This window comes from Gnatocerus cornutus, chromosome 9 (genome assembly GCF_029298725.1).
Source record: "Gnatocerus cornutus isolate USDA-ARS CGAHR chromosome 9, icGnaCorn1.1, whole genome shotgun sequence".
Lineage (NCBI taxonomy): Eukaryota > Metazoa > Arthropoda > Insecta > Coleoptera > Tenebrionidae > Gnatocerus > Gnatocerus cornutus.
Genome location: NC_142241.1, coordinates 9,953,634 through 10,074,327, shown reverse-complemented (window position 1 = coordinate 10,074,327; position 120,694 = coordinate 9,953,634). Strand labels below are relative to the sequence as shown.

At 35.4% G+C, this 120,694-nt stretch overlaps 5 protein-coding genes across 19 annotated transcripts; 1 reads left to right on the top strand and 4 right to left on the bottom strand.

The window, feature by feature from the left end:
- Positions 1 to 8,339: 8,339 nt before the first annotated feature.
- Positions 8,340 to 17,359, bottom strand: Tgi (Tondu-domain-containing Growth Inhibitor). Of its 3 annotated transcripts, none has more exons than XM_088045276.1 (4): positions 17,176 to 17,359; positions 16,344 to 16,564; positions 10,078 to 10,401; positions 8,340 to 9,238 (listed from the first exon to the last, which is right to left on the bottom strand). In XM_088045276.1, exons 2-4 carry the CDS (start codon positions 16,441 to 16,443, stop codon positions 8,958 to 8,960), a joined length of 705 nt encoding a protein of 234 aa, XP_087901402.1. In that variant the 5' UTR covers positions 16,444 to 16,564; positions 17,176 to 17,359; the 3' UTR covers positions 8,340 to 8,957. The 3 variants fall into 3 exon arrangements, with proteins under 3 accessions (XP_087901402.1, XP_087901403.1, XP_087901401.1); XM_088045277.1 differs by having other exon boundaries at positions 16,344 to 16,433; positions 17,176 to 17,358; XM_088045275.1 differs by lacking the exons at positions 16,344 to 16,564; positions 17,176 to 17,359 and adding an exon at positions 11,028 to 11,270.
- A 779-nt stretch (positions 17,360 to 18,138) lies between these two features.
- Positions 18,139 to 20,757, bottom strand: Atg7 (Autophagy-related 7). The gene is made up of 9 exons (XM_088045051.1): positions 20,492 to 20,757; positions 20,249 to 20,444; positions 19,870 to 20,198; positions 19,594 to 19,821; positions 19,396 to 19,540; positions 19,196 to 19,351; positions 18,801 to 19,148; positions 18,350 to 18,754; positions 18,139 to 18,305 (listed from the first exon to the last, which is right to left on the bottom strand). Exons 1-9 carry the CDS (start codon positions 20,689 to 20,691, stop codon positions 18,270 to 18,272), a joined length of 2,043 nt encoding a protein of 680 aa, XP_087901177.1. The 5' UTR covers positions 20,692 to 20,757; the 3' UTR covers positions 18,139 to 18,269.
- Positions 20,758 to 25,102: 4,345 nt separating this feature from the next.
- Stacl (SH3 and cysteine-rich domain-containing protein) lies at positions 25,103 to 77,251 on the bottom strand. 10 transcript variants are annotated; one of them, XM_088046860.1, is made up of 20 exons: positions 77,150 to 77,251; positions 63,435 to 64,249; positions 63,117 to 63,293; positions 43,038 to 43,146; positions 42,756 to 42,978; positions 40,885 to 41,049; positions 40,390 to 40,470; positions 39,618 to 39,815; positions 39,292 to 39,567; positions 36,431 to 36,570; positions 36,149 to 36,193; positions 35,504 to 35,622; positions 33,255 to 33,419; positions 33,066 to 33,182; positions 32,671 to 32,922; positions 26,810 to 26,968; positions 26,599 to 26,664; positions 26,381 to 26,520; positions 26,118 to 26,330; positions 25,103 to 25,273 (listed from the first exon to the last, which is right to left on the bottom strand). In XM_088046860.1, the coding sequence occupies exons 2-20, from the start codon at positions 64,018 to 64,020 to the stop codon at positions 25,112 to 25,114; spliced, it is 3,393 nt and encodes a 1,130-aa protein (XP_087902986.1). In that variant the 5' UTR covers positions 64,021 to 64,249; positions 77,150 to 77,251; the 3' UTR covers positions 25,103 to 25,111. The 10 variants fall into 10 exon arrangements, with proteins under 10 accessions (XP_087902986.1, XP_087902977.1, XP_087902978.1 ...); XM_088046851.1 differs by lacking the exon at positions 32,671 to 32,922 and adding an exon at positions 31,661 to 31,801 and having other exon boundaries at positions 33,087 to 33,182; XM_088046852.1 differs by lacking the exon at positions 32,671 to 32,922 and adding an exon at positions 31,661 to 31,801 and having other exon boundaries at positions 33,087 to 33,161.
- Positions 77,252 to 81,075: 3,824 nt separating this feature from the next.
- On the top strand, positions 81,076 to 86,802 carry Rab3 (RAS oncogene family member Rab3). 2 transcript variants are annotated; one of them, XM_088045937.1, is made up of 5 exons: positions 81,076 to 81,474; positions 82,471 to 82,692; positions 82,751 to 82,869; positions 85,084 to 85,255; positions 85,302 to 86,802. In XM_088045937.1, exons 2-5 carry the CDS (start codon positions 82,471 to 82,473, stop codon positions 85,446 to 85,448), a joined length of 660 nt encoding a protein of 219 aa, XP_087902063.1. In that variant the 5' UTR covers positions 81,076 to 81,474; the 3' UTR covers positions 85,449 to 86,802. The 2 variants fall into 2 exon arrangements, with proteins under 2 accessions (XP_087902063.1, XP_087902064.1); XM_088045938.1 differs by lacking the exon at positions 81,076 to 81,474 and adding an exon at positions 82,241 to 82,420.
- Positions 86,803 to 87,387: 585 nt separating this feature from the next.
- On the bottom strand, positions 87,388 to 120,342 carry LOC148168719 (uncharacterized). 3 transcript variants are annotated; one of them, XM_088045555.1, is made up of 11 exons: positions 119,536 to 120,342; positions 109,705 to 109,931; positions 105,761 to 106,357; positions 96,332 to 96,498; positions 95,521 to 95,730; positions 94,193 to 95,106; positions 92,234 to 92,515; positions 91,888 to 92,181; positions 91,702 to 91,821; positions 89,626 to 89,696; positions 87,388 to 89,573 (listed from the first exon to the last, which is right to left on the bottom strand). In XM_088045555.1, exons 1-11 carry the CDS (start codon positions 120,013 to 120,015, stop codon positions 88,382 to 88,384), a joined length of 4,554 nt encoding a protein of 1,517 aa, XP_087901681.1. In that variant the 5' UTR covers positions 120,016 to 120,342; the 3' UTR covers positions 87,388 to 88,381. The 3 variants fall into 3 exon arrangements, with proteins under 3 accessions (XP_087901681.1, XP_087901684.1, XP_087901683.1); XM_088045558.1 differs by having other exon boundaries at positions 87,388 to 89,561; XM_088045557.1 differs by having other exon boundaries at positions 89,626 to 89,693.
- Positions 120,343 to 120,694: the final 352 nt, after the last annotated feature.

Sequence of the window (120,694 nt, the reverse complement as noted above, 5' to 3'; positions counted from 1 at the left end):
GAAAATTGTTTAGCAGCGGTTTGAGAATATCAAGAAAAATTTCTCAATTTCTGCATCGCAAAGTTCTACCAGAAAGTTCAAGATTTTGGGATAGTTTGAGGACACATTGAGAACTCATGTTGTAAGAGTTTGGTTTATTACACTTTTTATGTTCTCGTTGTTTTCTTTCTTTAACACTTACCAGCGACATTGACCCACACCTTCAAATTTGACAAATACTATTAGTGTTTGACAACGTAACTTGATACATAAATTTTTAGTTTTTTTATGACGTATGTCTTTGGTCATCTTGAGAACGTTTTATTTACTTTACAAAATGTTTTATGACAAAAAAAGTGAATCTCTCTTTAGGTGGCCCAAAGACGTCGTGTGGTCGATGTGAGAAACAGCCTGTATTTACAATTGTCAAAAATATCGCTTTGTCAAAATTTGTAAAACGGATTTGAAAGTCTTCCGGGGTATCTTGGCGGAATTACAGATTCTAATAAACTCTGATATTACCTAACCAATTTGAAACAATTTTAACGAACTACGTAAGATAAATAGGAATCCAAGACGTCCTCTGTCAGGTGTCTATCAAAAGATGTCTTGCAACTTTTTCTATTGTGTGATGGTTCTTTAATCAATGATCAAGTTCTCCAATATCCTGCGTAAAATATTGACTATAACAAAAGTCCTAAAAGCCTGACTATGCGTCTAAAACCAATTAGACTGTTGGGGGCTAACTTTCGTTTTCATAATCAACTTAAAAATTGAAATAAAATGCCGAATATACAACCAACCTGTAAATTTACCATTTCTTACCTAATACTGAAACTTATTTATTAAGTTCTTACGGGACAGTAATAAAACTTCAAATTTACAATCATGATGATCTATTAGACACACCACGATTGGCGAATATACAAATAAACTGTATCATCTACATTAAAACGTAAAATTGTCATTTTTATTTCAAATTTTTGGAGATAACAAGCAGGGTTACAAAAATGACAAAAAGTTTTTAAATCGTTAAGTTTACTTTACGACTTCATGAAAGAAAAGAAATTTTGTATCTTATTTTATGACCAGCTTTTGAAGATTTTCTAAGTTAATCTGCGTTTTCAACCACGAATTTATTTATAGATATAAGTATCTAAGTTATAAGTGGTGCTTGAGACACCTGTATGAAAAACAACAAAACTAATAACGATTTTCGAAATTTTATATTCTATACCTAAAAAGTCTGTCTTAGTTATCCTAAATCTAATTTAACAATTGAGCAGTACGCCTTTTCATTTCCTTGTAATAAAAGAGAAAAAAAAATGGAAAACTTTTTTATAAACTATGTATGTATTAGCAACCACGTGCTAATTGACATACCTACAACTAAATTATTAACATAATAACACCATTATTTAACAATGAATAAGTACGAAAACCTCAAAAAGTTTTGACAAAAATGTTAAATTGGCTAGCCAACAGTGTAAAGAAAAATGTTTAAAATAAAAAGAGCATTCAACTGGCAGTAAACTGTAAAGTAAATATTTTTATATTTAACAATAAATCTAGTAAAATGAATAGTTGTTTCAACAGAGTATGTCATAAATTATACTCAATTTAAAATTTATTTTATAATTAAAGTGACGTCAGAGATCTTTATAACGCACCATGCACTCAAAAAACTTTTAACTTGTGACATCGCATGTTAACAAAATTTTACATTTTAAGTTAATTCTATTGGAAAAACAGAGTTTACTGAAAGAGTGTTGGTTAGTCAATCGATTGATTACAACAATCTTTTTTAACGAGCAGTGATGAATAGCTACCTACCACTTAAAGAGAAAATCGAATTAATTTGTTTGAGAATACCGTGAAAACTACCAAAGAAATTTCCTAAAACTAATAAATTAAGGACAGACTTTGCATTTGCTTCTGCCAATTTATTTAATTTTGTTTTAAATGCCTTTTCGAAATTTCCTATCAAACTTAATGAACTATTCTTCGAACTAGACACATTTAATTTTGATGAGCTGGCTACTATAAGATAAAGATCTGGTTTTAACAATTTTCACTCACATTACTAATAGATAATAACTAATAATCACACGAAATCAGGTACACACGAATAAAATTATAATCAATTCACGATTACAGTAAGGAGTCTTTTGTATCGTACAAATATTATTACATAGGTACTGTTGTAATGTGTTTGTTTTAAAGGTTTAAAGACCTGTAATTTGCTTTAATTTTTAAAGTGATTTGTGTTATAAAAATATTATATACACACAGACAAACAGTTTTATTACCTTTTTTTCATAGCAGTTTCAATGCCATTTACGGACTTCCCAAATCGCTCACACTCCCTTTTCATGAGGAAAATTTTAGCAAAATCTGAAAAGATTCTTCTATCGTACTAATGCGACCCCTTTGAAACATCTTAGTTGTATAGGCTCTTTTACTTTATGCCAAGATTAGCTGCTCTTTCAAGCTTCAAAAATTAAACTAATTTAGCTCAGTTTGAAGCAGTTATAAATTTATTTAAGCTCTTTCCTTTCAAACCATTTTTTAGAACTTAAATAAGTATCTAATTTTAAATTAATTGGTTGATTACAATTTAGTTTGTTTGTCTATTTAATTCTCAGACTAAACAAATATGTATTCATTTTCATATGAGCACAAAATTCTAGTCCCCGTGGGAAATAGACATGATTTTGTTTAAAATTTGCATTCGAAGCTCTAGCAAAAATATCATATAACGTTTTTGGGCTTTGAATGAGGTCATTATTCCTCACGTGAATGGGTATTGTCATAAAGACAAAATACTCGTTGTTGAAAAAAAACTATCCTGAAAAACTATCGCATTGCTACATTATATTGAATAAATAGATGTATAAAGAAATGAAAAATGTATTCAAACAAAAACACAATTTTTTACACTATGATAAGTAGTGCACAGAATAAAAAGTAAAGATTCTAATGTGTTTTAACATGTAATAAATAATACTCCTTGTTGTTTGTACAATATAAATTATCAATTCAGACACTTTCCAAATTTGTTCGTTGCTGTGAATAATGGTGTCATCAACTGCAAATTTTTCATCAAGTGAATATACTGTCGAAACCAAAAATTTTATTCCACAAGAGTTTCTTTTCAACTTCTCTTGCTGAGACCTTCTAATTCTCCATCGTAATTCATAACAGGTTTAAAGTTTCATATCATCTGAATCTTTAGTACTACCATACTTCATACATTTTTTTGATTTACCGGTACACAAATAAATAAATAAAATATCCTTGACTTGGTCAAGAAACGTGTCGCAACTTTAAAGTTATATCGTCGGCCAGTTCACTGCAATTCCTTGCACTTTAATTTAGAAAATTCGAATAAAATGTTTCATAACTAACAATGTTATGACTATCACATGTTTTAAAAATCAGCAAAATTATTAAGGCAATTAATTGTATAACTCATTCTCAATTTTATAACTATAAAATGTAGACGGTGAGAACTAAAAACTAAAAAAGTGGTTAAAATTTAACGAATCCAAGGTTTTCCAGCAAAAACCACAAAATAATTAAAACCTCGATCAATTAATTAACTGACTTTTTGGTGTGAAGAAACAACAAGAAATTAATTTCATCAATTTCTTCTTTGTTCAAACATGAGTTATTGCAAAAATTATTTATTAAAGTTGATCAACAGTTTGATTAATTCAGTGAGGAAATATTTAGCACAATAGATTCATTTATTCAGCCGTAATTCTCCCGGAAGAAACAAACCCGGAGCAGCAGTTGTTATAATACTTCAACTTCAACTTATCAGTCAGTAACTTATTATGAAACACGTTCCCGTACGTGATACCACAACACGGAATTTATTATTATTACCTTTTGGTATTGACGTCAAAGACGAGTAAAGATTGCTCCTGGAAATCCCTGTTTAAGTGAATTTACTCTGCGAAAGTTATTAACCCATTTTTGTGAAAATGTAGGTCGCCTCACCTACATGATGTACAAGTTTAATTGCAACATTATTTCATAACCAAGACGTTACTTGTATAGCAATGGCAACAACATGACGTATTGTGATATCGATTTGGAAGCGACATTGCAGAATCATCCTGCAAAACTACGTCGTGGACCCTCTTTTTCGAGTCCAGTGGAATACCTTGGAGTGCGTCCTTTACTTGTCCTTTCGTCCAACGCTGGACGCTGGTGTCAAGTTTAACAGGGCAGTTTTGTTGAAATTAAATATGTACCTTCATCAGTATTTGTTCTTATTATATAAACGGAGATTTTCTGTTTGAATGTTACATCATTACATTCTTCAAAGAAACAAGACAACAAACAACCACAACATGATTTTACATTTAACTCGACGCCTTTTGACGACAACTTGACACAGAGTGTGTCATAAACAGAATAATAGAAAAGGATCAATCTTTTGATTCATTTCCTATTCCAACATAAAAACTGCTAAAATCAACACAAACGGATTATTAATAGTACCACACTTACAAGACGCGATAACCATTTATCAAGTCATTAATCAGTTTCATACAATTAAATAAAATCCGCGTAAAATTTCTCTCATCAGTCTTCTATCAGCAGAATCAAAATTTACTGTCTGGTGAATCCCATCAATTATAATTTTTTAAGCACTTGGAAATGACGCAAAAAGGTCCCATGACTTTCAGAAAAACCCTCAACTGAAATCAGTAAATTGGCAGTCTGTGAATATAAAGACTGAAGGTTAATAACAATAAGCAGAAGAATACACTGTGCGTCATAAATTTTTTTGTAAGAATCCGAATAATTTGGTCGGATCGTTAATTTAGCCCAAAAAGGTGTTGGTAAAACCCATGCAAATCTTCCATTCCTTTTGATTCGTTTGTTCATATAACAATTATGATAATGACCGAAAAAGCTGCATTGTAATGACTACGAATTTCATATGAACGCAATGTTTATATTTACATGTCAATTAAATTATAAACGTGCAATTAAAAGTTCACAACAGGACTGTGTTAAATGTTGACTTGTGTTCCAAATGATGGATGCAGAAGAACTAGCCTTGTCCAATTTTTCATCTGTGTCATTGCATTTTGCCATATTAATGTAGGAATTTTAAAGTTGTAATTTATTTCACAATAATGTTTAGTTGGAACTTTGCCAAACTTTACGTTACTATCTATTATTGAATAGATTGTTATTTATCTCTAAAAATAGAAAGCCCACTCCGCTGTTGAAACAATTTATTTTATTCATGCTAAAATTAATTTCCCATAACGTTATGTCAATACTGGTCAAACAATCCGTGCAACGGAATTAATCTAGATAGTAATAATGCGTAGAAGGTTATAAATCGAAATAATAAATTTTGAAGAAAATTGTCAGTTTTTAAGAATGCGCAGTTCTAATAAATTTTCAATATTCTTATAAATGCTCAATGTAGAAATTAAAAAGTTTAGAGTTGAAAACTTCAAACAATACATAGCTAATTAAATAATTTAGTTCATTGTGGAGGAATCCCACAGTTTATAGCAGAACGAGCTTGCGAGTGTAATTATGTACGAATTACATACAAGGCTTTATGTACGATTGTTGTAAAGACAAATTTTCTTTTAAAGGAATAAGATTTGGCATCGAAACTTCTGTTAGCCATAAAGTTCACCGTTTTTACTGTTATGGTTACGAATTATGTTTAGATTTTGAAGTGCAAGTAAAAAAAAACTTAAATCGTACATAAAATCAGAAAAATAACCGAAATAGCGTCAAAACCTAGAAGTGTGTATGAAGAAATTTACAACGCATGCAGGAGGTTAAATTAAATCTCAACATTAATTTATTTATAATTGTTTGACACTGACAAACGGCCGTTTTACGTTGTCATTACGGATGCCGACCATAAAGCGCCACTTTATGGACGATATCGTAAAATATGGGTTTATACATACACTTGCACATAAAAATTAACGGCTAGAATTTCGAAATGAGTAAATTAAGGTAAAGTGGGCCAATTTCAATAAAACTTTGCTATCTTTGAGAAAAGGTTCTTTATAAATTGCCTTAAAATAATTTTGAAAAAAATACGATGTTAAATGGACCAACATTTCAATAAAATTAGATTTAAAATTTAGGGTGGTCCACTTCACTTGGAATTACTCAAATATGAAAATTCGGAAACTTAAAAATCGAAAATATAAGATTTTTAAATTTTATTCGCAGAGTCTAAACTTTTATCTAGCAATTTGCCATATTGCATCTAAAATGCCAAAATTTTTGTTTTTTGTCATGGAGTCGAAATCATATTTGCTTTTTAAATATTATTCAAGATGTTTATGAGGAAATTTTCACCTCCTAGTTTACATTTGATTTGTTAAAATGTAAGAATACATTGATGGCGCAATTTATAAGGAAAATAATCAATTTCAAAAACTCTCTTAAACTAGAATTAAAAATATTTAATTTCCACTACTTAGAGCCGGTTTACACAATAATTTAATTGAAATTAGGCTAATCTCGCAACTAATTTGACGATTGGTGACATTTGATTGGCAGAAAAATAATCACTTGTCACTTTAACATGGTAAGTATTTAAGTAAGTATTTAATCAAAATTAAAGATTTAACATAGCTTCTGTAAACCGGCCCTATTTTTTTATATTTATCGATTGTTTTTTTTATTTTAATTAGCTTTGAAGCAACTTATATAATAGAATACAAAACATAAAAAAGTGTCTACAAAGCTTTAGATTTTTTTATTTTGTTATCAATTCGCTAAGTGTGCCTAAAATTATCAAAATTTTGAAATAAATAAAACTCCAGGATATTTGGTTATTTTACAAATGGAATTTTACCATAAATTTATTCAAAAGTGATTTGCTTTTTATTGACTACACCAGTAATTATAATTTTTAAAAGCTAGAAAGGAATTTTTTAGCATTCTGTCGTTCACCTAGATATTACGAATTCTAATGTCAGTAAGTATTTCCTGTTTATTGATTGTTACCCTTTAATACCATTATGTGTAAATTGAAATGTAACAGTCAGACAAAGAGTACCCATTTTTAAAAAAATATCGCCAAATTTCCATGAATATTATAAATTCGCCCTGAATTTTTTGTACGACGAATATCTCTAACAATAAACTATTCCACCCCCAAGATTTATGCAACCAGTAATTTCCCATCTTTTACCTGAGCTGGCTGTTGGTGGGCAGTTGGAACCCTCACACTACCCATCCTGGGTTTGATTCTGCCAACGACCGCTGGTAATTTTGAAAATTATAGGGTATCCTCATCGTCTCACCTTGACCACCGCTCATTACTCTTTCTTTTACCATGGAATATTATTCCTGTTGTTTTTTAACAGACCGGATCCACCACAGTTTGAACAAAACATCCGAATTTGCTAATTCGTCCAACTCAAAACTTCTTTCCATCATCATACCCTTCAGTAAAAAATACACAATGAGACACCCTAAATATTGTAAACCGGTAAGTCAAACAAATAGTGGATCTGTTGAGTCGAGGCGAGGGTAGAGGGTGTCTTTGACATTTCACATGGGGTGATGTAATTCCCATTGATGCAACAACGGCCATCCACTGCCGATGAAATCAGTTGAAGTTGTGAGTCATAACTACTAAGACGCGCGGTCAAAAATTCGCGCGGTTGCAAAAGTGAGTGCAGAATTTTGAAAAAAAAAATAGTGAGTGGATGATGGAGTTTCCACGATTTTTGAGTGCCACGGGAAATTCTCTTTCTATTAGAAAACTTGATCCTTCACCAAATGATTGAGTTACACGCTGCAGGTACTATGTGAATCACTCAAATTACACCATTGTCGAATTAGTACACCACCGGTACCACCATCCAGAATAAGCGGTCTTTCCAACACGAAATAGTCTCAGTACCAGGGAAAAAATCCAGCCGCTCTGTATAGAAAAACCACCGCAAATATGATATCCCGTAGAAATTTAATCTGGAAATAAAGAGAAAAAACATGGAAGGAAATATAGAGTGGTCGTATTGGGGGGGTTGAGTAGTACCGGAGTCGATCAGTATCAAAACCTCATCGGGTTTTAAATTTTAGTTACCGGTTGTAAACGAATATCTATTTTGTATTTAAGAACGTGGTGTGACAACAGATTCATACTTAAGTACGTCGAGAAGGTGATTTCTGCAGTTTTATTGTGGGGTAACATGTAGATAGTTGAATTTGGCTTGGGGCACTGTTTTCGTGTGGTGGTAAGATTTTATTTGGATTCTAGCACCATATGAAATCAGTTCTTGTACCAAATACCGGCGAAATTACACCGAGTAAGTACCATCAAGTTTTTAGCTAAATAACACAAGTTCAAAGAAAGAAATTTATTAGGACGTATTGTATCTAAACCATTGCTAAACCTGTTTTTTCAAAAAGTCTACAAGTCGACAACGAGAAATGAAACATTTCTTGAGGCTCAATAAACTTCTCCTCAAAGTGCAAGGTGATTTTTCGTGAATTTTGGTATAAGCGATATACCACCGGTATATTGGTATGACCTTGAAAGAGTTACTTTGTGGTGAATTTTATTGGTTCATTAGTTAGATACACAGTGGCTTCAGGCTAATTCCACATAGAGAAAATAACATTAAAACTAAGCAACAAAGTAGTCTAAAATCATAAATACATCTACTTTGAACTAAGACAGTTTGTATTTACAGAACCTATTTACAAGACAGTCCAATATTTACAATGGAACTTAAGGAATCATAACTGGTTAATTGGAAGGCAGCCTTTGTCAGGTTGTGCTCTCAATAAAAAAATTACTTATAACTTAATACAAAACACGTCATTCGATCCCTGAATGAAAACCGAAACTAACCTCAATTTCTGCATTCTATTTCGCAACCTTCGGTCCTACAACTACGATACATTTGTACATTATTTCGATAAACACTCAACATACACTGAAACATTAAATACACCTTTTAAATAGTAACTATACTGTGGTTATCACTGGTACCGTTTTTTATTTCTTCCTTTTTATTCAGTTTTACCCATGTGTCTCCTAAAGCTTTAGCGAAATGGTCGTCCACAGATAACCCAGCTGTGTCCATCAATTCAATTACGTTTGTTGTTGCAACTTTAGGTGGGGTTTTTACGGGGACTGGCTCTTTGGAAACGTTGTTATTGGAAAAGAGAGTCAGATAATCATTTCCGAGAGAACGACGGAAATGCTCGTCGATTATTGGATCACACATCGATATTCCTGCAACAACATATTCTATAAAAAACAGTTTTTACTCATTCAGGAGTTCGAGGTTTTCGGATCTGTGGATAATATGGAAGATTATGTAAGGGCGTTATTAGATAAAGGTTTTATGTAATCACGTTTTTGTGGATTATAAAATAAATAGTTCAAGTAAAGTTGTCTGTGTTTCGATGCCTTAAACTGTCGCTATTTATTTATAGGTACATTGACATTGTTTGTTGGTACAACTAGCAGAAGACTTTTCGAATCTACATTGTAATTTAATTTTTCAGGTAATTTAGTTAATTTTGAGAATTGTTGGGATTATTATTAGCATATTTGCGTTTTAAGAGAACAGTGCCCGAAAAATCAAAGCGAATTTATAGATTCTACGCCACTGGTTCAAAAGCGTCATTTCTATAGAAACATACTTTTAAGTTGGTAACTCTGTCTGTTTTTTGACAATTGGAGGTTAATCAATAATGGGTAATAGTGTTACCAACTTGTAAAAATTCAAGGCCTCTGACTGGACAAACCGAAACGAAAGCTGCTTGTAGCATAAGGCCTTGAATCAGTAATGAGATTCATAATTTAGCAATTTATTATCGAAAATTTCCATTTTGGTCAAATCACAAAATGGACAACCAATTACTTAAAAGTCCATAGTGTGGGTTATATCATAGCATTAACCTCCATAAACACCATTTTTATAAATCAATTATTCTCGTCCCCGATAAAACCAGCTTTATCGAATTTTCCTGTATTTCCACGGATGTGGTAACCCCAATGATAAGTTCAGCCCAACTCGTTTAGCAATTTTTATAAATCGGCGTTATAAAGCAGGTGAGCATACTAACCAGGAGGTAAATCTTCTCTATTAGGAGCGTTGTTCTGTATAACAGAGGGCCTATAGCTGGATCGATAGCCCGGATTGTTAATGGTCTGAGAGTAAGACGGTGGCAGCCCTCTTTGTCTCACACTCATGTCAAGGGGTGCATTATCCTGGCCGTTTGTTGATTGTTGGTTGGGAGTTTCAGTCGTTGGACTCGAAGGTTCTATCCCGAAAGTCTCTGCGATCTTTGGATCGGATTTCCGGGAGTATTCCGGAAGCCGAGATCGACGGTCCCTCTTCCATTTTGCAGTGGGCAATTGCTTGTTGCTGGACTGCTTCGATGACTCCTCTGCAAATAATAGTCAGTGGTCAAAAACAGATTTGCAAACTACCAAAAAAATTGGTCAAGTCATCCCACCTTATTACTATAATTTGATAGAAAATATAATTTCGTCGCGCGAGCAGACCGCTCAAAGCAGCATTTTCCCTACCCAGGTAGCTGGCGCCTGTGACGACCATGCATCACAGCTTCTTAATTGTTTCAAAGTATGACCGGTAGTCACATGAAAAAGTAGATTCAACATTTATCTTTTATTTTCTAAGAACAATTTACGTGGCCAGTTTTTTGTTTTCTTAAGCAAATCTACTTTGCGTTCCTCGAACTGGTCTGACACTGATATATTTGATAACTGCAACTGGTTTAATTAAGAAATCCGTGAGCTCAAACTTAATCAATTTGAAACAACTCCGAGGATGCAAGCGACCTTCGTGTGGATTCGTTCATACTAATTTAGCTCTTCATTGATGTTTAAAAAAACGGTCAATGAGTTATAGCGGCGTCTCTTGCAAGATGACCCTTCTTCGGGTATAACCTACGTCAAGGCCGCGTCGCAGTAACGACAAATGATGAACTACATCCGGCAATCAGCGACGGATCCGCGGGGTCACGACTTTTCGGTATTTAGCGCAAGTTACCTTCGTCTAGCCACGGTTGCCAAAAGACGTGTTTGGTTGTTGCCTTCTCGCTTTGCATAGCTTGGGACGCTTTGACCAATTCCTTGATGAACTTTGAGAATTCCATGGTACGACCCTTTTCGAATGTGGTAAAAAAACACGTCAAAGGTCACTCAACACTCAATTCACACATCCCATTGTGTACACACACCGAAAGCCATTGTGCGACAGCCGGAGGAATAGTAAACTAGCCTTCATTCATAAGAATCTCGCAGGTAGAGACTTTCAGGTATACGTAATTAGTTTTTTTATTCATCCAGAACGGTACGACCGTAGTACCTCGCTCAATACGGACTCTTTTCCTTTGGCACTCTTTTTGACCGGTTCGGTGTTTTTTGTTTTATGTGGTACCACCAGAATCGACTTCGCGCTCGATTAATCTTCGACCACGTCGTCATCGACGAAGAACTACCGACGTGATGACTTTTCTATGGTACTTCGCTCGAGTTTTAATGAAGTAGTAAATACAGCAAGGTCGGTTATTAGACTGCGGTCATAGTGTTTTGATGTGCAACAAAGAAGTAGATTTTTATGACGCCATAGTCAAGAGACGCCTCTGATCGACTCCATTTCACGGAAAGTAATGATGCAAAAATGATCTCATTATCTCAAACGCAATCGTGCTGACTTCATCTCGGTTTTGCTCAAGTTTATTGCATAAAACGCGGAATTGTTCCAGTTATATTTCGAGAAAGAAACCAAACGAAAACAAAATCGACCATGCATGGGAATCCACTTTGAATTTGCAGAAATCTGCATTGGCTAAAATGTGACAAAAGAAAGGTAAATGCCCGCTTAGGTGTCAAATAAGATATCATCGGAATGGGGGGCCCGCCCGCTTGCTCTGGGGCCAGTGGGCAGATGAAAACGCAACTGGGCATGTTTACACTATTTTGCATATTAGTATTTGGCTGCAGGCACCAGTTCAAAAAACGACAGTGCTCATTGATAACACAGCCCAACAAAATTTAACTTTTCTTTTTTTTTCCGAAGAAGTCACAACGGTTCTTTATAATTTAGACCTTATTGTGTCAGAATCTGTAAATAGATTTATCATATCAGCTCTAGTTTTTTTGATTTTTTTGACACAACAGATCTTAGCTACAAGAAATGGAAAATTAAAAAACTGGATGAACAATTTAATCAATTTCGGTTTAAATTTACCTTTTTTAAGGATCTGGCTCCCGTTTTTAGTCGTAAATCATGCAATTTTACATGTTTCTTTAGACTAGTTCTTGCGTTTACAACGGATGCCACTGCGTCGTCTAAACGATGTTGCTGTAACTATGGTTGGTAAAGTAACATCGATTTTGAAAGAATTTTAGGACATTTAAAAAAAATCTGAAATACAGTCTTTTTTACAGCCTGTTTAGGCTGCAATTTGACATCAAAGTAGCTATTTTTTCAAAAACTAGAGCTGATCTTGAAAACTGATTACTGTTTTGTAATCAGAACACCCTGTTTATCCAGAAAGGCCTTTTACATTATTGGAAAAAAAAGTACTGTCGCCCAGTATAATATTTTATCAGCAATAAAGACTTTGAACACTTTAGCTAGTTCGACTGCGCCTGACTTCACATATTTTAGCATAAAACTGCTATTTCTATCGTACTATGCATCGAACGTCTGTAAATAGTGCCATTTGCACAACTTTCTACTCTAAATCTCGGAACGTGCACACGAAATCTTTTAAATCCTGAAGAAGAAGAAGAAACGTGTCAAAAGAGATTAATACGTTAGTAACATAAATTCTTAGAGCGGAATGTTAATAACATATTTTGTAAAAATTCCAGTTGTATCATGTTCAATATAAAAAGTAACCGCACGTTTTTGACGTCTCCCGTTCGCAATCCGCATTTCTCCTTTCCAATGATCGACGCGAATTTCGTGACAATCATCGCCCATAAAAATTCTTGCGTAAACCATCTCCCACTTTACAAAAATTCCAAGCATTTTCGAAAAGATCGGTCGACAACGAACGACATTCTTCCACCGGAATCGGATAATCCGGTCCTCGTTGGTCATTATCCTTTCCACTTTTTTTTAATTCCAATAAACCAGGACGCTTTGTTCCATCCACATCATGGTCGTGATCTCGTCGGATATTCCTAGTTTTCTTATCTTTGAAACGGCAACCGGACCGCATACCATGCTGTTGGTTGAAATTCTTGCTTCACACCAACAGCATCTCTCTCTGATTGACCATCGAAAATCGACCTTAAGTTGGAAGCACCCAAACGATTTATTTGTCGAATTCCAGCGTGTTAGTCGGCGATAAATAATAACGAGACGACTCGTGATTCATTTCAAATCGTGCTTTATGTACTCGGCGTAATTAAGAGATTGATAGGAATGCGCTAGAGTCGGGACGCTTCAAGAATTTGTGAAGAACGACCTCTGGCAAATTGAGGTTGAAACAGAAAAGAAAGAAAAATTGTACATTATTTTGGGCGGCGACTCATCGATCAAGAATTTTTTACCTCTCACGACTGTGTATTATGGGAAATTATACTTTCAACTTGCAGTCTATCCCGAAAACAATGAAGATGCAGAATATGAAGTAGCTACCGACGCGTGGACCCTAATTAAAAACGATCGTATCTACATAACTGTATCATTAAATCATTTCATTCGCATTCTCATTGTCTGCTTCCTTCCACATCCGCAATAAGAAAACGCTATTGGAAATTTAATTAGTCTTTTTATTTCTGGATCTTCTGACTGGAAAAACAAAGTTTTTAAGTGGTCACTCCCATATTAAACAATGCAATGCCAACGCTAATGGATTACTTTCGTGTCTGCGAACGGTGTGATGGGAAAAAATGTACGTCAAATGGAAATATTTCATTTAAATTAGACACGTCAGGTTTATTTAGTTGCCTTGTCGCACATTTTAATTATGTTTATGGTCAGGCGCCTTGGAGATGTTTTATTTCTTATTTTGATTGAGACGGACAGCTATTCCTACATCCGACGATTTTTTGTTGCTATGTATATACAGCGGTACTAAAAGAAAGACATTTTATTACGGATGAAAACCATTCCAATTTCTATCTTTAAAAACAGCCTGTATATCAGTCCGCCCACGGATATGCGCAAACCTCCAAAAAAAAAAAAGAATAAAATATGTGCATTTCTGAAGTCCTGACATTTTGAATTTGCATCAAACATTTAAGATGAAAATAATTACGCAAGTGTCATTCTAATTTTAACTATTTTGATGCAGTCAGTATTTTTACAATTTTAATTAAAATAAAGTCTTCAAGATATTACTTTTGGGTAAACATCAAATATAAACATTTTTATTTTTAGTAATAATTCAACAGATTTTTGCAACGAATTCGAAACGAACTAAATATGTAATCAAATTGTCTTTTTGCCAAGCTTCTAATCGGTTAATTGGCAACGTAATCAAAAAAATCATTTAATTGGTGATAAATCTATAAAATCTTTATCTTCTTCTTAAACAAAACACTTATATTTGATGGCCAACAATGAGAACTCAGTCAAAATATAGATTCAATGTCAAATATTTTAAATACCAAATAAGACAGTGGCGGCTCGTTTAAGTCAGCTGATAACGATAGGTAAGACACAGGTTGTAAAATAAATTATTTGCGCACTCGTGGAATTCAAAATGCGAGTTTCACTAGACAACGCAACGCGAATTTTTCGTTAAAACCAAACCGTTGTAGTGCCAGAGACATAATTTTTCCACCGCCAGCAAATTCCTAACATTCAATAGTGTTTCTCCTTGCCAAAATGCTTAATTAAAGAACTAGAGTTAACGTTTGACGTAAGCGTAAACTAGGTAAACGTATCATTCAAAAGAAGCGAAAACCCAATTTACCAAGAGCCAACTATTTGTCTGACATAAGAGGATTTTTGCGCGCTGCAATTTGTATTAAATCCTGGTTTGAGGCAACGGAGTCCTCCAAAGCGGCACGGTAACGGCTATGATTTGATAATTTCATACAACACACGAGTGACTACGCCAATTTTAATATCCACACACTGTGAACAATCAACAAACCGTGCCATTGACAGTGAAAAATTCTCACTAATTGGTGGAATCGACCACCTGCCGACACGCGGAAATGTATTTCTTGGGGAGCGAGCAAGGGGCAAGAAACGGCGGGTAGAAAGTGGAAGCGTCTTGCTGGAAAACAAACGGGTTATTGCTACGACGCTCCACCAGAATTTAACATCGATATGACAGTATGACAGACAGTATACAGATTTTCCCACAATTATGTAATTTTAAGAAATCTTTCCAAAAATTTTATATTCAGTTTCAAAAGGTGAAGATTAAAAGGAGATACAAAGAAACCAAAGAACATAAAAAATAACTACATACACTTAGGGAAATTCAACGAATTCGTAGTTACAAAAAATGTTAGATTTCCATGTCATACTTTTACAAATGAGTTTATAATAGGTTAATTTGTCATGGCGTAAAGAAAATTATCTCGAGCAAGTGTGAAAAGAGCCGTCAGGATGATTGAAAACTGTCTTAAGCGGTTTTTCGCGTTTACCAAAACGAACAGATGGCGAAATTCCGTGGTCAGTTCCGTAATTATGACTTGAGTTAGCATTGTTATACAAGGTGATCAATTGAATTCTAATTGGCAGGCAGGTTGTGAACATGTGTCTTAACTTGACATAAATACATCAAATGATGGACAGATATCAATTAATTTGCAAAAATGTATCAAAACACGTCCATTAGGTAAAGAATTCAATTGATCGCACTGTATAATTATACTAAAAATTTGGGCGAAGTAGACCATGTAAGTCACAGAATTGGACATCGGGAGAGTCATCGACATAATTTTAAACATTATTATTGGTAATGTGAATTTCAAGAGTAGACAAATTCAGTTGAAGAATCTAAACTATTTTGAATTTACCTTAGTCTTAAATTATGTCCCAACAAGTCTTATATTGAAATCCACTATAGTTCTATGGCGACTCTGTGTCCTTAACTTTTGACGCGCAGTGTGTTAACGACAATGTAAAAACTGGGCCAGCGTTTCAGAGATCTTAAAAGAAACGTTTAATACAACATTATCAAGAGAATTCAATCAGACAAATAGTTAGAGACATCAATTTAGCTGCGGTGCGATACCGTCTGAGAGTCGTCTAGTGTTTGTCTTAGTGATAAACCGATTGGTGTTATGCAATTATTTAATCATGTAATTCGGCAGAATAAAGTTTCGAAGCCAATAAACAGCTTGTCCTTGGTGCAATGTGGGTAAAATTTCTCAGTGTACGCACCTGCGGAGGCCAATGCGTTCTGGTTTTCTTGTACCATGGTGGCGGCCCTCGACAGCACCTCCAAGGGAGATTCTCCGCCCTCCATGTTGTCTGAAACCATGCAAAGCCTTTATTACACAAAGGGTGCGTTTTCGTCTGTTCTTCACAAGCACATGTTGGGCAGATGTTCGAAGGAATTCCGACAAAGGGAATAACGTGCGTCGTAACAGGCTGCAAACGCACTAAAATTTCTCAGGATTAGTCGATAAATTCCACATAGTTATTGAATAAAAATATTTGTTTAGCTAAATATGCGGTAGGGTGGGCCCGCTATCGTGGAATTTTGTTTATTAAAGGACGAACCGTGATGTAACGAATTTATCTCGCAATTTTTCCCAAATTCAATAAAATTATCTGTTTTTGTAGATATTTATAAACTCATGAAGTTAATCGCGTTGAAAATATTCAATGGAATGTGAGACGGTTAACAATCGTGGAAAAAAATTGGGGAAAACAGTGACCTCAATAATAAAAATATTTCGAATTCCATTCAACAACAATTATTGTTGTCGACAGAAGCACATTGAGGGCATTCAAATTCGTTAGACTTAAACTAAAACAATTCAATGCGTTGCTTAATTTTAATTACCGTTAAAAAACAATTAAATACGACAATAACAACAGTTGGGAAAAAATACAAGAAAAATTCTAAACCGCTGAAACGATCGATTTTAAGTCGAAACGACCTCAAATAACCCTCACAACCAGAATTGTACACAAAAACAATTTTCCACCCCAAAAATCAATAATTTTAATCACGTGTGATAATACGAAAAATCAAAACAGAACTTACCGTTCAGTTACCAAGCGACGGAGTCAAAATCAACTCCTTTTTGACCGAAAACTATTTGATTATCCTTTTTTGACACTGTAATACACACTAACAAGTAAAACCGTGCAAAGAATTTGACATTTCGGTCAAACCTGCGATTCTGGTATGATCGGAATCTCAAATATTTACACAGGTCCTCTGGTGGAAAACTTGCAAAGCACCAAGACGCAATCACACCTGCGAAACGGACAACAAACTTCAAAAAATCGCTAAAAAAAAGACTCCCCAATGGTCAAAAAATAGTGCAACCACATCATAAACAAATAATAAAGACCTGTGGGTAAGAAAATTGACAATGGGCGACAGTACAAAATAAAACCAATTAAAAAAATAATAGTCTGGTGTAACCCCGGCTTTGTTCCCATTGGTTCAAATTTTCGCACCGCATCACTGCTTCAATTGGGGAAAGTAGTTTTAAGTACCGATCGATTTATGTGTACGCTCGGTACGTGGGTTTGCACAATTGCGAAGAATTCGAAATCAAAATTTTTTTCGATGATGACTTTAGCGCGCGCATGCGCTGCTTGTTTGTTTCAGTTTGAAATTTGAAATTCAAATTGTGATTTAATTGCAGACTGTTAATGCTTTTTTGGTCACGAAACAGTGACATAAAAGCATCATTAAGCATAATTCATTTAAATTTGAATAAGAGAGTACGTATGGAAAGTAAGTAAAGTGCGCTTTTACTGCCCAGAGCCATTTTTGTTTTTGAAGCAATTGTATAATTACTTTTTTAAACTTAACATTCTAGGTAGGCCATGCAATTCGAACGTATGCCGGTTCTTGTTCGAAAATTGTCAAATGTCTCAATGTTTAGTTTTCATTCGGCAAAACTGCGGCGATGGTGTTAGTTACGACATGGAATTCTTTCTTCAAGCCAACTGTGATCACACGATAATGGGTAATGTTAAAACCGTTACAACATTTACATAATTCATAATATATTTCCTGAAATAGAGAATAATTTTGAATAATCACAATTACAGTGCACTTGTATTTCGTTTACAGACATCGAAAGCAGCTTTGGTGTTATTGTTTCTACTCCAAACTCCAATTTAGCTCTCCCACTCGTTATCACTGATCTCCAAAACCTGTAACATTTTTTTAAGCAAGTTTAACTAAAAAACAGACTTACATCAACATAATTACTCTCGTTGAACAGCGCAGTAAGTCCAGTTATGTTCTCTAAATGAGTAGAGCTATTGAACGCTTGTAAAAGAAACTCAAATCCTTTGTTCCTAAACTCATTTAAAATTATACTAGAGCAGCCGATACACTGATTGTATTTCGGCGTCGCGGGTAAAACATGCATAAAACTCGATAAAAATCCCCTTATTGAATGGGGGATGACACCTAGAATCCCTCCTTCATCTTCGTTCAGTTCAGACTGTGCCCCCGTTGTGTAAAAAGCAGGAGCGTTAATTCCGTTTTCGTGCTGAAGAATTGACACTGCTAACTCTACAGCTAGAGCGCCAGCAATGGAAGAGACTCCCGGTCTAGTGACCGTACATTGTTGATCCAAAGTCCTGTCTTTTAAAGACTACAAAGAACAGTTAATGCGAGGTAGAAGTAGCAACACGACATACATTTCCAGGGGCGGTTACGTCATTACAAAAATAGCACCCCAGTTCGGTCCCCGCAATCTGACGACTTTTTGATTCTTTCCTGTCTTCACATCCACCTTCTTTGCGCCCATACCGCATGATCAAATATGTATCAAACCCAAGAGCGACGTTGAGCACGATTTTATTGTAGAAAACTCCCAGCAACGTCGGCAACCAGCGACTCTCTCTAGAATCAGTTAGAAGAAAAACAATTTCGTGCTGTTGAACGAGCGTTTTTAGTTCTTCAACGCTGTTTTTAACGGACTCTAATGTGCTTTCGCCGACGTTGTGTCCAGGCATCGGTATTGTAAGTTGATACCATCGAGAGTTCTACAAGAGGGAATCAGAAAGGGTTGAAGTCCCATAAGTCGTCTTACCACAGCAGGGAAAATCTTGCGCAGGTTCTCAGCAGCGGCTTGAGCTTTCGGTTTGTTGGCAATGGCGTCGTCGTAGTTAAAAAGATGTTGACGCACCGGATTTGAATACGACACGGTGGAGTTGTCCACAAACGTGATGTTTCGAACTCCCCAGCCCTAAAATCGTTAAGTCAAAATTGCAAGAGGTGCGAATGTCGTACCAGCAAGTTTCTTGCAACTGAGCAGCCTAAGGTCCCCGCCCCCAGTAAAAGACACTTTACTTCTTTTATTCTGTCTAGATCTATCTCAGGAAGAAGCCGCCACTTCATTAGCTTCAGATTTAAGTCGACGCTTTCTTCAAACAGACTAAAAAAAACAGTTTTTTCGGGGTTTGGTAAGTGGTAAGGGAGAAAACGTACACTTGAGGGTCCATTGTGGCCTTCATGTTTGAGAAACGCGGCCCAAACTTGCTTTTCTCGTTTTTTTCCCAGCCAGCCCAAGCGTTTTCGCCGCCTCCATAAATGAGATCATCTACTGTGGAACTGCACTCTGGTAAATTTAATTTGTAGATTACGCTTTCAGAGCATGACAGTTTTCTGTTCATGAACAATGAAAGGAAGTTAACAGTTTTACCACTAAGGAATGAGCTGGAAATTCATTGTTATTTTTTGTATTGTAGTGTTGAAACAACAAACCAATGGTGTAAAAGAAAAATGGCAAAATTCTTTAGCTGAGATTTAGGGCATTTTCCGTCAGTCATAAAATCGACAAAGGTGAAGTAATATTCAGTGTAGTTATGAGGGGTGACATCACAGAGCTTTGATTGAAGAGTACTAATTTTTTTATCGTGTATTAAAAAATAAGCCTTTTGGTGAGGTTCTAATTTAAGATATTCTTCACTTAAAGTTGAGATCTCTGCTTCTGAGAAATGCTGTGAAATTGGAGTGGACCCTTTCACTGAAATTTGTAAATTAAAAGGAACTGGAAATGCAAACCAGTAATAAAAATGGAACTTCTTCAAATCCTAAAAAAATGCAATGTAATAAAAGTCAACAACCTTGTTCTGTTTTTTACACTAAATGATAAGATAAAAAAGAAATTAAGTCTTGACGGCTCTTCCAACACTTTCCCACTCTTCAAATCGTCTAAGAATCTTCTTCCTTGTTGGTTAATCAACTCAGTCTTGTCACAATCTTTGAACTGCTCAATTGTATTCTTGTTGAATATTTTCCCATGAAATGGAACATTATTACTCTGACTATTGAATGTTCTGTAACAATACGCTAAGTACTCATTTATTCAAGAAGCGAACATTACGAATTAAACGAAGTGCTGTCGACCTCCAGAATGTGTGTAGTCCAAGTTGTTGGTACAATTGAGAAAAAGCCCCAAATTTCGCGTTCATTATCCCGCAACTTATCGACATTTAACTTCAGTTCCGCTAATTTATTCCAAAAACTGGGCTGAACAAAAGACGAGAGTGGGATAAATTGTAACTGGGACTCCTTTGAAGTCATTTCAAATTTTACAGGTGATTTTGACAACTGGGTGACGTTTACTTAACCTCAAATCTTGTTTTTGTTTGGAATGAGTTGGGCGCAAGCGCACAATCCGCATAAAAAGGAGTGAATTGTTGGTTGCATGCGATAAAATTTAAATATTATGTGCTCAGGCAACCAACAAGACATTTATTTATTATACAAGTATTGTTGAAATTCGATTCCTCTATTATTTAACAAGCTATTTATTCGTGTCGATATTTCAACCGCAAAAATTCAAACGTTTGTCTCTTTTCCGTGCAAACAATTATTTGTGTAATTAGGAAATATTTAATAATTAGCTTAGTTGAGCTTCATGTTTTAGTCCCTTTAGTGAACAGATATACTTTATATCAAACCTTAGTGAGGTCCAAAGGTTGATCCTGGCCCGAAATTTGGGACTGTACCCAAAAACTGTGTCGAGGAATGTACTTGATAGGGATATTTTTAAACACCAAAAGTTGCCGACATGCATGGCAGCATTTTGACAGGAACGTCAAAATTTGTAAACATTGATGAGACATTTGCATTTCGCGTTGAAATAACATTAAAAACTGTTGAATTCTTTCGAAAATATGAAGTTATTGCATTAAAAATTGGGATGGTTTTTAAATAAGTGGTTTCTTTGTTTGTTATTAACAGTGAAGTAATAGAATCTCGCCGACTAGCAGTTTACTATTGTGTTTTTGAAACACGAATGTTTAATCACCTAATTAAAGGATTAAAGAGGACAAGAGAAGTGATGCAAGTGAAACTAGAATGAAATCTTAACCGAAATCTTGGCCTACTCGTCCACAAAGAAGTAGTAAATTCAAAATTTGATAAATTTGCTCTAACCTGAACCACTCTAGTTGGAAAGTGTCTGATTTTACTTCATGAATGTTTGCAACTGTACTGCGTTTGCGTAAATTCAGCACACATTATTAACTTTATGACCAAATGCCCTACTTATGTCAAACTGTAAAGGAATCTTCAAACTCTAGCATTGTTAAATTTTTCGCAATGAATTGTTGTCAAAGGCAAACACCACTTTTCTTGTAGTTTATAAATAATAAGCATAAAGCATAGATGTCAATTTTATCTCTAAACCGAGCTACAAATCAGTTTTTGCTTCAAAAGTTTCTTCACACACGCTACTCTTACTGCATTGATGTGCAAAATGATATAATGAAATCTTGAAATCATTAATCTGATATAATCTTGCCCCAAAAAGCCTATGGATGAGTTTAGGGCGTACCTCTTCGTATTAGATGTAACGGATGTAACCTATCATTGCGAAGTCTTCAATGGCAACTTACGCACCTCTTTTTTAGTGTTTTGCCAACTACTTTCAATTTACAGTGCAGTTTTTAAGAGCCAGCGAAGTTCATAAATTTAAGTTTGTAGGTTAGTGTAAACAAATTCATTTTGACATATTGACGTTTGACACAATATCCCTCTCTTCTTCAAAACACTCCAATTAGTACCAACTTTAATGAATTTTACTAACACAATACAATACACTGGTCATTCATGTATACTCGTTAACACTAAAATGGGGGCCACACTATCAATTGGTATGACATATATGTACAATAATTTATATGAAATTTATTCGGTTTATTGTCTTTAAATTATGTATGTGTATGTGGGGAATAGAAGATTTTAATAAAATGTCTTTTTGTTTGTAATGAAATTTTTTTTAGGCAACTAAAAAAAAGGTAATCATGTAATCGAAATTTATTCGACGGCCGAGATTTTAGTTATTTAACTGCTCTTGTCGAGTACAGACGTGTAGACATGCATTTGTGAGAAATAGTGCGACTTTGGAGTTGAATTATTTGTGATTGCTTCATTTCCAGTTCAGCTTTCATTTAAATTTAAAGGTTGTTTGATATTTATTTATTTATTCATTTTTTTATTTTAGATACTTCCGGGATCTGGATGAATAAAACAGAAATACAACGATGGATGGATGGGCTGATTAAATAGATTTCTATTTTCTCTTTATTTCAGGGCCTTTTTAAGAAGTTTTTAATGTTTTTCTTATTGCAGATTGCGGTAGAGTTCCAAGACGATGACACAGGACTTGGACTTCAACGATATCTAGCGCTCAACACCAGCGCCCACAACAAACATCCCAACGCTTTTAATAAACTTCTCTAGCTTTCAGGGATTATTAAGAAGTTTTTAATGTTTGTCATGTTTTAGATTGCAACAGAGTTTCAATGGGATGACACTGGACTTCAACACCACCGCTTACACTCAATGTCGCGACATCCACTAAAATTGGCATTTTTGGTAATTTTAGAGTTACAGCTACAAAATTTGAGGAAGTTACAATTTTTAATTCGCGGACTTAACTCTACAAATTTCAAAACCAGGAAGCGGAAAACTGGAATTTTAGAAATTGTGAATGAATGACCTTTTTTTGTGCATGATTTTTTAATTAGTTAAAAAATCGCTCCAATAAACAACAGTCGGCTGTTTGGGTGCGTTTTTTTATTATAAAAACTTGTGTGATAAAGAGAATGCCAGGTAATCGCACGAACTCCTTTTTTGGTTTAAATCCAATTTTATTCACATTCGTTACGATTATGAGGAAAGGGTGGATCTTTAAATATGAATTTCTAAAAAGTGTTTTATTTGCTCTAGATATTTGTAATTCCACACAATTAATAAGCATGTTAAAAGCAGTAACCATGGCAAATTTCGTTAATGTACTATTACAAGTAACAGAATTTACAATCTTTAAAATTTATAATAATAAAAGCAAAACATTCAAAAGATATAAAAAACACTAATAATGTAGATCGAAGTTGAGCACCAATAACAAATAAAAAATAGAAAGAATCCACAGCATCAAATTCAATTCAGTCTACCTATTCCCGCCTTTTTAAAATGTTACAATAAACAATTCTTTGTAATTTCGCAGGTTGTAATAAATAATCGGATAAGAAAAAACCCATTTGCTAATATTTTTTTATTAAATATGAGGTTAGTTACACATCCAGTAGTCAACAATGTGCCTTTTGTGTTTCTCTCGGTAACACAAAGAGTGAACTAATTTCGGTAAACATTGATAACGAGTGTAGTTTCATTTTTGTGTCATAATTACAATGGTCATATACAAATATTCAAAGAAAATGTCAATAAAACTAACTGACTAATTCATATAATATAATACTAAAGGTTTAATTGGTCATGTGCATAACAATATGAAATTGTGCTGCATATTGATCGTATTAAATAATGAAATTTAATATCATTTGCTTATTTACAGAATCGAGATGTTAGCTTTAGGCCGTTTAAACGGAAGGCCTTAATTAGGCTGACGAGAGACGCCTCGGGAATATACAGCACATTTTCAAAACAGTCTTGGAATGTGTTATATTGCACAAATACTTTATTATTACTCAACATTGAATTATTCTCAAATAATCTCTAAATATAACATTTATTAAATATATGATTTATATTTTAATGTTCAATTCCTTAACATAAGTATATTTCTTTGCAAATAATTGTAACGACTAAGTTTCCATTCCTTGGAATGTACCTAACGCAGAGTGTACGAAATGATAACGCGGAAGCCATTGTTGAGGATTTTTCATATGTTTTTTGTTCTTTTTTTTAACAAAATAAATCCTTTTCGTAAACTCTGATAACAACAAAGAATAAAGCTAAGGAACAAGGTGTAGACTCTTACTTTTTGTCCAGCCGACACCTCTTCACTGGGGAAAGAAACTTGGTAAAGTGCTCATAAGATATACGAGGACGTGCTGATATATTTGTTGATCACATGTATTGAAAGGTAACATTTACAAAAATAGGTGAAACTACTCCCTCACTTTCTCACAAAAAGAGGCCTACTGTTCGATGAGATATACAAATTTTTTCGGTACAAACTAAACTTGTCGACATTGTCGCTGATGGTGTATATCGACGAGATTTTAAGCCCGTTTTTATTAGGTACAATCTTGAAATTGGGGTTATTAGGATTAGTGGTGTTCTGCAGTAACAGTGGACGCTTCTGAGAATCAGAGCGAAAAGATTTGCTGAAGAAGTTGACCATATGTTTGGGTGTAGACAACCTTATAGACAAAGGACGCTTTGTGGAAGAAAAAGGTGCTTTGCCATGAAGGAATGCCAACTCATTTCTACGCCTCTGCAGAACATTATTATTATAAACATTAGTCTGCTTCGACGTGTTCTTATTAAAATTGTTGTAATAATACTGGAGAATACTACCAGCGTTGATGTTTTTCTTGTTGTTTTGCTTTGTGAGAAGAACATTATTATGAATCATTATCTTGGTGGGGTTGGGGTAGTAAATTTTCTTCAAAGTGTTGGAAACGGGCGGTTGTTTGGATAAACAATTACATGTATAGGTGGCTTGACACGCTACTTCACTACGATGTCACACTTCTTGGAGGAACTTGACGGGACAAACGCCTTGGCGGTTATCACCAGAGCGGATCATCACCATCCCGTCGAGTTCTTCGCCGATTTGGATTACTATTTGGTCCCTTAGCAGCATCAGGCCGTTGTCTCCGTCCGATACTTGAAGGTTGTGGGTCACCTACGAAAAAACGCGTTTTATAAACCTGAGAATCTAAGAATTTAACATATAAAATGAAGAATGTTGTTCAGAAAACATTTTCCTCTTTTAACTAATTTTCAAGCTCCTTTTCCCTGGAAAATCAATCTGCAGACTGAGACTGTAAGCGAAACCTTTTGTGGAATTGTCTTGGTTTTATATGGCTTTATAAAGTGTATTGCTGGAAAAATTGGTGGATGCGCCGGGGCAAAATGCTATATTTAGAATTCAATATTTCTTGAGCGGCTTATTGTGCTATTTTTTGAAATGTAATGAGGTTCTGGACAAAAAGGTCGCCGCGGCATTTCTAGTTTACAAATTGTTATGCTTTCAGGTTTCAATAGACAGAATTTTAATAACTTTGAACCTGAAACTTGAAGAATTTAATAGAAAAATACCGTTTTCTTTACGGTCTTTTATCGACAGCTGTTGTTTAAATTTAGCAATAAATACATTGTGATTTGTGCAGAATTTCCCAGAAGAGCTGTACCGAAGCAAATTCTTCAAAAATTGGTTTACTTAACTCGGAGAAAATTTCTCTTTGCCTAGACTCGTGAAATAGTTAATCTGCTTCAGCGTCATTGGGTCTGATTTTGTGTTAACTCTTGTCTGCCGTTTAAGTAGTTTGTGGATACGTACTAATTAAATTTGCGCCCGATGTTAGATTTTATGTAATAGGATTTGTCGGAGCACGAAATAAGTTTTCAATTCGATAACGGTCGTCGATTTCCCAAGAAAGGTAAAGGAGTCGTTTCCAGATAGAGCTAATCTAATCGGGAGCGTGACGAGGCGAATGCCAGGAGATGCCTTTTGATGTGTTCCTCACCTGCAGCGGTTTCTCTCCGGGTGATAATTTGGAGACGTACTTAGACGGGAAGAAGCCAACCCTTCCCAAGCATTTTCCTTTCCACCAGTCTGGATCTGAAGTGTCAATTACAGTCACTTTGTAACCAGCTTTCAGGTCAAGCTCGTCTTGATGACGAGACTTAAAGTTGTAAAGAACTACGTATAAGTTGGTTGGTAGTAAACGATGAGACTTCTGAAAAAGAGCAATTAGAACTTTGGGAGTTTGGTTTTTAGAAAGATTACTTTTACTCCAACGGGGCTAGGGCAGGGGGAGGTGCTCGCCGAAGAAGGACTCTTGTCGTTTTCATCTGGGAGTTCCACCGAGGACATTCTAATGTTTTTTGCCGAGAGCAAGCGCCGATTGTGGACTGGACTCGAAGGAGCTAAACAAAACAATTTTATTGACATTTTGAAGAGGGTGCGATCGCGTGCTAAAATAATAGGAATTGCAAAATGCATACTTGATTTTGCTTTGAGGTCACCTCGAGTTACGTGGTGGTTGTGAACAGACCTTGCAGGAATGGCAACTGGGAACAGCATGCATTAGTTAGAAAAAGAGAAACAGAATAATAAATTGCTGGTTATTTAGGGTGCATTGGAAAGAGCTGTGCATACTGCAAGAACTAAGTAAGCCTGTAAAAAACTCTACTACACAAATCAAGCTCTTCATACACTGAATTCTTGATGACGAGCTCTGATTAGAATGGGGGTCGCTAGCCACATTTGCGCCATGGTGTTTTCTTCTTTGAACGTGTTCGGTGCTCTCGGGGGAGTCCAAGGACAAACTCTTCATTCTCAAGTTCAATTTTTGACGGCGTGGCGAATGGGGAGCTAACAGAAATTTTCATTACATCACGTTCGAAACTCTCGGATTAAAGTGTACAGACACAGGGCAATAACATGCAATTCCATCAAGTGCAGTGTTCTCGACAAGTGCTGATTTCTACGAATTATTGGAGTCTACTATGCGAATACTTGACCTCACATTAGATTGTTCTTTGGAAGAGCACTCGCGAGATTCAATATTCGCATACAAGAGGTCTCTATAATGTATCACAGGTTGGCTCAAAGTTCGATGATGATACAGGAAATGTGAGACGACCTGTACTATTCTACCGAGCTATACCGCCGCCCAAAAGTATTTGAAACAGACGGGAAATAACAGAAATCATTGAATTTTAGGAAAAAGGAGAGAGAATGTATAGGAAAAGAATTTTATAGTGGCTGGCAAATACTTTCGAGCGGTCGGTCATGTCTGAAGGCGGCTTCAAGTTTGTGGTGGCTTGAAGACGCCTGCTACAACGCTAAATTTTCTTTACTTTTATACAGACCGCCGCTATCGTTGCTTCCCATGTTAAGACAAAACGTCACAGCACTGGGAGAAGACTTCATGCTTGTCCCTGACGAAACAACACCAAAAACTGTTCTATTACTACGTTTACACGACATTAATATACACTACAAGCAAACGTGTAAACCTAGTAATGCAACACTACTAACACACATTTAACTAAAAGTGGTTGGCGAGGACAAGGACTGCTCTGGGGGATTAATTTCACGAAAAAATTCACTTCAAACTGTTAACTTTCGAAGCAACTCTTACTTACTGATCCGAAGTGAAAAAACTAAGAAATGTTCAGCTTCGCAATTTATTTATCACAGTTGGAACAATTTAACAAAAAACGAAACGAGAAAACAATCAAAAATAATTTGAGCAAATTGCTACTATCGGTAGAATTACAATATGTGATAAGTAGTAAAAAGGTTTATTTTTTGGGCTTGCTGCCCTTTTTGAGGATGGGCTGTGTTTTCCCTTTCGAGGGTGAGGGCGACGGAGGAGTGGGGGGAAGGTCAAGGCCGTTCTTGTCGTTTATTGGACCGATGCACAACGGCTGTCCGAAAGGACGTGTACCAGAGGCATCTTGGGAATTCCTTTCTGAAAATTCAAGTACAAGTTGGACGTTAGTCTGGAATTACCTTCGTATTTCGAGAGATGATTGCGCGAAACTCTTCCTTTGTTTGACAAACCCAATTATAAATTAGAAATGGGAAGGCCTTTGTCAAACAGGGAAATTGCCAAGTTGCCGCTAAAAATGATCAAATAAGCCGGACTTTATTTTGTTTTACTCTTTCGCTCCATCTCCCTTGCGTCCACACCTGTTAGAGAATTTTGCAGCATACTAAAATTATTACATTCAGAACAAAACGTTGTATTTACACGAAGTGGTGTTTTAATTACAAACAAGAAGAAAAGAGAACTGAACAAAAACATCCTTTGTTGCTTGATCGTGTCTCTTCATCCAATTCTTCTATCAATGTAATTTATTTTCCTCGTTTTATGCCAACACGGTGGCTGACGCTCTGCTGATCTTGTGCAATTAAATGAACAAAACTGTCATGCATATAGAGGCAAGAAGACAGTGCTTTAAAATCATCCTTCAAACTTTCATGTGAATAATAAAGAAGAGCAAACATCTTAAATTTTGCATATAGCGTACTTCTAATTTTTTAAATACTCCCAGCCATAATAAAGTTTCCATTTAAATGTGAAACACTTTGATCTTTTTAGTATGTCGCCTGGCTTTAACACAGCTCTCATGAATGCGATACATTTGGTAATAAAATGAAAGAGTTCACCCTGTCCCAGCTTCTCTAACTGCACGTGCACGCACATCACTTTATGTAATTGGATCTTTAAATGTAAATTTAGCTATAAATTAGTTGCTATAAACTTTAATTAAAGCGGAAAATAAATCTAAGCCAAAGACGAAATTGCATGTCACTATGTTGATTGGAATTTCTACGACTAAACATTATCAGTTTTTTATCAACTTGGGAATAATCCTCTCTAATCACACAAAATGGATCGTACTCTTCGAACTGTAAAACAGTGTTGAGTGATGGCCCAGCTTTCATAAACTTTGGATGTGTTTATCTGGTCGTGGTAAAAGGGGCTTCCATTAATTGAAGAAAAGCTTAGGGCTTACCGATAGGGTCGCTACTAGCGCAAAGTTTTTAATGACAAAACGATTCGGAAACCGCCTGTGACTTGTTTATTTTAAATTTTCCGCATTTTTATCTCTGGGAAAGCGTTACTGCGAAAAGTTTTCAAATCATTTTCACGCGAGAAAAAATTTCGGAATTAGAATTTCCGGGGCGGAGTTCAAACTTGCACGTTAAGATAATGCATATTAATACCCATAAATGTGGAAATTTCCGAAATTTGCATGTATATGACCAAATATGCGAACATATTCCGTTGATATTTAAGGGATGTCGTAAAAATTGGGATCAATTCCTAATTCCTCTGTCAAAGTTATTGTGGAAAAATTAGTCGGAAAAATCGTAAATTGTACCACTTTCCCGGAAAAACTAAACTGATGATTTCCAACTCGTTTTTTCCGGGTCGAAGATAAATAACAAAGCGTCATTTTGGTGGATGCGCTTTACAACTCCCTTAAAATCATGCAAGTCAGAAATTAGCCATAAATATTTTAGTATATCGGCACTAAAGGTCGTACAATAGATTATTCAGAACATGATTGCGTGCCAAAGTAGACTCATAAATCACGACGGATTTCTTTTCAAATACAATGTATAAATGCATACAATGCCGAATGAATTTACTGGTTATAAATATCTTCGGACATTAAATGGTAAGATCCTAATCCATGGAGTTTACAAGTTACCAACTTTCCTCTTAAAACTTTATTTCAGACTTAGTAGGAGTTGTAACGATGGCTCCGTTAAGTGAAAGGCGGTTTTCGTAACGGAATTAGTGGAATTATAATCAGTGTGAGTCCACCACGTTGTGCAAATACAGCCTAATCAAACCAAAAATTAGGAAAAGGAAAGAAAAGAAACGGGCAAAGAAAAGAGCGATCGAGTAAAACAAAATATAATCTACTTGAAGCCAAACTGCATTTGTACAATTGTGTTAGATTTCTGTTCGGTAGAGTTAGGACGTTGCATGGCAGGTCGAGGGGCAAACATAAAAGTTAGGTTGTTTGTACTACTTTTTAGAACTCAAGCTTACATGCATTTTTAATTAAACTACTTGGAAGTGTTTTCAAGTTGATGTTTTTTTGGTTTTAATTATCGGTAATTTCGTCCATTCAGCTCTGAAATTGTTCCTTCATTTTCTTAGTTTTGCTTAGTCCGCACCCTCCATTTGTCTTACTAATTCGGAAAACTCAAACTAATATTAACTTCCGAGATTGCCAAGCTGTTTCTGTCTCATCTCAATTCAAACTTCCATGAAGTTTTGGTCATGACCTCCATGTCTAAATATTTAGACCATATTTCATAACAATTATGATCTATTATGATCCTTTGTGGTTTATTAGAAACGCAATTCTGCAATGTTGGACGAAGTAAAATACGTATTTCTTTATCTACTTGCAGGAGGGAAATTTAATTTCACAGTTCGGAAGCGGACGACATAATGACATGTTCTCAAGCTGATAGTTAAAAAATGTTTTTCTGAAGAAAACGAATGAATTCTGATTTTATGGCAAAAACCAGTTTCGGGTACGGAATCTACTTTAGGTTTTTTTTTGCGATGTACACTGATATTTTGAAAAAACGATGTTTTCATGGAAAGAATGAACAATTTTTTTGAACTTTAAAATCGATAAAATGAAAATGATTTGCCACAAAGTTGAATCGTTTGGAAAAAAATTTTTTATATTTTATTTTAATTATTTTTTCCATGAGCAAATAAAAGGAAAATTAACTTTAGATGGAATTATAAATTATAAATAGAACTTGGAGCGCAAAAGTATATAATTGAAAAAATAAGCTAAAAATACGTAAATTTGGATGCTAGAACCGCATTTCAGTCGTAATAAACTTGACATAGGTACTAAATTATTACAGTAGAATTGTTTCTAATTATTTATGTAAGGCGTTCCTAAAATAAACGAATATTAAGTATATTTAAACATGAAGTTATTTCAGAGTAATGGATCATTCCGATTAATCTGCATATTTGAATTTCGTCCATTATAAATGCTTCGAAGGCACGTAATGTATACATGTAATAAAGCTTGCAATTTTCGCTGAAATCAGTGAAAAACTAGTTGAGTAATCTAAAAAACGCGCCGATATTTCTGTTTCTAAGTCCCTATCTAAAATCGTTTCCGTGATATCTGCGTTATGCTGGTACTTAAAGTTTAAGGTTAGAAAATCCGCTGTTTATAAAAATCCCCGACTTGTATGTTTTGCATTGATCGACCTGTTCCTGAACGCCCCTAGAAATAAAAATCCGATTGGAATAGAGCCGCGTTGAAAATAGGGAAATTGTATGGTCAGTAACAATCGAAGCACATCTACTGCTGTAAGCTTGTGGAAGGAAGCACGAAGGGAAACATCCAACATTCGCGAGGGTGTCCAGCGAGCACACCAAACATAACACAGTGCAATAGTGGCCAAAAGCTTAGCCCCGACCATGACGGGACCGGTGTGGATTCCCTCTCCAGCCAATAAAACTAACAAGACATCAAAAATCATAAAGCCGCGTACTTTCCGGCAGAGAGATGGAGCGATGACCTGGAGAACCGTGTCGGGACCGCGAGCCAAAGCCGGTCAGGCTTTTCATTCCAGCGAAAAGACGACGCCTCATCGACGAACTTTCGGAAGTGCCTGGGGCTCCTTGTCTGCGGTCTGAATTATGTACAATATCGTTGCAGAAACGGCCAAATCTTATTATAATCTCAATGTTTTCAAAATCAACGTGTTAACACGCACTCCTTGAGTTAGTGAAATTTGTGTTAGTGGTGTCAATCAGGAGGGCTCAAAGATGGGGATGAGATGACATTGCACAAGCTGATGCATTTCTTTACTTACCTGTCGCTGCCTCTCAATATCGTCTACATACATACATTGAATAAATTCAAAGAGTCTGTTTAGCATTTGGGCTTTGAAGGTATTTGTGTAGCGGAAGTGTAGTGTGGAGGAAATAGACGTTAGACGAATTGTTAAACGTGAAACTTTAGTAATATGCCTGTTGAAATGTGACAAAAAGTGAAGAGTTTACACTTCTCGAGGGAAAACTTTTCGTTCATCTCTAGCTTGCAGGGTTTTACGAGCTTTCGTACGATTCCGCACATCAAAATAAATGAAAAAATTCTGATAAACTGAGGGGACATTTTTATTTAATTATCATTTTCCAAGCTGAAAATATTGAAGTTGAACGTTTTTTTTCCTTGTCAGCGTTAGCGAGACCACGAAAATTCCTCTGCAGAAGTGCAGCTGTTCATCTCTTTACAAGTTTAAGTAGCATGTCATTGAAGTTTCAAAACTCTAATTTTCTTTGTTTTTGTCCCTTTCGTAGCTTGTTAGTGCCAACATAAACGATTAAACTCTCAAACTCAGTGGTAGTTTTCCGCATAAAAAGAGTGCCAAAACAGTGAACCCCCAGATTAAGAGGATGTCGGGACCGCACCGTGAAGGACTGGAAAATGGAGAAAAGCATGCATAATTAGCCTAAATTGGCAAACGCGTCCGTTGTAAGCCCTTTAGATTGGACAAACCTGAGCTAGTGGAGCAGGGGGCAGGATTGATAACGGCTAAGTTGGAGCCCGGAGCCCTAGAAGGCTGTGTCGGAGGGCCCGTTCTACGATTTAGACTTTGTCCGGAGCTGCCGGAGCTACCCGGATTCGAGTTAACGGTTCTCTCCACCGTTATACCGGGTGGAGCGGGCTCTACATTAACGCGTGGCTTGCTATTTGAAATTTCTGTGGCTTGCTTCAACACTTGGTATATTTGATCCACTTCCGGACTCTCTGGGAAAGTTTGTCATATATAGTTTAAGGCACGAAGGCAAGAAGCGATTTATGAACATGTTTTAGTTGCAGGAAAATCGGGAGCGGCCTAGGACACTCCCGGTTTTCCTTAAGTTAATTGATGATCGAAGCGTTAAGTACACCCAACACGTCTGTTTCTGTACCTATGACGGCATTGGGGGGTGGATACAGTCTGTTGTTATCCCTCATCGACAACTGCCTGTTAATTGTTGTCATCCCTGAATACATGTCATTTTTTTCTATAAATATATCAAAGTACATGATCAAGGGGACCGAACAACTCAAAAACTCGTCATTTTTAAATTACTTACTTTCGTCTTCGGGGGCACCGTCTTGGATACGAGTCTCGATTTCGGACGTCGACTTTTGACGGCGCAACAATCGAGCTTTCGTCTGACATTTTGACGCTTTATCCTGACAGTCGAGGTGGACGTTCATCTTGCATATTCTGCATTTTAGACCCTGCCTCGTGTGACCTGAAAACATTTAAAGGATCAAGTGAAGTTTATTATAAACGGAACCCCATCAAACGTTTTATTTACTCCCTTAAAAGGGTTAAAAAATAATTGTGAGCTTTACGTGGCTGATCTCTTGTCCCAATAAAGCCTGAGCTAAAATACTATCAAATGCATGCTCTCTACATACCAACGTTTAGCTGCATAGAGGAATATTCGGAGCGCATTTTAACGGTAATGTAGTTTTTATTTAGGGTGGAGAAAATAGACCGTTAAAGTTGATAGAAACCGTAAAACTTGGTATGTAAAGTAAGCGTTACTCGGATTCTGTTCGCATAAAGGTCCTCCATGTCAACTAACTAAAACTTTGTTTTCTTAATCGTAGTGATGAAAAAAAGGCGCCCATGCTACTTAGCATGTAGCAACTAATTTTTTCCTGAGCCCAAAATTGAGAACCAAAACGAAATTTGTGCTTTTTTAACTGAGATAGCTTCCTTTTATAAACGATCAAACTCTATTTGGATAAACTTTTTATAACAATTTCATTGTTAGACATCACATAGGACAAAAATGCTTTAAACCAAGATTCTTTAATTTTTAAAAGTACCATTTCTTGGCTTTGTTGAAAATTTTTATTTAATATTAGTTGCTTAGTTACGGGGACTGCCAAATGTAAAATTTTATTTAACAGCATTGCCAAGTTTTTCTTTTGAAAAAAATCCATATTGCAAAAAGGAATAAGTTAAAATTAATTTTGTTTTGATTTCTGAGATGGTTTAACTAAAAAGGACATGTTACTTTCACCCACGGGCACCTTTTTTCCATTACTCTGTATTTCATCAATAGCTTCCGCAGTTGTAACAATTTTAAAATTAGAAAATGCAAGCCAGAGATCTAACAAGTGCCAAGTACAAGGTGTTTATAAATGTTTCTAGCATCAAGGGTGGCTATGAAATGTCAAAGAAATTTGCCGCTCATTACAAATGTAGGTTTGAAAATTTTTCAACTGACATTTTCAGTTAACATCAAATATGGAGCAAAGTAAGTTTTGAGAAATAAACTGTTCTAGTTGTGGTTTAAAACTGGAAAATCAAAAACTTGGACACAAAACTGTAACTGAAACGTCATTGACGTAAATAACATTATACATAATTTTCAAGATAATTATATTCACTATGAAAACAAAGCGGCAAAATAGAGTACGACAGGAATTCCAGAGCCACCCTTGATGCTAGAAACATTTATAAACACCTTGTACAATTATAATTATTTGGTCTCGAATACATATTGACGTGTCGAACTTTATAGCTATGATTTTACCAATTTTTCCGGAATATAAATGTTCCCTAAAATTCGTAGTAAAGAAAAAAATATATCTGTGGTATATTGTTACATGTATAGAAGAGTTGCAGTTTCATTTTACACCGTCCGCAATTTTATTCCCCATCCAGGAAAATACAGGATAATATAGGATAATTATTACACGTGTGCTGCAAACTTGCCTTTCTTCTTTACTTATTTTTAATTACTTTCCAACGTCCTTCGGTACACGTGGAATTAGCGCAAACTGTAATGAGAATGAGGCAACTTTTATTTCTTCGCGTGTAGAAACCGGAACTGAACAAAGTACGATTTTTAATTTATTTATCCGCTAGAGAAGTTCATGAAATAAAATACCAAGAAGTGGATTCAATTAAAGTAGCTTGGCTAAAGACAATATGAATTACTTGAATGAAGTTTTAAGTGCAAGAGGAGTGGAGTATCATCTTACAACTTTCAATTCTGACAGTTTGATTACCTCTTTGATTTCAAATTGTTTTCACTGACTGAAAGCACTAAATATTGAAAGTAGATACGATTTCTTGGATTTTTTGCAGTTTTTGAGTAAAACTCGCTTAATAGTTTTCGAGGACAACAAGAAATTAATGAGCTTTAGCGAGTGTTTGCGCGTCAGCGCCTGTTTAATAGAGACAGATTATCACATCAAGCCAAACATGGGTATGAATTGTGGCATTGTGTAGTGCAGCAAGCCGAAATTTCGGTCATAATTAATAAGAGATCAGTCGAGTCTCATCAATGGATTTTAGCAAGATTTGTTTGCTTACCCCTCAACACTTGCGAGCATACATCACAGGGAGTAATTTTCTTATATGTATATTCTTGGAAGTTATGAGCATCTGGATCCCCTTTTAGCAGTTCCCTGGTGGCGGCAGAACCATTTTTCCTAAATATAACAAACTCGTGAGAAATTAATTCGAAGGAAACTCGTTCAGTAACGTAATACGTTAAGAACGAATTGATTTGGAGTTGCGGGAAAGCCTTATTGATAACACACCAACTATCTAAACATATAAAAAGCTATACGTACTGTAGTGGTTGTACAGGGTGTTCAGCTAATACATGTGCAAATGTATGAAAAATGCAAGGTGAGATGAGAACGTGTGATTTGCGGGGGTACCGAATAAATCCAGTTGGAGAATAAACAAAGCTTGGCCTTAATAGCGCGTTTTACGTCAAATCCCCTCGTTGTGATCTCTTTAAATGCGCTGAAATTGTTTCGTAACAGAGATTGGGTCAGTTGATAGAGAAATTCTTTTGAGATAGTCGCTCGGAATTGATTTAGCGGGAAATTGGTTTTGAAATGGAGCTTTGAAGCGTTTTTAGCTAATGTGATGGTGTATGTACAGAGGAGATGAAGCATGGAAAAGAGTGACAACAAATAGTGAGCTAACATTGCGTGACACCTTTACCTCATGGCAATAATTGTAGAAACTGCATGGTACATTTGGTTTTTTCTGTATTCGAAAACAAACATCAATAACGGTTAAAACAAATCTACTTTGACACTTTGGAAGCAGACTCATCCTTCAACTTCCTAACGTAATTAGAAGATGAAGCTGCTTCCAGACAAAAGATTAGAAAAACTTGTCATTGAATCAACAAAGTTCTATCGGAAAAAAAATTGACACAAACTACTGTAATTGCTTGAATTAATAATGAAAATGGTAGCAATGAACACAAGCATTACTTACTTCTCTGTGGGTTCTGGCGGAGGAGTTTTTAAACTCTTAAAAGCTTTCAGCCATTTATTTTTCATGCTCGCCGTCGACGCCGAAGACATTTTTCGTTCCCGACCGGTGTCACCTTCGAGTTTATGGGTAAAAAGTTCTTTCTGCAAACAAATTCATTGTAAGGCAATGGTAATCTTTGTGAGTGTTTACGCGAAAAATTGAACCAAACTGACACCGAACAAATTTGTCTTCCTTTTTACGAAAAAGCAGCGAAGTTTTAACAGAGCCTTTTATCTTAGTCCTGTTATTCATGCCGTTACTCCTTTGTCCTGCTCCAGCGGCATCATTAAATAAATAAATCTGCTCTGCTTAGATGGATCTTCGGACGAAATGCTGGAGTCTAGTAACTGACTGATCTAAATGACGTGCATTATGGATTTTATGCACCGCAGGAATTTCATTAGGCAAACTTTGACTAAAGCACTATCTGACAAATTATGATGGCTTCTAACTGAACGCTATTAATTGATCGAATTAACAGAAACTTGGTTATCCCGCATATGTCTGCATAAATTGTTTCAAAATGTGATCAACACTTTTCATTTATTTCACACCCTGATTTTCACGTAAGCCTTTAAATCACATTCGCTGTCCCCGACCATTAAACTAATCCAGCCAGCAGCGAAATACCACGTCCGATTATGGGCAGCAAATGGTAAAAATCAGCTTTTTGTAGAAAATAGCGTTTCTTGGGCATTTTTCAATATGATTGGCAGAGAGTAATATGGAATAGCTCCCAATTAAACTGTTTCATTTTTGGGACACCTCTATATTTATTCTTTACAAACAAAACATTGCCACCTTTATAATAAAATTACAAAAAAATTAAAAAATGCGACTTTATTTATCTTGGAACAAAAATATTCCGGAAAAATTAAATCGGGCAATCAAACAGTGAAAACGAGCTTTTGGATTTGTTGACAACGTGTTAATGCAAATAATAATTAGTAGAAATTTATGACAGTTTATGTAAAAATGTAAGAAATGTCTTTTTTATAAATATTGTCCATCATTTTCATGTATTTTGCCATAAAAAGCCTAGAATCCCACAGCTACATTCGAACCGGCTTTACATCGTCCTGACCTCAATACTTAAATGTATACAAATGAATAATCAATCAATAGTTTCTTTATCTAAATGAACTTACCAAATGGGCTTTGATTGTCACCCAGCCCATGGTTAAAACCGAAAATTTCAACAATTTTCCAGAATCCCGCGCTTCTGCCCGCGCGTCCTCCGAGGATACACCGAACACGACACCAAAAACACCGAAACGATCGATTTAAATGGCAGACTTTTAGTATCACAGCCTTAGCAGTCGAAACGTCGCTATTCAGTTAAACAAATTTTGTTAAACGTATTGTCACAGTTAACCTTAGCTGTGCCCGAGGTGTATTGATAATCCTTCATGCGCAGTCCGGTTTCTGCGCATCCGTGAGCTTCATCAATTTACTCCGGGAGCGGACGAGCTTTCACGAAAAGTCCGGTGCAAATGTTTTGTGCTTTTTGGGATTATTTTGTTGATTTTTCGTTGCACGGTTTGATTAAAAATTTTTGAGGGGTTAGAGCGACATCAGAAACAATTGGCGATTGTGTGAGGATTCTTTAAAAACTTACATGGGTTTATAATCGTGTTAAAAACTTAACACGTTTCACTTGCAATTGGAATAACGGAGTGACTTCGGAAGCTCATTCTGCGAATTGTTCCGGTAGTCACGACTTTTAAAAGAATTTAACTATTAAGGGAGAATCTGTCTTTATTAGTTTCTTCTTTCAGTGGTGCTTGTATTTACCTTCCTTTCATTTCGTAATAAAAAAATTTACCAAAGCGTCTGTTATTCTCCGTTTCCTCTATTTTCGTTTGTTATCTCTTCTTAGGGTAGAAATTGCTTCGAGCGTCGTAGGGCCGTGTATGGAAATTGAGAAGTCCTAAGCTAAGACTGTATGCAGAGTAAATGGTTAATTTCAGCCGTGTTTACTCCAGAAAGTCAATGGTTATGTTAACAGTCTAAGCTGACGAAGTATTGTCATGCAACAAGAACCTCTCGCCCTAGTTTAACCCAGTTGGATTGAAAGTGTGATCAAATGACTCCTACTAAAAAGGAGATTTTCCCAGCCGCTCTCATCATTCAGAAATTTATTCTATATTTTCTGGCTTCATCTCAAGCGAATAAGCTCCGAGCTTTCGTAAGGATTGCAGTAAAACTTTTCCGATTAAAATGTGATGCTGTAAACGTGGAAACTCACTTGATCCCGAACACTTTTCCATGTTTCTAGATGTCATGTCGCGATCTGATTCACAAGAATTTTTCTTCTATTTGTAAGACTTCCTTCAATGGCGACAATTGTCTTAAAGTTAAAAAGTGGGAAAAGTAAGCCGGCAAAATCGCGATCTAATTTTAAATGAAACCTGGATGAAGTTTTTGATAAAAAAAATTGTCGATTTCTTTCAGATTTAAAGCCTTTGATAAACTTGGTATTCTAGAATTGACTCAAAGTTTGATAAAAATTTCCCTTTCTGGGATGTAAAAGAAGGTGCTCCAAAGAAATTTTACATTGAGATGTAAATCTGTTGAGAAAAGTTTATGTATTTTAATTAATAATAAAAAGAAGAATCTTTGTTTTTCGCGTTCTATCAACATTGTTCGTGGAAACTTCTCAAATATTGCCGACAGAACTTTTAAACTTGAGCCGAAAAAATTCCATAAAAAACTCGCTAATGTACGGAGCATCGAACTCGGGCACGATATTGCTTAGACGACCAACCAAATAACGATTTTCCAGTTTTGTTGTTCTAAGAAACATGTTAATTTAGCGTTACCTGAGAATTGATTGCCCTAAGGTGTATCTGCGCGACCCTCAATTCGAACCTCTTCATCGAAATATCCTCTTGGAGTTCGTTGGCTTTGTTGTAGAGAGCCGCTTCGACCGATCGCTGTTGAATCCTTACTAAAGTTTCAAGAGCGTCCTGGATTTGCCTGATTTGAGTCTCTAACTCCGTCGCTTCCTTCTTCAAAACGTCATGAGATGGCTTGAGTTGAACTGCCGAAAGTCGATCTATTACAAGTTCATCCTTGAGCGGTGGAGGTATGTTATCCTGAAGATTAATTCCCGTTATATCCGTCTCGTTTTCATTAGCTGACTTACGTTCGGCATGTCTTGTGGTTCACCGTCGACGGGATCCGGGGGTGGAGGCGGTTGAGGTGGAACGAATAGCCTCTTTAGGACGGGAGGGCGCCCTGTTGGGGTGGGCAAAGAGCGGGATAAGTGGGCCAAATCCGACGTCGCCGAGACGGATTTGCATTGTGAAACTAAGCCTTCGTATCTTCTGCATTGTTCCATTGCCTGTGTGAAATAATCCATTTATGACAGTCGGAAAATCAAAGTGTTAATTTTGGACTAAGTGGATTTCGTTTATAAATCGCTCGGCGTGACGTCTGTTCAATCCAATCAATTTTCAATTTTTCTTGCCAATTAGTTTGAGTCGGACGAGAAAGTTTACAAGTTGGACTTGGGGGCAGACGTCGATTGGATTTATTTGGGGCGCTGCGAGGACGTCAGTGAATACATTAGTTATACCATGGCATTGGGCTATTCAAACTTTTTAGTAATCAGCGAGATTGGATCGGAAAGAGCGTTACTTTTGATTGGATTATTATATGATTATTAGTCGTCGTCAATGTTAAAGACCCCTCTGAGAGGAAGTAAACAGGTTACCACCTGCGCCCATGGAAATTCAGTACAAGTTTGACTTCATCCGAGCAAAATAAAATTTTCATGGATCTCATTTAGGATCTTCACTAAACACGATCCCCTAAAGCGAAGTCGTGTTCTGAAATTTGTCCTAATTAACCTCGACAGCCAATTTTCAGTCCTCGAGAGCGATGCTATAAACTTCCACTTTCAGTCTTCGACTTACCCTAGAAGCGACTACTTCAGCGCCTTGAAGCACAGCTTCAGAAACCGCAGCACATAAATCCGTATAAACTTCCTCCAGTTCCTGAAAAAAACGTTTTTTAAGTATCACCTCTGCAAATTGTTGATCGCTCAATTTCCGTTACGTGCTGAACCTCTTCCGGTTTGTTTGTCCAATTTTGCTCGGATTCCGCGATTGAAAAATCGGCGCGATCTTCCTACACCGGTAAACGGCTCATTCCTTATGGGATCGAACGAAAATCGCAAGTAATTGCGTTATTTGCGAAACTGACAAATCAATCGTAAAACTAGGTTTTATGGAGTTGCGTTGCAATATCCGGCACGGAGCTTGTCGAATCAGAATAATCGGCGCTTTGTTGGCAGAGAGGCCTGCTAATGGCGGTTGATGAATTGGTAATGTCCTTCAATTGCTTTGGGTTGACATTTGATTGGCGTCCGGAACGAGATGCCGGACTCGTTTCCGGGGCTTTAATTTCACCTGCAAAAGCGATGGTAGAGTGTCCTTTCCGTACTCTTCTAACATCCCGTTGGTTGCATGGAGTTGCTGGACGTAAGCGTTGTGGGTGTTGAAATAGGAACTTAAGCTCTCGGTGGTCGGACCCGACAAGTATGCCAAGTACGCGTTCTTGTACTCTTGTCGACACTGCAATATTAAATTACATTCAGCTTTTTCAAAGTTGAGAACGCTGACAATTAACGTGACTACATCAAAGTTTTCTGTTGACAATCGCACAGGATAAAATGAGTAAATTCTTCAACGGAATTTTGGTTTTTAAACCCAACATTTATTTACAGAAAATTTGTAAATATTTACTTTCTCAAAAAGTTTTGTTGAAAGTTGAAATTGGGTGAAAAACATTCACTTGATTACTCAAATATAAAAAGAATATAAAGTATAAAAGTGCCTTTTTAAATGCAGAAAAAATGAAGACATGTGGAGGTGAAGATGCGTAATATCTGCATAATTCTTTAACCGAGGGGTTAACCTTCCTTCCTTCAAAGGAAATCGTTAGAAAATCAGGAAAATTAATAGGAAATTACTAGAAAATGAAAGGAAATCATTAGAATATAAGGAACAATCAACAAAAAATCAAAGGTAGTCATTAAGAAATCAGAGGAAGTTAGACGAAATCACTAAAAATCAGGAAAAATTATTAGAACATGAGGGGTAATCAATAGGAAATCAGAGGAAGTCAGACGAAATCACAAGGAAATCAGGGAAACTTAAACAAAATTACATAAAAATCAGGACACAAGAAAATCCAGGAAAGTTAGACGAAACCACAAGGAAATCAGGAAAAATTAGACGAAATCACAAGGAAATCAGAGGAAATTTGACAAAATCACTAGGAAATTGGCGAGGAAATAAGAGGAAGTTAAGTGTCTGTCATTTTTGTCTTATCCTCTGAGAAGTCATGTCATCAAAAGTAAATTATGTACTAGAAAACCAGAGAAAATCATTATAACATCAGAGGCAATCAAAAGAAATAAAAGAATATTACTTAAAAATCAGGGGAAATTAGACGAAATCTAAAGAAAATCAGGGAAAGTTAGACGAATTTACAAAAAAATCAGGGGAACTTAGACGAAAGCACAAGGAAATCACAAGAAATTAGACGAAATCTAAAGAAAATCAGGGAAAGTTAGACGAAATCACAAAAAAAAACAAGGAAAGTTAGACGAAATCACAAAAAAATCAGGAGAAATTAGATGAAATCACAAAAAAATCAGAGGAAATTTGACAAAATCACAAGGAAATTAGCGAGGAAATAAGAGGAAGTTAAGTGTATGTCATTTTTGTCTTATCCTCTGACACGTGATGTCATCAAAAAGAAATTACTAGAAAACCAGAAAAAATCATTATAACATGAGGAGCAATCAAAGGAATCAAAGAATATTACTTAAAAATCAGGAGAAGTTAGACGAAATTTTAAGAAAATCAGAGGAAGTTAGAGGAAATCAGGGGAAGTTAGACGAAATCACAAGAAAATCAGGAGAAATTAGACGAAATCACAAAGAAATCAAGAGACGAAGTCACAAGACAATCGACGAGATAAGCTCAGGTCTATGCCATTTTAAAGAAGTGTTACGCCTTGTCTTTAACCTTTAAAACAATAGTCCACAAATATAATATTGTTGTACGAGCATATTGTGTACATAAATCGAAGATGAAAGCACAAATGAGCTTTAATCCAATTATCGTTAAAATGTAATGCAGTGCAAACATGAGCGAGCTTGAAGCAATATTAAGTGCAAAAAATCAAATCAGTGCTCTTTCAAACTGTGAGAGGTTGCTTGAAAATATTAGGATCTAAAAGATAAGATTTTAAAACATTTAGTGTTAGCTACCTTAACTAATTTTTCTTCGGTTTTCGCGATAATGGTCTCGTAGCTCTCCCTGTGAGTGAAAATTTTCCTAGACTGAATCTTCCTATGAAAAGACCTCTCCAGGAGCGGTCGTGACACTTGTCTCCCCAAGATCGACGCGATTTCGCTCAGCGCTTGGGAATCAATTTCAACCTCTTGAAGCAGCGTCTCCCAAGTATGAAACAGCGAACTTGGACAAGCTGGCCTACAAGAAAAATCACGTAGATCTAATAACAAGATCCAACTGCCAATTAAAACTTTTACCTTTCTTTCCTAAGTTCGCCATTCTTTTTACGGAAGTTCGCGACCAACATTTGTAATTCTTCAGCATGCTGTTCGTACATCTGACCCAGCTGTTGTGTGAAATCCGATACTGCAAGGAAAGTTCAACGTTAATAGACATACGATGAAGGGAAAGAAAAACTAGCGCGTTTAATATTTATGAAAGTCTACCTCGACGTGAGCTCGAATTTCTTATTGATATCGAGAGATGTTCGGAGGGTTTACAATAACGTGTCAGAGGGAATGAAGTCTAAAACTAAAATAATTTAACGCGTGCGTTATTTCCTTGGGGACTCAACTTTGAAATTAGCAACAACGTCAAAAACTGTTCAAATTAACGGGGTCGTGTACTGTTTACATACGATGAAAAATCGATGAAGCTATTAAGTTCTGTTCATGCAGGAAATGAGTATTGATAAGTACAACGTGCGGTAGTTAATGCACTTCAATGGAGCTTTTTGACAAATTAAAACAAAATCTCCTTTAAGAACGACGGAAAATTTTCTTTAATTTCCTGTTATTGCCATTTAAATCCAATCGATTAGAAAATGTCTATTAAAAATTCACATTTTAATTAAAATTATCATCCACGTTTCAGACTCTGAATAATTGCTTCGTCTCACTCGGAAAGTTTCATTCTGGTAAAATTGATTCGCGTTTTGCTCCGGCTAAAATTATGATTAGTACGTTATAACTTGTACACAGTTCGCGGAAAATTACTTTTAATTTATAATTAATTAAGGTAATGAGTCGTTATACAAAAATGGTTTAGCTTTCATTTTAATTACAAAAGTTGACTTCACTGTCCATTGAAAATTACAAATTCATTTAAATTTTTTTCTAAAGTGGCTTTCTAATTTTCTCAGGTCTATCTCCAAAAATCCGCACTTTAATTTAGTCTCTTGAAGATATTTTAATTCCCCTTTGAACTACCCTTTTACAAAACCCACAAATCGATCGTTATTAACTAATTCCTTTTTTTCTGCCTTTGAGAGTGACCTTTAAAGTGTTACAGTACGCCGCGACCTTCTTTAGTTATTGCTTATTAATATGACAACAAAGCGCCTTTCTTCCCTTTGTCCTCCGTTGATGTGGGTGTTCTTTCAGGAAAAATTCCTTTAATTTAAAAAATTAAAAATTTCAGTTTAAAACAAGTAGATCGTTTCTCTCGAGAATTATAATTGCTAAAATTTATTATTCCGAATGAACGGAGTTTTATGCGGATTGAGTTTCCGGTCATTGTGTATTCATATTTCAGAAGATTTTCGCAATCTTACTGAGATTCAAGTATTTGTCCTTTCACCTATACGAATTTGCAATGGAGAGTGGGATAGAAGAGATATTTTTGGGCGATGTAAAAGAGAAGCGCGCTTTTGCATATGGAAGAGTTTCTTCAAGCTTACCGGCCTGGAGGAATCGAGATGAATAATCTAGCCTTGTAATTAAGTGCGTAATTTATTGCTTTTATAGAAAACTACACTGATGTTTACCTGGGCGCCATTTATTTTCATTAGTAAACAGAAAATCAAATTACGAACAATAAACAGAAGTGCGCAAAATTGAATTCAAGCGAATTATGAAAACAAACAGAAAGTATTTGTATCTTGTATTGTAACTACCTCAAAGAAAGAATTGAAATATCTCGTTTTTGTATGCACTGATTGAAATTCTGTACTTATATCAGACATTGATTGTATTCTGAGCAAAACCATTTCCAAAATATTTATAGTTTCTGCAAGTACTAATAAAATTGTACAAAATTATTACATAAATAGAACAATAAAGTCGAAGCTGTAATTGGGTACTAAGTAGTTTACGTAAAGAGCACAAACATTTATCGACTAGTTATTCCTCTAACTCAAAACGGAATGAAATAAACTTTGATTAAAACTAAGATGAATCGGTTTCGTTTTTCATCTAAACTTATTTATATTGTTGTAGATATAAGTGTCCAATATTAAGACCCTCTGGAGAGTTTGTTCAGCTCTCGAAAATTTTAATAAGCGAGCAATTGCACAAAAATAAATAACTTCTAAAATTAAACGTAAAACTTTATAACTTTCCGCAAAGTCGTATCCAAACATTTTTCCATATGTAAACTAATAAATTTGTTGTTATTGTTCCGTACCGAAGTTATGCACCCGTTTTGTTTAAACCAACAATGAATTTATTTGCTTATTGTAGCGAACCAAATGTTAATTAACAGCTTCATCATTAGTTTCGAAGAACGCCCAATAGCGTCCGGTTCATTATTGCTTAATTTACACACAAAGCTTTTTAATTGGAGTGCACCTATAGTGGAACGCAATGGTTTGATTCTCCAATTATGTGATTTTATCAGGGAAGACAGGCGCAATCGTCCGGAAAAAAGAGTCGTTTATTTGCTCAAAAAGACTTTGGTCACTTTGATAAAACGCTCTATTTACCACGAGGAGTGCAAGATTTAATTAACTGTTTATGCGAGCAATGTCACATTTTGTACATTTCAAGCTTTTGAAGTGACGTTCGGTTCGATTTTTGTCTTTTAGTGGAAAGAGTTATGTGACAGTTGATAAGGCGCGACTGGGGGAGATGTATTTTTAAACAGGGTTCCAACTCCTTGCAAGGTTACGGAATGAATTTTTTACACACGACAAGGATTTACTCCGGTTTTAATTATTCACTGGTTAATTTCGGCGGAGAAAGATAGATGCGTAATAAAATCATACAGTAAACAATCAGTATTAATATTTATACAACCTTCACTTTAATAGACGATAAAATGCAGAAATACATCTTTGTTGAAATTGGAATTGAAGTAATGTCTTTGTCTTTATTGACTGCACTATTAGTTATATTAACTTGGCAAAGACACGAATTAAAAATACCACCGTGGCGACCCTCACGCTCCTATTTATAATTCTTAAGTTTCGGGAAAATCAACGTATTGATTCAATAATGTAAAGTGAAATTACCACGCATGGACTAGTACCTCCTTTAATAATTTTTGTCTGAAAGTGTGCAGCCCTTCTCGACCCTGAAGCCATCCATTATTCAGTGAAAGTCGATTCGAGTTTCCATTATCACTATCCGTTTTCAGACGAGGCAAATTTCATGAAAAATAGAAAGTACAATTCCTGTTGTTGGTTGACGTATTTAAGCTATCGTTCGTGACGCTTGAGTGCTTCGAGAGCAGCTTTCAGACGTCTTGTTTCTCTTTTCAGCCGACATGGGCTTTTCATAATCATTCATTGGGATAATCATTTTTCGCTGCTGTGAAAGAATCGCTTCTGTTTTATTGCTGCAGAATGATGAATGATGATTCGGAATTGAGAATTATTTATGGCGGCCTGAACGCTTCCAATGAAAATATGGCGTAATTTTGATAAAGTTGTTTCTGTTTTAAAAATTAGATTGTTCTATCATCAGCGTGCTATTTTTGGCAGCAGAATGGGAGAGACTGCATGTATACCTAAATGCGTTCATTAAAAGAAAATCAGCTGTAAACTCTCTGAGAAAATACTTTAAGAACCCTTTAGGTAGTTATACAATTACAATTTTTTTTGCCTTTTATCTTCGAAACTAAGACAAATTAAAAATTACGGTTTGTGCCATTGATTTTTTCGCGCCTTTGTTGTTTCTTTCACATGTTCAAAATTCGTTAGTTGTTCTTTTTGGAAAAAAAATACGACTCAAACAATAAAAAAATTAATTTTTCGTTTTTTGACGGCAGATGTAAACTTTAACTAGTTGATAGAGTTCAAGCTGCTCTCCCGATTGTTGTATAACTCAAAGGGATGCAACGCCGTTTTCGCTCCAAAAACATCTCCCAAAAACCAATTTTGGTTAATTTTAATAAATATTCAATACTCAATATCTCCGAAACTATGACAGTTAAAAAGATGGGGTCTTTGTCATCGTTTTTCTCGCTCATTTATTTCTTAGAATTCGCTTTTAGATGTTCAAAAATTTGATGGTGAATGTTTTTAGGAACAAAAATTCGATTCAAACAATAAAAAAGTTAAGTTTTTATTTTTTTGTTTTTTTAACTGGCTCTCCTAAATTATTTGTCCAACCGATCTAAAATTTGGCTAGATGATAGACTTCGAGCTGCTCTATCAGTTGATATACAGGGTGTCCCAGAACTCATGCAGCCGAAAACCGGGCATATCGGAAAAAGCTGTGAATGTGTAAATTGCTGAAAAAAAAGTTCCAACTCCAACAGAAACTGACATGACAAAGTTGACCAACCACAAGGCCGGGTGGGAATGGTCTGGAGGATACACTCGTGTGTTGCTAAGAGACCAGTTTAAATGTTCTCCTTTGAATTTTTTATAAATAATCTGGTTCACTGTAAACTTAAATGACGGTTAAATGACAGACTTCAATAAATCAGTTAACTCTTTGAACTTGGTGTGCAGAAACGGCTCAGCGTACTTTAGGGATTGACTAGAGGGTTGAAGACCACTGGTTGACGAGCGATGAATGACAAGTGACATGGCGGCAGGAGAATTGACACAGTGGAAAGCCAAGTGGAGTGCGTCAACGGCGTTTCTTTCGGTTTCCCTCACTTGCTGGTTTCCTAGTTGGTGTTTGGTATTAACAAATATCTTAACAAGACTCAAGATGTACTCGGCGACAGAATGCCTTAAATGTGCCTCATTTTTGAAGAGTGCGATAGAAATTCGGCTTTAGTATCGTATCGAGCGTATCGAGAACGTTTTCTAGGTCCGGTCAACAAAACGATTCTTTGTGTTATTTTTTGGGCTAGACAGACTGGTCAGATATTACCAGATTGGCGCGCCGTTGGTGAAACACCAAGTCAAGCCAGAACTGCTGAAAATGAAGAAGCCGCTTTGGAAGCAGTTGATGAAGACCCCACGCAAAGAATCCGAACTGTGGAACGTTAGTTAGACATCGGAAGATCTTCTGTACAAAGAATCCTCGCGACTGATCACAGGCACCTGTACCAGAGTTCAACATTTACTCCCTTAGGATTATCCGGTCAGAAGAGATTTTTGCGAATGGCTTATCAACGAAAGCCGCTGATTTCTTCCTCTGGGGTCATTTTAAATATGTTATTTATGTAGTGCCGCTAAATACTGAAGCGGAGCTCAGACAACGCATTTAGGGAGCTGTGGATGGCATCACGCATGAAATGATTGAAAATTCATGTTAAAGTTTAGTTAGAAGGGGTCATCTGTGTGTCCAAAATAATGGTGGTTTGTTCGAGTATTTGATGTAACTGTTACACCATGTGCCTTGTTCTGTTTCTTGTTGTAATAAAAGTTTTTTTTTAGAACTGCCATTGTGTGGTTTTCATTTGTCAAATTGACATTAGACGTCAGTTAAAAAATGTAGTAGACCAAATCAATTTATCCTGTTTAAGATTAAATTATGAAACCTAGCAACATTAATATTATGTGTGCTTTCGCTTCTGGGATTGGTCATTTTCGTTAAGCAATTTCTCAATTTTGATGCACATCAGGACAAAACAAATTGCATTTTCGGCATCCTGATTGCTGTAGGCATCCGCCCTTTTTCGGCTAGGCTTGAGTTCTGGGACACCCTGTATAACTCAAAGGAATGCCACGTCGTTTTCGCCCTAAAGAAGCTTTTTGAAAATTACTCTCAAAGACTCCTAAAAACTCCTAAAAAAGTTAGACTGTATCATTTTGGACAGATTTTCTCTAAGATTCCAAATCCGTGCTCAAATAGCTGAATTAAAAATATATTACAATTTTGGAAAAAAAAATAAATTTCGAAATTTTCAATGCTCAAATGCGGTCTTTGCCATCGTTTTTCTCTCGCTTTTGCTGCTTAGAATCCGCTTTTAGATATTCAAAATTCAATAGTCAATTTAAAAAAAATCCGATTCAAACAAAAACCAAAATAGCATTTTTGGATGTTTGACCGCCTCTCCTAAATTATTTTTTCTACTCATACTAGCGTAAGTAGGCATTTTTGTACAGAACACTTGTTTTGTAAGTGTGTCATTAAGCGCAGCCATCACTGATGTATAATAACTTAAGTTTACACTAAAAAATAAGCGAGATATCGATATCAAAAATTTGGCATTGTTTTAGTCATGAATTTTTGCGAGAATTTGCAAATTTCGACTGTAGAAAAATCAAAGAACTGTTTCTTATGTAAAAAATCGCGAGAAAAACGATCGCGTAATCCGCATCTCAATATCTGAAATAGTTTCCGAGATATCGAGCACGAATTGTTTCGAACCTTCAAAAATTTGGCCCTCTGTCGACAACCCAAAAATTCAAACGACCATAACTCAGTTATTTGTTGACGAAAATTGAAAATTCTCACGTTTTTGGATCCAGCGTCATATTCTGCGTAAAATGAGCCCAGATTTGTTGAGTTTTCTTAATAAATAAACGAGGCATTGGTAAAAAACTGTTTTGAAAACGTCATTTTAGAGTAATTTTCAATCAATGTTTCCAAAATAAAAGCGACGTTTAATAGCTCTGAATTATACATCAGTCGAAAGAGGAGTTTAAAATCTATCTACTGGCTAAATTTGAGCTCGATCGGACAAATAGTTTACAAGCTATGGTCAAAAATAAAAAAAATAAAAAATTTTCATCGTTTGAGTCGGAATTTTTTTTCGCGAAAAATCGACTATCGAATTTTAAGCTTTTGAAAACATTTTCTAACGTAGAATGAGCCGAGAAAAAGAATGGCGCAAACCGCATCTCAATATCTCAAATAGTTTCCGAAATATTTAACTTTAAAAATTACGAAAAATGAGAGAAAATGAAAATCAACTTTACAAAACTTTGATCGACCATAACTCGGTTATTTGTTGTCGGATCTGAATTAAAATCTAAGATTTGGAATCTGCGGAAAATTTTGCGTACACTGATGTATAATAACTTAAGTTTCCTCTAAAAAAATTAACGAGATGTCGATATCAGAAGTTGGGTAGATATACAGGATGTTCCAGAACTCGCACCCCAGAGAGCAAAGGAGGGTGCCGACAGCAATACAGATAGTAAATTTCAAAACAAAAATTGACTAAGTTTAATAGTATTCGAGAACTGATAAAAAGTTAACAACCAATCCCGATAGCTTATTCGAGAAGTGGAGTAAATGACCATCCCAATTTCCTAGACAACGAGAGTCTAATGTTTAACTGACCAATGGATGATAGAATGTTTCCATAGTTACCAATTTTCAAATTCTGTTCAGCTTCGGGTTAGGCTACAGTTTTTTTGTCTTATCTCTGTTATTTTTTGAGTTAAAAAAATTATGGTTTCAAAATGTACTCTGTACATATGGACACTCTGTATATATACCATTCTTGTTGCGTAATATACTATATTCTACTGATCTGAAATTTGGCCACATAATAGAATTCGAACCGCGCCATCGATTAATGAAGATATGCAACGTGGTTTTCGCCCTAAAAAAAGTGATAAAAAAAAACTCGAAAATGCAGTTTTTGACAAATTTGAAAATGATGAAAATCTTGATTTTATAAAAATTGTTAGAAAAATTTCTTCACCGGCGCAGTGGAAAATTTAACAAATATTGGTTACCTGGGAGTTATATTCCAGGAGCGGAACTAATAATATTAATAATGTTGACTTTGGCATTTTGTCGATACAGTCGCTGGACGCGTAAAATTAAGGTTGTCACCTTTTCAATACCAAAATAAACGTTACCGACATACATACATCGAAGTGCACAGATTTGGAGTAACATTGTTTGGCATGTAATAAATAAAATAAAAGACACATATGGTCGAATTTCAGTGCTTTTGCTGGTTCGAGTCTGTTTTTGGATAAACGTATTTTATCCGACAATGCAGAACAGTACAAAATTGTTACTCCCATTAATTAGTTTTATAAAACAAATTTAGTCTTTGTCTCGTTAGTCATCGGACAATGGAAATTGCTATTGTTAGCTACAAGCCGGTTAGCTTTTCCTTTATATTTCATTGATCAAATAGTGGTTATGCAACTGTTCATTACCTGACAAATGCAGTCGCTTGTTATAAAATATCCATTGCGACAGCGATCTCGAAACTGTAGACGTCATTGCAGTGGTGCCATTCTTTCAATTTTAAAAATAACTAAGTTTTTTATTGTGACCTAACTGCTCTAAAATATGTATGTATAAATTCAATTTCCCCACTTTACACCGCGTTGCAGATATTAATTAAAACCTCCTGCGGCTCCGCCGCAATGTGTGGTCCATGTCATCCACTCTGGCGCTTTCATCATGTTAAATGGAACTTTGAGAAAATCTTTATCTGCTCCAACAAGTTAAAAGTCGTTATGAACGAATGCGGCTTTGTAACGTGCTAATCTGCAGAAATTAAATTTCCTCCTTATAATAGTTGCGGTAGTTTACTACATGCAGTTATATCCTTCTGGCCCATAAATCATTCTTTATACAAATATCAGCAATTGCACTGCAGGAAGAAGTAAATTTCGTATGAATATAAACGTTAACGCAGTGCACGTTTACATCATGACTTTAGAGCTTTTGAACGATTATACTTTTATCGCTCTAATCATTTCCTCAGACTCCATAAGGATAATTTTATCTAATAACGTACAGAAGCTCTTCGATATAGAATTTTGTTACAAATTTGATATAATGGTTTATTACAATTTTTAAGTACGCATTAAACGCACATAACTTTTCATTCTGAATAGATATCCTTCCAATATCCAAAGCGGCTCTAAATTGTTTTATAGCATTCTGCGTTGACACTGTTCGATTTGAAAAAGCGTAATCATTTGGAACTTAATGATGATTGATGAGATGAGGAGACTAGAATCAGCGTAGGCGTACAACAAAACTTCATAAATTGGAATTTAAAATAGTTCTTTAATAGTCCGTTTTAATCCATTAGGTCCGGTTTTAGAGATGTTTTTAAAAATGATTTTTATGGTCTATTGTACAAAAATTTAATTTCTTCAGACTTGCTTGTTATGGAATTGCTTGAGAGTGATTTGGAAAGCCAATTTATTAAGCTTTCCAACGACATACAAAACTTATCGCTGGGGTTAGTAATTCCCATGATACTTTTGGAAAAACTGAACTCATATTAAAAAAAACGCTGTTTTTAAAAATTTTTATATGCGATTTTGCATATAACTTCAGAATTTTTACAAATTTTTAATTGTTATGCATCATTGAAAAGACTGAGATTTTGCATTGCTATCTCTTATCGTTTAGAAGTTATAGGACAAAAAACATTAAAAATAAAAAAAATCTGTTATTTTTTTGCGATTTTATTAAAAAACCAATGCCATTGTCTACAAAATCGAAATTTCTAGGCTCAAATTAAGTTTAAGTTTAAGTTTTGCATCTTCATTTGAACTTTCTTTGCGGATAATCTTGGAGAACCGATGAAGATATCAATTATACGAAAATTTTATCAAGGGCCAGAAAATCATCTAAATTGATACGAAAACGTTTATTTAAAATATAGAAAAAAATCTTTTTAACAGTTGATGCCTAATTTTTATTTATGATTTTCCGTTCTGACCAGTGAAATCATTTAGAAACGCAAGATTTATAGAAGAACAACAGTTTTGTGGCCATTCAAGTTCAATTTTTTAGAAAATATTTGTAAGTTAAAAAATGTGATTTTTTTTTCTTTGGCATGTAACTTCTAAATGACAAGAGACATGTGTTTAACACTTGTTAGAAAGCAGATTTGTTAACATTTGTTATAACGTATTAAATTAAAAAAACAAAGTGCCAATTTAGGAATTTTATGTAAAAAAAGTATCAAACATTTTTTAAATTTTTTTTCCAAATTTTTATCAGATTTTTTCAAATATATTTGGAAAAGCTAATTCTCCCGGTGACTTGTATAGGTTGTTGGGAAGTTTATTTAATTACTTTTTTAACGATGTATTATCAAGTTTTATAATTTTTCCAGTTCTTAAACAAAACCAAAAAAACCAAAAGTACCTAAACGTAGTGAACTCAAAAAAACTTCTGTGTTCTGTGTTGTGGCAAAACAGCCTTCGGATTTCAAAATATCAAATAGCTAAAATTTTTAGTATTGAACAATAGTTGCAGGAAATAAAAATCTAAGAATCCAATGCAAAAAATCGAAGAAGTCTTATAGATTGTAATTTGGAAGCTAATTTGAAGTGAATATTATCTGTTTTAATTGCATAACCCGAACAACATGAAAATAAAAGAAAACAGTATCCTCTTCAAGGTTAACATCCGCTAAAAGTGTGTATAAATAAACCTGCTGAAAAAATATTGAGCGCGAGTTTCATGCTGGCACTGACTTCATAAAAACTAAATCCAGGTTTCTCGCTAAAGGTGAAGTCGACAGTTTAATTAACAAGAAAGTTAAGTTCGATATAAATTCCTCCGTTTCCGCAGCAGATCTTGAGCCTCAAAAGATGACGCCTCTACATTGTGAATAAATACGTTGAGGTCAGAAACAGAACGCGATAAGCTGAACCTATTCAAGCTCGTCTGAGTTAGTTTGTTAATTAAATTAATTAGTGTGTAACAAAAAAACGCAGTACTCAAAAGCTCTCCAATTAAAAAAAGTTGCAAGTTTTGTATCGAAACACAATTATGGTTGTTGACTATTAACGATGTTAACTCGATAATTCGCGTCAGGTTTGTTTAAACACTTTTAATGAAAGCTGCAATTCCAGAAATTACAAGACAATTTGGCGTTGGATAAATATTTGACGAAATAATTTGTGTAATTAATTCCAGAAGCTGGGGATTTAACAAGGGAATACGTTTCTTTAAATCGATGAAAAATGACTTGGTTTTCCCCGGAGGAAAGTCAGGATTGCACCTTATGGAAATTTCATCGAGATTGACGGACACGGTTGGAGGGCGACAGGAATATTTCACGGGGCACATCAATTATGAACTTTCCACTCTGCTGCAGTCCTTAAATCACTAGTTCAGACGAAACGGACTTTTGAAGAAGCTCGTAATGACATGATTGAAATTCCATCAGCACAGTGCGAAGAACTTAATAATAGACACCTAAACTTGCTCCAAAGTTATGGAAGCTTGTTTACAGTGTCGTAATAGTCACATTGTGTTGACTTTCAATTATAAGACATTACCTATCAATTTAGCGCGCGTTTATCAAGTTGGTTTATTATTTCTTAGTTTTCCGGGTGCGCTCCAGAAGCTGTTTAATCGTCGAGCTTTAATGCAAAGCCTTGACATACTTATACACTGTGGGTATGTAATTAAGCAAGTTCCCGGATAATTCAGCGCGAATCAGAAATTTTTCAAAAAGATAATTGAGTTTGATTTACTTCCTTGTTACCTTGAACCCCACGTAGAAGCTATTAATCATGGCGACGGGTTAACGCTCGACCTAAGACCCACATCTATGCAGGCATATAGAAAATACTCCGGCATCGTTTAGAGTTCGGGATTCTTCCCGAGAAAAGACAATTTATTATATTAATATAGATGGATGACTCTGGAACTTATTAACTTTTGCGTTTGAACCCATGAAACAAACACGTGATCGGAAAATCAACAAGTTAGGTCAAACGTGGAAATTTAGCATTTGGCTGCAACTCTAATTAAAAGCGTCGAGTTTTATTATTTCTTCTGAATGCAGTAATTATAAATCCGGCTACAGGCTATTTGTGTTTTTTGGCGGATTAAAAGGAGCGGATACCACCCTATAAAAGAAGTCGTGCTTCAAAGCAATTTTTTATGTTCTTCTCAATTATAGAATATATTAAAAATGAAATAACGGAAGTTGTAGAAAATGCTCACTTGAAGCCGTCTGCTGCACAAAGGCGCACCATTTTCCATATCCGTATCTAGAAATGCGTCCTTCGGTATTATGAGCGGGATGTCCGTTGTTGGAGCAAATGTGTCTATTAGCAATTCCAGTTGGAGTAATATTGAATGGGTAACATACTGCGAAAAGTTGCGAATTTCCACTACATATGATAAATTGCACCTGCTGGAGCTTTAGGGACCTATTATACACCTAGAGGGGAAACGCCGGAATACTAAACACGCAGAAACAAGATTTTGAGGGCGAGATTTTTTGCTTCTACACCTTTTTATCCCCTTCATTCTTTTCTGCTATTTTTAACGGTTGTGCTGAGTGACCCGCTTTTCGCCGCTGAATTTTTTAGTTTTTAGTCACACCAAACACAGAGAAGATGGATATGCTATAGAATAACAGTGCAATACAAATCAAGTCAAATTTGATATGTCCGCATTTACATAAAAATTGGATTACTTTTTCTGCATTTGACTATTACCTGCCCTGGAACGTCACCATGGCAACAAAAATGCTTTGCATTGTTTCATAAAATATTTATCTTTCCAGAGCATAACATGTGAATCTTCATCTGAATATTTCCGGCGCAATAAAAATACTTCATTATTCGAATCAAACTTGTACAGGCACTCGTGTTTGTATCAGACTAATTTTCCTAAAGCTTCAAAGCCAAGACAACAATGTAATTTCAGCTTAAGCCGAGAAGGCACGTGCGGTTTGAGTTCGCGCTTTCTCTTATGTTTACTCCAAAGATTAAGTCATAAGTTGAATTAACGCCTAAAAGGGGAATTAAAGTTTTGATTGGATAAGTTGCACAATAGGGTCCTTAACAAGATACCAAAAATTTGTAGACTCGATGATTCAATTTGTTTCGATAAGTTGGAATTCTCGAAAACTTAATTTTATCGTCGTTTAACTTCGTTGCACTTTAAAAGGCTTCAAAGGCGAAGTTAAAAACTGAATTAACACGCACTTTCTAAGTGTTGGTTGAGGCTTTTGCCTCCAAGTTCTTCTTGTCAAATATACACGCGACTATAACTGGGTCATACGCTGCTTTCTTTTAACTGCAAAATCAATAAATACAACAGGTTGACCCCACGACGGTCATTACGGCAAATATCAAAATGAATTATTTATTTTTTGTAGGATGAATGCGCGGGGTTTTATTTACGTACAAGCGCTTTTACACCGAAAAAACATCAAAAGTGGAGTTTCTGCAATTTGATGGCCACTTCAGAATTGCGGTTCACCCACTCATATCTACATCATTGAGCACGATTACTACACACGGGCATTTCTTGCCTGACTGTAGATGTGGAAAGTTGCACAAATTTCGGATCGTTCCAGTGGCAATTAAGTTTTGGCAATTAGCTATTATTTTATTTATTTCCATTTTGTAGAACTAAAACTGTCGCAGATGGTGTTAATTCCACTGAGCTAAATAATTTTATTTAATTTTATTGAAACTTTGCTTTGAAGACTACAACTGCGCTTTTAGTGTTCTTATTGGCGAATCTGCACGAAAGGCGGAAGAAAGGCCACCCCAAACAAATACAAGTAAAATTTGCCACAAATCCTCAAGACGAAGCAACTCAATTCTAGTTAATCTCCCATTGAAAGCCTTTCAGAGCTGATCTCATTGTCTTTTAAAATGTGTAGATCACGAATTAACCTCCTTTTCCATAGAAATGCTTCTGTAAAGCCAGATCGACATACAGACTTGAAAATATAATTTTACTCCGACTTGAATGTGGAAGTCTGTTTTCATGAAAAACTAATTACATTATCAGAAACGATCACGGAGAGGCGTGAAACTCTTCAAAACGTGATTCCGATTCGTATTTATTTGACACCGTTTTCTGAGCGGAAATGCGGCGATATTCGTAGAAATGTATTTTTACTAAGCAAATATTAGAACGAGTTTTACGAACTGAAGAGAAATTTCATCGGAAACGCAAGTAATGTAAAGTGAAAATACAAAAGCTTCGTATTGGGACATTTCAAGAAGATTGCAAACCAAAACAGTTTTACAACAGCGCAGAATTTCATATATCTAATTAAAAACTTACGTTTTCCTGCTCGTTTCAGTGGAGGAAATATAGTCTTTTGACTGGCATATAAGGACAAACAGCATGCAGGTAGTCAAGTAAAATTTAATTTTTGGCGTAAATGAACACTGAAAGGCAATAATTGTGAATGTTCCGCTCCTACATGCATAAACAAAATAATTGAATTGAACAGACGAGCATTACAATTTATAGCAAACTAATTTCCATTCTTTCTGGAGCTTAATTGAGATGCATTAGTCAAAGAAAAATTGACATTTCAAATAAGAAAGATATCTCATTAATTTTAAGGACAATTTTCGAAGAGTGGTTTCAATGTAATCATCAATAATTTTGTTTAAACTAACACAATAATTAGAGTAATGGATCACATCCCAAGATTTTTCCCACGAATTTGCCAACTTTCGATTATCGCAGTACGTGCCCGGATTAAGCGTGAAAATTGCCAAGTTTACAAAGCAAACCGCTGCCATTTTCTCGTCGAATAATTAATTTTTTGTATGGAGTGCTTCTATTCAACATGGAAGTGTTTTGTTTCGCCCGTACAATGCTTTTTAAAATTATCTGTTAATCCCCCTGCAGCTCCAGTTGATTCGCTCCTGCAGTTTTCATGAAAATTCTGAATGAAACATTTTTTTAAGATAGGGTCCCGGAAAATCCAAACACCGCTTAATAAATGCAGATGCTTAATTAACTTAGGGTCGGACTTCATTGTTCTGTTTTAATTGTGGACTAGGAGTGTGCAGAGTTCAACACAAACAATTATGGAGAGAGTATTGATTTTTCAGCAACAAGTGTATTTTCCTGGACGTTGTATGATAACAAACATTGTAATTGAGATTCGTGGATAATTCGCCAACTCACTTTGATAATATTCCGGGTGATAAGCGAACTTTATTTTGTAGTTTCGGAAACATGCACTTAATTACACCTGGAAATTGGTGCACATTTACAAAACTAGAGACAGGAGACGTCTATAAGTTACCTTGTTATATTTCCCCCTTGGCAATGCGTCTAATGAGCGGTAATTTTAACACTTGACATTTTCAGAGTTCGACTGTAATCTTCCGGGCGAGCATTAAAGTTTCAAGCCTCAATAATGTAGTAAAACTTGAACAAACTAGACTTAAAATTGCTAAAAGTCTCATGCGCGTACGTGAAGATTTATTGGAAATTATAATCTCCGACTCATTTAAATCTCTAAAAGAGCCGCTCCAAAGTAATAAACTTCGAACACATCATATTTTTCGACAGTAAAAGTGTTTGTATGTATTAAATTTAGCCTCAATCGTACCGCACACAATCTAATCGAATCATTTAATGACAATCATGTAGAGCTTTACTGCCGAGTCAATATTGGGGATTTTTTAGGTAAACACAGCTTTTGTTTGGAGGTTTCAGGTAATTGAAACTGAAACATTAAAGATTTTCAAGGTTTCTTCTCTTTTCAGTTTGATTCCGAAGCGATAACAAATTTATTGCTTTTTATGAATCTTGAAAGGTTTCGTCGGTCGGTTTGTATAAATGTAACTGTCGACTTTTGTAATTTTAATGGATTCAGGTCTTTCAGTTAACTTTTACAACTTGGCAGCGGTCTATTGTCAGTTTTTTCTATGTTTATTTAAATTGGGTAGATACGATTGCGTGGTTTGCAGTGCCGATTAAAACTGTTTCGATGTCTTGTACTAATAACTCGTAAAGTTTTATAGAGGTTACAAAAAGATAATAAATAAGAGAAAAGGAAATTGGCTGTTATTCAGGATTATCGTGATTATGGACTGATTAACGTCTTTCAGATTGCTGTTTAAACGAGGAAACTTACAACGTGTTAAATGATTTCGGAGTTTTACTATTGACGCGTTGAAAACATGTTTATCCAATGGGGTAAAAGAAAAAAACGATTTTTTTTCTTTAATGAGTGCGACGAAATCAATCGCGGTTATTTACATTTCCCATATTTTGTCAAAATATTTACGTTTTGCGCCATGTCCAGTCGTTCTTTAGACATGGCACCAATTTTAAATTTTTCCCTTCCACTCAAATAAACTCCAATTAAAATTGAAATCTCGCTTGATCGAGCCGCCTGAATAGAGCCTTTCAATTCCTTAACACTGAAGAAACACTTGCGAAGGATTAAAATACGAGCTCTGTCAGCAGTTTTGCACAAATCATTATCTCCGCGAAGTGAGTTCAGCGGTTTTGGATTCTTACATCCTCCATACATCACTTGTTCGCGTGATTTTATATTTATCTTTTTCAATTATCGCTTGGTGCGAATATTTGAAACGAAATGGCCGATTACCTGTCAGCTCAGGTTGTAAGCTTCGGAAATATGAAAACGAGTAGCTGAGTAAATGGACGTAGAATTGAAACAGACGTCGCCAGCTTTGTTGAGATTAGATACTTTATTCTTATTGCCAATATTCTTGCGAAGGTAATTCCATAGCGCGCTCTATATTTTTGTGTTGAGTTGTATTAGATCACGTGTTTTAAGGGAAGATCCACGTGTGCTATAAGACGCAATGTAACCGCAATGCACTGCAGTTAAATCCGGATTTTCTCCGGGAAACGCAAAGAGGATCAGAGGAAAAGTTGAACCAAAAACGGAATTTTGCAATGCACCTGGATATCAGGTAAATCGGTTTATTCTTTGTACGCAAAAATTGAATTAATTAATTCCGTTTATAATTACGAAACACCCATTTCACAGTTGTAATAAACCAATAAAAGCAATCTGTTTCAATTAATAGGAGTAATGAAATATAGATTTTATTTCAGGTGATACTCGTGTGCAATTTTAGAGTCTTAGGCAGTCTATAACACGTAGCAGCTGGCAAAAATAAAGGAATTTCATCTTGCAGCATCCACTAAAATTCAGCGTCTAGGCAAAAGAAAATGGGAGTGCGTAACGTGAATAAGAAAATATGAAATATCGAACGATTGGATGTAGGAAGGATCAAATTTGGACATTTTTTTTGTCATATTGCAAAAACTTTTGTGTCAAGAATGTAAAAGAGACAATTGATAAAAATCAAACAGAAAAGTACTAGAAAGAGCACAATAGAAAAATACAACAAAGTAAAAGACAAAAAACAGGCAAAGAAGAGTGGCATTAGCATTGCTAACTTTCAGCCTACCCGCTTTGATTCCACCATCAGATCGTTAACTGATGGATTTTTTAATCAAAATTCATGCGTGGCATACAAATGAAATGTAAAAAGCTCCTGTATGTAAAATTTAATTGATATTTCTAGTCACGTCACCCTGAAGTTAGTGACACTTTTTACTCATGAAATGTGCGCCATTCTGAAATACGTAAATTCACCAAACTGAAGGAGGGAATTCAGTGCGATTACTAATTAAAATCGTAGATTGAATTGGACTGAGATAAAATCCTCTCGTATTGTAATATTCCGACATCTTGAATCCTTATTGGGTCTGTCGAACAGTGAGATTATGTACATATGTTCAAGCATCCGAGTGAGTGTATACAATTTCCATAGAATACATCAAAATAGTTCTGTCTGTATATTTATGGCATCGTAACAAGAACTCCACAAGTACAAATGCAAATGAGCGTGGAGTTAGTGCACGAGACGCTTATTCGCTCATTAATTTATTCAATGACACGTAAATATTAAGTCATCTCACCCTAACAAATTGACCTGTGCCTTTCATTTACTTTACGAAGTAGTAAATCTTTGATGAGAATTTCGTGTGTCCTATTAGCCACCGACGTTTGCGTCATTAAAGTTTATCTGGAAAGTACCCTGCAGCGACTCTACCTTTGTCACATTTGCATAAACCGTCTCGTTAATCCGAAATCGATCGACGGGTTATTGAGACGGAGGCAATTTTTTCAGACCAATTCGGAACCGATATTTACTTGCAAGTGTCCATCAAACCAGCGACCTGCAAATATTGACAGCGACTGTTTATCTGGTCCTGTATCAATATTAGCAGCTAATAATGCCGCTATCTACAGCCCGTTTTGTGATCAATTACAGGTGAAAAGCTCCCACACCAACGCTTTGCAGTCACATTTGACTTCATTAGAGATTTTACGGTGGGCAGCAGGAGCGAATAAGAGCTTTTAAAATATGCAACACGGAAGAATTAATGGATTTGTCTCCGACTCAATGCATTTCTGTCTGATACGGATCTCAAATGAGCGTCGAAAAGTCAGGACTAAATATATTTCATTTAATTGAAAGATGCAGGAACTGGGTCTCATTGGATTCCAATTGTTTCCCAGGAAGTGTTGACACATTAACACCCACATGTTAATCTCGTATTTTGACTGGTCTGTGAACTTTGATATTTTTCGAGCACACATCAGAGCTCGTTAATATCTAATCTCATGCTTCAGTCGGAAAATTTCACATCACAGATCTCCAATTTAAAAAATGTTTTATTAAGGATTCATTGGTTTGCCCCAAATGGCTGTCGATTAAAATAAAATCAATTTCATGTTTTTGGTTTTCCGTGTCAAATTTGAAATGTGGCACAAAAACAAAATTACGAATATCGTTACGGACTATAAATTTTTTGACTTTTATTTAGATTGATAGTGTGAAAATTCATGCATTAATGTCAATCAAAATGACTTTAAATGGAACGCATCACTCTACATTAGATTTGAGAGGTGATGCTCCAAATTTGTTGTTCGACGCGCCGATTTTCTGCATTTAGAGACATTTTCCTTATCGTTTTTCCTTATATTGTTTGCTTCATTTTCTTTTCTATCTTCTAGAGTCGACTCCGCTAATTCAGCCTCTGGATAATTGAGGCAACCGCTTTATTGGGATATTTTATAAAAGACCATCAAATATAGGTAAAGTTTCTCTTCTTTATTGGGACAAAACATGGAATAATCGAGACAGAATATTCTGGAATTCCACATTTTCCAAGAAACAAAATATTTATAAATCGCAATTTTCGAGAAACAAATATAATCAACTAGACAATTTACAACTCCCACTAAGAATTGAACTTACAGATCGCTTTTCGTGTCGGTTTCAAATTTTTATTGTTTCTAATTGATTTAAATATTTTTTTCTACAACCGTCAAAAAAAGGTGACATTTGCACACCATTTACAGTGCGTGAAGTAACTGTTTTGCGCACTAGACTAAAAAAAAAACGAAAAAACACTGTGACAAAATAATGTCAAAGTTTATTTTCTTTTAAATTACAAAGGCCATAATTTAATTTATAACAATAATAAGCTCTGTACTTCCTGTAGATTTCAATGTACTCCGAATTTGAAACACTAAAAGTTCTTTCGCAATGATTTTTACTATCCGGAACATTAACAATTAAAACGGTCCCAACATCTTGAATGCCATCAACAGTCATTTTCATCAGTTCTTCTCGACGACAAGCGCTACTCCCAAAATTAAAGCTGACATTCAGAGTGGCTTTCAGCATGGAAAAAGTACTCCATAAAGTTGGTGGTTTTACCTTCCTGGACTTCTCTTCTAAATATGATAGTAATACGTTTTCTGTAACTTGCAATACGTTTTCCTTCGTGCACCATTCTCGAAATTGCATGTAGGCTTTCTCCTACATCGGTTTTGATTCACCAGGGAGAAGATTGGATATCGCAGCAGCAGCAACTGCTTCCACATCGTCGTCTTCGCTAGTAAAATCCATTGTTTGCACTCCAAAATTGGAAAAACGCCAAAAAACGGTTTTTTGTTTATGAAAACAACAAGTGCATTTCCTTAGATACGCGCGACGCTGGTAACTCTAATTTCTGTAATTTTTTTACAGGAGGAGTTTTATTCGATTACTAGCGGTTGTAGAAAAAATATTGTTTGTATTTCGTGGCTCATTCATGTTTTTATGGCGCTTTCGAATGCCTTTACGGTCTCGACCAAAATTAGCATTCTTAAGCGCCATTAAAAAAACACTCATTTTGCGCACTTAATACAAAAATAACTATTAAAAACTGTAACTTTTAAAAACATTGTCATTTAGTTTTTTGTGTACTAATTTTATTATTGTTTTATTCATAATCAGTAATAAAAATATAAATTAGGAAAAAACATACTTTTCTTCAAGTTTTTGCTGATCTCCCGTTTATTGGGACCTCCGGATTATTGGGACAAAATGCCTTTTCCCGATGGGTCCCTATTAAGCGGAGTCGACTGTATTTAAGAAACTGAGGATTTTTTAAAAGTACCAAGCCTAATTCAACAAATTAACTAGAACTAGAACTGGAACTTACCCGTTCTCACTAGCTTGAATGCAACCGCGTTGTGGGACTTGAGAGGTTCGTTGTGACCAGGATGCGTGAGTTCTTTCAAGGCAGAATCGTGCCCCGCCATCTTTTCGATGACTTCTGGGACTCTTTTGACTCGAACGCTTCCAAAAAACGTTCTTCTCTTGGTGGGTGACGACTTCTCTGTAAAAATCAATGGTTAGACAATTTCCTGCAGAAACTCATTGGAGGCAAGATTTGCATGCATATTGGCGTAATTCAAGCTAACGATAAGTCGTGTTAGTGCATTTCACTCGTTTTGGTTAGTTTTTCCAGAGTCATCACCTGGTCCTGCCAGCCTGGGAGTGTTGTCAATGTGGTTTAGACTCTTCACTGAGAGCTTTCCAGGACTCGGTTCGCGGTTGAAAAGTGATTCAACTTGTAAAGTTGTTTTATTTCGGTTTTGGTTCTTGGGACTGGAAGATTTCCCTCGGAAAAACCCAACGGTTGGTGATTTTTCCGGAGTGGGATTGGGAGACTTTGGAGATTTTTCCCGGCTAAGAGCGAGATAATCCGAGAAGGACTGTTTTCGCGGAGGTGGTTTTTCTTCTTTTGCTTTCTTTTTTCTCGACGGTCTGACCGGGGGTTTGGGAGATTTTTCGCGGCTGGTGGAGGGTTGAGTTAGGGATTTAGACGAACTGCTCGGTTTGATTTTGGTGAGAGTGAAGACTGGCTCGCTTGCTGTCGATTGTCGGCTTTTCGTCGAACTAGTGCTAGTTGATGGGACGCTGGGGTAAGACGTGTAACTTCCGGTCGACAGGGAGGTTCTAATCGGTTTGGTCACACGGCTTGTGGGTGGGGATGACGGGATGTATATGACTCGACCATATGACAGATATACTACTTCATCTGCCGGAGATATCACATACATGCTCCCACTGGATCCCACATTGCGAAACTGCGCACAGCAGCACCCCCAGCACCGGTTCCAACATTAATGTGTCTCAAGCGACGACTGCTTCGGCTAAGGGGGGTGTGGGACTGTTGTTTACACTACAAACGCACCAAGACACCACGATCTGCAGTACGATTCCAGAACTTTACTTATTCAAGAACACTGAATTATGGAGACTCTTCTTTGTCTGTGCCATCAATTAAAACTTTAAAAACAAATATTTATATAAGCTAGCGGAAACCCCGAAGGTTCCAACTTAAATGAGACTTGCTTATTCAAAGTCCAAGTGCCTCCCTCATACTCGGGTACAAACTGAAGGTACATAGAACAATCCAATTAACAAGGATAAATGTGTTGCATCTGACCGAGCGACGCGCCAAGTTTTTACAAAACCATCTTATAAAATATGGAAATATCCCTTGAATTCTAAGAGCTTGGAAAGTTTCTTTTCCGTCGTTACGCCAATTTTATGTTAGCATCATTAAAACAACGTCTTATGGGAGAACTTTTACTATCAATTTACCCTCCTCGTAATGAGATGGGTTTTTAAAACAATCGCACAAAATTTTACATAAAATCACCAAGGAGGAGGTTATTCGCAATTAATGTAATTGGCTCCGGCGCATTTATTCATTATTAATTCACGAACGTGTTGGTGTAATCCTCGACCACCCCGAAATGGATCGTTCATAATTAATCAATTTTGTATAATTAATTTTGTTTATACACATTAATATGCTCCATGACGTACATTTTAGTATGCTGTATTGTATTCAGGATACCAGCTTGTTCCTTGTTCCATAAAATTATTCTTTCAGGCTTCCTTCAGAAAATGGAAAATGTATTTCCTGAGTTACATACAAGATCTAAAAATAACGAAGAAACGTGCTGTTATTTTCATGACTTAATAGCAAGATCAGTTATTGAAATTGTTACACGGCCCGATACGTCGATTGAACAAATGTTTGGCAATGAAATTAATTTTTGATCGACCCATTTCGCTAAAATTGCCATCAAAAATTAAATGGATTTTAATAATTCAGAATGCATGATTGTGTTGCGTAACAGGAAAACCGCAGAAAATACAAAAAAAGGAAAAAATGACCAAAAAATAATCACAATCAAAGAATAAAACTGTTTTTATATTATTAAAATGTGTTTAAAATTTGAGAAACAAAAAACGTTGATTTATATAGTTAGTTTCCAAAAGGATTAAAAAGTTGGAGACACAGATTTTCTTTTCAAGAGCTTAAACTTACTAATTGAGCTTACACTAAATACTTTGCATTTAACAGTCAGCTGAAGTAAAATTTAGTCTGTAAAACATAATTTTATAGTTTAATAGGTTTTGCATTTCTATATAGAGAACGGAGTAATTCGACTAATTGCAAATATAGGTATTCCGACAAACTTCCGCCACAATTTCAGAGCTCCAATTATGATATACCCTTTGTCTTTCTGTTTATATTATTATTAGTGTTCCGGCTCTGTCTATTTGGTCCAATGCAGTAATAGTAAATTATTATACCTACTGTAGTATAATGACATGAGGTCGTAGACTGATAGATTAAGATTTTTAAGGTGAACAAAATGCCATTGTAATCGAGTATAATACGAGATTTTATCTTTTTTTTTTTCTAGAGAATATTAGGGTTCTTTATTGTAAATGCATTTTGGAAAAACTAGTTTTGTAAAAATGGGCGATTCTACATATTAAAAAACGTCAAATTATTAATTATTAAATACGAACATGTTATGAGGCCCATTATTGTTGTTTGTGATACGAGCGAACTTGCGAGCGAGTGGCAAATTAACTGAGTAAATAAAAGCCATAACATGCAAGTGTAATACTATGTTTTATCTACAAACATTTATTAAAATTTTAATCATTGAAAAATGTATTAAAAAATAAAAACATATAAATTACAAATCAGTGATTATGATGACTATGATTATGTTGGAGTATTTCGTGTTAACCAATTTTGTAATTAACTAAGTACAAAAATAAAAATCACCAATTCTTTGACAGGCTAATTTAATTTTTGTAAAAAACAGAACATGTGCTAATATCAGAAGGTATGTATAAAGGCAAAACACAAAAATTAACCGAATGGAATGATTGTCAAAATATAAATCGGCATTTCATTTAATGACTCACTTTGCTTTTTTTAAAAAACTGTTGTACCTACTATTATGGCCATAACTAAATGGATTTTGATTAATCAGAGTCGACAAATTTTATTATAGCGTCGGACCTAATTATACCCATCATTATTTGTTTAAAAGCAAACATGTTAATAATTCGCTCGTATTTGTTGGTCGTAAATAAATAGTTATTATTCTATTTCAAAAAGTCGTTTAAAATAATTTGAATTTATAATACATTCAAATCTCTTTAATACTTCTATCAAAATTTGATTAAATTGGGGTTTAAAGACTCTTGTCCTTTATCAAACGGTTTAAAAATAAATAAAATTAGTTGAAAAAAAAAGTTATGAGTAGAATTTTTCAAGATTTTAATTTTTACACTGTTTCCAAGTCCGTCTTTTTGAAAATACCATGTCGACGACAGAATGTTTCTGATCAGGAGTTGATACATTATATTGCAAATTTTCAAAAAAATTGAAAAATATGGATTTGCGCTTCCGTGGTTTGCTTGCCAGATGAGAAAAAATCCGATTTAAAATTTTGTCTAACTTCTTTCAATTCATTTTTTTCATCCGTTATTTATTTTTTCAATAAGAATTAAGACATAAATAAATCTTTCACCATTAAGTAAACTACAAGAAAATTTGACTTGCCAAAGAGAGAGAAATTTTGAACGGCTAAAATATGTCGTGCCGACACACAATGCTCTAACTATTAACTGGTGAAAAATGTAAAATGGTCCGTGTATTGTTTATTTCTAATTTTAAGTCAACCACCTCTACACCACACGTACGTTGTACATAAAATCTTTCAATTTTTATAACGTTTGAAAATATGAAAGGAAAGAGAAAATAATGTCAAAACTAAATGTGAAGAACAAAAATGAAGTAGAAAATATTTAATGTAAATTAAGTAATTGGGTGCTTTAATACTGGCATATAATTGCTTATTAATCTAAAAAAATGTAACTAAACAATGTTGCAAGATTTCATGTGTTTGGATTTAATTTAACAAATTTATCAATTTCAGAATTTGTGTAAAGGATACCTACCCCAGGGAAGAGAAATTTTGTGCATTCAAACTTCATTTCCAACATTGTTATTAAAGTCATCTGTATAAATTATAGTGGTTCTTGTAGAGTGTAAAATCTACGGAAATTTCGCAGTTATTATACATTGAATATTTTTGCAGTAAACCAACAAAAATTAAGGTCATCTTCCATGAGTACAATTACCTCCCTCAATCAAAACCAACAAACACCCAAATTGTTCAATATTCAATACATTCGGTACACTCAGAGGCTTTAATTTTTCCTGAATTCCAACTAATTGCCATTTCTCTGATTACACCGAAATCGATACAGAAGCCGGGTCGTAACCGCGCGTAATAGAATTACGACTAAATTAGCGTCAAATCGTAAATATGCTCTGCCCTTCAGCTTTAAAAATTATCGAGACTTTTGTGTTTATGAAAAGTAAGAAAATATTTTTGATCGTTGCTCTAGGTTAACAAAAATTCTGTTTGAATTCCAGTAGAATAGAAAATCTGTTTGAACTGTTCGAATTGTTGTTTTGTTCAAATTGTTGTTTATATTCAAACACACAATCGATGTTCATAAAAATATATTAATAGTCTGATTGTTTTAAAATTCGTTTTTAGTAGAGACGGTATCGAGTGAATTTTTTATGTTGTTTTGTTGTCTATTGATCCGACGTTAAAAGCATCGAAACAACACTAAAGTATAAAAATATCAGACGAGAAATTCATTTTTTAAACACTCTTTTGTATAATACTGTTTCCGTCGAGTAGTACTCAAAACACTGTTGTCCCACAAAACCTCAAGTGGAGCTTCCTCGTTACCTAGTTGTCCAAAATAACCTTGTTGTGTGGAAGTTTTTTAAGCCACAGTGGCCAAGAATTGCTTAAGGCTGCCAGAAAATCCACTAATACATTCCGTAAGTCACTGAATGACTTTCGATCGGCGTCTTCTATGTTGGTGTATGATTCACTTATAAAATTATTAATAACCAGATCCAGTGAAGTCACTGCGAGGTTGTGGTCCGATAAATATAATCTTCGATGTACTTAACGTCGCCTCATGCACAAACGTCATGGCAAGCAACCATGTGATTGATTTTCCAACATCCTGGGCAAGGACTCGTGAACAGGTGCTCCGTATAAATATATGGAAACAACGCGTTTTTTAGTTAAAGAGACAGAAATAGACGTCCCATTTATTAAATGAAAGGCTTTTATTGGACGTCACCGATCTCAAGACAACAGTGTTGCATGTAAAAGTAATTCTTGTGCTATTTCTGGATACACTTATAAAACAAGACCAACAGAACCCAACTCATTGTGGTGAGTGCATGCATTTCCACCTTCAACGAATTTTCTTCTGATGGAACGGAAACCGCTGACAAGTTCTTTGATAATTTACGTGAAATTTGGGCAACGGCCAGAGTGGAAATGATACAGTTTTAATTTGAAAATTAGCTGAAAATGACGGTGTAATTTCGGCGGTTATTAGCAACGGTTTAACGTTACACGCCATTAAAAGCGATTCGTTCTTTGAAAGCAACCGGTTGCCATTTATTCGGTAAACTTACCACTCTTTATCTCCGTTATACCAGTAAATAACGTACCAGAGGTCTGGCTATAAATCCGAAGAATCCTCACGAAGGAGCAAAGATAAATCAGTGGATAAAATATTGTTTTTCTTTACATGCTAATTATTCTTCGTCTCGTCACATTTTTAGAACATCCAGATCTACGAATGTTGTGTCTTTTGTAATTTACCGTAACTGCGAGTTTCATTCTGGCGCGTTGACAATGTGAGAGCTAAAACTGGCTCTCGATAATTTTGAATCGTGTCAAGCTCAAGAAACCTAGCGAAATAAACCAAAAAAATTCAATTGTAATCAATGTTTTGGGAGACTGCGTCACAACAGATAGTTAAACTTTCATGTTTTGTTGATGTTCGGTCTGATATTTATAAACTTTGCGGGCCAAGGTTGGGATGCAATGTTACACAAATTTACAGTCCTATAAATATTTTTTTTAATTCATCACTGAAAATTTGAAACAGATTTCGAAGATTTGGAAGACGAAATGATTGATTAATGTGAGTGTTTTCAGAGTTTCAATGCTAATACCAGAGCCGTGTTGTAATGTGTAAAGACGTCAAGTGTAACCTTTCTTCACAAACGCTTGTTGAGTGTTGTTTAGTTTCCAAGTGACAAATTTTGATCAGATTTACACGCATAAAGTTATAAATAGTTTACATGCCAAGGTAGGTCAAGCGTAACTGAGTCTTAAGTTACGATGACAGAATTTTGGGAGCAAATGAACTATTTTAGTAGGTCTGAGGATGAACGTGATTACGCAAAGTAAATGTTTAGTTCAAAATTTTGATTTATAGGTTTGGTTGCTACGGTTTTTTACGATACTGGACTATAAAGTGATCGATTATCTGACAATCGTAAAATGAGAATTATTATGGTGCAAAATTCTGCCTGGCCTTACCATGTTTTAAAAAGGTAAACGCTTATAAATAACAAAAATGTTGTTACTTTGATTGTAATTATAGATACGTTTAAAATTAAATTTACTGTTAGGTAAGGTCCCGTGATTTAAAAATAAATATTTTTAATAATAAATTTAAATCCGATGAGGTTTATAGCAACTTCTAGCTCTAATTAAGACGATGTTACAACATTAGTTGTAGTTGCCAGCCCGTCAGAGCTTTGATCAAGAACTTGAGAGGTTGAAAGGTGTGGCCATTGAGAAACTCGAAGAGCCGGAAGAATCTGGGAAGCCTCAAAATTGGACAGAATTCAAAATAAATTTCAGGATTTTGAAGGGCTTAAAGAATCAAGAAAAGAACGAAGATCAGCAGAATATCAATCAATTGAAGGATTTGAAGAATATTCGAATAAAAGGAGAATCGAAAATATGTAAAAAATCAAAGGAAATCCAGGTGAAGTAAAAAAGAAGAAATTTCCAACGAAATCAACGAGATTTTGTTATCTTTGAGTTTATAGTACATACTTATAATTTTCCTGAAAATTATTTTGGGAAGAATACTTTAGTTTCAATTATACGAGTATTAAAATTTCTTATTTCTTGTATGCAAAGCCTAAAAAAAAATTCTAGAAATTTTTACAAGACAGTTATCGAAATTGTATTAGCTGGAGATAATAGCCAACAAAATATTGTATTTTTCCTTTAAAAATGTATTTAATTGGCTATTATATCCCACCAATATAATTTTTATAATAATCTTGTAAAAGTTTCAAGAACCTCTTTAGTTTATGAATGCGAAAATGGCCAAATGTTAACGCTCAGTATATTATAAACCAAAAAATTCTAGCCAAAATTATTTACAGAAAATGTATAAAGCGTCACTTCTCAAAGATACTAAAATTTCGCTGCAAAAAAAAATTTAGGACGGCGCACTTCTTTCGTACCTGTTTAGTTTATTTACAGTAAATAGTTAGAGCAGCATTTCGAAAAGCTTTGCTCTTTATCAAATAATGTAAATTTATTTTATACATTTCCCTTACAACGGTAGAGCTAAATTAATTAACCTGACATTTGTAAATTAAATCAGAAACATACTATGACAATATATAACTGTAAAATTAAATGTTAAACCGCGGAAATCTATTATTATTCCCCTATAATATTCTAGGCGAGTTTCCAACTGTATGTCTCATACAGAATAGTTTTTGTTTCATCAGTAAAACAAATTCAGGAAAATGAAAAGTTTCATGAGGACAATTTAGAATTAAACGAGATAGGAATAATATTTGAATCCTTGGTTTCAAAAGGTTTTTAAACGACGTTAACTGTCCACATGAAATGGGTAGCCTAACATAAAACATTTTATTTTCAGCTTTTGTAATTAAATTCTATGCGTAGTGTCCGTTAAATTTCATACCTGAATAATTCCACATAAAACTAAATCTGAATTTTTACGAGGGGTAATTTATTCTGGTAACAAGAAAGAAAAGTATGAATTTTCTACCGATACAGCACTGAAAAACCTGTTATCTCTTCATTTTCCAGAAAAATAATTCCAAGTTTGAAAATTCAGAATTTTACCGCAGCAGTGGCGTTAAATTTCATAAATAACCGCCAATATTTCAAAATATAATTAATTTTGTTAAAGGATATTTTCATCTAACAAAGTAATTTTCCAATTCAATGTTCGCTTCACATTTCAAATTGCTGGATTGAGTGAATTTATCAATTAATTTGTTGTTATGACAAACTCTACATTGTAACAATTAATTGAAAATTATAATAACTGGTGTTCGCATAAACTAAACCTCATTTTTCTTGCAGAGAATTTTTGTAGGCACTAAACGACGATGTGATTGGCTATATTTTTCATTATAACAGTTGTTTGTGGTGCCATCTATTAATAAAAATTGACATGTATTCATTACATCCTCTTCAAAATTGCTCTTTTGTAAATCTGTAAATTTAGTGCAAGAAAAATGACGTATAGACTTGTTCAATTTGATCCATCTGTTTTTAAAATGATTGCGAAACATCTCAAACTTTCGTGGTTGATGTTTCTTGAAAGACTATAAATCTAATTTAATTCTCACGTGTAGCAGCACACCTTAGCAAGGCGGATTTAAAAAAATCATGTCTTACTGTCACAAAAGTACGTATGATTTGTGTCTCGCGCTGTAATCTCTCGAAGGATTTATGAGATTTTTGGAAAAAAATATGCAGGTCGATTTAGTTCGTAATGTTGACTGCTTCCTGGCGAGTTGTACGCAGAACGTGTCATTCCAAATAAAATGAAAGAAAATATAAAAATATTCTGCCAAAAAAACGCGTGCTTGTTACGAAATGTCTACACCAACCTTAAAGGAACTTATCGATTGGTCGTTACGTAAATAAGTGAAGCCATAAAATGGCCACACGAGGAATAAAGTCGAATGAATTTGCATAAGACATGTGTACATGGTAACATTGAATTCCTTAACCTTAGAGTAAAAAGCGTGAAATGTTTTCCTTATTTATGAGTCGCTCGGTCTGCGACTTTTAAAATTAATTATCTCAGCTACAGTCCGATAACTCTTCGCTTTATTTTCATTTTCTACTTGCGGCTGTGAGCAGATAAAAATTGTTATTTCTGTGACAGATGTAAGTGACGAAATTACGTACGTCACCTTTCTACACCAAGTTGATACTCCTCCTGAATGTTATTTTTGGTTTCACGTGATCAGACGCTAATAGTTTTTACTGTGGGAATCGTACAAAATTCGTAGCGAATGTAGAAAATTATAAAGCACTTCCGCACAGGTAACACAATCAGAATCCGGAAAGTCGATCCGGGAGGAAAGGATCTATTTGCTGGAATGGAAAACGAAGGGTCTGCATAAACACTGAAACGTTGAAACATGTTTTGATTTTCAGATACAGCTCCTCAGCTCTTGACACCACTTGAAATTTCAAATGCCAACCAGGCGCGATGCTAGATACTTTTATCACGATCTGAATAAACACTTTTCTCGCGATATTAATCAGCGTGTCAGTAATACTCCTTAAATTTTGTCACTGATATTGAAAATGACTCTGGAATGTTTAATTTCGGCTCTCAGCTCCGATTATTTTTGTATCCACGGTCAGAGAATCCGAATAATTACATAAAATCCAAAACAAATGGCGCTGCGTGGAATAAAAAGATTGTATTCATAACTGCTTCCAAATGCTTCGTTTCAAGTCGGGAAAGTTATTATTGTCAAGACAAACAAATGCTCAAAATTAATTTATGGTGCAGAAATTTCGCGACTCGCTTATTAATTCTACGAGTGTTTATTTTACTTTTGTCGTAATGGATGCTTCACGCAGTTCAAAAAATACCAAACGAATTGAAAGGTACAAATAAACTTTTTCTCAAAAATATAGTTCCTCCATCCTTCATAATATGTAATAAAAATTATAATTTCCACATTCTTGCAGTCGGCTAAAACTGGAATAAAAATATTACATTCGACGTCTCGTTTCAAGCCCTCAAGTTATTATCCTCCAGAAATACAAACGAGCTTTAAAAATTAATTTATGACATTCTGAATAAATTTTCGGGAAACATTCGAGATAGAAACACGAAAGTAAATTTGTTTCTTTGTGAACACATATCCAAAAAAACACATAAAGGGAGCCGGAAATACAATTTTATTACAAACTTGATTTAGTGGAAGCCTTTCCAATTTGAAAATTGACAATTGTTAATCCATCACGTTGACATTCCGTTCAAAAGAATTTTTCGGCGTGTTAATACAATAATAATGACGTGCTAAATCGTGATTAGACACCGCAAATTTAGTAAAAAATTTCAATTATCTAAATATTTATGATGGTAACGATTTTAATAATAGCACACGCTTGGGGAAAATATCGTCGTAAATAATGATTATTTAAATATCTGAGCCGACTCATAAAAATACGTAAAATCAATACTTTGACACCATAATTCGCGCGTCATGAAAATTTCGTTTACTAGTTGAACCTGCCCGTTGCTATAGCAACGTGTTTATTGTTAAAGGGGCTAAATTAATTCGTCAAACTTGGACACCATCAAGTCAAAAACGGCGACTTGAGATATGTTATGCTTTCATTGTTATTCCGCGAGGGTTGTAACGGGAGCATACAGCCCGTTTTTCCCACAAATTTTATGAGGTGAAGCCAAGTGAAAGTTTAATGTTAACAAGGATACTTTTGAAAGTTTGATCAGTCGGCTCTAGACAGAATACAAATAAGCATATTACCCCTATTTTTTATCGAGAAAGTCGCGTCCAAAGACTCTAGAATAAATCCGATAACTGCTCGGATCGATTCCTCTCGATTACAATGACAGGGAAAACAATATCTCGGCTTGACCTTTCCGAGGAGTGGATGTCGGTTTTTATGAGTGCTCATATTTCGGAAGTCGCTAATGGAGTTTAATAATAAAATTATTAGCGAACTTCTTGAAATCTGATTCAGCAACGAGAGTATTGAAAAGTGAGTTAGAAAGGCTACCTACACCCAAATTGAATTCTAATTTTGTTGGAATTTATTAGCGACTTCTATTTTAATAAAAATGTGTTTATGCCAAACATGCGCCTAGAAATATGGTTCTAGTGAACTCGGAAATTGTAGTTTTTCCTTTAAAACTCCTCCTTGTACTTTGATTTGTATTGTAAATAAATTTGAACGTTACTCGGTAGTTATGATTATAACTTTACTGGTTTAAAGTAAGTGTGAAGTAATAAATCATTATCAGTTTAAAGTACCCATAAAATATAAAAATAACCTTTTTTAAACATCTGGCGACAATAAAAGTACAACGAGGGATAGTATTTATAGAAATTTGGTAGAATTAACTCAAATAATAAAGTGTCTAAACTTGAAATTTTACCCCAGCTTTAAAATTATAATTCAACTTTCCAAGGTTCAATTTTCTTTGTGGTCCATAATCATGCCTTTAAAAGTGTTAAAATAGCTTATAATTCGGCTTTTAATCGTTCCATTAAAACCGACCACATCAAAGCCTGGCTCTTCAGAATGTTTCCGAAAATTTGTTGAGTTCGTTCAAATTTTCGGACAGACAGCAAAAATATAAATCTTGTTTAGCAATAATTTTAAAGGAGTAGTAAACATAAATGCGCGATTACGTTTACGATCATTGGTTTCAGGGTTTGGTCAATTTTTGGGTTCTAAATTTTATTGAACTCAAGAAAATTTCTGCCATAAAATAAAAACTTCCAAAGTCGATATATGCGAACCGGAATGATTGAAATTCTCCAACATTTTTTCAGAAACTTCTAAGCTCTGTGGAGTCGTCGTCTTGCCAACACTCAACCATTCACCTTCACACTCCCTGAAGATGTTACGAAACGTAAACTCACGTAATCTCATTACAGTTCATACACCTCTCCTAAATCTGAATCCGTATCAAAAGTTTCATAATAATCACGTTAAACACACCAACAGACTCGGAATAAAATATTTTGCGTTGAGACTCCACTTTCCCAAATTTAGAATTTCATTTCATCCTGGGAATTGTCAGTCTTGTTGATTTTTGCGAAATAGAAAGTCAGATAATTAACGAACAAATCCAAGCTTTTCAAAAAATAATTGCTTGCGATTTGAATAGAAATTCCTGAGCTGTATGTCGGTGAGATGGAAAAGTTTCTTCGTGATAAACTTGAGAGTTTCTTTACACCTTTAATATTACGTGAAGTAGAACTGGATCGAAGAAAATCAAACGCGAAGGCAGGCCTCTGTCTTAGCTTACAAGCGATGATTGTCAATTACGACTTTATTAAGAAAATTCGTATTCGCCAACGAGGTGTTCGGCTTAAGAAATTTCCCTATAATTGTCTATTCTTACGCTGAGATAATCTCGTTAAATTCCAAACACGTCGAAAGGCGTTCCCTGCCGATTTATTATGTAAAAATATGAAAATTTTACAGTTTGTGTGGTTTGAGAACATAAACTTTCGCGGTTGTTTAAGAAAAATGCTTTGTAACCCAATGAGGTTTTTGATTATGTCCGACAACACAAAAATATGAGTTTCGAAAGTGCTATTATGGCGGCGTTACGACCAAGTGCAATCGTAAATTCTAAGACACGCATTATCGTTATGAGATAAAGATGGTTCTACAGCCGCAATATACTGATCTTTGCAATATGTTACCAGCAATGTCTCTACAATTATGGACTTTTACAAGAAAGCGGAGCAATAAAATGAGAACGGAAAATGAAATTATCTCTGAACTCTGAAACACAAAAGACGATGATTGTTATTAATTATATTTCGCTGGGAGGGAGGGTGCAAATATCATCAATTTCGTAGTTTATAAAACAATATTTTAGTGCAAATTGTGTGTGTAATGAACTGAAAAACCGATTTTTGATAGTTGCTAGTAATGGGAAATTCTTAATTTCGCCCCAATTTACTTCAAACTCCTACAAGTTAGCTAAAACTGGCTCCAACTAAAATAAAACTGATTCATTTTGGAGTAAAATAATTGAGTTTTGAGCACACGTTTACATAAAATATTCATCGTTTCGAATGCAAATCTTTTCATTGCATGTGTTTACAATGAATGATTAAAGATTAGAATCTGCAATAAATTCACAAGTGTCTGAAAATGTTCCCTTTATTATAACTGTAATTTCTAAAAAGAATTAAACAAACAACACTGTCGCGTTTTATTAAAATGTTATGTTAGTTGAAAGTTTCTTTTATTGTTTCCGTTTCCCATTTCCTTATTTCTTTCACAGGCAACATTCGGTTTTGACTTCCGCTATAATGACATGTTGCTAAACAGTGTCCAACTTTTATTGGTTTTCACTATCCTTTATTGGAAAGAATTGAAATAGCACGGATGGTGGTGCTTTTTCCGTGAAATAAAAAGAGTTTTGATGTGCAACTTGTGGGTTATTTTCGTAGTTTATAGTTGCATTAAAGTTTTATATTTATTTACTCATCGTTTGTTTCATGTAAGTCAATTACTGTATTGAAACTGAAACGTGAACTTTTGTAAGATCAATGCTTGCAGTCTTGCTCCCTCTTGTCAGAATTAAAAAGTAAACAACGCGACTTTCCCTGCTGACTTTTTATTCATTTCACATCGCGCCGGTTTAGTTCACCCTTACTTTTATTACAGGAAAAACTTCCAAACCTCCATTTATCTTAGCGGTTCGCTCAAATAAAATTTTTGAAAAATCCTTCAGTTGCACCGGAGCGAGTTACATTTTCAGACGTGAAAGCTTTGTCGTTTTCTTTCAGTTTGAGTGTCAGAAAGAAACCTTTGCCCATTACATAATTTTTTCAGAAGTTGGTCAAAAGTTTATTTTCGCAAATATTGCGTAAAAAATTCTGAAACCTTCAGGTATTTATACACGTAATGAGTGCACCAAGGTTCGAGTGACGGTTGTACCTACCTAAGGCATCGCGCACTCATACTATCACACACTGTGTTCGACACGAGCGCGGGCGTCGCGACGCCCAGGACGCGGTTATTTCCGTCCGCTGCCGGAGCTGTACTGACTACTGAAAACTACAGGCGTCGGTGTTGTACAGGTTCAACGCAGTTTGCCATCTACCTGTCAGGACGATGACGCGCATGTCGCTGCACTTCTTATCAGAACGATAAGAAGAAAGTATCGAAAATTTTCACCTTAATTAATGTTTTGTTCTTGGCTTTTCATTGCTGTGTTTTCATGCTTTATGTGGAAGTTGTTTGCTAATGACAAGCATTGTTTAGTATTTAATTTGGTGGTTGAATAGCGTATTCATGTCGTTATCCAAACAGGCCGGCCAACATATTTAATCCAGGAGGTAATTCCATTTTTCTCTGTCTGGATTTCGAGTCGTTGTGTCAATTTTTTATTCTGTTGGCAAGACCCCAAAAGGTGAGACGAAGAACGAAGAAAATTTTAAGGAAAAAGAACGGAAAAAATTTTCCAAAAGCATTTCTAATTGTACCGAAAGCTTGCTAAAACAGAACAATCCGTTTAATGTAATTACAACATGTCAAATCAAATTACATCAAACCAATAACTGGCGATGGGTTTTGAAAATACCAATTATTTTTATTTGAATGACCGTTCTGGCAAAATTGGAACGACTGTTTGAGAAAAAAACTAAAACCAGGTGCAGTTGAGTTTAATTCGAATTTCCAAATTCCACTTTCACCTGGTCATCCTCAAAGCCACGGACGCTAGAGCCGCCAAAGATAATAATAGCAAAAAGCAGAGTATAAATTCGCTCTTCATAAATAATTTATTTTTAACTTTCATCGATGGGACATTAACAATGAAATTGCGAATTTCTAATATCGCGACATCAAAGTAAAGTTAGCGACTTATTAAAAATTACTGCGTCAGCGGATCGGCTAAATCTAGCGTCATCGCAATTATTATAATTTGGATGAGACACTTTTGGCTTGATCCCACGGTTTTGTGCATGTGGAGGGTACACTTATAGCATGATCCTAGACAAAATTTTTCTTAATTGAAGCCAACTGGGCTGGCTGGTGATTAAACTTGACGATCCACTTAGTGTTTTCAGTTTATGGATCAAACTTGAGATGACATCTTTCACTTTCAGACTTCGTCGCGGATGGCGATTATAGAAAACAGTTAACGCCTGCCATGTTAAATTTTGTTTAGCTTTTAGATTAATTTTAGAGTAGCGCCTTTCAAACCTTACAAGTGGTTTTACTTTTTACCATTTCATATAACAGCTTTTAGCTCCAATTTCCTAAAACTGGCATTGTCGGTGCGAACGGATTTAAGTAGACCAAATGGACTTCGGAAGCGATATCAAAAGTTAAGCAGCACCCTTTTAGCTTTCTGGTATTTTTTTTATACAGAAATTACAGGAAATTTCCAAATGAAAACGCCGTTTTAACATTAACGTTCGCTTGCCTCCACGTTCTCCAAAATTCAATTGTGACTGAACTCCAAAGTTTTTAATAAACAACGCGTTTGGTTACCTGCAACCAGCATTGAAAAATATATTTGCCACTAAAGTGACTAAGTTTACTTGAAAACTGCCAAAGTTACGGAATTTAATAGAAATATGTAGTAAAAGATTTTAAATATTAAATCAAACAAAAAATTCTAAAATTTTTGTTTTTTGTTTTTTGAAAATTTAGACATTTAACAGAGCTGTTAACACACTATAAAGTCTTTAAGTTTTAGTGTTTTAGCATGAAAGCTACTAAAACTACGGAATTTATTCGGAAAGTGTGAAAATTTTTAGTAGTTCCAAATCCAAATTTCTAAAATTCCTTTTTTTTTTCTAAAGTTTTGTACGCTTAGAAAGGCTGACAAAAACAATCAAGTCTTTAAGTTTACTTGTTTTAGCATAAAAACTGACAAAGTTACGGAATTTAATAAAAAATAGTGAAACATTTTTAATGTCAATCAAAAACAAATTTTTAAAATCTTTGATTTTTGTTCTAAAATTTCGTAATTTTGTACACTTACAAAGACTAATAAAGCCAATAAAGTCCCCAAATTTCCTTGTTTTAGGATTAAAACTATCAAATGATCCAATATGTAATCAAATGAAAATTTTTAAAATTTTTGTTTTTTGGTCAAAAATTTTAAAAATTTGTTATCGAAGTTAATAGCATTTGGAAAATCTTTAAGTTTTGTTTTTTTTTCTCGGAGATAAATAAATTATATTTTTTTCATATTTGTTGTTATATTTAAAATTGGAAAATTTGGAGAATGAAAATAGAATAAAGATTTTCGGAGAGTCTGGAAAATTGTAACTTCGCTGACTTGGCCTCATCCATGGCCTGCTCTCTAAATAATGCACAACTCAGTTTAGATTACTCTGCTATCTGCCTATTTCGGGAATATTGACGAGTAATCAAGATTACGTCTGAATCTGTGGAAAATTATGCCACCATTTGGGAAGAGCACGTGAGAAGTTATCTTCGGATTATGCATGAGAATCTCTAGTTAGATGCATCCCTGAACCAAACTACAAGACAACAAAACTAAGTTAGACCAGTTAGGTAAAGTGCCAAACTGTTTGTGTCCTCACGTGCTTAATAATAAAACAGTTATAAAGTTTATTATTGGGCTTAGAAGTTTGCGGAATCTTGAATGAGAAATATGTAAAGTATGTCTGTCTAACGAGACGTTTTATTAGTTGTGAATCTCTCTGATTTGTGTGGGTCAAAGTAAAGCTAATGAGTCACCAAATATTTGGCATTATTTTATCAGCGTTATTTTTTAATAACTAGAAGTTGAAGACCAGTGAAGCATAGTCTTAATTAATTACAATTTATTATAGTAAACAGTACCTGGAAAATTTTAATTAGATCAGCAAACGCCGGTCTTAATTAACGTTATTTACCAACCAAAATCTAAATGAGCAAGTGTGGGCACGAAATAGATTCTCGTTCTCCTAGTTTTTGCTAGGTGGCAACCATGAATATTTAATATGCATTGTCAGTTCGTATTAATATAATGTATGCAAGAACAAAGCTCCGCAATAGATACACGGCTCGCTTTCAGGCAAATCAGCTATTTGCATTATACCACTCCGTCAATAACCAGCTTTTTGTGTGCAAATGCCGCTAATGGACAAAAAGCTCCGACTGAACTAATTATTTAATCGGCGTTTATATCCGAAAATATCCAACTCTTATCGACCAGGTGTGTTCATATTTGGGCTCCTTAAAGGGTGGAATTTCAACATAACATAACTTCTCCCTTAATAGAACCGAATGATCATTCCTGCTGGGATGAAATAAGTGCGACTTTGTCCCGCATCTTTGAAAGAAATAAATCAAAGTGAAGTTGCGCTTCAATCACATTAAATGAACCGGTGCGTTTGAAAAACAGCAAGCTCACCTTTAACCATATTTATTGGCTTGAATGGACTGGGACGATTTATTTTGTACTGGCAGGCACTCGTGTCGCAGGAAGATTTTCGTGATGTGGCGGGACGACCTCTATCAGTCAAATTTATTGGGTGCTTATGAATTTTTGAGGGACTTTTTTATTATTTATGGAGTTTCAGAGGATCGAAGAATGGGTGTATGCCGACAAATATTAGTTTTGTGGCGGGAATATCACAACGATTTTCAAAGTTCATGCGGCGGAATTTAATATTTCAAGCGGAAATCGATAGAGTTGCGACAATTTCGTAAAATCCGCGCGGGTTTTAATGCGTCCCAGATTCCTGCTACTGTAGATTCCTGCTTTCTTTTACTTCGGGTAAACAAGATGTCGTTCTATGTGACATGCACCGCGACGCCCATTATCGACGCTGCTTAACGTCATGCGCTCTTTCCCATACATTCCCGTTCAAAATTCGGCTCCGAGTTAATTCTAACAAGCTGATACAAAACTGTCACTTCCAGTAGCCGCAGGAATCCAATTACTCCTCATCCCAATTTGTCCAGGGGTTCCCCCTTGAAACCAATTTAATTAGCGTTCTTCTCCGTTTAAAAGCTCTTTTTTCGCTCTCTTTCAAAAATAGCCGGGATCAGAAAACTCCTCTGTTCGTGTTTTCCGGCGGATATCGATCCTGAAATTTCCCTCTGTTGACTCCAGAGAGTGTACTCCAGCTGATCGATTCCCTGGTTGAGGCAGTCGAAAGCTCAACTACCATAGCCTACAGTACCACTAACAAACACTCGATCGCATCATAAAAACGGGCTAAAATCGGAAAATTTGTGTAACAAAGCTGTGGATAGTTAGTAGTGCTGTGAGCTTTACAAGTTCGGAAGGACATTGCGGTGAGTTGGTTTATTGTGGTTGATTTAGCTATTGTTGTGGTCATAACTTGTTTACCCAGTTATTGCAATGGGTTGATTTTTTCGCGTGTCCTTGAACATATTAGTGCGTCACAGCGAGTTTTTTCTTGATTGGAGTCAAGTTTAAGAGCTTTTGAAACGAGCGAACATTAATAAAAACTTGTCGAAATTAATTATTCGGGTGAAATTAAAAACGTCCTGAAAGATTGATGTGGAATCAAGTTCACCCTTTTTTGAGCTTTCGTGTAATGAGGCAACAAATGTAAGTTAATTTGGAGTTGTCACGCCAAACATTTTGTTGTTGTTACGTGGGTTCTATTTAACACCACATTATGGTATTCATGGATGTTTTATTGGGCTTTTACGATGATCTCGATACAACGAGTAGTATGCAAATTTATCGGTCGTTGATTCAAGTACAACGATCTTTTATGTATAGTTAGAATTGTATAATGAAATCGATGGTCCCTAATTTTGAATTAATAATGACCGGAGTTGGAAACGTCCTCCAAATCGACTTAATGGTGGTTTTATCAGTCAGTTTTCACCAGTCGTCACAACTACTTTGAGTGGTTAAGTGGTGTTGATAGCAAGTTTATCATTTCCGGTAAAAGAATTAATTAGGTACATAAATGAATGAGACCAACCACGTCGCTGATTCGGTAGGTATTCCAACATTTTATAAACTAGGTTACTTCAACGATAAGACTATCATTTTGCGGTAAATTTATCTAAAACATTTTACTTTGTCAGTAAAAATATTGTATTTGTGCCTTCACGATGTCAAAAACGGGTAAATAACTCCACATCGCCCTCCTAATCGTGATCTGTCTTCTTGAAAAGTTATCAAACTCTAGGTGACCACGCGTTCGAGCTCCGTAAACGCCAATCTCGGCTTCTTTCGTGGGTGGAAATTCCTTTAGGTTATGTAAGATAAAAACGCGTCTCTTTTTACTTGATTGTTCTGTTTTGTTTCAGATGGCAGGAGCCGATCCAAAGTGGCAGAAAGATGCCGCCGATCAAAACTTTGATTACATGTTCAAACTTCTTATCATTGGGAACAGTTCAGTAGGCAAGACGTCATTCTTGTTTCGATATGCTGATGACAGTTTCACTTCGGCCTTCGTCAGTACGGTTGGTATCGATTTCAAAGTCAAAACCGTCTTCAGGCACGACAAGCGTGTCAAGCTCCAGATATGGGTAAGTGTTGTCTAATGTTTGACCCGAAATTTGTTTAAATCGACCTATTTACTGGAAGGATACCGCTGGACAGGAGAGGTACAGGACCATCACGACGGCGTACTATAGAGGAGCCATGGGATTCATTCTTATGTACGATATTACGAACGAGGAGTCTTTCAACAGTGTACAAGATTGGTAAGTGGAGATTTAAGGACCGTTAAATTGAGTACCCAACGATTCGAGAATTTTAATGACTTTGATTTAGCGAGAGTTTACGGTTCGCTTCAATTAAGCTTTCTTGTCGTTCCCTTTTGACACATCCTGCAAGTTTCTTAAACAAACCACTTAGTTTTAGTTTGATGCGTTTGAAGATTTAGAAGTATTTGTTGAGAATAATAGGCTAAAGTCTCAAGAGCTTCCTCGGTATCGATTCGATAAGAATAGAGACATGAAAAGGAGGTCATATTTTTCAGTCAATTTTTCCGTCAAAAACACAAAAAGAATGAATTGTAGTTTTAGAAAAACGACTCACTTTTGGCTCTACTTTTGAGCTTTGATGTCATTTTTCTTCTTCGCAATTTTCAGAGGTATATGTACATGTTTTCGTTATATTTAAATGAGCTCTGAGATGCGATGTCCTGTTTTGAATATTAAATGCCTTCAGGAAAGGAAATAAATATTTCCCAAATTCCATTGCGAGCAGTTCTCAGATTAGTAAAGTTTTTTTTGTTTTATTTATTAATGTAGGTAAAGTGAGTTCCTTCATGCATTATCTGCCATAAAAGCATTTCATGTTTGTTACATAACTTTATTTAAACAGAATTTAGATAAAAATGCATCAAAGGAAGCAGCATGACGGGCAAATAAATGTAAATAAGTGCTTTTATTTGACGGAGGCTGTCTTTGATATCAGGCGGTGCTGTTTGCACACGTTTTATTTTTCCATCGCTCAATCACAACAACGAAAGCTTGTTCAGTAGGAAAACGGTCGGAAAATAATATACCTAACAATAAAAGCACAGTCTAGACTTAAAAAAAATGCATAATTTGAGGAATACGAACAAAGAAATATATCTAAAAAAATGTAAAAGCTTTTAAAAACAACTTTGTATTGATATTGCATTTGGAGTTTGAATGATTAATGCGTAACTGAAAAAATTCCAGCAAAGAAGAAAAAGTGCCCGGAAATTACACAATATCGATTAAGATCCGATCAAAAAGAAATGCCGAAAGCTTTTTATTCGTGATTTGTGGCTCAAATTATTTAGACTAAAAAATTCTAAAAATACTTTCGTTCCGGTAAATCAATTGAATCTCAACAGCACTTATCATTTTGTCAATTAGCACAATGACTCGACGTATTATTAGGTTCGATATCGTACGTTCGTTTAGTACTAGTTTTTAGTGAAAAAGCAAAAAACGAGAATCTTGCAACATTTTGGGAATTCTCAAATATTTTAGAATTAAATTGAGATTTTTAAGATTTATTACTATCGATCTGGATGTGATGTTGGGTGTGTTTTATGACCGCCAATCCCAAATGTATTTTAAATTTCAATCGATACCACGGAATTACAATTCCTTTCAGCGCGGATTAAACTAATATTTGACATAGGAAATGTATTTATCTTAAAAAATGAATTTACATGCCATAGTTGGGAAAAATTACTCCTACAATTTTTTATTTTTAAACTTTTTAATTCATCTAATTTTTTTTTTTAATACGTCTTTTGTTCTACGACAATCCAATTTAAGGGAGTTGATAAGCAGGCCCAAACTAGTAACCTCCTCAAATTTTATTGCTCTAGCTATGAAAACTTTCAGAATGACAAATTTTTATTTACAAAAACTGATAAATATTTGGTTAATCTGCTAAATAAAAAAAAATAAAAAATGTGTCTTTTATTCTACGACATTCTAATTCATGAGAGTTGATAAACAGGTTTAAATAAGTAACTTACTCTAATTTTATTACTATATCGTAAAAACTCCCACAATAATAAATTTTTATTTACAAAAATTGAAATTTTAGTTCATCTGCAAGATAAAAATATTCTAAAAAAATGTGTCTTTTGTCCTACGACACTCTTATTTGCGGGCGTTAATAAGCTAGTCTAAACTAATAACTTTCCACATCTTATTATAATAGCGTTTAAACTCCCGGAGTTACAAATTTTTATTTTCAAAAATTGGAAATGTTTAGTTCATCTGCTACATAAAAAAATTCTAATAAATGTGTTTTTTATTCTATGACATTCTAATTTAGAGAAGTTGATAAACAGGTCCAAACTACTAAATTCACCAGATTTTATTGTCATAGTGTAAAAACCCCTAGAATTACATCTCTTCATTTTTCAAAGTTGGAAATTCTGGGTTCATCTGCTAAAAAGTGTTTCCATGTACTTCTAGGGTCACCCAGATCAAAACATATTCATGGGACAATGCTCAAGTGATCCTCGTCGGCAACAAATGCGACATGGAGGACGAGCGAGTCATCAGCTTCGAAAGAGGCAAACAATTAGCTGAGCAACTGGGCGTAGAATTTTTCGAAACCAGTGCAAAAGAGAACATCAACGTCAAGGTGAGGTTGCATGTAAATTACGCGTGAAATTAATCGAGTTTTGCAGGGTGTGTTCGAGAGACTCGTCGACATAATTTGCGACAAAATGTCTGATAGCTTAGACACAGATCCTACTTTAATGAGTGGAGGTGCGAAAGGACAACGTTTGACAGATGCGCCTCAAGGGCCTCAAGCTGCAAACTGTAACTGCTAATAACCTCAGCGTTCCAAAATTACAAGTCACTTGATAGCTATGTATGGACAAAAAACACTTACCTGTTGATATAACTTCGACCAGGATGTACGAAATTTGACTTATTTAAATAATTTAGTTTAATCGAGACTGACAATACGCATGCGTATGTATACTGCAGAAATATGTTGCTATACTTGGGTGTTGCATGCGTGTATAACAATTTTTTACAAGGAGACTAGAGGCGGAATTCGAGGATTCTGTCTTGTCCCGTTTGAATTTTTAACAATATTTGACGACATCTTTAAGCATTTTATAATTTATAAAGTTACTCAAGATAATGTCAATATTAGCAAATTTAGAGTAGAGTAATCAGGAAAGGTAAATTAGATGGAATTATACATAAGTTTGTTCGATTTTCTGTTTCGTTTGATCAGTTGGAAATTTCAACAGAGTGTCCAAACTGTGTCGTTAGATTAGACAAGACCACTCTGTCAGATTAACAGGGTTCATGCAATTGTGCCACTCTTGCAGGTAAACTACGCTTTATCTCAGTGTTGCCAACATAAGGCGTATTTTGCAGCTCCAACCCTGAATGTTACCGTTTATGTAATTCTGTAAAAGACGTATCATATCTTTGGCCTAAAAGGCATTTGTTTTAGACTATGTGTTGTGTTATCTAGGAGAGGGAGGTAGAGAAAGCTTAACCAAAACCAAAATGCGTATGTAGTTACCTACGTTACTAATTAAAGACAACAGAATAAATGTGAACTTGTAAATATAGGAATTGTATGTTTGCTGTTACGTTTAGAGATTGATTTTTTATTTTGTTACATTGTTAAAATGAAATTTGTTGATAGTCGCTTTCATCTAGCGTAAGTCTTCATTTAACGATCGTAAAGAAAAGTTCGAACAAGAGGTGTCCACTTTCATCTTCTCTCCTTCAGGAGAGAAACAGGACGCCTTCCCCTTTAATCGATGTAAAGAGATAATCACGTTGACTACATTTATAAATTCCATGTCTTCTGGTCAATGTCTTAAATTGAACTTTCCTATTGCTTCAGCTGGATTCTTTAACAAATTTATGTCAATCAGTATAGATGTTATTCATGTTTTGCGACTTAACGAAGATTTTTCTCCAGCTGAAGCCGTTTCTATAAATCTGTGCCTCACTTAACAATAGATTGGGTTCAGATTAATGCCAGTCGAAGAGTGGGAGTCTGAGGATCGCACATTTTCTAGAGTCGGCTCTAAGCCTTTCAACAAAGTTTGAAAAGCCTACAGCGGGCGCTCATTGTTATGTTAAATGGATTGTACAATATTGAATATTATTTTGTGAATTAGTGTATAATAAAATAGTGTATATGCCTGAGAAGTCTTTATTCCAACCAATAAAATTACCAATTTATGTGTCCAAATTCTATTTTCACTAATGAATCACAGACAGAAAGAAGAATCGTGAAGTAAATCAAGCACAAATTCGTTTATTGCCCCGCGACACTCATTCCCCAAAGACCCTAAGTTTTCCCGATGATTTCCTTTATTTTCGCCGCAGAAAATTGTCTTTTTCCGAGACAGTCATAAAGGAAGCAACCATGCAGTAACTCCCCTTTGTCTGTCTGTCTGTCTGTCTGTGTATTTATATTACGAGTGTTATTTCGTGCCATGATAATAAAGAAAATGTATTTAAGTTGTACTTTTCTTGTTGTCGCGTTCTCTTGCGGAGGTTAATTGTCAGATGTCTGAAGTTTCCCCTCGAGAAGCTGCGAATCTTTGGAATTAGTCGTGCTAAATTAAATTTGCTTGCCTTTACTGAAATTAGCTGGGAGTTGTGCTTGAAATGTGTAGATGGCGCAGATCTGGAGTAGAAAATCGATTGTGTGTGAAGAGGGTGGAATAAAAGAGGGCTATTCTAAGTTCATATATTTGTCAACAATAAAGTGTTTTTAATTAGCTATAATTTACAAATTTGTGACCATAACTTAAGTGTCTATGTACAATATTTACAACAAAATTTTGTTTAAAATATTTTCTGGAATATGTCGTTCAAGTTTAGATAAAGTTTATATTATAGACATTTAGAGAGCTCAACTACCGTCACATTTTAATGTGTGATTTAATATTAGTGCGTTCGTTTTAAAATTTACGAAAATATTTCAAACAAATAGTATCTAAACATCACAAGTCATATGTTTTATATATCTGAAATTATATCATTCAATTCCAATAAACTTTAAAATATCAACAATAGGATAGAGAAATACTTATATCTAGTGAGTAGACGGAGAGAAATCTTTAAAATTGACTTAAAAACTTGAACAGCGTCACGTTAACCGGGTTTAGATAAAATTTGAAATCCTTAAAGCTACACGTTTCGACTCGACTTTGTGATAAATGGTCTGAATGTGAAGCTGTCCGCGTTTAAACAACAACACTATAATATGTTCTTTGTTCTATACTATTGCCAACGTTGGCATCTTTATAACCTTTGTTTCATTTTGCATAAGACTTTAATATCACCAATCTACTTAAAAAATTCTAAATATAATTGGCAGTATATATTATTTAAATTTATGAAACTGAGTTTGATTATACGTTAAATGTATCTCCAATAACACATGGCAATCAAAGTAGAACCGAATAGTGACGAAAACCAATTGTCAAAATTCCTACAAGAGAACCAGTCCTAGTTAAAAGGCGTCGAGGTCCGAACGACCTCCAAAGATAAAGGCTTCTAATAACACTTAGTGGTCGTTTCTTATCACTCTACAAATCTAAGGCCGTTTCTTCATTTGGTAGGCACAACTCCGATCCGATCGTGCCTAAACCTGAATCAACGACTTGCGCAAAAGTCTACGAAATAATCGAGATGAAAATGTGGTCGATGATGATCATTACAATAATTTTAAATTTAATCAGATACCATCAGGCGCCCGCGACTCGTTCACGAGCGTTCAAGGCGGTTCCACCGGTTCTTCTTTGTCCCTGATGGCCTTTAATAAATGACTCCTCAACTCCGACTCGGAACTCCTCCAGAGCAACACCAGCTCGTCTTTCGACAGCCTTTCCAAAGGTGATCTTCCGTTGGAGTTCCGCGGAGAGCAGTTTGGGGGTGGCGGCGCTGGCGGTAGCTCGTCTTCGCGTTTTTTCCTAGATTTGCCGGGGTTTCCGTCGAGGGACTTGGACTGCTCTCCCAACTTGTTCCTTTTCGTTGGTTCTGGAGCTTGTACGGAGTCCCCGAGACTTTGGTGGCGCGTTTTTGTGCGACGCGTTCGAACTGGTTCGGTTCTTGTCGTGTCTTCTACTTGTATCCTAATCTGGGGGTTGGTGTTTTGCGTTTTGGCGTTATTGTCTTGCTGTCTTTTCTTCGTGAGTTGCGTTTGGAGTTGTTCAATGGTCACTTTATTCCGACGGGCTATTTCTTCGTCTGATAAGTTGGAGAAGTTTGCTTCTGGTTCCGACACATTGTTGAAACTTTTTGCAGACGATACTTGAGTTGGTTGAGATTTGTCGGATTTCGTGAGAGTTTCGTCGCTTTTCCCTAAAGTTAGACTATATTGGGGTTGGAGACGGTGTCGCTCCACCGGTTCGCGATACTTTGGTAAAGTCGCCAATTTTCGTCCTATACTTTCCGAATCCGACAGCTTTCGCAATGGTTCGTTAGATCTGGAACTAGAGTCCGAAACGTTTTCTATAGATAAGACGGGACTTTTCCCTGAAAGTTTATTCCCGGAACTGATAATATCCAAGTAACTCGACCTCCGACTATTTATATCCGGCGGACTACTCGTGAGAAAACTGGAAGCATCTTTACTCAACCGCCGCCCCACCGCCGTGCTATGATCCGGTTTCATCGTCTGTGAATTAAAGACACTATCGGTGCTGAACCTTCGCACATTCAAAGTTGTTGAACTCCGAGCTTTGTTCTTGGACCGTGGACTGAACAACGGCTTGTTGAAAATCATCGTCGGAGATTTAATTTTCTGCGACTCCGCTTTCGGACTCGATCGCATGAAAGTTCTTCGGATTATGCTGGGACTTAATTTGGATTTTTTCTCGTCAGGAGACATCTGGTATTCCGAGTCGACTTCCGTTACCGGCTCGAGCGGCGGCTCTCGCTCCTCTTGCTGTTGCCTGCGAATCGTACTTTATTTTTAACGTTGATTTATGATCTACTTCCTAGCTTCTAAATACGTACCTTCTAATTTCCTGGATCATTTCGAAGAACTGCGCTTTGCTTTTCCTTCTCCTACGCTGTTCGTGTTCCTTCTGAAACAAGAGTCATCAAGGGGTTTCGAACCTGGAGGAAACCAGACACGGAGCGGATGGAATGGTCTGCTGGGCAGCGCCGAAATTTCTAAAACTGGACGTTATTCAATTCCCCGGAGATTCATCAAATATTAAATTTAATTTTCTTATTACTGTGCAATTTCGAGGATTATCTGTCTTTACAAGGATCACGGCACAAATAGAATTCCTCAGTATCTAGTAAAAATTTATTGCACAAATGGTGGATGCGCCGAGCTATTTTACTTTTATTTTATTTTTTGCTAGTTGTGTTGTGTGATTTGCAAGTTACAAGTTACAAAACAACTAAACAAAGCAGAGGGTCAACTAACTTTTATAACTTTTTTTGTAAATTTTCAGATCCGTCAGGTTCTGTTGTGTAATATTAAATCAGCGGAAAGCTTTTGTGTTTGTGCAGATGTGTTCATTAGTGGCTTAATTAGCTAGATAAAAAACCTTCGCTCCACGCAACATCATGCAAGGCTTTAACTAAAAGGTAAATATTTTAGCTAACACTACAAACCGTTGATGTGAATCGATAAATTGATATCTGAACTTTGGCTCCACATTATAATGTCGGATTTTATTATATACTTTTTCAATTCCGGACTTCCTGCTTTTAAATATGTTGATTTTATCAGGGTTTCATTAAATTGGAAAGAGGAAGAATGAATTGAATCACTCGTAAAGTGAACATGTCCGTAATAATGATGTTGGTCACTGTAATTTGGCACGCTGCTCAGCAAGTTTACTGATAGCTTTCAGTTCTGTGAATTTCAGGTTATAATTTTAAAATGTCAGCATGTTATTTAATAATTTACCAGTTTACTAATTTTACCAACGCGGACTTTTCACCTCTCAGTTCTTTTATTGGTATAAATGCAAAAACATCACTTGCGGATGGTACAGCCAAATAGAGTTAACACACGACTCAAAAATAGTATTTTTCCCAAATTTTATTGCTGTAGCACCAAAATTACTAAAATTACGAATTTTAGCAAAATATGTTGGAAACTTTTGCTTGGTTTTAAAAATTAAAACTTTTAAAATTAATTTAAACAAAAAAAAAATTTGAGTTTTCTGCTCTACAATTTTGCAATTTGGTAGAGTTAATAAACTACTCAAATCAAATTTCATACTCGTAGTACTAAATTTACCAAAATTACAAATGTTTATGAAGGATATTGAAAATTTTTACTACGACTGAAAAATGAAAATTTCTAAAATTCGTGTTTCTTGTTCTACAATTTTGTAATTTGATAGAGTTAGTAAACTATTGAAAACGAGTAACTTCCCCAAATTTCATAACCGTAGAACTAAAATGATCAAAATTACGAATTTTAACAATTTTGAGGTTTTTTATAGTCTTGAAAATTTATTTTTTTTAAATTTGAGTCTTTTGGTTTATCATGCAATTTGCAATTTGGTAGACTCAATTAACTATTGAACACAAGTAACTTCTCAAAATTTCATTACCGTAGTATCAAAATTACCAAAATTACGAATTTTAGTTAAGGATGTCAAAAATTTTTACAATGACTTAAAAATAAATTTTGAATCACTCGTAAAATGAACATATCTGTAATAACAATGTTGGCTAGTAGCATTCGGTTTTGTGAAATTTATGTTATAATTATAGCATGTTATTTACCAATTTGCCGATTTACAATTTCTACCAGCGTGGAATTTTCATCCCTAATTTCCAATTCCTTTTATTGGCATAAACGCAAAACCATCACATGCGGACTCATGTCCATTCAAACAACACGTAAATATTTTGTATTACCAAACGTAGTGCATGTTTTGAATTTCACATAAGTTAAAAAATCCGATTAAATTTACGTGATGGCTTAGCTCCGTTAGTTTTCCCTGTTTTCGCGATCCGGTTTATTCGAAATATATTGAATCCGTTTCCGAGTCCATCCGCTCCTCTCTTCGACATAAATTAACAACGAACACAGACACATCCATTTGAACTTATACAAACCCTTTTGATGCTTTTTTGGAACAAACTAGTAATTTGTCCCTGTCGTATGGTGTGAACGAGCTCTCTTGCGGCATGGTGGGGTGACACCAACTCCACACAATTGATGAAACGATAAAGTTTCTGCAAACAAACATAAAGCAACGACATTATGGTGTTGAATTACGTGAAAAACCACTCCATTCTGACCTGGCTAAAGAACATTATATTTCTACTCCTCCAAATAGATCCTTTAGGCTTGTCACGGAGAATCGGTAAAGTATAACGAAAGAACAAGTGCTCGACGAGCAAGATGATAAGGCCAAGAACAATTCCAACACCTAGAAGAATGAAGACTCCGGTGACTGCCGCGACGCCTAAAGGACGAGGTTGCGCGATTTCCGTCGCTAACTTAAAACACGGTAGTCCTCCATACCATTTCTCCTGGAGGATATCCATGTAACCATTGCTGGAGTATTTTGCGATCACTGCCGAGATGCTGTCCTGCGAAAGAAGTTACATGAGGTGTTGCGCAAATCGTGCAGAACCATCTGACCTTTAGAGGAAAACCTTTAGTCATTCCAATCGCATAAGTGTCTTCGTTGATATTATCACCAAACTTTTGGAGTTTGCAACCATGATCGGTCGCTCGATAGTAGTCGAGGACTGGAGTGTCCGCTATCAGGACATCGAGAGAGCCATTGCGTAACTTATAGATTCCATCTTCAATGTTGTCGAGAGAGTATTTGCTCACGTGCTGCCACAGGATTCTGTTGGCTTTTTGTACGTAGTATTCGGCGGCGGTGAAGCGCGGAGCACCAACTCTTTGGCTCAACAACTGCATCAAACCAGGGAAATTAATTTCTACCACAAAAAAAAGCTTGAACAACTGTTTATTTCAGTGACAGCGGACTGTTATTTGTCTGGAACATAAATAGTGGGCGCAAAAATGAAATGGCAGTTTCACCGATTGCGGCAGTGTTGTTTCTAAAATAATAGGGACTATGAAACATTTCACTGTGCATAACTGTCGTGTTCATTTTTTTACTTTTATTGCAGTTACATCGGTAGATAACACTAGTCAACTAAATTGCTCTTTTTTTGTATTATTTTAAATAAATTTTCCAATTTTTTCTGTCTGCATTAATTTTAAACTGATTGGTCGCCACTTTCTTTTAGTGTCTTGGCACAAGATGGACGACCTAACAATTCCCTTAAAGCCCTAATCTTTGTTCAAGGGTCAAGTACTAACACAAGCTTAGTAAACTAAATCCTCCTTCAATTTAACGAAATTGATCCTCGAAATTTTTATACCCTTGTCGTAAAAAGTGCCCCTCTTTTTATGTCACTACAAGAGAATTTCCATGTATTTTTAAAATTCCGCTGTGCGATCTTGAAAAGTGTATCGAGAATTCCAATCAGATTAACTCCTGCTTGTCTCCGCAGGTTTCACTTTTCTTCGCGCAACTGACATCTAATTAATTGTCGTTTCAGGAGTTAAGCAAACTCGCTACATTAAGCCCGTCAAAACAAACAAGGGCATCAAATGTGAAGGATTGCCTGCGCCATTATCATAACGCTACAAGATATACCAGTGTCGTATCAAATCGATTCGTGCACGGATGTTTGCGCCTATTCCTTTCAAGAAATGTTATTTCCAAATGATCCCGAACGATCATTTCATATAAACGTTTTCGAAGGCGGTGTACTGGAAAAGTGTGACACATTACATTTTTAATATTAAACGCACATGTACAAGAAATTCCTCGAGATCCCTGGAAAATAAATATTAGGCTTGTGAATTTCATAGCAGCAGTGAGAAAAACGCCACGACTGTGTTATCCGATTATTTTGTTTTGCAGCGTAAAGATGTCAAAAGGAATTATTTATTGCACGGATGGAAATCAACATAAACTGAATTTTGTAGAGTTCACTGAAGGTCAACAAGCTTGTTAAAGTTGTGTGCTCATAACGATAAAGTATAGAATAACGTCTGTGGGGAAGAGTTTAAAAGTTTTATCATGTTTTTTGGGGTTTTAGTAAAATACGGAAAGCCAGAATGTAATAAATAAAATTATTCAAAAAACGTCTTCTTTGTCGTCTGCGGGCGATGCGAGACGTGGGAGGCTATAGTTAGAGACGGTCCAGTCTCAATGGTTCTCAGACTGGATTTTCATCTCAAAGATCCGGATTTTTGACGCAAGCTTGTATTAGATTTATTTTAAACACGATAAACTTGTCTGTTGGTTTGAAATATTAAAGTTGGAGTATTGACCCGGCGCATCCACCATTTTACTTAACTTTTTTCGAGTTCATTTTTTCACCGCCGCCGCTCATTCCGCGTAATAAAACGCCCCCGAAATTAGGCCGTTTCAGTGGCGCACTTCTCCAAACGACAAAACAGCAATTAATGGATATTAGCGTTGAGCGCGTTACAATTATAAGAGGCAATCATCTAATGGCTCCAATCCGAATCGTTTACTAATTCATCTGAATTTGAATGAGGAGGACTTACGCTGGTGTCCCTGTAAACGGTGTTGTGGAAAAAAAGTCCGGCAATCAAAGCGGCGATGTTGGCGGTGTAGCTGGCGACGAAGATGACCGAAAATCCGCCCCAAACGTTGATGAGGAATTTGTTGGGCCAACTCTTGGGAGCCTTAAAAGCTACGAGATGGCCACAGAGAAGGCCCCACATGACCCAAAGAGCGGAGCTCATGCTGAAGTTCTTTGAGCGTTGTCTTCCCCATGGGTTTAGACCGAAAGGTGATAACCACTCGTATATCGCCACTGCAATCGCTGTTATATTCAGGCTAGTGAAAATAGCGATCCAGAGTTCCGGAGAAAACGGTAGAAGAAAGGCCATCAACGGTATTTCGGATGTTTGTTGGGGTGCAGCTAACAAAGACACTCCGCTAAAATAGTATGGAACGCTGAAGTCGATGACCTCGCTCCGGGCGCTGGAGACGCTCAACGCTGCGAAAGACATATGAGCCGCTCCTGACACAAGGTCACCAACAACTCCATTCCATTTAACATCAACGTCGGTTGTTATCTCTTGTTGGCGCTCTTCCGCCAAGCCGAACTCGTCCTTGTATCGATACTTTTTCCCGACATCGCGCAATTTTCGATGTTTCACCATTCTTGATCCAAAAAAACCATCAGCGACGATGTATAATCGAAAATCGAACTCGAGTTCTTGCGCGACGTTTTCCAACAAATCCATTGAGAGGCCGTAACAACAGTTAGTGCGGTACTTAAATTTTTGGAACGGAAAAAATCGCTCGTTTTCTTCGTAATCGTTCGCGAATTGTTTGTACTCTGGATTTGATTCATCCTCTTCGTCTTCCTCCTCTTCGAGACGCTGCATTTCGTTGAAAACTAACGTCAAGTTGTCTTTGTCCGATGTCAGCACTCGATGACATGGAAGACCTGCAACGTGAGATTAATGAGGCGTGCTGCTGGAAAATTCTATTACAACATTACGGTGACTGTAGTTGTTAATTATCTCTCGCTAAAAGCATCTCAGCTCAAGATTAATTACCTTTTGTCTGTCCAGACCTTGATTCAGCACAAAATCAATTTAATTGCATGATTTTTGATGTATACGCTTCAACTGATTTTCACGCAAACGAATGGTTTTTGTGTTCGGCATTAAACCACTCCACGTCTGTTCGCACTCTTCACTGACGTCAGCATTATGTTTTGTTCGATAAAATTTACAAAGCAATTATTTCAGCTATTAGGTCAAATAACCGCCTAATTTAAATTAGTATTTTTTTTGTTTAGAACAAAGGAAACGGATATTGATTTAATTACTCAGCAACTTCACGTGTGTAAAAATACCTCTCAGGCACTGTCCATCTTCGTCTAGCTCGCCCTCCATGACGAAAGGAGGCGCCAAGGCCGTCACTACTCTGAACACGGTCCTGGCTCTTGAAGAGACCGCCGCCACTGAGAGGTCTCCTCCGGGCCAGATGATCGTGTCTAATCTGACAGACCTTCCGGAAACCAGTCCGACTCTTTTCCACTTGACGCTCGACGTGCTCGGCTCCTCTGTATAACGCAATTACGATTTTACTTAATTAATTTGCTCTTATTAGATTGTAAAACTAACTAATTATTTGGCGGCCTGTTAATTAACCCGGACGCTAATTTAATGCGTTTAAACCAAACCATAAATTAAGAATATCAAGTGGTCAATTATTCAATTATTATGATTGTAATTTGAAGTCGTAGAAAATGTATAGTTTGTAACACGTCTATATACTTTTCTAGACAATTGTTTTATTAAATACTTGCTACGCTCTTGTCTAATAAAATGTCATGTCTAAAGTGGGGTTAATATTACTAGTTACCTAATATACTTTTTTTTTATCTTAAGACATTTTTTTTAAGGTTCAACATTTTTAATTTCAAGAAAATTGAATTTAAATAAAATAAAAAACTAAAATAATAAAAAAAAATATGCTTAAATTTCAAGGAAGTATCTTACGGATCTATAAGTGTTCGATTCTGGAGAAATAAAATATTTAAAGAAATTTTTGAAAAAGACAATCTAAGATTTTTTAAGATTCATTTAAGGAATCTCAAAGCTGGGGATTTGGAAATACTTTGCTCAAAACTCTTGGAATTTGTTGAAAAAAAGTTCACTTACCTGCCTCGCTTCTATTGCTAAATAGGTCGCTTTCTTTGGTGCTACGTTCAGGAACTAAGTTAAGTATTTCGAAATTCGCAACTAATGATTTGTCCACTTTGTCAACGCCAATTTCTTGTGAAAATTTTTTGCCGGCCAGAGCATCTGTGCAAGCCGCCTTCAATTCTCTGAAACAGACAACATTAAATTAGTCAGGATTGACATGATTCATGATTATTATTTGCACGGGTTTGCAGATACCGCATCAATCTGTAATCCGTCAAATTAGAAAGCGAATAATTTGATTTGATTCGAAATAAAACGAGATTGTAGTTGTGTAATTTGAATTTCATTCGCGGTTGCAAAAAGTCAATTTAATGATACAACTTAATAAGTGAGTTTCATTAAATTCATCTGCTAAGTCGGTTTTGATTATGAATTCATTAAAGCGTTCTTTGTATTCGTTTAATTAACTGTGGGCGTTTGAATTCAACAGCTCCATCGTAGAAATGCGCTGAAATAATTGCATTCGGATAGGCTGAAATTATGAACTTAAAGTGGAACGTCCATCTATCAAACATCTAGTCTATTAGAGAATCGGTCACTCCAAATATTTATCCTCGTTAAACTACTAAGAGACTTCGTAGTGCCGGTAAATTTACGTAAGCTGATCTTTGTAATTAAGCCACATTCAAGCGCGCCACTAAACTGGGTGACGTCATAAATTGACCCTCTTCTCTTCGATCGCAATGATCACAATGGCATACCGCCAATGCGGATTGCAATAACAAGAGACGTGGCGTTCCTGCTTTTCCAGCAATTTTCCATAAGCGGTTTCGCAAATTAGCCCTTTCGCTTCATCGATTTAACGGATTTCTCGAGAAGGGACGTGGACAGCTTGCATTCATAAACACAAAGCCTGAAACTTGGGGCTATTATCCCGCAACTCTCAATATGTCGAATTTGCATAGAGTGGTTCTGTTCATTAAATTCGAGGAAAAAAAACGGAGTCAGAACACGTTTTGCTCTCTTGGTAAATGGTGGATGCGCCGGGTTTAATTGTCGATATTTTGAATCAGTTGGTGCATATTTATTGAGATGACCTAGAAATACCCGGCGCCATTAGTTTAATTCGAAACTTTTTGTGGATCGATCACCGTGAAAAGCAAAACTAGATTTAGATAAAACATTACTTTTCTACCCCATCGCACTAGATTGTATTCCATTAAAGCCTTTCCGACGACTCCTGATAGCCCATTACCGGGGATTCTCTTGAACTGAGCACAGTCTGTTCGATGGGTTTTCTCTTTTTGTTCGTCTGCATCAATCAAACCGCAAGGTTTTTGTCGAAGCGCATTGATTAAGGTCGGCGTCGGCGGAACGACCCAATACGCTTCTACTCCGGCGCTCTCCTCTCAAAAAGAACGACTCAAATCCAGGTGCTTATCTAGATCTTCTATGATTTCTTTTTTGTTACATCCAGAGCTATGTGTAATGTCGTCAACTTTACTCGCTTTTATTCCCTGTTCGTTCATTCGGCCTTGTTACTGAGTAAACAAGTTCTAACAAGGAGAACACATCAATTCTTGCTAAGAGTGTGACATGATTTATGATTGTAGCAGAACCTACATCCTATAAGATAAATGCGAACACCGATTGCTACCAATTAGAGATTTGGGTGATTAAAACTGGATTGTTGGAGAATTGCTTAAGATAGTTTATGGGTGTCAACTAGCACAAGAGGGAAGCGCTGCATCAGTGACTGCAAATTGCAAGAATTTGCAATACCGCAACTGTTTTACACTTTAAAAGCTTTTACCTTTTAAACTGTAAAGTAAAATTTGTCTTACAACTCAGTTTCTCGCTGTCAACAATTCGATTTTCACTTCTCCATTTTCTTTAAAAAAAATTTCGTAACTCATCAAACAAACCAACAAAAATCTGGCGCTTCGTCTGAAATGTTCCGTGGCGATGAAATTCCTTTCTTTTCTTATAAAAAGAATTATTTCCTTTGGTTTCCCTAGTCACAAAGTTCTAATTTGGCCAAAACAATGTCAATGCATGCGTGTAAGGTTCCGGTATGTTTTTTCAAGCGAAAGTTTTTAATCGAATTCCGGAGAGAAATGCGGTCAGTGAGGAAAAGTCGCTTTGAAATCTTCCTTGTGTTCGTAGGACCATTTATTATGGGGAACAAGAAGAACATGTATTTCAGACGGTTATAAGGATTTATGGGACATTTGCTGAAATATGAAATTGGGATAGACGGTGGAGTAAGACGTTTTTCAGGCACCCTTCAGTTCTAATAGGTAATAAAGGTTGTGTTATTTCATGCATTATAATTAGGAGTTGCACAAAACAGATGTCATGTTTCTTGCAAATTCTGATACATTATGTTTTTGAATTTATAGGGAAAATTGGAAATTTCATTAAAACCGCTAATTAAAACGAAATCCATAATTGTGGCTTTTCTGTGATGTTAAACTTTCAAATTTTCAACGCTGTTAGGCATTTATGTCGGCACATTAACTTCTAAAATGTCAAAGTTAAGTCCAGCGCAGGGTATGATCTGACAAATGGCGTAAAACGACTTTGACCTTTGAAATTAGTGCTATTTTTATTTTTGTTCGAACCAAATGCATTTTTTACTTTGTATTTGCAAGTAAAAAAATTCTAACTTTACGAAGTCGGTTTTATTATAGTGTAGAAAAATAAAATATTTTTCATTTCACACATGACCAGTTCTTGTTAAAATTTTATGGACACCGAGAAGAGTTTAGTACATAGCAGGAAAATCTTTCTAAATGTAAGTTTACTTCTATGCATTTAAATTGCACGTATTTCTTCACTTCTCCAAGTTTACTTGAAATATGCAGTAATTGTAAATTAAGAAATATAAAAACGATTGTTTTGAATTGTAAAATTGTCGTTTTCAATAAAATTCGATACTCACTAGTTTCATCAAAATATTAACAGTCTGCGTCTAAAAGATCTGTGAAGAATTTGCATTTTAATTTATCTAAAGAATCTGTAGAAAAAATAGAGAATTTTCGATGTACCATTAAAAAATCCCGAAAGAACATCTAAAAATATGTCTTGAATATTTAAAAATTTTGTTTTTTTTTCAAACTTAATACCTTCGAAATTACAACACAAAGAGGATACAATTTTCTCGGATTTTAAGTGACAAGATAACTAGCTTACCACATATTTGAAAATTTCGCATATTACAGAATGAAAAATGGCTCAAATTTTAAATATTTTTCAATTTTTGCTCTTAACTTCTAAAATAATTCTCAGGTTTGGTCTATTTTATAGATTTTGAGCAGTCCTTTTGATTTATCTAGAATAGAAACTGAAATGACTATGATTTAGTGCCGAAAATAAATTTGAAAAATTGCTCTGAAACTTCTTGCTCAAATCTATTGTTGCCAATACTTCGTTTATTTGAAGACTAGTTATACTACGTAATGGAAATACCTAACTAAAATTTCAGAGTGAATTTTTCGGCATTTTCCGGAAGTGGGACAAGTGGAAAGATACGGTTTGTGTCAGCAGATCCTTTTCTTGTAGACGTAAAAATAATCCACGTCCTGCAGTAAACCAGTCCATGCAGCAGACACGCATTCCATTAATCCGCTGTGGTGCCCGATAATCCCCAAACCAGATAAATAAAACAGAACTTCTTAGGTGTGAAGTTTTATGTTCCAACTAACAGAGGTCAACTGAAAATATTGTTTCTTTTCTCAACTCCCTTTTACTGTGTTTTCACGCAATTTATTCAACGCAACGAGCAACATACTTTTCAGCTACTCTTGCAATTTATGAAACACGCGCCTAAATATGAAATCAAGGAGGTTCCTTGTGTCGTCATTTTTCTTTGTCCTTAACTTTTCCGCTGTTAAAAATTAATGAAGTGGCGTAAGCGATGTATATTTTCGCGAACTAAGCCTCTTAAAGTAATTTGTGTCGACGAAACAAACTAAGCGCTTTAATATTTATCAGAGAATTTTATGGACCAGAGTGGTTTAGGATTTTAACTCGTAAACTCGACCGGATGGGTTTTACTCCTTCGTACAAAACAAAATAATAAAATTCCTGAGTCGACTACAATGTATTATTAAGAAGGTTTCCGTGTGATGAGAATCCGCCATCTGATGTCTTAATTGTGTTTCTGTTCAACAAAAAATTTAATTTTAGCTAGCAAAGTTTCTTTTACCGTCACACCGAGTTTTAATAAAGTGGGTAATTATAGGACTGAATTCAGCGTTAAATGAAAACTGAATATCTCTCACCGTTCTTTGATGAATTATTCAAACTCGCCGGATAAATTTGCGTAATTGGAATTTTGATTTGTCTCTAGAAGAGCACCTCAAAATATCCGTAGCGACTCCTTTTGTCTCGAATTCTTTATTAAATTTATCTGTAGCACGTTGAGGGCTGAAAAATCGCAACCATAACTCTTAACTCGTATCTTCATTCCACCAAACTCGATGCACAGTCCTTTAACTTTAATACCAAGTTAAATATTTATATCACGTCGATTCGTATTGTTTCAAAGGCGGTAATCGAGTCATTTTGTGCTTTTTGCAACGCAGGATTGTGCGACTTGATGTAAATCCTTGTTGAATTATTAATGGATCTTCAATGTCTTAGAGTTTCTAACTTTTCAAGGAAGTAAAATAATAAAATAAGTAATTCCAGCTTTTAGTTGATTCCTTTCGTCGTAAAAACTCCAGAATAATAAATCAAGACCCACAATTCGACGTCACGTTACACTACTCTCAGCTAGTTAATTTGGCTTTAGATGATAAACTAACACTCTCACAGGTGCTATCTTTTACACTAAATAATTCCAGAGACCAGTCTATTCTCATATTAACAAAAGCGGGCGATTAATAAAGCAAAAAGTTTAATCCCAACATTTCCAACAAGTTTGGCTTCGCTTTTGAATAATGTAAGTCGTGTCAAGCAATGTTCAAATTGATCAAAGCAAAAACCAGATATGACCCTTGTCATGGAAACAAATACTTTTACACGGGTTATCTCTGTTTGCTAGCATATTTGACGTAATTTTTGAGATGTAGGTTAAGAGCTGTAGGCTCAACTTTATCGTCGTTTCAGCGATTTACAAAAACTCGTTGATAAAGATAAATTACCCACTTGAAAATAGAAGCCGTTTCAAGTAAACAGAACGGAAAAATCCATAGGCTGTGGTGACAGGGTCTTCTTATTTTTACATTACGTGCTAAATCATACAGAAAGACACTCTAATGTAATTTTAATGAGCGTTTCTTGACTTGGAATATTTATATTTTTTGTTTGGAGCTAATGAGTTTTAAAATTTCTGATAAATGTCAAAAGTTAGACGTGGCATTATTCATTACAAAAAGTACGAAACTTGAAGTTTTAGCACGTATTTTATAGCGGTTATAATTAATGTTTTACGACCATAATATTAAGCTCCAGTGAATATGAGTAAGCAATTTTAAACTTGTTGTGTGTAGTTTCGCATAAACAAGTCAACACGTCGGATATAACTGCGACTACATGAGTGTTTCACCAGAAAATGTTTGTTTGGGGTAAAGAACAAAATCGATTTGGTCAATTATTAACAATATGTCCGGACAATTATTAATATTTAACCAGACATTTAACATTGCAATGCTAGATAAATATTTACAATTTCAATTCGATTTTGCAGAGAGAAGCTATTTTCTCGGCACTATCCAAATAAATTGGTAAATTGGATATTTTACAATAAAATACACAATTTAAAATTCACAAGTTTATGCGTAAAAATGGTGGGTGCGCCGGTTTTTATACATTTCTTATTCCAGGTTCTGAGATAATCTGATTTCAATATTGTTAATTATAAATACAATATTTATGAGAGTTGTTAATTTCATAAATTAATAGATAAATCAATCTGAAAACACAAGCCGTTTTATTGGGCATAAATCAGAACCGAATTCCGATATTTGTCAAAATTATTACAAAAATAGAAAACACAATTACGGTGTGATTTTATTATAAAATAAGTTTGTTTGTTATTAACAACAAAAATAATCGAAATGTCTATACATTATGATAAAAGTAGAGAATTTGTAGGCACATTTTTGTTTTTTTTTTTTAATATAAAATGTTTTGTGCGTTTTTTGTTATCAACACCCAACAAATTAAATCGTTTTTCTATTTCGCGTTCATAATGAAGATATTTGGATACGCGTTTCAGCGTATTTCGGTATCGTAATGGACCAATCCCGTGCCAATATTTCCAGGAACATATATTTTTCTTTGGTTTGCAGCAGACAAACCGTCAACCTGCCGTCAACGTTGACAATTTAGATTTTGGTTTTGACAAACCATGATAAATCGATCAATACACTATTATTTCTTGTTGTACTTGGCTTACTTGGAGAAAAACTCTTTGGATGCAAGAGAACCATCATGATCATAATCAACATCTTCGCTCTCTTGGCTCCCTTGCGCTCTGGTAACCTCAAAACGTCACACCTGTCAAACTGACTGAAATTGGATTTGGCTACTTCAAATTTTTTTTCCGAACATTTTGCAAATGCCAACCACCCTAAAATTTCCTAGATTTCGAAATCAAGTTTTTTCGTTTAAAATATGGCGAAATAGAAAAAAATAGCGTATGAAACTTGTTCATAATGCATTTTGCCGCACTTACTACTTTATGACACTCCTCGCTGCGCTCGTCGTGTCCTAAAAACGTGCGTGCGGCAAAATGTTCATTATGAAACGCGTTTCATAATATACTATTTTGAGCATAACTTAGTTAAAAATTAGAAATTTAGTCTAAAGACGTAAATGCTATCTTGGTTTTTAATACGATTTCAGTTACATTCTCAACTTTGCTCTAAATCTGAATATTTAAATATATTTTTTTTAATTTGTGTCTTTTACTTTAAAAACCGGTTTACAGAACTTAATGTAGCTCCCTAATTTCAATTAAATATTTAATTAACATCATGTTAAAGTGACTGTTTTTCCGCCAATCAAATGTCAGCAATCGTCATATTAGTTGCGAGATTAACTTAATTTCAATTAAATTATTGTATAAACGGACTCTAAAAGTTTGTAATTGAGCACAATAATTAATACATATGTCAAAAGTATTAACTTTGCTAAATTTGCAAAGTTCTGCGTTACTGCAGCGTTAAAACTATCAGAAATACATTAAAAAATTTCTTGCATACAATTTACAGACTTACAAAGAAGCAATTTTGTAGGTTTAGGTTACAAATCTCCAGGCAAGGTTACAAATTTTAAAATTTTTATTATGTAATTTGTTCTTATTAAATATTGCAATGGCGGTGTTATGTGAATTACGTTTTGAGGTTAAAAAGACAATTGTGTAAGTTTTTAAACAGCAGTCATAACTGAGAAAATTTTTACATTATTTGGAACATATTTAATTATGATTAAATACCACTTCGTCATATTGAAATTTCTGCAAGATCTAACATTAAAAACAAAAATAACTATCAAAGTAGACATTTGCAACCTAAACCGACTGAAGTCATTTCAGGCATTTTATTTAAAATTGGTTTTTCATACTCCTTCTAGAATAGCGCAGAAAACCCTGTATAAAGTCTAACATTTTTTAATTTTACGGAGATACTAAGAAATGTAGAAGATTGAAAGATACCGAAGATAACAGTATTTTTTGCCTCTTGTTTGTATCTTGTGGAGGCGTCTGTTGTAAAGTTAAACAATATCACATAGTAAAACTGCTAAAAGAGACCATTCGCAATCTCTAAGCCCCGAAAATGCTCTGGAAAGTCGTATTTTGTTAAAATATATAAACGGAAATTGCAAGAGAAATCCTGTGGAAATTCATAAAATCGGAAATGGCCATATACTTCAAATTCTTAGGTGCAAAGAATATTCTGGTTACTGCTGAAGAAGCACTTCTGCAACACTGTCGAAAGTAAGAATAACTTCACCCCAAAAATGTTTGTCATTTAAATCTATGTATAGTCGCCTTTTGTCGCATATTCCGGTATTTTCTTGATCATTTAAGCGTAGAATTTATGGTGTTAATAAAAACCACAAACGAAGCAAACTCATTAAACTGTCTACATCCAGCTGATACTCTCTTTATAATGGTTTAACTCAATTTCTCTCAAGTATAATTGTTATCTTAGCACTTGTTCCATTTAGAATAGCTTCAAGGCTGACTCCAACCACAAGTTCAGCTCTAAACTCCTTCCCACCCTCTAATTTTCTAAATTTATGGCGGCAGTAAAATTCTCGCCAGCCTTATAAATCACAAAAAATTATTACGAATTTATTACGCACGTTAAACAAGACATGCACCGAAACATTTTATCCACGCTAAATCTTTATGCAAATAAGTTTTCCGGCCGTTAAAATTCAACTCTCGATTTTCAAACAAATATAACAACAATAATTCTAGCGCATCAGTCGAGATTCCCATGAAATAAACTTCTCACGTTTCAGGAAACTTGTAGGAGATAGAGTGTGTAAATCATGCGGACACACGCACCACCGACAGCCTCCTTGTGCATTCCGGACAGTACAGACATCGTTAGTTAAGACGATAAGGGTGGGTTTAGCTGACGTTTAACTAAACGCGACTCCACGGATTATTCCGGAAGCTTTTGTTTGGAAAGCTACGCTTCGACGCTTGTTTATAATGAAATTTGAAAAAACTTTGAAGGCTCGAGAAATTTGTATTCCAGAGGTATCGCGAAGATAAATTATTGCGAAGACTACAATAAATCGATGCACGTTTTAATTTCAAATTGATGGAGACGGTAGGAAGGAAACTATCGCAAGTTGAGGTGCATTGCCGGAGAGCAAATTATAGTTTAACTTTGTTGTTGTGTGGAGCAATTTACATTTGATTTTGAGATGAAATAAAAAGTCGTTTAAGATTCGCGACGACGATCTCTTTGAAAGAAGAATTTTCTCATTAGACACTCTTTCATAAAAGGATTTTTGTGCTCGTACCTATTTGAAATGTTGGATTAAATTTGAAAGGTGTCAGAAGTTTGATTATTGATCACTGTTGCCAACAAAACAGCAGATGGTTCCGAAAGAAACACATTTTCTGACCGAAAATCAAATCTCTAGTTATATCTAACTAGCCGTTCCTGAGCTTTGTAGTCGCAGCTTGTTATGTATAGCTTTTAGTTGGCAGAGCTCTAACCGCTGATTTAATAAAGCCTTAACTCTACAAGATAATCTGGAAACGTAGGTCGTATGTATTATTATCTCGGTTTTAGTTAAGACAGAGCAAAGTTACATGACAAATATTCAGTCTCTTTATGAAGTTGTTAAAAGTTTTGTGAATATTACAATTTTATAAGCAAGATAAGTTGTAGAGATTTATTTGAAATTAAGGTTTAGAATATCAATTATACGAAAACTTACCTTGTAAAAGAAACTACAAGTGCCTACCTTCCAAAGTTGTTGGAGAAGTTGAATTCCCTGGCTCCTAGCGGTTTCCAGCAACTAGTCGTGAGCTGACCTTTGGCAATGCTTTGCAACATCCACAAAGGCGAGCGCCTCAAAACCAACTTAAGGGCAGCAATCAACAACCTGACTGCGCCCTTGACCAAATGCCTGTCTACCCTGACCGGAAGGGGCTTGAGACTGAGTAGACCAGCAGGAAGTTCCCCTTTGAACTCACCATCCACAACACTAAATAAACGTTGAGATCTATCGTTACGATCTTGAAATTTAGAACTTTCAACGCCATAATTACGATTAAACAAAAGAAACTGATCGTTTTTTAATAAATAATTCACATGCATATCACTGATATCACTTTTAACTACACTACGTTTGTATCGATCCTCTGGGGGTTTATCTTTATCGCTGACGACGACTTCGTCGCTGATGCTGATATTGGCAGCGGTGTCCACCCACAACCAGACGAAGTGGCCGTCCATCATATTTAGCCTCTTAGCGTCCTCCAGGATGCGCACCGCTGAGGGACGATCGCTCAGCAACACCACGACCCCTCGAGTTGACCTCGAAATGTCGGCCAGTTTCCTGGGGAAGAAATAGTGGAGTTATTTATCAACGTCTAACAGCGTAACCCTTTCACCAGCAAGAGATAAATTAGCTACGACGCGATTTCTGACAGAATAATTTTGCTTGGAGTGGTTCTATTTAAAATCAACCCTGAAGCATAACTGAATTAAGAGACCCATCGATTTGGATATTGCCTGCTAAAAAATTGAACTTGCGAAGGGAATAAAAGAGGATTTATTGGAAACTAAGTGCTTGCAAATAACTGGACGCTTTGTGAATATTTGCGGTCGCTCGGATAATAGCACAGGTATCGACGAAATTGACGATTAAACGACAGAAGAATATTTCGTAATCCGCAATTGAAAACCAGTGTGTTAGGGTAATGTATTTTCAAGTTATTTGACGCTCAATTAACCAATTATACATTTTTATTCCTTTTTCAGTTACAGTAATTGCAATTTAAACTTGGCCTCTTTTTATACTTCAAAATTAATTCAACGCAATTCTTTTTGCCTCCAGCCACATTGTTGCGTTTTCATTTATCCACTGGCAGATATCGTGTGATTCATTAAATTTCCATTCTCGGTAGGCCGTGTATTTTGGACGTGCGTTGACTTCTTGTTCGATAACTAGCAAATCTCGCAAATATTAAGTCGAAACTACATTAATGGTGTTAGTTACGACATGAATTTTTTTCTCGAAGCCAACTGCGAATGGAAATTTAATGAATCACACAATATATCTCTGCGGTTAACATGTGCACTATTCAGCAAATAATTGTGGCTCATTGATGGAGATTTCCACGTCTTTTATTTTAATTTTGAATCCTCTACAAAGCTTGTACAGTGCACGTATCGCTGATAACCTGACAAGATCTAGTTTCTTCATGAGGAAACAATATCATTTAATATCCTTTATTAAGTAGCGCGAAGATAAAGCACGTTTTCACTACTACAAAACTTGAGTTAATACATTCTGCATCGGAAGAGCACTCGAGGGTCTTACAGTTCTAATAAAGGTTGGAGTAGCTTGAATTTATTGAACGTTTTGTTCATATTTGGTCAAGTTTGTTTGTCGTTTGAGTTCTTTTTCTTTAAGTTAAAAGTGTTGAAGTGTATTTGAAATGATTTCGCAGAAATTTTTGTTAAGGGGCAGCTCTTGCCCAAAAAATGAGGTAGTTAAAACAAGATTTAGTCTTATTTGAAGCGACATTTTTACATTAAAACATAACTAAATATGCCGAATCCGAAAAGTAAATTTTTCGATTTTTAAGGTAGATCTATTTTGGTAGACATTTTTTCCAAAATTTTCAGAGCTCTATTTTTCTCGCGCTTTAGTTGCTAGAAATCTTAAATATATCAATTTCAAAAATTATTATTCCAGGTTTTTTTTGGACCACAATTTTTCTAGAATTTTTGAACTACGACAGTTATAGTTTTTCTCACACTAATAATGCGGTCTTACATTATTCAGAAATTCGTTTTTTTTTTAATTTTTTACGATTTTTCCGCAATCTTTAGTGTTCCATATTTTCGGAACAACGACAAATAGAAATTTACGGTTTTCGTCATCGTTTTTCTCACACTTTTATGGCTAAAAATCAGGTCATATGTTTACATATTAAGAATTTTTTTTTTTAATTTATAAAGTGTATCTTTTTCGGTGGACAATTTTTCCGGAAACTTCAAAGCTCCATATTTCCGGAACTACGACAAATATTTTTATTCTTTTTTAGCTTTCGAACAGAATTTCCTAAATTTAACGTTACAATGGTAGTTTCAGACACAAAATTTCAATACATAGTTATTTACTCCTAATAAATATTTATGTTTAAAGTTTTAATAAATTCGGCTAATAAACAAATTAACTGCATTTTAATGTCAAATTAATATACAAATTATTTTCATGTGGTTAATAATTTATTTCTGTATTATTAGATATTCATTTATTTATATTTATATTGATGCTTCACGTATTTTTAAAACCCGGAAATTTTCTCAAACAGATTTTATTGCGGGAGTTCTTTGAATTACTACAAAAATTTATAATTCTTTTTTACTCCGGTTTTATAAATTTTATAGAATGAGAACCTTAAAGCAGCATCTGGAATAGCACGTATTTCTTTCAAGACCTTACACAGATTGTTATCATTTCGATTATTTCTATTGCTTCAAGAACAATTAGTTTCAACCGGTAAATGTAACATGAGGCTGGAACACGAGTAACACAAGTGGCTTTGAAATATTGATCGAGCGTTAAAGGTAACACCTTAAAATGTCTATTGCGTACACACTGCAGTTCTGCTCGAATATGATCAAAAATCAATAACAATAACCTTGCGTTTACCCAAACATACAACATACACTCTCTAAACAATTTACTGCCAAAAATAATTCTGTTTGTTTGCAAAAAAATGATTCATTACACTTTAAAACGCAGGTGGTTTATACGACCGTTTTATTATGGCAGGTTAACCTCTTTTTCATCGTTGCCACACCAGCAAAGTACTCACTACCAATTATAGATATTACCTACAGAATACTCGAATGTATAAAATATTGAATCCGTTTTGTTATTTTTTGTAATGAAAATCGAACCGAAAATCATCGAGTCGTGAGTTTACCGTGGTTATTAAAATAGTCTCGTTATTCAATTTTATCGGCCACAGAACGTGTAAATCAAACATAAAAATACTGCATTGACGATCATTTATTGCGCGGATAAAAATGGTGGATGCGGGCAAACAAATACGGCAATTGAATCTCACAATTAAAACAAACTCGGAATTATGAACAAAACCTGCTGAAAATGATCAGAATACGTATTATAGCAACGACAGGAAATTTCTCCCGGTAATTATTCGATTATCACATACAATGATTATGGAAACACAAAGGATACACATCTACAATGTACGATGCATCAAAAGCAGAGAATGTAATTGTTTTATCCGGTTATTTTAGGTTTTGCATAACTGTGGTCGTAACACAAAAACGAACGGAAATCGGAACGTTAACCACGAAACGATATAACTTTTTTACAGCGCGGCTTTAGGACCAGAGATAATAAGAAGTTCGGTAGTGATCCTACCAGGATGTGGTCCTAAATGTCCTTGGCGACGCCATGGCAACGCCGCGAAAACACCGTGTAAAAGATGTTTATTAAGGCTGGGATACTGTTTTATCTACAGGGAGGCGGCGAGGTTAAACGAAGAAATTGGACGACGATAATCAGTACAGAAACTCGAATTAATTCTCTCAAGCTTAAATCATATTTCTCCGCACGTACGCAGATTTTGTTCCCTCTGACAAGTTTAAACTCGGAAAAAATGGTGACGCATTGTCAGCATCTGCTCCCGCAATTACCTAAAAAGCGACTGTGCTCTCAACGGCGACGACAACGTGATCAAATTGGGATGTAAAGGTTGTGCAGTCAGCGTCGTCCATAGCTCTGGGCGTCTCAAGGCTGAGGCTGAAGCAGGATCGACCAGCAGGGTGAAAGTATGCCAGTGGGCTTGCAGCAGGAGCCCTCTCAAGGCCTGAACTAATTCACGACCGGTCGGCGCCAGTTGGACTTCCAAAGGACTAGACTCCTGCAACACAATAAAGGCAGGAATGAGAAACTGCACTCCCGGATTCTCTAATAAATAAGTTCGGGTACGATTCCGTAAATTTTCTAGATTGGATTCTAACAACTTAGACGAAGAAATTATAGATGTTTGCGTTGACTTTTATTTAAGTGTTCTAGTAAATTCGGAAATTTATGAGGAGTTCTACAGTGCTTTGTAGTTAGGTTTACTGCAGTTATGTTCAACAAGTTTTATAATAACTTCATTGTCAATGGCTAAGTTGGGAGCATCGTTAAACTTGCATCTTTCACAAAGCGGAAATTATGGGTTTAATGATAGGGTGTCGTGTAAGTTTACCAGATTATGCAGAAGGGAATCCTACTAAAGTAGTTTCAAACATTGTTGAAATACCTGGAACATCTTTATGTGTTAACGTAAACATAGGTATAGCACTATTTGAAACAATTACGCGAATGTAATTAAACTCTGCCAACTTTAATTAAAAATGAACGTTCAAATATAATTTACTTCCCTCAAATAACGAGCGAAAATAGAAAACTTTACCACAAATCTCAATTACTTAAAATGCCGTAAAGCTTTCCACCGTTGGATTTGCCGTGCCATGTAAATTATTAATCTAAATGCAAAGCGATCAGCTTCCGATTTCTTCGTTAACGAGTACTTAATAATTTCACGATATTGCACCTGTCTGCAAATAAACATTGGCTTTAAATTAAAAGATTCTTGAATTATTTTTCAATTTATTGTATGGTACTCAGGGATCATAAAAACGTTTTTATTTTACAAAATCGAGCATCAGTCGGTGTACTTTTTTTATACAATTTATAACCACAATTTCCCATGCTTCAAAGCGGGTTTTGTCAATATGTCAATTGTCGCTTTTTCACGCTGCAATATTCATACAAAATTGCGACACTTTGATAAATTTAAATGTGAGTTTTCTACGACTGGGATGGAAATAAATGGGTGCAACAAAATACAACAATAAAAACTATTAGAAAAAATGTAATCAACTTTCAGGCCCGATTGCAAAAACGCAGATTAAATTTTCAGTTTACAAATAAAACGATTATCGTCAAATTCGATTACAGAAAAATATTTTTAGTTTGGGGTTAAATGTAATCCATGACTAAAATTTAGTTCTGAACTATAGCAAGAACTAAACCAAACTTGGAAATGACTTAATCCTGGATTAAATACAGTCTTAAGACTAAATATTATCCCACATGTTTGATGGATTATAGAACGAACTAAATTGACAGTTCTGATTAAAATCTTTTTAATTACGTAGTTTTGCAACTTGTGCATATTGAAATAAAAGCAAAACAATATTAATTAGTAAAAAATTTGACAGGCTTTTTCTTATTATAGCTCTGGATGTTCAACTTAACTTGACTTTTAAATAATGAAAATAAACCTTTTTCGATTTTTAAATCTTCAAATTTAAGCATCAGAAATTTGATATATTTTCCTGTTTTTACTTTGTTATTTTTTTACTGGTTTCGTCTGTTTTAACGACTTTTTATAGAAAAAAAAAGTTTTGAAACCACTTTTAGACTAAAGTTTGATAGCCGTATTATATGTTGCATGACGTTACAGTGGAAAACCTATACAGAGAAAAAAATTCGAAAAAAATTACATAACGACATCAAATTCGGGCCATAAATTCTCTGCATTAGTCTGGATAATATTTTAATAAAACATACTACAATTCGTCACTAATTACAATTTAAAGGCGCTGTGAAAAAATTTCTTTTCTTGATCGTAATTTTGTTGTTTCCTAACAGATTTAATTACTTTTTATGGCGTTTTATATAAAAATCTTCAAAATAGTGGATTCCAAATTACTAGTACGACAGTGAAATTTAGTAGTTGGGACATACCAGTTAGGGGGGGAACCTTTTTAAAACAATTCATAGGGCGTAATAATTTATAGACTTTTACAAATAATTTTTTTTTCTATAATAGTTTTTCAATAGATATTAGGAGTAATTTTTTTCTAGAATTGGAGCAAAATATAGTTCAGAACTACACATTTAATCCAAGATTTCATAGTCTGTTGTTTAATCAGCATGTCTGCAATTCTGCCTTAGTAATGCAAATTATAAAGATTTAAAGCTGATCTTAGAGGAACAAAACTGAGCTGCGATGACTTGTTAAGTGATTATATTCCCACGTTAAGTTCCTTTTAGACACAACAAGATTTAATTACAACTTAAATTTAGTTACAAGTGGTAGTTTAGTAGAAATTTAATTTACTGTGAACTGTTGGTTACAATCAACAAATCTCTTGACTTTTTGCTTGTAGGGACACTCTCAATCGAATTATTAGCACTTAAAGCGGTCGTAAGACGTGCACTGCATTTTGTTAGCACTCCCAAGGTCTCTTTCACATTTTATGTCGTCATAGTAAATTCCAGTGAACTACATCTCGGAGCTTTAGGGAGTCCCCACAACGGACATTATCTCCCACCGTCCATCTCAAAAGTTTTATTACATTTGGAATGTTCTTAATCATAGTAATGCTCTGACAACTAAAATTCGAGTTGGGATAACCGTAGTTGCCATTAAAAATTTTAAATTCAAATTGCTCACTCGAAATGCATTTTCATTATTCAACACACTCGACTACAGTTTCATCCGATCCAAAAAAATTCTAATGGATTTTTGACGAAGTGTGAGCCGCCTTGTGAATAATCCATCGCGCAGTTTAGCATCGAGAATTGGTTAACAAACATAAAGAAACGGATTATGAAATGTTCGGCATTTTAGTGTTGCATTGCCCTGTTGGTTTCCGCTTTAAGCTCACAAAAGCACTTATGCTGCTTGACTAGAACTGAATTGTCGTTTATTTTCGTATCGCGACGTTCCTCGCATTTATATTTGTCTCTATCCTTTATTTTTACTCTTGGGAAATGTGTGGGATTGGTCTTCTAAATGATGCTTTGTCCGAATCCAGCCGAAGGAAATTTTCGCTTCTTTTATACCACAGGAACGTTTAGGATTTCCTATCTTAACAACTCTCAGAACACGAATTAATTTCATCCACAATCCGTAACGATCGACACTTGTGTATCTCCGAAATACAATAACTTTTTATATTGTCTTGATAAAAAGATTCATTTCTCCTAAGCCCACGACATCAATTTTGTCGTGGCGAATTTTTTCCTCCCTTATTGTGAGCGACCTTGCAAAAAACTTACGTTCTCAGTGAGGATGTTTTGACACGTGGCTAATGATAAATTGCCATATCTAGGGCAAAGTCCTTGTTAAAAGCTGCTAATTACTTTATTGTTTTAACGGAGACTTCAAACGACATTGCTAACTTCGCCGTAGCGTATAAATCTTGAACAAAATAAGTCGTTAGTCTTAATTCGCCGTGAAAGATGCATCTTGGAAACAATTAGCTGATTGCTCAAGTTCAACAAAGCATGCACAAGTTGTTAAATTATAACATCTACAAGAGCCTGTAACTGTCACTGAAACAAAAATAACAGCCTCGAAATAATAGGGTACGTCCGGAATCTTCTCTTAGGTCATTATGAGATAACGCTGTAACCTTTAGGCGATATTTCCGGGATGCCGGATTGGACACCGCAGGCTTATTTGTTAACTGGGGAAGATCTGAAACAGCTATGAGCGAGTTTTCGGGTATTTTACATAAGCGGAAAAATTCGAAGAGATGTGGGAACTTTCAGAGAGTTAAAAAATGGAGAGGAAGTGCTTTCCTGTTTTATTGTAATTACATGGGATTCTACAATCGCTCGAATTACATTGGAGCCATCACTTCATTCCGCTTCACGACCAATACACAGAACCGGAAGTACAATTTCGTCTGGGCGAATTTCAAGTTTCAAGTTGCGTCGCCGCGGTTGCAAGTTGGCATGAATTTGATTGATGTTTCGATTTCGAAGTGCTAACTGTTGTTACACACAATAGAAACGGAGCGTAACCCTAAACGCAGCTCTATACTACATCAAGGTAAATATTTAAATAAGAGGAGCTCCTTAAATAACTCAAATTGCTAGAGTGCCTAGTAACTATGCGTACAATTAATTAGTAAGACTGTAGAACTCCCAACTCTGAACTATTACTGGCAGATCACGTTTCAATTATGTTCAAACAATGAACAGCGTACGCGTGGTGTGAGCTGCCAAAAAAGCGAATCTTCTTGTAGTTATCCGGAGAAAAATGAAGCTCTCGCTGCAATAAATTAAACGGCTTTTCAAGTTGACTTATGAAAAATTTCGCAGTCCGATCGGATATTTATCGAGCCGGATAAGTTCGCCGGCGTCTGTAGCGGAAAACAAAATTGTTATCGACGTCAGACTTTGTAATGCGACAAGGCAAACATATCACTCCTCGTCGAACATGATTACGCATGTGGGTGAACATCACGGGATTCCCCGACGAAAGTCGTCGAGCTGTCATGGCAGAGACCGCAAAATTAGTTTAAATTACGCCAACAATGCAACGGAAGCCTCATTTACAAGATAAAGCATCACCTCCCCACTCCACAATCCGGAACATTTCTACAAATCCAGATTAATTCCGGAGCTTTCCGAATTGATAGCAATCTAGCCGGATTAGAAGCAAGCTCATGGCATATTTCAAGCGGTTATTGCGATAAAAATTTATTAGAGGTTTGTAGAAATGCGAGGTGCTTAATTCTAAGAAAATATCGCGCTTGGTAATCGAGAGCGGCGGTTTTTTGTACTACTAGAAACTGCTGCAGCATTCACAACTATGCGGGTAAAAGTTCAAGTCGTTCGCTGTTGTTATTCCAGACTTTCATCCACATTAAGTAGTGAAATTTTAAGTTTAGCAGCTCGGAAATCTGATAAACTGCCGCAGAATATTCCTGCCAAATTCCCGGTGATAGATGCTCCATTTTACCCCAAAAGTGTTTAGTAAAATTGTTAAGAATTTACTACTAAATGGATACGAGTAAAGCACGTTAAATTATTCTTGGCGTCTTAACACCCTAGAGAAGCTTTAAATGTACCAAGCTATACATCATACCTCATATTTATTACAGCGTGTCTGGAACCGTCGTAAGCGTTTAAATAAAAATTACATGCTCGTCGGAATATTTTTTCAAATTTGCATATAAATCTGATTAAAATTTCTGTCAGAGTCATCCAATTAGAGTGCATAGTTTAATCTACTTTTATGCCAAGTCGTATCAAGATTGCAACAACTAGATGAGAACATTAAGTAAGGGAAAACGGAGGGCGAAAACAGAGGTTTCTCAGTTGTGGAATGCATAAATACGAGACGCTTCTTGCGTAAACTTTCAGTGCGAGAGGGTGTTTTAGCAAATTACCGATTTTTCTGCTATGATTCTTTGCTCCATATTTTAGATTAAACAAACACGATAACAAAAAGTGAATCGATATGATAAAGGAAACTTTTAAAGGTAAAAGCAGGAAGGACCCAGAATAAGTAAAACAGCGGACACAGTCGAAAAAGAAAATGACCGATATATGAATATGAAGAATGCACTAAAAGAAATAGAAACAAAGCAGAAAATAAATAGATAGATGCATCTGTCGATTCCCACAGGTATAATTTTATCCATTTTGAACTGCCGGCTAGTTCCCGTGTTGGAGGTGTAATCTCATGGGAATTTTTCCAACAATTTGCATGGAAAATTGACTGCCACGGTCCTAGTAAAAATGAAGAAACTTCTACTATAATACTATTTAGATCAATGTTATTATATTTTTTCTGCTTAAACTGCTAAAGAAAACAATTTGTTTGCTAAAGAGTCACAAAAGGATTACAAAAGTTCTTTTTACTTCTGATACTTGCAGAAACTATATCTCCAGTTTTCAATTTTTTTAATTTCTGTTCAGTTTAAAATGTGACTGTAGTGACCTCGCACTGTATTTATTTTTTTGGTTACCTTGTATTTTTTCTGAAAATTATTTCAATCTATTTCTCTTCTCAGAGAAGGATGCTGAGGTACGAGGCTGACGATACAACGGTGGGTAAAATTAAAGGGTAAGTTACTTCATTTCCATTAAAGTTTATAAGTACTGATATTTATTTTTTAATTACAGTAGGATCTGGGATTGTTGGGCCCTTTCCGAAATTGGTCATCGTCATTCGCTTTTGTAAAATTTCTTCTCTTGTACAATCTTTTCGTAAATTCGGTTCTGCGGTCGCGTCGCGTCACCATCTCGCAAGAACCGTCGAAACCGCGTCTTCCGCAAGTGTCAAAGTTAAAAATCGAGTTTCGCAAATCAGTGCCGAAATAATTTTTAGTGAGTGAGATAAAAGTACTCTTAAAATCGTGTGAGTGGTGCCTGGTTCCTAGTTCCTAGAGGGGGATGAAGTGGTAGGAGCGTGACAATACAGCTTAGGGATCAGGATTAAAGGGTAAGTTTAACTGACAGATTAACTGAAAGTAAATACAAATTCTTAATAAAAAAAATCTATTGCAGTAGGTCCGTGTAAGAAGATGAAGACGACGTTGGATCCAACAAGGTAGGATTTTTTTCCTTTTAGTGGCGGGATTTGAACGACGATTGACCTCGCGATGGGATGTTTTCTCTTTAAGAGTTGCGTTTGCGCTTTTTCGCGGAGTGTCATTGTATGCATTTTTTTTTTGCAAAGTACTATTGTGTTAGTGTTATTCCGTTAAACTTTCTCATGGTGAAAGAAAAGGTAAGTCAAAAATTTTATTATTTTTTTTTAAATATTTGAAAACCGAACAACTGCTACAACTGACTAGATTTTTAACTCCGGCAGCAGCGTCCTATGGATGCTGCTGCCGGTCCCAAGCCCGGATAAAGGAGGAGGGTTTTTTGACAAGTTTTAGCTAGCAATCTGCTCAAAGTAACTTTTTTTGTAACCATGCAGCGTTTTGTGAAAGATGATTCGGATGCAAGCGGATTCCATCAGCCATCAGAACCATCTTTGTAGCGACATAGCGAAAATGCTCAGCAAAAAGGTAACAAAACGGTAAGTTTTTGTATTTTTTTTTAATTTTAAATATGCAATGTTTTTGACAGGATGGATACCTGAGTGCATTCATAACTGAATTTACCGCCAATTATTTTATTACCGTTTGATTATTTAGTACGAAATAGTTAGATTTTGGTTTAATAAAGTCAGTTTTTAATTGTTTTGTATTATATTGCAATTTATTGTTGCATTCATTATGTAGGCTTCAGATACAGAATCAGTCTTTTTATATATACAATTATGATTTACAAATACAACTTAGTTATAGTTATGAACACTCTAGAAAGGTTACAAGTTTCAAATGCATCGCTATTTTTATAATCAGATTTTAAATAAAAACATTTTTAAAATTCGTCTTTTTATTCACCTTGCCTAACTTGCACCGAACTAAGAAAAAAAATAATTAAAAGTATTTTTCCGATATACCACGTGCTCCCTAATTCTAATCGATTACTCTCAAATCAATTACACTTGTAAATTCCTCCTATAAAACTCAACTTGCGCATATTTGAACTAAATAAAATGCTTGAAACAGTTAGAAAGTTTCTGCGACCGGAATAATAAAATTAGATTCTTATAAAGTTGATGCTAGTCACTTCCATAAGCTTCGAAAGAAACGTAATTGAATTTAAGAGCCACGTATGAGAAGTATGGTCTCGTAAAATCAATGAGAAGCGTTATTAACTGTTCGAGAAGGTTTATTAAGAATGAGATTATCCAAAAAAATCTATAGAAGGATGATATAACACTTCGTAATTTGCTATTCTCTTAATTAAAATTTTCCTGTTGTTTGTTTTATGAATTGTCAGAGGTTAAGAATAGCGCCGCCCAAACGACCAGCGGCAAAAAGATAACAGCCGTTAATGACCGCAATGGTAAATTTTCAAAAGAACCCCCACTGAATGTTAAAATTAATGACAGGAAATGAAAACAGTATCATCATTAGAATGATGAGTGGCAAGCTTTTGTAGAATTTTAGTTAACTTGAAAGTCGCGCTTAAATTTTACAAATTTCATTCACGTCGAAGATTGTTTTGCTAGGATAACTAATTTCGAGCGTGTGTTGGGAATATTTTAAAAATCAACCTCAATGATGTGTTTAATATCGCTCACAAATATTCATATCCTGCGAGCTTAACGAACCCCATTCCTTTGTTCTCGTGTCCGCTTTGAAAGCGATATGTTATTGCAATTCTAAAGGATTGTATATTTCTGTTCTAAGTGCAGCACATGCAATTATCGCGAAATTGAAACCCGAGTGCTCCAGTCTTTACTTTGGTGTTGCACAGGGGTCGTTTAATTAACCCCACGAATTGCTAAAGTGAAATCATGGCCGGAATGAACAACTCTACGTTTAGAAGCGATTAGCATAAAAGGCGAGAATGACACACCTGGCTTCAAACAAAACCTGTTTCACTGTGCAGAGAGAAATGTGCCGAATTTTGCAGAAAGTTTTAGGAAGAGGAATCATCCAGAGCATGAAAGTAAAAACATCATTCTAATTTGCATTGTTTTTATAATGCACGTGTTTATTTTAACATCGCCGGACTTGCCTCAGGTGTTTGGTACGAAACATTTTCCTCATTAAGACTGAATAATTATGAGGCTTAGGGTGAGTGTGATAGCCATTTGTTGGATACGGACATTAAAACGATGAGCTTGATACTGTGGAACCTTGTAAATTTAAGCGGATTTATAGCAACAATGCGTGTCGTTGTGTAAACTGACCTGTTTAAACATTTAAAGGACAAGCAGTGTGCCCAAAGCCAAAGCACTGTTTGTCTTGTCAGTTTTCACCTAAAATAGACGCGTGTTTATATTTTATTGCAAAGACACTAAATTAACTACCAGAGCATGTGGAAATGACAACGGTTTTCACCTCCACGTGAAAAAAATATGTAAGAAAAGTTTTGGAAAATGCCATCTTTCTTAACTTTCCAGCAGTGGCAAACCGGTACTAATCTGAATGATAGATTCAGCAAAGTGCCAAAGTTCGAACTACAACAAATCAAATTGTTTCAGTAGCCTTACATTGATTTTGGTGGTGATCGCATTAGAGCTAAAATCACACTGAAATTCCCGGAATAAACTAAAAAACAGTGATCAACTCGTACATTTTAGCCCAAATAATTTGTAATTGAAGTAAATTGAATTTCAGAGTGATAAAAGTTTGGAGGAAAAGCAATCAATAATTTGTTGGCAGTCCACAATGCATGATGTATTTGAGATCGGATACGATAAATTTAAAGCTTTGTCAACCGAAGAAGTATAATTCTCAACATGAACGCGTATTGAAAATCGTGCGTTTGACCTGCATTTAAGTTTCGTGAAAAGAGTGGTAAAACGACGGAACTGGGAGATAGGCTCTAATTCATTTCCAAGTCGTCTGTAAAGACACTAAAACGCCTTCAATCCCGACCTCCAATTTTTCCAGCTTTCATCATAAAGCGACCATCGAAAGCTATTCTGTGATCTCCACCGTACCGCACCCTTTGCGTATTAGCATCCGGCTATTCCGGAGGTCGCAGCGATCCAACCGTAAATAAGCATTAAGCGGAGAAGCTCGTATCCGCAAATCAAATCTGCTCCTAAATCACGTGGGAAAATTTTGATTATTTTTGTACTTTTCACTTACCAAACTTCTGAATCCTGGCAGAAACTGGCTGTGTCCTCTCGCCCAGAGCACCGGAATTCCGGAATGTTTGGCTGTCAGCGAGACCGTGAAGGCCGCTGGGGAGTCCCCGACTACCAGCACGGCAACTACGTGTTTTCCTTCGAACTGATCACACAGAATTCTTAACAAAGCAGCACTAAAACTTCCATTTTCCGGTAATTCGATGACCAGAGTTTCCAGCGTATAGTTAAAGGTGTCTTTGTGCGACTTTGTGGTCAAATAGGACTGGGTGATATTCATTAATGTTTTATTAAACGCTCTGCTGTACGTTTGACCACTTGGGGAGGCGGCAATGGCAAAATACAACCTCCCTGGACGAAAAGAAGGAAAGTCATTGACCATCTTCTTGTCACTCTGGCTGCCGCTTACGTGCACCATCAACAGAGCGTGAAGGAGGATAACCTTGTAGAAAGACTCGTCGAGACGCGAATGCAAGACCATCTTTCTAGGTTTAAGGAAAAGGAGCTGAGGGGGGGATGGTTTATACGGTCATGCTGGGGTTGAGAAAAGGGCGGCGCAGCGTTCAACGAAAAAACGCATTATTGTATCCAAATCAATAATCAGAATCAAAGTCTTCGACATGATTGAAGTAACAGTTGAGTTTGTCCTGGGTTTTATTGCTTTGGTTACTGGGGTAAGGCGGAAAGCGTCTGATTTTCTCGATATTTAGTTGCTTTTACTTGAATTTCACTTTATTGAATTTGGGTTTACTCCATTTGAATGGGATCATGTTTTCAGGCGGTGTCTTCTTTGCTTCAGCTCCATCGTCTGAAAACGAAACGAAAATATTAACTGCGAAAAAGACTCCTGCGAAATCTCGAAACTTGAGCCATGTGACACGGTCTACTTTAGTGCTTAAAAGGGCTGTGCGGCCCAGTTTCATTCTTATGCATTAAGTGTAGGGTGCGTTACATCTAATACCTATCTTGAATAGAGATCGGCTAAAGCAGTGCGAATTTGCTCCAAATTGCGCCCATAGGTTTCACATCCTTACAAATTGGAACACTATTTTTAAACCATTTTAATTGCCACTCAACTGCGGATCAGCGTATAGCGATTATACTATAATTAAAGAGCTTGCATTTGAAAAGTTCGTCGCAAGTTTGAAGAGGAATTACTG

What these genes read in the sequence shown, in the direction of transcription:
- Tgi (XM_088045275.1), bottom strand. Translation starts at nt 11,133, where the DNA reads ATGGAATTCTCAAAGTTCATCAAGGAATTGGTCAAAGCGTCCCAAGCT. An exon ending in GCAACCGTGGCTAGACGAAG is followed by an intron (nt 10,402 to 11,027) that starts GTAACTTGCGCT and finishes TATTATTTGCAG; the next exon opens with AGGAGTCATCGAAGCAGTCC. An exon ending in TAGAGAAGATTTACCTCCTG is followed by an intron (nt 9,239 to 10,077) that starts GTTAGTATGCTC and finishes ATGTTGTTGCAG; the next exon opens with GAATATCGATGTGTGATCCA.
- Atg7 (XM_088045051.1), bottom strand. Translation starts at nt 20,691, where the DNA reads ATGACTTCAAAGGAGTCCCAGTTACAATTTATCCCACTCTCGTCTTTT. An exon ending in ATTTTTCTTTTACACCATTG is followed by an intron (nt 19,822 to 19,869) that starts GTTTGTTGTTTC and finishes ATGAATTTCCAG; the next exon opens with CTCATTCCTTAGTGGTAAAA. An exon ending in CAGTTGCAAGAAACTTGCTG is followed by an intron (nt 19,352 to 19,395) that starts GTACGACATTCG and finishes TAACGATTTTAG; the next exon opens with GGCTGGGGAGTTCGAAACAT.
- Stacl (XM_088046860.1), bottom strand. Translation starts at nt 64,020, where the DNA reads ATGTATGTGATATCTCCGGCAGATGAAGTAGTATATCTGTCATATGGT. An exon ending in TCCCAGGCTGGCAGGACCAG is followed by an intron (nt 63,294 to 63,434) that starts GTGATGACTCTG and finishes TGATTTTTACAG; the next exon opens with AGAAGTCGTCACCCACCAAG. An exon ending in CTCGTCATCAAGAATTCAGT is followed by an intron (nt 26,665 to 26,809) that starts GTATGAAGAGCT and finishes TGCTGTTCCCAG; the next exon opens with TTGCCATTCCTGCAAGGTCT.
- Rab3 (XM_088045937.1), top strand. Translation starts at nt 82,471, where the DNA reads ATGGCAGGAGCCGATCCAAAGTGGCAGAAAGATGCCGCCGATCAAAAC. An exon ending in TTCAACAGTGTACAAGATTG is followed by an intron (nt 82,870 to 85,083) that starts GTAAGTGGAGAT and finishes ATGTACTTCTAG; the next exon opens with GGTCACCCAGATCAAAACAT. An exon ending in AAGAGAACATCAACGTCAAG is followed by an intron (nt 85,256 to 85,301) that starts GTGAGGTTGCAT and finishes CGAGTTTTGCAG; the next exon opens with GGTGTGTTCGAGAGACTCGT.
- LOC148168719 (XM_088045555.1), bottom strand. Translation starts at nt 120,015, where the DNA reads ATGGTCTTGCATTCGCGTCTCGACGAGTCTTTCTACAAGGTTATCCTC. An exon ending in CCGTTTACAGGGACACCAGC is followed by an intron (nt 92,516 to 94,192) that starts GTAAGTCCTCCT and finishes GGTTTGATGCAG; the next exon opens with TTGTTGAGCCAAAGAGTTGG. An exon ending in ATATAATGTTCTTTAGCCAG is followed by an intron (nt 91,822 to 91,887) that starts GTCAGAATGGAG and finishes GTTTGTTTGCAG; the next exon opens with AAACTTTATCGTTTCATCAA.